At 34.6% G+C, this 122046-nt stretch overlaps 11 protein-coding genes and 1 non-coding gene across 21 annotated transcripts; 8 read left to right on the top strand and 4 right to left on the bottom strand.

Annotated features, from left to right (window-relative positions):
• Positions 1 to 7138: 7138 nt before the first annotated feature.
• On the bottom strand, positions 7139 to 10711 carry LOC7496855 (probable serine/threonine-protein kinase PIX13). The gene is made up of 6 exons (XM_024594726.2): positions 10393 to 10711; positions 9929 to 10293; positions 8946 to 9081; positions 8391 to 8527; positions 8177 to 8300; positions 7139 to 7805 (listed from the first exon to the last, which is right to left on the bottom strand). Exons 1-6 carry the CDS (start codon positions 10595 to 10597, stop codon positions 7357 to 7359), a joined length of 1416 nt encoding a protein of 471 aa, XP_024450494.1. The 5' UTR covers positions 10598 to 10711; the 3' UTR covers positions 7139 to 7356.
• A 3827-nt stretch (positions 10712 to 14538) lies between these two features.
• On the bottom strand, positions 14539 to 17725 carry LOC7496854 (probable serine/threonine-protein kinase PBL21). 2 transcript variants are annotated; one of them, XM_024594553.2, is made up of 6 exons: positions 17294 to 17725; positions 16913 to 17070; positions 16566 to 16755; positions 15683 to 16074; positions 15049 to 15393; positions 14539 to 14816 (listed from the first exon to the last, which is right to left on the bottom strand). In XM_024594553.2, exons 1-5 carry the CDS (start codon positions 17391 to 17393, stop codon positions 15091 to 15093), a joined length of 1143 nt encoding a protein of 380 aa, XP_024450321.1. In that variant the 5' UTR covers positions 17394 to 17725; the 3' UTR covers positions 14539 to 14816; positions 15049 to 15090. The 2 variants fall into 2 exon arrangements, with proteins under 2 accessions (XP_024450321.1, XP_002300640.2); XM_002300604.4 differs by having other exon boundaries at positions 16913 to 17061; positions 17294 to 17724.
• A 12687-nt stretch (positions 17726 to 30412) lies between these two features.
• LOC7474571 (uncharacterized) lies at positions 30413 to 35109 on the bottom strand. Its single transcript, XM_024595453.2, has 9 exons — positions 34604 to 35109; positions 33980 to 34016; positions 33740 to 33818; positions 33566 to 33611; positions 33384 to 33482; positions 32482 to 32550; positions 32062 to 32401; positions 31807 to 31952; positions 30413 to 31514 (listed from the first exon to the last, which is right to left on the bottom strand). Exons 1-9 carry the CDS (start codon positions 35024 to 35026, stop codon positions 30687 to 30689), a joined length of 2067 nt encoding a protein of 688 aa, XP_024451221.2. The 5' UTR covers positions 35027 to 35109; the 3' UTR covers positions 30413 to 30686.
• An 8438-nt stretch (positions 35110 to 43547) lies between these two features.
• On the top strand, positions 43548 to 45137 carry LOC7496853 (high mobility group B protein 3). 2 transcript variants are annotated; one of them, XM_052450770.1, is made up of 8 exons: positions 43548 to 43710; positions 43805 to 43853; positions 44014 to 44133; positions 44226 to 44283; positions 44373 to 44417; positions 44516 to 44596; positions 44683 to 44764; positions 44866 to 45137. In XM_052450770.1, exons 2-8 carry the CDS (start codon positions 43813 to 43815, stop codon positions 44871 to 44873), a joined length of 435 nt encoding a protein of 144 aa, XP_052306730.1. In that variant the 5' UTR covers positions 43548 to 43710; positions 43805 to 43812; the 3' UTR covers positions 44874 to 45137. The 2 variants fall into 2 exon arrangements, with proteins under 2 accessions (XP_052306730.1, XP_006386135.1); XM_006386073.3 differs by having other exon boundaries at positions 43551 to 43710; positions 44683 to 44772.
• Positions 45138 to 48794: 3657 nt separating this feature from the next.
• LOC7474570 (WUSCHEL-related homeobox 8) lies at positions 48795 to 50698 on the top strand. Its single transcript, XM_002301881.4, has 3 exons — positions 48795 to 49274; positions 49613 to 50014; positions 50194 to 50698. The coding sequence occupies exons 1-3, from the start codon at positions 49115 to 49117 to the stop codon at positions 50277 to 50279; spliced, it is 648 nt and encodes a 215-aa protein (XP_002301917.1). The 5' UTR covers positions 48795 to 49114; the 3' UTR covers positions 50280 to 50698.
• Positions 50699 to 50764: 66 nt separating this feature from the next.
• Positions 50765 to 59798, bottom strand: LOC7474569 (uncharacterized). Of its 3 annotated transcripts, none has more exons than XM_052450768.1 (28): positions 59407 to 59796; positions 59223 to 59310; positions 59012 to 59087; positions 58832 to 58896; positions 58701 to 58745; positions 58524 to 58624; positions 58255 to 58396; positions 58029 to 58090; positions 57870 to 57943; positions 57708 to 57778; positions 57454 to 57613; positions 57284 to 57356; positions 57108 to 57203; positions 56489 to 56594; positions 56288 to 56381; positions 56123 to 56206; positions 55875 to 56031; positions 55508 to 55704; positions 55068 to 55112; positions 54732 to 54760; positions 54522 to 54643; positions 54196 to 54243; positions 53936 to 54060; positions 53524 to 53816; positions 52180 to 53110; positions 51985 to 52056; positions 51431 to 51547; positions 50765 to 51336 (listed from the first exon to the last, which is right to left on the bottom strand). In XM_052450768.1, the coding sequence occupies exons 1-28, from the start codon at positions 59759 to 59761 to the stop codon at positions 51292 to 51294; spliced, it is 3873 nt and encodes a 1290-aa protein (XP_052306728.1). In that variant the 5' UTR covers positions 59762 to 59796; the 3' UTR covers positions 50765 to 51291. The 3 variants fall into 3 exon arrangements, with proteins under 3 accessions (XP_052306728.1, XP_024451611.2, XP_052306729.1); XM_024595843.2 differs by having other exon boundaries at positions 57454 to 57541; XM_052450769.1 differs by lacking the exons at positions 50765 to 51336; positions 51431 to 51547 and adding an exon at positions 51564 to 51901 and having other exon boundaries at positions 59407 to 59798.
• Positions 59799 to 64878: 5080 nt separating this feature from the next.
• Positions 64879 to 72505, top strand: LOC7474568 (uncharacterized). 5 transcript variants are annotated; one of them, XM_052450629.1, is made up of 14 exons: positions 64880 to 65310; positions 65553 to 65808; positions 65908 to 66912; positions 67344 to 67556; positions 67651 to 67865; positions 68251 to 68325; positions 68920 to 68991; positions 69080 to 69178; positions 69826 to 69897; positions 69969 to 70083; positions 70538 to 70606; positions 70771 to 71059; positions 71168 to 71252; positions 71836 to 72505. In XM_052450629.1, the coding sequence occupies exons 1-14, from the start codon at positions 65176 to 65178 to the stop codon at positions 72250 to 72252; spliced, it is 3117 nt and encodes a 1038-aa protein (XP_052306589.1). In that variant the 5' UTR covers positions 64880 to 65175; the 3' UTR covers positions 72253 to 72505. The 5 variants fall into 5 exon arrangements, with proteins under 5 accessions (XP_024448650.1, XP_052306589.1, XP_024448651.1 ...); XM_024592882.2 differs by having other exon boundaries at positions 64879 to 65310; positions 65553 to 66912; positions 71171 to 71252; XM_024592883.2 differs by having other exon boundaries at positions 65553 to 66912; positions 71171 to 71252; positions 71839 to 72505.
• A 6806-nt stretch (positions 72506 to 79311) lies between these two features.
• TRNAM-CAU (transfer RNA methionine (anticodon CAU)) lies at positions 79312 to 79385 on the top strand. The gene has a single exon. It is a non-coding gene; the product is annotated as a tRNA-Met (tRNA).
• A 1741-nt stretch (positions 79386 to 81126) lies between these two features.
• On the top strand, positions 81127 to 84774 carry LOC18096287 (MDIS1-interacting receptor like kinase 2). Its single transcript, XM_024592885.2, has 2 exons — positions 81127 to 83756; positions 83866 to 84774. The coding sequence occupies exons 1-2, from the start codon at positions 81236 to 81238 to the stop codon at positions 84237 to 84239; spliced, it is 2895 nt and encodes a 964-aa protein (XP_024448653.2). The 5' UTR covers positions 81127 to 81235; the 3' UTR covers positions 84240 to 84774.
• LOC18096288 (MDIS1-interacting receptor like kinase 2) lies at positions 83242 to 92933 on the top strand. Its single transcript, XM_024592877.2, has 3 exons — positions 83242 to 83380; positions 91791 to 92166; positions 92270 to 92933. Exons 2-3 carry the CDS (start codon positions 91863 to 91865, stop codon positions 92641 to 92643), a joined length of 678 nt encoding a protein of 225 aa, XP_024448645.2. The 5' UTR covers positions 83242 to 83380; positions 91791 to 91862; the 3' UTR covers positions 92644 to 92933.
• On the top strand, positions 89868 to 91705 carry LOC127905002 (probable leucine-rich repeat receptor-like protein kinase At1g35710). Its single transcript, XM_052450631.1, has one exon. It carries the CDS (start codon positions 89915 to 89917, stop codon positions 91553 to 91555), a length of 1641 nt encoding a protein of 546 aa, XP_052306591.1. The 5' UTR covers positions 89868 to 89914; the 3' UTR covers positions 91556 to 91705.
• Positions 92934 to 98602: 5669 nt separating the features above from the next.
• LOC7472672 (probable leucine-rich repeat receptor-like protein kinase At1g35710) lies at positions 98603 to 121821 on the top strand. 2 transcript variants are annotated; one of them, XM_052450630.1, is made up of 3 exons: positions 98605 to 98956; positions 118547 to 120803; positions 120913 to 121821. In XM_052450630.1, exons 1-3 carry the CDS (start codon positions 98693 to 98695, stop codon positions 121284 to 121286), a joined length of 2895 nt encoding a protein of 964 aa, XP_052306590.1. In that variant the 5' UTR covers positions 98605 to 98692; the 3' UTR covers positions 121287 to 121821. The 2 variants fall into 2 exon arrangements, with proteins under 2 accessions (XP_002302421.2, XP_052306590.1); XM_002302385.4 differs by lacking the exons at positions 118547 to 120803; positions 120913 to 121821 and adding an exon at positions 101582 to 102395 and having other exon boundaries at positions 98603 to 101465.
• Positions 121822 to 122046: the final 225 nt, after the last annotated feature.

The raw sequence follows: 122046 nt of genomic DNA, 5'->3' as shown, positions 1-122046 counted from the left end.
TCAGTGAGGATTTTGAATTTTGGAATTTCAATTTTGGAATTTTTTATGTTTTGATTCTTTGATTTCTAAACGTGAACGGTGAATGTGAAGAGAAGAGAGAAGACTGATTGATTCAGTGAATTGCATTTGATCTAGTAAAGCCAATAGGCGGTCGACACCTGGCAGCTGAATTGCATTTTTATTTCTTGCGGGTAAACTCGTTCAATCGGTGGTGAAATCGCGATTTTACGCGATTTCACCCGATTTTACCCGATTCCGAGTTTTATAAACGATTTAGCACGTAAAGCCTATATTAACTTGTAAAAACGTATAATTTTACAAGTTGAATTGCTATTTTAACAATCTTGCCCAGGAGTTTGAACTATGAAGGAATTACCGGTGCGCACAGAGAAGGGGGAGAGAATACAGAAAATACGCCCTTGACTATATGGAGATAAGAAATTAGGCAGGACTGATTTCCCTTCTTATCTTATTGTTGGGACAGGAAAGCAGTACATGGCTAAGTTTAGGTGAACGGGGAAGCATAAGACTCCGTGGAAATTTATTTTGAGCATGCACGAATTATTCTTGACAAAACGAGAAAGAAAAATATTGAACGCTGAGAAAACTAAATTGGCAGAATAAAAAAGTAACGTCTCGAGGTAGTTTTTTGTGTAATACAGAAAGAGATGTCGTCGAATTGTTAAATAATTCATATGGCTGATATAAATACTCGAAAACGTTATAAATACAATACAAAATACATCGGTATTATTCGACCGGGGAGAAGATTTAGCAAAAAAGAAAAAAGAAAATCAGATGACATGTGACATTGAGTTTTTCTTCTCCTTTTAAGGTGGCATTAATGCTTGATAGTGATTTGTACTTCAGTATAGTATTCTAGCTGCCCGTCCTTCTTCTTTCTTTTCACATGGAAAAACAGGGGTCCATGGGCAAATCAGCCTACAGAGACCGGCCCTACACTGTTTGACCAGCCAGGGAGCTGCTGCTGCTGCTGCTGCTGCTCCCAGTAAATTCTGAAGCAGGCTTGGCTTGCTTAGATTTCAAGCATGGCGGCCTACTCCACACACATCAATTGCCTTTGTACGAGAATGTCAAACCCCGCATAGCCATTCTAGGAACTCTGGACACGCCTAGATCAACGATTCATGAATGTTTCTGACACGTCATGTTAGAGTCTCTTTCTTCTATATTTTAGTCCCACATGCATGTAGATCATGTGGCTTGGAGACAGGTGGGAGATTAGGAAATTCACAAAAAATGATTGGTGATTATAAGCCTTTTATTTTCAATCAGTGAATAAAGATGCTTAACGATGTTAAAGGCTGTAACTTGGTGATGTATATATTTATTTATTTTATATATATATAAATGTTCTTTTTTTTTTTTTGCTTTTGACTGAAAATAGTAATTTGTCAAATCTTTTCCATCCCCGTCATGTCGTGGGCTACTTTTTTATTTTTTTATGCTATGATGTGGTGTAATATGTGTTTTTTCCGAACTATATATTAAAAAATTGTTGATTAATCAATATATACTGTGTTTCTATTTTAAATTCTCGTTGACACTTTTATTAAAAAACTATAATTCATAGTTTTTTTAAAAAAAATATGTCTTTTCAAAACCTAACTAAATCACAATGTTGAACACATATTTAGGCAAAGTGTCTACTGAGTTTCAACAAATACATTCCTACGAAAGGTTTTTTTTAACTTTGTCTAAAAAATTCAATAATAGGATGGTAACTTATTGATAGGTGAGTCTGGTAAGCTGTCTTACCCAATATACTTAGGCTCGCTAATGTGAGTTCAAGTGAACACAAGTCCTATACCACGTGTTGAGCCCAAGCGAACGTGGATATGATGAGCTACTAGACCCTTTATCTCTGGGATCTCAATTTGGTCTAGAGGTCGTTATAGACCCGAGTTAGGGGTGTAAGACTTCGTTTGTTTACTCTTAACATAGAATGTTAATGTCTTAAATATTTGTCTCCCTACACCTATAGATGTATAAAAACTTTACCAATGACTTACTACATTTTTATTTCCTTAATAATGTGTAAAAGATATTTATTTTTTATTAATGACGTGTAAGATATATTTATCTTATATTAATGCTATCACAAGAAAATAATTATTTAATCTTTAACTCCATTAAAACGATAAGGTTCAAATACTATAAATATTACTTGAACTATTTAGGTAAATGGTTCGTAATTTATATTCTTCAAACATTTATACTTTAATTTTTAGAGCATTTATTATACTAAAACAAGAACAAACATGCATATTGTTAGAACTTAAAGCTCATTCTAGTATTTATTATAATTCCTTACTAAAAATTACTGATTTTATTATACGAGGACCTCTAGACTCTATTAAAAGTGAATGACCTCTAAACCCTATTAAAAGTGAATGGTTTGCAGGTGTTAAGTCTTCTACAATTAATCATCTACTTCATGAGTTTCAGATAATATAATATTGGCATGAACATGTGATTAACTACTATTTAAATATTAAATAACTTTATTTGCGAGTATATAGAATTTTAGAACATTATAAAAATATATATATAATTAATAATTTAAAATTTCAAGATGAAGATGGCGTCCGTAGCTATACACACACACATATACGCGCAAACTGGATTAGAAACTCGTGTTAATTAAAAAAAATGATAAAAAAAAATTATTTTATTGGATGCTGGTGCATTGAATTTGAGCTCGAGGACTATATATTCAAGTAGGTATGCAATGGTTTGTTGACCCTAGCAGAATTTTGACCCACCTCATTAAATTTTGATGTGGGTGTCGGGGTATGAATGTGAGACCCATTGTCCATAAAATTTGGACGAACTTCCTCGCATTATATATCCTCTTGGCTCATTCTCCATGATTCTCCGGGGGTTATATATATATATATATATATATTAAAAATTAGGTATGTTGACTGTTTTAATATATATATTTTTGATATAAAAAATAAAAGTTTAAATTTAAAAGTTCATGTATGTATTTAATTAAATAAATTAATAACTATTTATGTTTAAAAAATAACTAACAATAATAAAAAAAAACTAAAAAAAATAAGAGATGAATGTATATCAAAATATTCAATCACGTAGGATAACACATCCACCAAATTATATTTACTGAAATTATTTATTTAAATTTAAAAAAACATAAATACCCCCACATAATTTTTTAATAATCAAGGAACCAGTTAAAAAAACTAAAACACCCCACCCTCGAGACCTCATTAATTCTTTTCTACTCAAGAGCAACATGATAATTTCACCTTAGCAATTCTAAATGACAATAAACTATGTCTTCAGCTAGAATGAAATTCCCACAGGCTTTAAAGGTTTTTGTTAATTGCATTGCATCAAAACCAATAACTTTTTTTTTTTTAATCATAGCCGTTACTCGTATATCATTCACATTTACTATTATTATTACTATTTTTGTTTTCGCTACATGACTTGTTTTTAGTCACGTATGATTATATTTTGATATACAAAAACAAATTAATTAAATGGAGTTTTGTTCGTCAGTAAAACTTGTTAAACTCAGCCTAGCCATAACTTGGCTCAAAACCCGAGTCACGCATTAATCAATTTAACCAAGTTCATCAAAATAACTTCCTTTTGAAACTAGAATAGAAACCGAGCCAGGTTTAATGTACTGAGCTCTCAGTTCTCAATTTCCAATCCAGCTCTTCTAATTAGAGCATCAAGAAAGCAGTGTCTACTGTGGTTTATAGGTGGCAACAAGTGTGGGCATGCAAGGTGGTCCTTTGACAAGATAGCAGGCTACAGGCTACAGGCCTCGCGAGGCATCCAGTTTCTAGATCCAAGGACTAATTCTGGGATCTTGTGCTATGAAACGAGGGATAATTACTGGCCTGTTCATCTCGAGCCATGAAATTTTCTTCCCAGTTCTGTCAGTGAAAAACTTTTAGTTAGGGTCACTGTCCCTTTTGCAAGGGGCCGGTGTCCCAAATATTTACTCAGAGAATGTTAATATAATTACAATATCTGGATGAATGCTCGAGTTGGATTGATCATTTCGCCATTTAAGGAATTTCTTAACGTGGAGAAGCGTTTTATAGCTCATGATTAAGCATTTGACTCCACAAGAAAAGACACTACTGTCTGCTTTCGAGTCCATGATGCTCTTGAGCATTGGTTGATATGCGATACCCTTAAAGCAGCAAACTAATATGGAAGCATCAAATTTCACCAAAATATTTATAAAAGGCAAAATTGAATAATTAAGGTTAGTTTTTCCTTGATACAGAGCTTTCAATCAAATTAAGGACAAGATTTAAGGTTAGTTTTTCCTTGATACAGAGCTTTCAATCAAATTAAGGACAAGATTCAATCAATCACGCATCCTTCCTTGGACCAGTCTTCTGAAAATTTGAACCTAACGATTATAAAAACCTCAATGATATTTTCTATTATAGTCGAAGATGAAGATACATAGAGCAAACACTCAGTGTCTAGAATAAAGTTATTTAACCGGCTAGCTCCAATACTTAGATCTCGAGAGGATTAATAGGCTATGAATGATTAATTTTCATACGATTTAATTTAAAATCTAACTCGAGTAAAAAAAAGTTTGACGACCAAGTTAAAATGTTGACTTGAGGGTAGAATTTAATAATTCTAGTTTTGAAAAAAGAAAATATAATCAAAATCGATTTTAATAACATTGGTTTGGAAAAAGAAAGAAAATATAATGAAAATTATGGGTTCTTCTTCATCATGTAGTCATGATTAGCATGGAATGGCGCCGACGAAAGGGTCCACCGCAGTCACCACCCCACTAAGAAAGAAGATTACGAAGATCCCTTTTATACACACGAAGCATCATGAGAAAGAGAGCACTGCCATCTTAGATTAAAAAAAGAAGAAGAAAAGGTTGGCCAGCAATGGAGAGCGTGCCGCATGTGGAATCATGCTTCTAGTTCTAATTAACTGTGATTACTGTGTTTAATTATTAGTAATTAGCTTGGAATCAAATCATATCTCATGAGTCAATTTGAGGTCTCACGTGCAGAAGAGAAGCATGGGTGTTATGCTAATTAATCCTAGCACTAACTTACATAGCATATTTATGTGCATGCAAACTATAGATTTTACAGCTTAAAGTGAATTAAACAGTCACCACTTTATTTGGGTGTGTGACCTAAGGCCCAGGCCTACCTATAACAGCCCCCCAGTTTTTTTTATATCAAGGGTATCCTCTAAATCAAATTTAAATGTTAACTAAGATTAGATTTTCAAATTTAAATTTTAAGGAAATATCTTGACCTAATCCTATAGTTTGCCCCTTTATTCATTTTTAGCTATCAATTAGTCTCGTATACTTCCAATTTAATCAATGTGATTTTATATTATTTGATTCGAGTTAACTGAAACAAGTTACTAAAATTGATTTAAATTAAATATTATTTTTGAATGATATGATATTAAGTGACTCTAAGAGATAGAAGAAGTTTGTTTTGAATCTAGCATGTGCCGACGTGTAATGAATGGCACATGTGAGACAACATTTTAAAAAAATAAATAGAACTAATAAGAAAATTGACTTATATATGTCACCTGTTTCTCGTTGCGTTTATGATATGCATAGTACTCGGAAATAAACTTTATTTTTTTGACCGAAATTGCTTAATAATAATAATAATAATCACTCAAAACTAATATATGATTTGCATATATTTAAATCATTGCTTGTAATTAACTAAGATTAAATAACACAAAATCACACTAACTGAAATGGAAACACGTGAGTAAAATTAACAACTAAAAACAAAAACAAGGGCAAGCTATGAAGTTAAGCCAAACATCCTTCTACATTTATAAGCAAGGCGCATTTAAGAAATTAGTTTTCCTAGATTATACTTTCAAAATTTAAACTCAAGAGGTCAAGAGTGTAAGCAAACATCATTAACCACAGCCAAGAGTGTTAGCAAACAAACATCACTATCCACTTGACTTGTCGATCGGGGTTCCTATTGTTTTGATTCTAGCATGTGCCGACGTGTAATGAATGGCACATGTGAGACAACATTTTAAAAAAATAAATAGAACTAATAAGAAAATTGACTTATATCTGTCACCTGTTTCTCGTTGCGTTTATGATATGCTAGTACTCGGAAATAAACTTATCTTTTAACCGAAATTGCTTAATAATAATAATAATAATCACTCAAAACTAATATATGATTTGCATATATTTAAATCATTGCTTGTAATTAACTAAGATTAAATAACACAAAATCACACTAACTGAAATGGAAACACGTGAGTAAAAATTAACAACTAAAAACAAAAACAAGGGCAAGCTATGAAGTTAAGCCAAACATCCTTCTACATTTATAAGCAAGGCGCATTTAAGAAATTAGTTTTCCTAGATTATACTTTCAAAATTTAAACTCAAGAGGTCAAGAGTGTAAGCAAACATCATTAACCACAGCCAAGAGTGTTAGCAAACAAACATCACTATCCACTTGACTTGTCGATCGGGGTTCCTCGTGGCTGAAAATGGCTTGGCGGGAGCCTGAAAGCAACACCACGACCTTAGCATTAGCATTTCCATGGGTCAAGCTGTAGCTACCATCTTTCCAGAGTATTATTAATCTATGCTAGCTAGAAATGTCTCTCCATCAGGCATGGACCACAACAAGGCACTCGTTCCACAATCTTTCAAGCTCAGAATTATGAATAGCTCAACTCCCTGGCTAGGGAAGCATCAAGTACTCCAGTAAAGATGGCCCATAACTCCTGAGCATAACATTGCCCCTGCCAATGATAGTTTAGACGATGCTGGGCTGACATGAACTGTAGTTAATCTGTAAAGCTAGGCCTAATTATGTCCTGTCCACTACAAGAGCCTTTCATTCTTATCTTGTACTTGGAATTCAGAACTCTTGTCATCTGAGACTCGGAATCATTGTGTTCTCTGCTTTCCAAGCTTTTTCAAGGAGCAAATTAACTTTGTCAGAATTATTTGGATAAACAGGCCGGGTTCAAAGAAGATGACAAATTATTCGGTTTTTATCTCGGTCCAGTTTCAAAAATTAACAAACCGAATTGAATCTCGAGTCATTTCGGTTCTGTAGAGTCCAACTCAGAAAAAAGAAATAAAATTCATAATGCAAAATAACAAGGCACCTGGGCCGAGTGAATAAATTTTACACAAGTTTGGACCTCTACAACACAGTTAATAAACATGCAGCAGATGGAGGTGTTACACCTTCAGAGTTCCAAAATAAAAGAGCAAAACTAGGCGTGAGTAACGAAAAATATATAATTGCCAGGGTGCACCATCCATTGACTTGAACCGATCTAAGCTGAGGAGAAGGCTCGAACCTTGTAACCAGTGCCACCATGTCTGGGCTGAAGTGGAGATTGATGACGGGAACGTTCTTCCTGTCTCCTTGCATAACTTCCATCGGAACAACTACTTTTGCTCTTCTTGGGCTTCTCCTTCACATCCTTTATCTTTATTAAGATCCCCGAAACTTCTTCCATGGATGGTCGAATTCTCAGGTCAGATTCCAAACAACGCAGTATCAGTTCAGCTGCTTGCATTGCAGCTTTTAAAGGGTACCGCTCTTCAAGACCCGGATCCATTATTTTCTTGAGCTTTCTTCTCTCTAAGAGAAAAGGCCTGGCATACTCTACCAGATTGTGCTGTCCACTCGGCCGATTGGTGTCGAGGGCCTTTAGGCCCGTCAGCAATTCTAGGAGCACAACACCAAACCCGTACACATCACTCTTGACATACAAATGACCTGTCATTTTTTGTTGTAACTGTTATTTATCAGTACTGTTCTTGTCAAATATTTTATTAATATAATAAATTATAAATTAATCTCTCGTAAAAGAGAATTAAAGAATCCCTCTAATTTTAAAAACAATCCCTTTCAACTTTTTTTGTCTTGTTATTTTAAGAAATAGAAAGGGAAAAATAATATAGAAAAGATGGATAAGAAAAGAAGATATTCTTTAGAATAAAAAAGATTAAATTAAGCATGAACAATATTGAGAAAGAGATTTATTAATTAATTTTTAAATTAAGGGGATTACTTAATTTAAAAACTAAAGGGAATAATTTACAATTTACTCTTGATTAATATTAGGAGGGGGGAGAAGGGTTAATTACCAGTGGCAAGGTATTCAGGAGCTGCATAACCATATGTGCCCATGATCCTTGTTGTGACATGGGAGTCGCCATTTAATGGACCTAATTTCGCCAGCCCAAAGTCAGAAAGTTTTGCGTTGTAGGCCTGGAAATTGAAAGGAAAGATAGAGTCAAGTCAAGATGGGGCCGTGGGCGTGTCTATTTCTGGAAAATGCAAAAATACAAAGAAATCCACCCCATCCAATAATATATTAGATGTCTTGAAGTCTCGATAGATGACACTCTTGTCAGAAGTGTGGAGGAAGGCAAGACCTTGAGCAGCTCCGATGGCTATTTTAAGCCTAATGTCCCATGCAAGTGGTTCTGCACCCTCTGCAATAACCACAATTTATCATGTCATCGGTGAAACTAATTCAGACAAAAAAAAACACCAATCTTGCTTCTTCTTGTTCTTTTCAATATTAACTTCTTGAATAATCTCACACGTTGAACGAATAAATCTAACTAATACAACCCACATGAATTTTTTTCAAAAAGAATTTTTAGATAAAATTAATTAAGTTTTGTTGTGTTAGTGTCTTGCTACAAAAAAATAATAATACAAAAGCAACAAAAATATTCTTGAATTAAAGAGACGAAGATAAAAACATGAAATAAAATTGTTTATGTAACAATTTTAAAGGAATTTTTTATATTTTTAAATAAAAAAATATACATGAAAATATATCTCTGTTCTCTCTATCTTTTCTATTCCGAGAATTAAAATTAATATTATGCGTGGGGTTCTTACTTCTGAAAAGGTGCTTTTCCAAGCTCCCCTTCTGCATGTATTCGTAGACAAGGAGGAAATGTTCATCCTCCCAGCAGTAACCCAAGAGTTTGACAAGGTTTGGATGAGACAATTTTCCCAAGAACTCCACCTCAGACTGCAACCACGCACAAAATCAACATATATAATTAATAAAATTTTGCGAAAGAGATAGCAGAACTGGTCAACATTAACGAAACTACTGGTAACGCAAAATTTTAAATTCACGGCAGTTTAATATGTTTATCAATTTCTGCTATGGTCAAGGATTGACAACATCGATCGTTACAAATTTTATTCTAATTAGAATATAAAATATGATTTTTTAGGTGTATTGACTTAATTATTTTCATCATCAAACAATGATTTCTCTTCTTTCAAGAGTCCGAAACTTTTTTATTTTATTTTTCTTGTAACTAGAACATATGAAAAAAATGCATGATTAATTAGTAAAAGAAGACCCTTCTATGATCTAAAATCATTGTAAAGAAAATAAGCATTGTTATATATATATTCTCTCTTCAAAATGCCATTGTTTTATTGCATAATATAGTTATAATATGGATGTGGGACGCATCGATCCAGGATTTCTAATAAATTAGGGATCCAACTAAAAATTAAATTAGTTGTTAACCTAATTGAGAATTGATAAATCATGGATCTATATGAGTTTTTCCTGAAAGAATATTTCAATCGTTCGAGAAACTAAGATAAATCAAAACAAAAATTCATATGAATATTTGAGATGTCAGCGTGAACGTCATATGAAGATCAATGGAAAGGCAACATGATGCGTGAACACGGCCAAGTATGAACTTTTGAAAGCAAATCAAGTTAGGGTTGTCATGCTTGTCCAGGCCAATATCAGAAAACAGCTTTAGTCGATGGTAGAAGGAGTGCGGAAACGAAAGAGAAAGGGGAGGGGGGGGGGGGGGGGGTGGGTTAGAGGGGGGTGGGGGGATTACCTGCCACTCCTCTAGGCCTTGAGAGCTCTCTGGGCTGGATTTCTTGACTGCTACAGCCATGCCTGTACCAACTTTAGCTGGTGCATAAGTCTTCTCATCGACCCAACCCTTAAAAACTCTGCCGAATCCACCTTCCCCGAGCACAGTATTAGGTTTAAAATTCCTAGTAGCACTTTTCAACTCTGCTAGAGTGAACAGCTTTGGTGCCAATATAATCTGTCCACTTGCAGCTGCAGAAATCATTGCTATTTCATCCTTTCCCTTCTTTTCCATACCCATACCAAACTTGTCATCTTCTTTTGCCTTACATTGGCTGCTGCTTCTGCTCCCCAGTCCATTTTCTTTGCTGTGGTTCCGTGTTGTTTCTGCATTAACACGTACATAAAACAAAATTTACAAGAAACCCCCCTCAAATCTCAAAGAATCCAAGAAAAAAAAGTAATGATCGATCAATGAAATATTACCTGGAGTAGAAGGCTTTGTAGGCGTGGGGCTATTATGGTTAGTGACAGGAGTAGTTCCCCAACAATTTCCCATGCGGATAGAGATTTTTGATATCGTCTCTGGATTGGAGCTGTGCTGTGGCCGGCCTGCCGGCCTTGGATATGAAATGATAAACTGGTTGCGTTGGTTCCTCGAAAGGCAGAAGAAAGGGTCAAGAAGTAACATAGATAGAGAAATATCTCAGTGATGGAGACTTGTTGCTAGCATCTGGACTTTTTCTTCTTGCACTCTCCATTTCTTTTCTTGTTCCTTGTTTAAGTTGTTACCTTCGATGCCCCCACCTCTGCTTAATTATATTTGCTTACAATATGTGCGTACTGTAATTAGTAAATGTTTTAGGTTTAGCTAGAAAGCAATATATGGAGACTTGATTGTGTTGTTGAACTTCGATGAGAGAATCACTAAAAACAATAAAAAGAAATTTTATATATATATATATATAATTCAATAAAATATTTTTCAGATAAAAGAAAAGAGAAATGAATACATGTGATGTTTTGGTTATTCATTTATAATGTAATGGTTTTACCGAAAAAATATATTAAATTTTTTTTTCCTGATGTTATAATAAAAATAAATAAATAGATGCATATCACAACTAAGATATTGTTTGTCTTTATAATTGAAATCATGTTTTTAAATTGATTTAAAATTATTTTTTAATTGTTTTGATGTATTAATATTAAAAATAATTTTTTAAATAAAAAAAATATTTTTATATATTTTTAAACATAAAACATATTAAAAAAAAAACACACCTCCATCATAAGTCAATGGCACTTGTGTCACTCCGACCAATCACCTGCATAGGCAAGTGGACCAATGGCAATAGATAGTGGACACATTCATCGTCTATCCATTGATTTGTTTTGTACTTCGTTAATTTTCAAGATTTTGTGGAAGCAACGTTTTAGTCATGAACGTTTGTTTTATATATTTTATTTACGCTAAGGAATTTTTTTTTTTTTTTTAATCGGTATGACAAGTTGACCCAGCGACATGTTTATATGGATAAATTGAGTTAATCAATCTGGAAAAACTAGGTTTATTCAATATATCTTTTTAAATAATATTGTTTTAATTTAATTTTTTTCAAAATAACATGGATATAATATTGTGGTGCTTCCCTTGTACGTTCATTTTTTTTTTTTTTTTTAGTTTAACGTGGGTGTCCGGGCCAGCTTGCGCGCACCTTGACTAATCTCACGGGCCCTGAAGTTAACGATTATATAAGCCTCTAGTGACCATCATATAAATAACCACATAGCTCCAACTTGAGACTAAAAGAAAATAAATCTTTTAATTCTAAATTCTGGAACACAATCTGGTTACTTTTACGTTCATTCTTGCACCTTGAAACACGACAGGATTAGGGATGATCATGTTTCTTTATTTTTGTCCTAATATATTGTGGGCCCAAGGAATAACTGTATTATGATTTCATTCTTTCACCTTGCCGCACCCAAATTTCTGGTGGAAATATATATAATTAAAAGGATAAAAATAAATATATATGTAAGATAATTTCAGAGTAGATCGATTTATGTCTTTTCAAGAAAATAAATGAAAAATTAAAAAACATGCATTTTTTATTTTAATTATCTCTTTTTTTTTTCTGTCTTGAAATCATAACTTAATGGTATCATAATTAATTAAGTGAACTTAATCAGTTAGTGGAATTCCGAATTAATTTCAAAAGCTTGACTTGAGTACTCATTGGTCACTAATTGCAATTTTTATAATTAATGAAGTGAAACATCGATCATGGATACATATGCAATCTTTATACGCAGTTTTAATACTTAATTCTTGGTGGGTGATCAAGATCATCGGTAGACGAAGATTGGGTAAAATCCCACTAACACAAGATCCTTCATATATATATATATATATATATATGGTTTAGGCACATCGGTGATATAATGTTTTTTTTTACAAGAAATAAAGGAATAGTGTCGACAATCCTTGAATAGATTTTCAATTTCTTGCACAGCGATAATCCATACCAAGTAAGAAAAATCAAGTATGAAGAGGTTGACGTTGTAATTAAGTGTGTGTTTCAGTGATGCGGAGTAAAATGTTTTTGTAAAAATGTTTTTTAATTAAAAATAATATTTTTTTAGATTTTTTTTATCTTTAATATGAACCTATCAAAACAATAAAAAACATTACTTAAAACAAATCAAAAATAGTTCAAAAAACACTTTTAAAAATCTTTGATAGTCCGACAAGCACATCGTATACCTATATTTTCAAAACTTATATATCTTGAAAAAGAATCTTTTGAAAATACTCTTTTTGAGAAGAAAAATTGGAACCAAGTATACAAAAGAAACTTGATTAGAAAAAAAATAATCTAGTCCCTCAATTATTTCTTGTTTATATTGCAAGTAAATATGGAGATTGGGGGACTAAATTGAATAATTCAAAAATACATGTATTTCTTTTGGAGGATCATGCCCTCATACGTACTTCAAGAAATTTGATTAGAAAAAATAAAATAAAAATAAAAAAATCCTATGGATACCATAGAGATGAAAATAGAGTGGATGATGACAAATTAAAAGTTGCCTGTAGATTTGACATTTGCAAAGTCCATGTATGCCTTTTGTGTTAGCATAAGACCAAGAACAGAAACTTAAGCACGGCAACGCAGGCAGGGAAGACTATTATATGTTAAAGATAGTGGATCCGGTCATGTACTTTTAATGATGCTGAAGCCTATGATGACAATATCATGTTCTAATTAAAAGGCTAGGGCAAGTAAAATTCTACAATCCTCAAAGAAACATTTAAGATAGATTCATGGTTATAAAGGGTAGTGTCTATTTTAGTGGATTAACTCGAAAAAAATTAAAATTATAATTTGGAAGAGCTAATTTAAATTAACTAGAATGTTTTTTAAAAGATCAAAACCACATTATTTGATTTTTTTTTAAAAAAAAGATAACTAGAAAATAGGATTTTAACTTGAGTTGTGAGTTGACCCGAGTTTTTAATCGGGTTTGATCATCTCAAATTAGCTATATCTTATATTAATTTGTGATCTAAATTTAATAACTTGAAATAAAATTAAAATTAAATAAATAACAATTTTAAACCCAAAAAATTGTGGAAAAGGTGAAGCGTTTATAATAATTCATGGACTTTATTGTTGTATAGGTTGGCCCAAAATATATTTCAAAGAGAAATTCAACAGCAACTTCTTAAAAGAAGAGACACTAGTCCCCTTGTTCAGATGCATGAACTCTATTTTCTTTGTTTTTGTTTAAAAGGACCCTACTTCTTTAAGGCTGGTCGGCAATGATAGACTTGAATTCTTATCTCAAGGATACACAAGCATATGCATCTTGTGTTTGAGTTTAGTCTTCGGCACTTGAGTGATTGATTATGGCAACATTTTCCTCACTCTTTCTTGGCCGAGGAAAAAAAATGTCTTCTCTCTTGCGTTCATATTTAGGATAGAAAGTGTTATGAACATTGACAGGTATAACGGGTTAATTTGAATCTCCATTAATTCAGAGCTTGAATTGAATTTGATTGAAAAAATATATAAAAAAACTCGGCTGGTCTTATTAATTCAGATCCAATGCTAATTCTTTATAATTAATTACTGCCACAAGAATATGATTCTCGATGATTGGGAGGAGGCCTTGGAGGTCTCCTCAGGGATCACTTGCAAGTTACAGTGAATAATGTCCATTATAAAGAATGATCTCTGAACTTAACACTGCAATACGATAGTTGTGACAGTAGAGACACTCCTGCTCAATGGTTTCCTTCAGTTGGAAATTGTAAGCATCTATGAAGTGAGAATAAATGCCCCTATTTTCAATTGCTGCAGCTTTATGAAGCGAATAACAACAGGCTGTGCTCGGAAAAAATTCCAGCAAAATCAAGCATAAAACACTTGGGAGGGTGTTTGAAGGAAGCATAGCCACTTTCCTGTGGAGCTAGAGATGCCCGGTAGACCTAAGAACTAAAACAAAAATGCTAAAAACCCAGATTTATGATCCACACTACGTACTTTATTTATTCCCTATTTTAAGTTTAATGACACAAATGGGGGAAGAGAGAAAGGAAAGAAGTGAAAGCACAAAAATATCTAACAAAATCCCAAATCCCTCTCAAGAATGCTAAACACAATCCTGATGGCCTGCTGCTTAATGCCCTTTGGAAAGAATTCACTTCAATGCAAGTAAGAGCCTCAGAAGGCATAAAGGAAACATGAGTTTATCATGATTTCATAAACAAAAAATCACTACTCCAAATCCCAGATGTCTGTCTATACATACATGTCAACAAACATATTTACGCACTGTATTGATGAACATATACATGGTATGAAACGTAACAGGCTTCCCCTCTAAGTTCGATGAGACACCTGCAAGCACAGAGAAACAGAAGTTGTGACTGCAGCCCGGACCTATCTATCAAGCATCATTTATGGAAATATAAACAAAACATAACAAGTGCAGCTAAAAATCAACTCCCTAACATGCACCCAACACAATATATGAACCACAAAAATGCTATGTCACAATGAGTTTTGGTTCTGGCAAGGATGGAAACAAAACGGGCAGGATTGTGCAAGACAATGGGAATTGGTTACTTACAGTGCAGAAATAAAGGGGCTTTAGCTTCTGTCCCACTTCATTTTAAATGGAAGCTCTACTCCTAGAATCTGGTTCTCGAGAAACGGCTTTCCTGTCAGAATATGGCAATGATGGATTGGTACCTCGTACTCGACCAGTACTGGATTCTGGGACACGGGACTGTGAAGCCAAATATTCTAGGGCAACAAGTATATCACTAATAAGAGGGCGAAAGTTGGCTTCCTCATTGAGGCACATTGCAGTTATAGCAATCGCATAGTTCAAACAACGACGAGGATAACACCCTTCCAACAGAGGATCAGCCAACTGACAATATTTCTTTTGCTCTTTCAAAAACGCGCGCGACTGCAGAGGAGATTGAGAAGAAAAAACAAATCAGCACATTATCATTAGTTATAATTATCTGGGGTCTGAAATTTTTCTGAAGGAGGGCAATCAAATTACTCCAAAGAACTGACTATTTGGAAAATAAGTCGAGCTTTGGTATTTATCTAGATGGGGATAGAAGGTGCATGAAGTGCTCACTCATCACAACAAATAATTATGATTAAACTCTCAGATAAGCTGATTGCTTGGATAAGCTATTGGAGCTGCACAAAAATAAATTGGAAAAAAGATCAAGTTTTTAACTCACCCAAGCAACTAAGTTCTGCTCCCCTGGCTTCTTTGAACGATCTATAGCCTTTCTCCCAGTAATTAACTCCAACAAAACAACACCAAAACTGTAAATATCTGATTTAACAGTCAACTTGCCACTCATGGCATACTCTGGGGCACAGTAACCATATGTCCCCATAACTCTGGTTGAAACATGTGTATTTTCACCAACAGGTCCCAATTTTGCAAGTCCAAAATCTGATAGTTTTGGATTAAAATCATTGTCCAGCAAGATATTTGCAGATTTCAGGTCGCGATAAATAACAGGCGGGTCTGCTTTACAGTGTAGGTACTCGAGTCCCCGAGCAGCACCAACAGCAATCTTCATCCGAGTGCTCCAACTTAATGGCTCTTTATCGGGTTCTAGATCTGAGAAACCCTTGTAGTATCAATTATCAAATCACATGCCAGCTAAAAATCAAGTCTAAATTATCTACAATTCTCCCTTGCCGAAAACATCACATAATATTGAATCAAGACCAACAAGAATGAGGGAACATATATCTATCAAGAAAAGGAGAAATCATACAGATAAATGAAATTCCACGAAGTAATCATTCCACGACGTAATTCTAGGGATTATCATGATAGGATTTGACATGCAACAGAACAATCAACATGACAAACTTGTAATACCAGAATAACTTGCTCAATCTTCTGTTTCGGTTTTATAGCCAAGTTTTCAATATCAAGGGATGGATAGAGGGTGGAAAGGTGGGACAGGAAGTTTGGTGCCACCAAAAATAATCGTAATGGAGCGTATGACATGAAAATAAATCACAAACTAAACAAATTTAGACCCTTGGATAAGATTACATGAAGTTAAAAAATCTGTGTAAGATGATGCTAAAGAAATTTACCAAAAAGATGATCTTCCAAACTACCCATCGGCATGTACTCATAAACCAATAGCCTCTGATCACCAGAAGTACAGTAGCCAATCAAGGTAACAAGATTGGAATGGTGTAACAGACTCAGCATAAGAACCTCCACGATAAATTCTTGATGCCCCTGAAGACCATCCTGATTAAGTTGTTTCACCGCGACAATCTAATCATCGAAAACCAAACCACACATAAATTTATTACAACTTGACCACGGAACTATAACAAACAACCGATTTACAACTTAAAAAGGAACCTGCATTCATAAATTAATTGACACAATCAGCATAAATTTCATAACATAACTTTTAACAGCAACTTACCTCTCCTGTTTCTAACCTGCCTTTATAAACCCTGCCAAAACCTCCTTCACCAATCAAATTAATCTCTCTAAAATTTCTTGTTGCTGCTGCAAGCTCACGAAATGTGAAACTACGAGCCCCTTCCTCAGCACCCTGACCCTTCCCATTGTCTGCATCCCCTTATTAAAATTAAAAAAACCAAACAGCAAATTGAAAACAAAACACAGCTTATAAAACCCAAACTACATCCTAAAAGAGTTCGGAATTCGACAATCACCATTTACATTAAACTTCGCTGTCTGGCTACCAACAAACTCTACACATTATCTTCATCAACAACAACAAAAAACACAAAAGAAAACGTAAACGAACCCAAGAACAAATGGGAGATCAGGGAAAAACCTGTATACCCAGATGAATATCGAGAACTAGATCTTGGGGCGTGTTCAATGTCGATCTTAATATCTTTTCGATGTGGGTTTATGCAAGAAAAGCAGCTCATCCTCCTTACTCCAAAAAACACACGCCCTCACGCAGAGGAGATGGTAGTTCAAATTATTTCTTTGTTCTTGTTATGTTTCTAAAAAACAGAAACCAAACAACATTATCGGAACAAAAAGCCTCTGTTATAAAGACAAGGCCCGAACAAGTTCCGTTCTTTTTCTCTCCTCCTCCTCCTCCTCCTCCTAGACAGGAGAGAAAAAACAACGAAACCCTGAATGCCAATGCTGTCTGTGTCTCTTAAGATCCTAAATTTCAGAAAAACACTTGTGAAAAATCAGATCTTTAAAGGGCAAATTTGAGAAACTCTCTCGAACTTCTAAAATTAGTCTGCTAGTCAAGGAAGGGCAAATAGAGGAACAAATGAAGCGGCAGATTTAACGGCAGTTAATAATAATAATAAATTATTAATTTTATTGTTGTTATTACTACTGCTAGCGAGTATTTTTCACTCAATTTACACAAAAATTATAATTAAATTTTATTTCTTAATAATTCCAAAACCATGCTTTATATCGGATGATGTAATTATAAGAATAAACCATCTAGGTGGTGGTCCAGTGGTAAGAGTTTGGGATCAAGAGGTTTGCTCCCTCTGTGGTCTCAGGTTCGAGCCCTGTGGTTGCTCATATGATGGCCACTGGAGGCTTACATGGTCGTTAACTTCAGGGCCCGTGGGATTAGTAGAGGTGCGCGCAAGCTGGCCCGGACACCTACGTTAAACTAAAAAAAAAATTATAAGAATAATTTCTTAAAATGTTAATGTTTGAATTCATAAAATTAAAAGAATGAATTTGTTTTACCGGTTTATATTTTAACTTAAACTAATTTTTATTTATAAATGATTTAAAAAATGAAACTCGTATAGTGTATTTATAAAAATAAATTATGTAATTTTAAAATTTCAACTTGAGGTTAAAAATAACAAAAATATGTTTAATGCTTGTGTTTGTTTGGGTGAGATGTGGGGGTTTTTTTGTTTTTAAATTTATTATTTCCTTCTTCTTTTTCATTTTTCATTTTTATCTTATTAAATAAAGTGCATCAATGCAAGTCGCTCTTCATGCCTCTTCACATGCCACTGGATTTTTCATTTTCACCTCCGTTTCTCTTCCCGCATTAAACGTTCCGGTTTGGTTATGCCGTTGCTTTTACGCTTTTGACCTTGTTGCTTCTCTCTTTCTTCTATCTTGACACTGAGCTGTCAACTCCCTGTTGCTTCAAATCTTCGGATTATACGCGTTAAGCACTTTTTGCTTAAGCTCAAGATCACGGCCTCTATGTTTCACATCTAGCCAAATCAAGTCCCTGTGTGTTCAATCGTTTCAAGTCAACCCCTTCTCGCCTGGTTAAAGCTAGTCTTTGACCCTCCAGGGGATCGTTTTGTGATACGTGGCACTCACCTTGCTTTTTAGTTGGTGGCGTAGTTTAAGAAGAGGATCAAGTCAGCTTTAATCGGATAAAAGGGGCTGAATCTATCTAAGTTAAAATGGGTGGTCTGGTTTAACCAAGCATCAAGATTATAGGGACTAAATGGGATTTATGGCCCTATTTGTTTAGGTGAGATAACCCCTTGTTTCCGTGTTGTGAGGTTGTCTCCATCTATCCTTCTTTAGTTTCTCAGGACAAAATCACTGAGAATTTTGTGTCTAATCTGTCACCATAAAAAAAGAAAAGTCCAATTAAATCAAAACCATATGATTATCTTGAATTCTTTTGATGTCAAGCTTGTTTGGTAAAAGACAGATGGGATGTGACGTGAAGCACAAAGAGGGTCGATGAAGAGAAAACCAGGCAATAATTACTCTTCCAGCTTAATTTGATAGGATGACAGTGATTGTTTTTAAAGATAATTTTTATTTGAAAATATATTAAAAATATATTTTTATATTAGCATATTAAAAATTTTAAAAACACAAAAAAAAAATCAATTTTTTTAAAATATTTTTAAAATACAAAAACAAAAAATCTTTTTAAAGCCTCCAGCTAGCCTCCATTCCCCCTCCCCACTTTCTTCGTAGATTTTCCACAGCAAAGACTCATGGATGAAGAGTTTTTCCACTAGTTTTGAAAAGGTAACTTCGGTGCTCTAAAAAAAGGTACTTTTGATAAGAAAATTGCTGTGAAAATGGCTTGTTGACCACACTCATGGTTTGGAGTCAAGGGTGCATTATTTTTACATCCTTCATAAAATATTTTATTTTTATTTTTATCTGGTAAGTCAAAGTTTTGTTTTTTTTTTTCCAAATCAGTACTTTATTCTGCTAGTTTGTTTTTTAGCCAAATTTATTATTGAAAAAAAAACACAACCCCCCTTTAAAGAAAAGTTGAAAAAATGTTTACAGAACATTGATTTTGTATAAAAATCATTTTTCAAAATATTTATATTCAAAGAGTTTTTTTTTCTCAGTGTTTATTTGATATTGTGGTGTATGGTACCTTTCAGATTATTTTTCATCTGAAAATATATTATAAATAGTTTTTATATTATTATATTAAAATCATTGAAAATTACTAGAAAAGTCATTAATTTAATATATTTTTAAAATAAAAACAAAAACAACTCCGCTTTAAAGCATTCACTTGGATGCATTGGGATTTATGAAAAGGTTGATTTGAGAGATAATAATTGTTTATCTGGGAAAGTTTTTCTTTTCTCTTTTTCTGGGGATATGGGTGAAAAGTTGGTGTCCGGGAATGCTGGTTGTGACGGGGACCAATCTGCAGCATCCGCCGGTACGCCTGCCTTGGATTGATCAATTAACTTTTCGGTCGGCTAATGATTAATTCTCTCAAAGTTAGTTTGATTCCGCCTTTTGACCATCCCTCCTCGTCACACACAAAGAGGAGCCTTGTTCTTTCTTGCATGCCCTTTCGGTGCCGATTCTCAAAAGGTAAAATTAAATAAACCGCCACTAGTTTATTTATTTTCTCAATAAATCTTGTGGTGGGGGGATTAGTTAAGTTTTTTCAGATAGTGTTTAATTATCATATAGGAATAAAATAAATAAAAACAGTGTTTTTTTATATATTATTGTCTTGTAATACTAAACAAACTCAACCATTTTATTTTCTAATTAACTAAAGAAATTATTAATTACGATAGAAAAAATAGGGTTCATTTAAGATCTTTAACAAGTATGATTTACTCCTGTTTGTTATAGATTTCCGCACCCTTTAAATTCCATCCCGAGAAGAAATAAAGGCTAATAAATAATAAATATAGATAATAGGAATTCTTTTCCTTTTTTTTTTCATTTTTTGCCCTCAACTGGAATCACCATCGAAAGAAAAACCTAACTTAAGGCTCTTTAAAAAAAAAAAAAAGAGTGGACCATATATCACTAGGATGATTCATGACCAACTGACATGCACGGGTCCTGTATTTATCTCTATAGTTAATGCCGATCACATGCCATCACAAGGACCACATTGAGAATGATTCTTCACTATATAGCCTTGGCCACGAGTAGGAGGAGGCTGGAGCAACCCATCACATTATCCCGAGCACTGTAGACCCAGCTTGAGTTTACAAGCCCCGCCCATTGCAGAAAAGTTCGAGCATGTTTATGACTGTGATTTGAAAAAAAATAAGTTTTAAAAAGATGTAGTTGGGTGTGGTTAGTTGAATTTAAATACGTGTTTGGTAAAAGTTGTGATTGAGATTTATGTGCAGCAAAAAACATGTATAAAATGTTTGGTAGTTGTGTGATTGCGATTGTTTTTCAAAGTGTTTTTTATTTGGAATCACATCAAAATAATTTTTTTTTATTTTTTAAAATTTTTTTTTGATATCAGCGTATCAAAATAATCTGAAAACACAAAAAAAATATTAATTTAAAGTAAAAAAAATTAATTTTTTTCAAAAGTGTTTTTGAAACGCAAAAACAAACAGAGTTTTATGAAACTTAATTACAAAAGCATGTAAAAACTGCGTTTCAAACTCATTTTTTTAGTGGGCCTCACAGTAAAAAATACAGTTTGATGTGTTACCAAACACCTTATTGTGTTTTTTACACCACAAACACAAAAACTTCAAGTAAATAAACGCAACCCAATTTACTTGATGCCCCGTGTTTAGCATTTTGATACTGATTATTTTTAAAAGTATTTTTTATTTAAAAAAGTATTAAAATAATATTTTATTTTTATTTTAAAAAATTTATTTTAAACATCTATATAAAAAAAATAATTTTTTTATATAAATATACGGCCCAACAGCGTAGCCAAACAGAGTTGTTATATATATTTGACATTATGTTAGTTTTTATGGTTGTAATATGAAAATATAGATTAAAAAAAAACTATAAATTATTCCACACCTGCAGCACTGCCTAACATACCCTTGTTATGTTGAGGGCCATAAAATCTATTCTTTCTCCTTTGTCGTTTTATCCCATAATCAAATGTTAGAGTTACATTTATGAAACTCGATCCGTACCAGCAGGTCAACTCTTCAGTTCAACACTTGAAAAACCAACCTGTCAATCTATGATGTAGATCTCGAGTCAGAACAGATCTAATAACTGTGGTGAGAATCGATATGTGGTCTCTCGAGAATGGTTCACGGACAGCATTTTTGTAAAGTGTTGTTAATGGGCTAGGGCTTATTAAGTCTTACTTTACTTTCTAGATGTTTCTCTAATCTTCTGCTCTTCCAGCCCAGATTCTTTGTTCTTGACCGGCTGCTGTCGGAGGCTAGTAGGCTAGTGTCCAGCTTTGAAAGATAGACAAATGCGACTTAAGCTTCCATAGTTAGAGTTGACTCGATACAAAACCCCGTAGACCCTTGACCTCCTGTGTTATCATCCAAGTTTCGAATCCTAGGATGAATCAGCGGTGAGAATATATATCCATTGAAATTTAAAAATAAAAATTGCCGCAAGAACTATTATTTTTCTGTTTTAACGAGGGGCTGGTTTAATATTTTCCATTTTGAGAAGAATATTGACGCACGATCCAATTAAGGATGTTTTAATGTATAATTTCCACTATATATGTGTAAAATCGTAAATATAGAATGTTCTCGTGTTCTTATTGGTGAAAAAATGGTTTTTTTCCTAGTTTTTTTTTTTTTTTTTTTGGTAAGCTGGAGCTTAAAACCCTAAATTAAGCTAGTATCCCATATACACACCTAGTATCTCTAGTATCTCGAATGCCACGAATGTTACAACTGAAAATAAAAAGTACATGCAAGCATAAAAAAAAAAAAGATTAAGTATAAAAAAAACTATTTTAATTCAATAACTTAAATTGTTAGGTTAGATTTATATTATTTTTTAACATCCCTTCTTAAATGAAAACTTTTTGGGCTTGAAACTTGCATATATTTGCATTACCTTGTACTTAATTTTTATCAAATAAATATGAATGGTGAGATTCGAACTCGTGACCGCTTAGTTATAAAGACTCTGATATCACGTCAAAGAATCATCTCAATCTAAAAGCTTAAGTTGTTAGGAAATGTTTTAAAATATGATTTATATTATTCTCTAATACACCTTCTTAAGTAAAAGCCCTTCGGACTTGAAACTTGTATAGACTCATAGTATTATACATTGTGTTTAGTTTTTATTAAATAAATAGGGATTATGAAATTTATACTCGTGACCGTTTGGTCATTAAGGCTCTGATATCATGTCAAAGAGCTATTTTAACTTAATAACTTAAACTAGCAGGTAAGGTCTCAAAATATAATTTATATTATTTTGTAACAGCTAGATAGCTAATAGCTTCCAAAATCTCTTGATGGACTGGAAATTGCTCCTCGAGGGATTATAAAGTTCATGCTACACTAATGGGCACGGACAATTGCGGGAACATCATCATAGAACCATTGGAAGGAACTTGGATAATTTCCAGGATAAAAAATGCTAGGTTTTTCACTCCCACGAACAACTCCAACAAATTCTACAGGAGCGACGGATGAGATTTATTTTTGTCTATGCAATAAGTTCAGATTGTATTCCTGGTGTGTCTCAGTACCCAAAGAGAAACGGAAGTACAGGAGACACCTCAATAGTTTTTGGCCTTATGAACCGAAACCTTCACCAAGAGCTACTCTAACTCCCTTGGGAAGATCGATGTCGTTGCTGTATTGAAAGTTGTTCTCATCTTGTGAAACTTCCAAAGATTTGCCTTTCCAACCACGGGGTTCCCCGCGCTGTGACAATTTGGATAGCACAATAAATTATGCATTCTGAATGTGTGTTGAGTCTGGACTTCTCAATCTCTCCCTGGAACTTATTTTGCTCTGAAAATCAAGGCATAATTCGCGTCTACCTTGGTAGGAGACTTTTCTAATAGTTGAACAATTTTGAGTAAAGAATCCGATTCCAAGATTAACCTGTGAAGTCCTAGCGACCAAGCCAATTCAAATCCAATAACATGCTGTCCACAATTTCAGCTCTGACGAGCATGCTCCTGGATTGACAATGAGGCCTTTTATCCATGTCCCCATGCTATTCCTAATCAACTCACCTGCTCTAGCAGCTACAGGGTTACCTTTGCTGCACCCGTGAAAGTTAAGAAAACGCAAGAACATGAAAAGATTATGTAGAAAGTGGAATATTGTGATGAGAAATCAACCCAACTTCTATGTCATCATATTATTTGCCCATTAGAAATCAACCCCATGTTTTACACCATGTCTTTCATGTGATATTGCACGATTCATTTTCCTACATGCCTCTCCAAAAAGATACACAGTTTAACCGATCGACAGTTACCATAGCATGCATGGATGAATGGGTGTCTTGTACAACATCCCAACACGTGCAATAAGTCTTTAGACTTTAGAGCATGCTTGTAACTCCTTAAATTGAATTAATTATATTAAAAAGATTTTAATGAAATTTTATATTTGAAATCATTTTAAGTGTTAATAATTTAATTCTAAATATGGATTTCAATTTCTAAAAAAATACAAAAATAAATTAGATGTTAACCCACCTGATTTTCTACATTAAAAATAAGAAATTAATGTTTAAATTGGGTTCCTAAAAATACCTATCTATCCATTTTTTTCTTCTTAAGAAACCATGGTAGTATATATTCTATAATTTTTAAACTTGTGAATTCACAATTGAACAATACTATATTAATTAAACTCAATTACAACAAAGAATTGGTTACAATCAAACTTGATATATATTTTTTGTATCTTAATTTGTTAATTATTATGATCACAATATGCAAGTTAAAGTTGGATTTAGGCGATAACTTTTGAAGCAATTAAAGGATGAGATGCACTTCATACAATACACATGCAGTGCCGAAATTCGGAGCATAAATTAAGTCGAGGAATGGACTTTTTGTGCAATGGAATCAAGGCCAAACTTCCTTGTGAGGAGATGTGTAAATCCGTTACCTAGATGCAAAGCCATGCCCTATGGTTCCCCGCTCACTTGCTGCTCGAACAGGCAATCCGTTTCCTGTCCTTGACATGCTGGACCAGTTTGGGTTCCTCTTTAACGTTTATAAATCACAGAGACCTAATCAAGAGGTTGACTTTTAAAAAGGGTTTAGAAAAAGATTGGATTTGGGTACATTCAATAATTCTTACTTTAAAATAATAATAATAATAAAACAACGTTCTATATTTCGATTAAAAAAATTTATTATTTTTCCACTAATCCATCCTAAAATGGTGAATCCCGTCAAGCTATTTTCAGAACAGTGTTATAAACAATTATTCTCGGCTTCTTGCACAGCCAAGTGATCATAAGATGAAAATAATAAAAAATAAAAGAAGAAAAAATAGCATTGACTCTTCGTGTTCAAACTTCTGGATATATATATATATATATATATATATATATATATATATATATATATATATATATATATATCAATGATTTTCATAATACGAAAATAATTTTTATTAAAAAAAAAACAAGAAATATCAGTGATATAATAGTGTGTGTGGTCTACCTATATCAAATTATCAATCCCAGTACAAGAATCACAATCATGGTCCTATAGGACTACAGTCAATTTCGTCCAAGATGATGCAATACACCAAACTTTACCAAATAAATCACGACTTTAAATACGACTTTAAATTGATTGTATTAATCTTATTTTATTCTTAATTTTTCTAGAATTCGTGATTTTTATCCGTTTAATTTTTAAAACAATAATTTAAAAATATACCTACATGCGTAATAGTTAAACCCTGGAGATTTAGGACCTGAAATATAATTCAGATTAAACAATAACTTGAAAGTATATTTACATTATTGTTTTAACATTAGATAATCGCACGGACAGGTGATCATGGGATTGAAAAAAAAGGACTTTTGCTTATTTTCTTCTTGGTGATAAATAATTATAGAATATTCTAAAAGATATGGGGAAAGTATTGTTACTTTCCCAGGCCTTTCACTTTCCCATTATTAATATATTATATTATTATAATTATTATCATTATATTATATTATATTATATTATAACATATACTAAGCCTTTCACTTTCGCCATTATTAATATATTATATTATATTATATTATAACATATACTAAAAAGTAAATGAAACTGGTTTTTTTTCTAATTATTTTTTAATAAAAAAATTTTATTTGATTTAGTTTGTTAATGTAAATTTTTTTTTTAGTTATCAGACTTTCATGACACGGATCCCGGGTTTGACGGGTTAATGTGATTTGACGAATTAACCTGAAATATTTTTTCTTTTTAATTAATTTTTTTAGTTTAGTTTAGTTTGTTAATGTTAAATTTCTTTCTATTTAATTATCAGACTTTCATGACACATGTCCGAGGCTTGACGGGTTAACCCAGTTAATTTTGGGTAAACCCGTCAATTTTATTTTTCTATTTAATTATCAAACTTTCATGACGCGAATTGTAGGGAATGACTGGTGTGGGCTTAAAGTAACAATGGTTTTGATATTAGAGGCTTCTATTTCATCATAATTTTTTTTTTCATTTTATGCCTTTCATGACAAGAATCCAAGGTTTGACGGGTTAACTTGCTTTGAAGGATTGACCGAGTTAATTCGGATTTTTTTCTTTTTCTTCGTTAGTTTTTTTTATTTATGTTGGTTTTTTTTCTTTGTTTTTTTTTAATTAATCTATTTAATTATCATATTTTTATGACACGACCTTGCAACCAGACCCATATCCAGGGCTATTGTGTCTGGTATTGCAGTCAGACCCACTTAAACTTGGGTCATGCAAGTTTAATGTTATTATTAATATTATAAATATTATCCTTAGGTCAGATGTTACAGCCAAACTCAAGACTCTTGGTTATAGCTTTATAGAAATACCTAATATTTTTATATCTTAGATTTTTTTGATATTTTTTATACAAAAAAAATTAACACCGCGGGTAATGTAACTAGTAATTATGAAATGACGTGTTACTGTTCTTAGTTTCTAAAATTATTTGTTTTTGTTTTTGTTTTACTATTACCTTTAGATTTGTCCTTCTGGTAGAAAGAATTAAATTAATTATTTTCCATGACATGTCCTCCTCGTTGTGCTCTTGATTATTTGATCAAATTGACTCTGGCTTACCTATATATGTATATAAAAGTTTGAAAAATTAGAAATTATACAGAAATTGTTGTGAAAACATGAAAATTAATTACATTTTTATCTCAATAAATATTCTCCAACGTAGAAACATTCGAAGGGTAGGAGAGGTTAATTATTGTAGGTTTAGTACAGTGCAACTAGAGATAAGTTAATTACAAATTAGCATGCATGCAGGGGTGGATTAAGTAAATTTCTAAAGGGTCGAGAATTTTTTTTTATAGAGGTTAAAACTTTAATTTTACTAGTTTTGATCCTAAATTTTATATTGTTCAAGGAAAGTGGACACACTTTAATATATACCAGCCTCCATTGCGTGCATGCAAATACAAGAGATGAGATTACTATAATCAATAAAATTTGTTTGATATTGTGATTGTAGTAATTTTTTAAAATATTTTTTATTTAAAAATATATTAAAATAATATTTTTTTTATTTTTTAAAATTTATTTTTGACATTAATATATCAAAATGATTTGAAAAAACTAAAAAGTTAATTTGAAGCAAAGAAAAAAATAAAATAAAAATTATTTTTAAAAAAAATACTTTTAAAACACAAAAACAAACAGACTAATAGTATTTAAAAGAATAATTAAGATAGAGAGAATATACATATGTTATTTGTACTTTATGTCTTTAAAAATATAAATTTACTTCAAATTTAATTAAAAAATAAATTTATTCTTATATCTTTATTTTTTTCATTCTAGTCAAACATATTTTTATTACTTCTAAATTTATCTCTTTCATCTTAGATCACAAAATCAAACTGAAATTATTGAAAACCAAGGCGTGGGCACCTCACAGAGAAAATGTGTATAAAATTTTATGGTCATACCAGCAGAAACATGAATGCATTGTCAAGAAATACATCCTCTTTTGGAAATTCGTGGAAGAAAAAAAAACTCAGTACGTAGTTTTAGATTGTAGAAAATTGATAGATTACTTGGAACCAGACATCTGAATTTATTTATTTATTTTCATATATAATTGGTATAGTTGACTATCTCAAAACTTACGTGCTGATTAAATTAATCACTCGGGGATATACTTAATATAATTGACCTCTTCCAATATCTGAATTATTTTTATAAGGAAATCAGTGATATTATAGTAAAACAATTTATATAATCATGATCCTATAAGACAGTCAATTTCGTCCAAGATGATGCGATCCGCCAAACTTTATTACCGATGATCGCGTGTTACAATCTTTATTACCGAAGACCCCATCATCGTTGACTATTGGTGAGGTCTCGATTCGGTGCAACGAGTCTGGTCCGTCGAAACAGAAAAGGCATCCACGGAAGAGGGTGACACAAGGGTATCCGACGGAGACACTGGATTTAAAAGTTGTTGTGGTCAATCATTACAAGTACCAAGCATGGTCTGAATTTAAGGCCAAGTTTCGGAGAAGAGTATCGGCGTATGTAGTGGATTAGGCGCAAAATTTGAATCCTATGTCTCAAGATAGGACGCCAGGGTTAGGGTTTGAAGCAGTGGAGCCAGCAGGGTGGGAAAATATGTTCTGTGAACATGAAGGAAGATAAGCGGTTGAAGTTGCTGACACAAAGATGGCTTCGGAAGAAAACCATGACAGGATATTTCCAAGTTTCGGACAACATTCAAATGTAATTATATTGTAAATTATCTTTACAGATAACAAATAATTAATTTACTGATGTTCAGGAATTAACAGAAGTTAATTGGGAATTCATGATCCCACCATGGATCAGGCCGGTTTTATTGCATTTTAATCGAATTAATAAGCTAGATTTAACTAATGGCAGGATTAAATATCTTGTTGTAATACAATTAGTGACAGGCTTTAGGAATTAACTAAGTTAAATTTTTGTAACAAATAAATTAACATGAATTTGTAATCAAAGTATTTTAACGACCAACAATGCATTGAGATTAAATCTGTTTTTAGTTAAAAATTGAATTTTTTATAAAAAAAATAGTTTTTTTAGATTATTTTATCATGTTGATATCAAAAATAAAATTTAAAAAATAAAATAAAAAATTATTATTTTAATACATTTCTAAATAAAATCTACTTTTAAAATAATAATCTTCATCACACTTATAAACATCCTCATAATTTGTTCCTCAAGTGAATTTTTCATCTTCTTCCATTGATTAAGTTGTGGGTACACTAACGACCAAGAAGGCAAGTGCTCAACATTGTTTAGGCTTATAATGGGAAGGCCTTCCTAGTCCTCAACAAGCTGGTCTAAAAAGCATTTATAAAATTATAATAGAGATTATTTTAAAAAATATTTTTTATTTAAAAATATATTAAAATAATATTTTTTGATTTTAAATTTCTTTTAGATATATATACATTAAAACAATCCAAAAAAAACAAAACAAAAACAAAACAAAAAAAAAATCAAAATTTCTTAAAAGTACAGTTGGATCATAAAAACAAATTTTGTATTTAATTGATTTTAAGCAAACAATTTGGTGTAGTTTGGGATAAATCAATAACCATCTCAAAGACACATGCCGTTGATAAATTGTTTTGGTTTATTATTATTTTATTTTATTTTTTGTTCAAAGATGTAAAACTAAAAAGTTAACAACTGATTATTGAAATTTTTCAAAACTAAATAAAATGATTTTAAAAAATTATGACAATGATGGATTAAATTGTCTTAACAGCTATGAAAGCATCATATTCGTAACAAAAGGAAATGTTTGGTCTCGGTCAAAAAAAAAAAAAAACACTGGAATAGAATTTATGATGAATAAATTTGACAACATGTTGTTGCTTGATACTATCCCCGATTCGCAAGTGTGTTCATGCCAGCTCCACGGCAAAGGCAAAGGGAAGGTGTAAGAATCTTTCGACTTGGTATCTTGACCTTGTAGAATAAATACCTCACTCCATTCATTACTCTTGCTCTTGCAAAAGAAGCTTAGATATTTTCTTTTTCTTTTTTTAGAATTAATCTTCAAGTTTTTTTGGGAATGAGTTTAGGAGAGTAGATAAATAATTAAGGGGTAATTGAGAAGCCATATCAAAAATTAAAAAATTTCTAATTTTACCGTTCAAGTATATCACCAAGAGAACACCATACCTTAAAAATATTCAACCCTGACGATACCTGGGGGCTCAATTGAGAAAATATTTTGTTTAGGGACAATTTGAGAATCAACACATAATTGCGAGACTAATTTGCAAAATTGAATTTGTATGGATCTTCTTAATGTCAAGTGCCAAAATCTGCCGAGTTTTAGCGACAAACTGCTACAGAAGAGAAGAATTAACAGCAACCTTTTTACACAAACAAGCCCTAGAGATCAAGAAGGGGGCAAAACTTTGAAAAGCTTGACCGATAAAGGAAAGGAAAAGCCTCTCATCTACAGTAAGAACTCCGCTGTTTGGTACACAACAACCTAAAATGGCATATCAATGCTGTCATTTTCGATGGGAATATCTTGAAAATATCTAGAGATTAAGAATTCAACTGTTCCATACTAGTATAAAACTGTGGTTTAAACCTAGAAAAAATGATACATTAATCTGTACATAATTCCTCCCCTACGCAATTTGATGTTATGAATCATTCCAGTAATGAGTTGCAAGCCAGCCTTGGTTAAAAGATGACTTGCCACTTCACCAATTTCTTATTCTATGTTTTTTTTTTTTTTTACTGGAAAATGTTCAAACCTAGTACTACATTATCCACCGGGTCTGATTAGAAGGAAAATGATCCAATACAATCCACCTCAGAGCTGCAATGCTAAATCTGGCTGCCGTGGTGAACCGATGGGCACACTCGAAGTAGGTGAACCAGGTGCCAAGAATCCAACATTCAGATCTGGTGGAAATGGAACAGTACCTTGTTGCTGATATGGTAAAAATCCCTGCCAAGATGATTTGCCACCAAACCCCACATTGCCAAATGTACGAGAGTCAGAGCTGGAGCCTACGGCTGGAGAAATTCCAGGCTGCAATAATCCACTTGAAGTTTCTGACAGCATACCTTTATTTGTATTAAAATCATTCCCAGGCACTGAAATGAAGGCACTGTTGCCAGTTGGAACCACACCAAACATTTGGGAAGGCACTGCAGTCTGCTCCAAATTGAGCTTTCCTGTCGGTGCCACAGTTCGTGCCATCCCCGGTTGAGGTGAAGAGTTATATCCAAATCCTCCACTGAAACCATTCATATCAGGATGAATTATTGGTTTCTGCTGAATCTGGAGAGAAGGCATGGATTTCATCCCACCAGCACCACTGTTCAGTGTAGCTAACTCATTTTGAGGATTTAACCCGCCAACAGTTTCTGGCAGGCCTTCTCTATTCCATGCTGCCTCTCTACTTGAAGAAGCAGCAGGTTGAAATCTGCTTAAATGGTTATCAGATACAAGGTTGTTTAAAATCTTTTGCTTCTCCATTGCTTTATTTTCTCCTACCCACCCAGGGCCAAACTCAAGTCCTGTTGGCAAAACACTTTCAATTTTCTTCGAAGCAATTCTCCAAACAACAGGGCCAAGATCAGCAGCAAATCGAGCCAGACTTCTTGCATAACCGTGCTCAGAGCTTAAACCTACCTGATGCACATCAAAGCCAAACAAAATCAGGTTGCAATAGACAAAACCATCAATTGCCTACAGACTGAAAAGTGGGAAAAACTACGACACCGGCAGGTAGCTGATAAGTGCAAGTTGAGATTAAAGCAAACAACAGTGTGGGCAAAGGCCGCATGCAGCAGGGTGTGTTCATTCCTAAACAAATGGCTGTGAAAAGCTTTGTTAAGTAATATTGTCAGAGACCAGCAGATGTCAAATCAGCTTTCCATTTGGGAAAACCAAAACAAAGTACTAAAAGTTTATTCCCACGTACCACCACTAATTGCTTTAATTCTCCTTCAAAGGTCGATAAGATGGATGGCTCATGGGAGCCCAATGGATGCTTATAGGTGTCACGCTTGTTCTCATCTAGCACAAACGGTTTCTTTCCATACTTCATCACAGCCTTTACAACAGATGCTGCATGATAGGTAAATACCTTAATAGCTATTGGATAGAGATAGCCAATTAAATTGGCATGCAATCTGATGGAATATAAAGCAAGAAGCAGAAGCAAGCAGTCCCGTACCTGGAAATTCATTTTCCCATTCAGATAACCAGGTAGAATAATTTTCACTGCTGTAAGAGGCCCGGACAAATGCATCACCAGGCTGGTACTTGTATGAAGAACTTTTTCTGAGATTGTAACCATTGGACAAGTTATTGTGATCTCCTCCGGTGGCAAGAGTTGCATCCGAGGAAGCTTCAGGACCAACACGGTCAATTGGAGACCTCTCAAGTGCCTTTTTCAGCTTGCCTAGGGCTGGTGGCCTCCCTCTCCTCGCAACCTTAGTTTGTGGTTCACTATCATCACTATCTTGCCTAAGATTCTCAAAGTCCTTCTTTGCAAGCTCTTGCATGGCCCTTGCCTAAGTTAAGAACAATGGCTTTCAAAAATAACACCAACATAACTATATAGAATTATTGCACAATTGAGACAAAGCCAAACCTGTCGGAAGTAAATAGTATCGGAAGGGTTGTACTGCATTGCATTTGAGCATATCAAAAGAACATCTTTCTGCACAAAAGAATTGTCACAATTTCAAATGCCAGTGAGATTCACATCAAACATAATTTCTACAACAAGCATACCAAGAGTACAGGAAATTGACTTCAACGCAAACAGCTAGTTGGCAGGTAAGTAAAATATGCCATTTCTTTTATATCCATCCTCGTGCAGTTTCATTTTGTCCACGGCAGTTTCATAATCTATCATCATCTTTTGCCTCTTGGTAATTGCTAGCTAGGAAGCAATCAATACAAAAGTACCAAACTGGGCTTGGTAGGTTACAAAGAATGAGACTGGCAGTCTGTGCATATCACAGGGAACATCTGAACATCTACATGAACTATTCAAGGGCAAATCAAGAACTTTTCCCTTTGTAAATGGCAACGAGCAATTAAAAGAAATGCAACTAAAAGCCTTCAAGGGTTGGGTATTGATGTAACAGCTCTTGTTGCAATTAACAAAACTACTAGCACAAATACTTTTGACCATCAGAAACGAGCTTCAAGGAAACACTGTTCTAAGGAATAGAATTCTTTATTGTCTTTATTCAGTTAGATTCCAACCCAGTGCAAGATGGTAGTTTCAGATTCAAACATATCTTACTTACAACATCCATTTTCTATTCAAACATATATCCTTCCAGTTTAAGTATAAATCTGCTGTCAGGTTCCAAACATATCAAAAGATCTAAACAGCCACAGGATTAAGAAAAGTTGAAGCAACCAAGCAGATCCTCGGATTGTCTATCCCCGATTCAAAGACTCAAATGTCATTGATGCAACTCCACTAACAGAAAGTTACATGCAAATCCAAGTTAGCAAAGAATATAATCTTAAACCAACCTCAAATTGTTCCAAGTGGGCGTAGGCTCCCTCATCTAACTTTTTCCTCACTGTAGAAAAATCCATGGGATTCTCAACGATGTCAAAGTAATCAGGAAGCTGTACCAAAATCAAATCAGTATCAACTAATATTCAATTATCTTTCAAACAAACACAGCACTGCAAAGTAAAACAAAATGCACCTCTTCTGGATCCACTGGCTCAGAGAAAACCCCATAGGTGTCCTTCCTGCAATCAATAAATTAAAACCAAACCAATCAAAACCCAATTGAAAGCAACTACTTAAACTCAACAATTGAAAGACGAGGACTACAAAAAGAAAAGTAAAAATCTAAGCAGCTAAAAACAACACCCACTTTTGAAGTCTGTCAAGAATGAAGACCAACAACTTTTTGTCTGGCAAAGGTGTAGTGGGACCAGGCTCCACAGATGACCCTGTACACACACACAAACATGTACATACATAATATATACACACAACAAACACACACACGCGCACATATATGACACAGTTTTAATTAATTACTTCCCAACACACACTTTTTAAAGAACTCCCAGAAAACCCTTTTCATCAAATTTTGAGTTTGAATTGATACCATGAATAGTGTCTGTCCCTTTCAAAACCTTTTCACCCTGCAAGAAAAATTAATTTCATTTCAATACAAATTACACCCAAACTCAGTGATTTAAACTATTATTGAAGAAACAATCAAGGAAAGTCACACTAAAAGGCAGAGCAAGTACAAAAAATTAAAGCTTAAAATTATTATAGAAAAGACAAATTAAGCTTTTCAGACCACTATGTCTTCGCTTCTATAATGTTGGGCAGACACCAGAAGATTAAATACAACAAACAGCTAAAGAATAAAATATTTATGGTAAATATTCTCACTTAGCAAATAAAGAAAATAAATAAATAAATAAAACAGAAGCCTTGAATCCACCAGTACCAAGATTTCCAAAAAATAAAATACTAGAAAAATAGAAATCTTTTAGTAAATTAGATTCCTGGAAAACATGACCTAGTCAAACACAACAACTCACTCCGATCCAACTTGCCCAAGCAGCGAATAACGCGCGAAATCCAAAAGGCTATCGTTCAAAATCTCTTTAAATAGAAGACAAAAAAATCCCAAAACACTGAAAAAAAATAAAGAAAATTTTTGTTTTATTTTCTAATAAAATGAAAAATTAAATTAAATTCTCGGTGAGATAATCACCAAATCATCAGATCCAAGACGGACGGCGCTGATCTTGCGCCTTCTAATTCCGTCCTCTTGATTACCGCCACCAGCATTCGAATCAGAGCCGTGCAAATTCGAAGGGCTCGACGAATTGGAATTCTGATTGTTATTTTTCTGAGAATTCAATCCGCGCAAGAGCTTATGCTTCTTCTCTTTACGCTCATCGTCTTCGTCGTCGTCTCCGTCAATCCACTCCGGTGCATAGGAATTAGAGCTCCGGCGAGCGGATCGACGGTTAGGGAGGGCAGAATTGGAATTGAGAGGATTAGGGTTTTTAAGAGAAATAGGGGTTGTTTGCTGTAGCTGTTGTTGTTTGAGGGAGCGTTTTTGAAGCTCTAGAAGAGAAGGACGTCCCTTTTTCTTCTTCTTCTTCATTGTTGGGTCTGCTTCCTCGCCCATTCTTCTCCTTGCTTCTCTCTCCTTCTCTCTCTCCCTATCTTTCTCTCTCTCCAAACAGGCGTTATTTTTTATTTCTTTTATTTCTGTTTTTTTTTCTTTTTGAGGGGAAGTATTTTTTAGCGTGTGGGGGTGGTTGGTACGTGTGAAACGTACGGAATGCCGATGAGAAATTGTAATGTGATGTGGAGGGCGAGAGACACGTGATTGGGTGGATTTTGGTGTTCCCTTTTAGGTACAGCTATGGAGAAATTTTTAAATATACTGTAATTTCATAAATTTTATTTTCTACTAGTTACATGCCCCGCGCGATGCCGCGGGTCAATTATTTTTTGCTTTTCATAAAAAGCTAAGATCTAAAAATATTAAGTTTTTTTGCAAAATTATACCCAAAAGTCTTAAGTTTAGTTGCAACGCCTAATCCAAGAGTAATATTTATAATATTAATAATAACCTTAAACTTGCATGGCCTAAATTTAAGTGGGTTTGACTGCAATACCAGACCCAATAGCATTGGACGTGGGTCTAGCTGCAAGGTCGTGTCATAAATATGTGATAATTAAATAGATTAGTTAAAAAGAAAAAAATAAAGAAAAAACACCAACATGAAAATAAAAACTAATGAAGAAAAAGAAAAAAAATATGAATTAATTGGGTTAACCCTTCAAACCAGGTTAACCCGTCATACCTTGAATTCGCATCGTGAAAGTTTGATAATTAAAAAGGAAAAAAACAAACTAATGGGTTAACCTAGAATTAACTGGGCTAACTCGTCAAACCAGGTTAACCTGTCAAACCCGGAATCCGTGTCATGAAAGTTTAATAACTAAATAGAAAAAAAATTAACATTAACAATTTAAATTAAACAAAAAAAATTAATTAAAAAGAAAAAAACAAAAGGATGAGCATTTTCATTGTAGGCTGTATTGTGCAGTCCACAGCCAAATGCATAAAAACAACAAAAAAACAAAAAGAAAAACTAAAGGTATCGGCTGAGAACTACTTAGAAAAAAATTTAATATTAATAAACTAAATAAATTAAATAAAATTAATTAAAAAGAAAAAATAAAAGAAAAAAAACCTCTAAGAAGAAAAAAAACTAAATAGAAAGAAATTTAACATTAACAAACTAAACTAAACGAAAAAAAAATAATTAAAAAGCAAAAAAAAAGAAAAAACAATTTCGAAGTTAACTCGTCAAACCAGGCTAACCCGTTAAACCCGAGATCCGTGTCATGAATGTCTGGTAACTAAATAAAAAAAAAGTGAACATTAACAAACTAAACTAAACGAAAAAAATTAATCAAAAAAAATTAAAAAAAATCTGGGTTAACTCGTCAAACCATATTAACCCGTTAAACCTAAGATATGTGTCATGAAAGTCTGATAATTAAATAAAAAAAATTAACATTAACAAACTAAATTAATCAAAAAAATTATGAAAATAAAAAACAAACAAAAATTGACGGGTCAACCTAGAATTAACTGGGTTAACCCGTGAAACTCGAGATATGTGTCATGAAAGTCTGATAACTAAATAGAAAGAAATTTAACATTAACAAACTAAAATAAATGAAAAAAAATTAATTAAAAAGAAAAAAAGCAAAATAAATATATTTCTGGGTTAACTTGTCAAATCAGGTTAACCCGTTAAATCCGAAAAACGTGTCATGAAAGTCTGATAACTAAATAAAAAAAATTAAACATTAATAAACTAAATTAAACAAAAAAATTGTGTTAGAAGAAAAAAAATAAAGAAAGAAGCAAAAAAAAAATCCTGAAAGGCATAAAAAACAGCTAAAAAAAATAAGACAACTTAAAAAAAAAACCAAAAATGGATCAGTGTTTTACTGTGGACTGCACTGTGCAGTCCACAGTAAAACACTGATCCGTTTTAGTATATGTTGCAATTAATTAAAAAAAAAGAAAAAAAAAATTCGGGTTAACTCGTCAAATCAGGTTAACCCGTCAAACCCGGGATCCGTGTTATGAAAATTTGACAACTAAATAAAAAAATAACATTAACAAACTAAATTAAACAAAAAAAATTCATTAAAAGAAAAGTACACAAAGAAAAAAGCAAAAAAAAAACCCATAAAAGCATAGATAACCAAAAAAAACAAAAAAAAAGGGAAAAAATAAAAACAAAAAAAAAACAAAAAAACAAAAAAAAAACAAAAAGAAGAAGACAAAAAATGGGAAAAAAACAAAAAAAAAAGAGATGATTGCTCAGCGTTTCATTGTGGACTTGCACAGTGAAACACTGAGCAGTTTTAGTTTTTTCTTAATATGAAAGTATGATACTTAGAACAGTGAAAGAGATTCAAAAAATACGGGTAAACTTATTTAAAAAGGGTATGTTAAGCATGCAAAAAGTGAGAGTGTATAGCGTATGGTTGTATCTATATAGTTTTAAAATGAATTTCTCTAATTTTATAATATTAAATATTTATGATTTTTTACAATATATAATATAGAAAAGACATGTTATCATTATTTTTTCTTAAAACAATAACTAAACTCTATATTTATGTTATTTAACTCATATTATTGTAACTCATATTATTGTACGGTAAAAAATATCATACTTTGTCATGCCTATGTCTATCAATTCGAAAAAGAATATGTTATCAATTTAGATTGTGCTCAATTATTGTTCGTGATATGTTGTGAGTCAGATTAGATTTTTTATTTTTAAATGTTATTAATGTGTTGTCTAACAAAAACAACTAAGTATATGGGGGTTTAACTTATATAACTTGATCAACTTAAAAGATTTGAAATCAACACAAACAACAGATGAAAATGCAATTTGACTTGAAAAAACCAGGATGGCATATTTTTTCAAATATTAAAACAACAATTTATTAGATCAACTTTGACCAATTTAGATTAATCTGTCAAATCCAATATTGAAATCTCATAGAAAGCAAATCGAAACAAATTATGAAACTCAGTTCTTAATCAACTCAATGTTGAAAGATAAATTCAAAAAACAATTAAAAATGACATAAAAAACACCTTACTTGACCGACCGAACCCGTAACTCAGGTCATGAAACCTAGATAACTTTGGAGAATGCAAACCGAGATAAATTATAAAGTCTAATTCTCAATCAACCTAATGTTTAAGGATTGATTTTTAAAAAATGACAAAAAAAATTGAATCAACCGGCCTAACCTGCAAATCAAGTCATAAGACTGTGATAACCACGTAGATAGCAAATAAAAAATTTATAAATCTCAATTCTTAATCAACCAAATTTTAAATGTAAATCCCTATGTAAACGTAATATTGAAAGCAGTAATATCTCCATGAGTGATGGAAATTGAGATAAGAAAGAATAAATAAATGATGATAATAAAAAGAATTATGATGTATAATGGAAAGGATAACCTATATAAAATGATTTTTAGTTTACAATTCATAACGACGCAAAACCAATAACACATTTTGATGGATAAAATAATAAGAAAAAATGATAAAAATGTTTATAAAGAATAAGTGAGTTGATAAAGAATAAACCATAAGAAATGATAGTGCACCGAAAAGGCAAGACTAAAGGTGCAAGCGCTAATTAAAAATCAGTGACGTTACATTGAAACGAAAAATAAGTCTGATAAATAATTAAAGTTGTAAAATTTAAAATAAATGTATTTCAAAATAATAAAATGACCCTAAGAGTTTAAAAGGAAAATCAATATCATTTGGGTGAAAATTAAATAAGAAAAATTAGATTGTTGACGAAAAGTCACACACTAGTCAATTTTACGCTAAAGAGCATGACTCTCAATTCAACTATTAGACCATGATGAAATTTTACATTGAGTCTATTAATGTGTTATCATACCTTGTTTTAATATCTCTTATCGATCAAGGTTTGGTAAAAACTAACGATTTAAACAGAAAACCATATAGTTTACGCGACAAATCAAATAAAATACTTAAAGGCATAAACGAGGGATAAAATTATAATTAATGACAAAAATGCCTTTAGAACAAAAAAAAAATTCAACCAATCCACTTGGAAAATAGAAAAAACATGAGAAATAAGAGAGGGAATCAAGCTAAAGAGAGAATATGATAATTTAGAGGATCCAGATAATAGGAGGCAATGCGTTCTGACGATCATATCTTCGACATAAATTGTTGGACTGTGTTGTGTTTTGGATATATTGTTTGACTCATAAGACTCTACCATCTGACCGGAGGGATGTGAAAAAATAATTTTTTGTTTGATAAAAATCGTCATATGAGATATCCTGAAAAAAATACCTTGCAGGGAAGTTTCGATCATCGACTAATTTTTCTCTTTGACACTGTTGGATCACGTTTATTTTGGATATGCAGTGTGCCTAGATGTGGTTTTCATTATAGAAGGTAGAGAATGGGAACAAACTCTCCATAAAGGTTTTGTTCGTGTTGAACAATAGCTCACTATTTCTTAGGTTAGCTCGATTTTTATTTTGATACATAGAGATTCAGTTGTTGGATCACTCTGAGTTTGAGATATACCGTGAAAGATTCTAAGGTCTATATTATAATCATTGGGTTTGAAAATATAACTTAAGATGAATGACGTATTGGTTTTTGAAATTTTTTTGCTAGTTTATGCAGGATTTAGAAAACTTGATTGAATACATGTTTTGATGAAATGAAAATTGTATGGGTATTAAGGTTTATGGAACATGTATTGGTAAAATGTGTTTTTATTGTTATGGATGAATTGTGTATTCTTAAAACGGGGGGAAGGATGATCACGGTGTAAGAATAAAAAAGAATATTATTATATGAACATGTTTAATGAATAAAATGCTAACTTTTAGGTTGTGGATAAAGTGGAACCATTAAGAAATATGAATGAAAGAGAATTGGAGAATGAAATATATTGAAGGTTGGCCATGATAATATTTTCGGTAAATTGTTTAATTAATGAAAACTATCATGGACTGTAACTAACGTGGTGAAATTATTATTGCGATGATGATGTAAGAACATTAACTATTAAGGTTTGTTGTGTATGTTTAATTGTAAAATGAGAAAGTGAAAAATAAAGGGTTCATTGTTTTGCTGAGTTAACAATGTTAAACATTGATATTAATATATATAGTGTGTAAGGGAAATAAGAGAAATTTCAAAGGAATGAGTTTTCTTATTTTAAGAAATTGTTTAAATGTCTTGTTTTAAAATTGATTTAAATTTGTGATTTAACGATGCCAAATGACCTTAGATAATATTTTTATGCATGGAAATAAGTTGGAAGTTAATTTTTTTTTTAAAGGGTGAAAATCCATGTTGTCTAAAATTTTAGTGGTAAAAAAGGGGCTACCATGATTGTTGATTTTGAGCCTTGAAACAATACAATTTGGAGTTCATTTCTCATGAAAGTTGTAGTTTTATATCTTGAATTACAAATTTGCCCCTCAATTCAAGCTTTTAAAAATTTGAATCAAATGGTAATAGAATTTAGCAAAAAAATATGAGATGCAAAAAAAAAATGTAAACCATGGTTAATTGATTATTTGCTTTTAAGAGTAACAATGTCATTTAACCGTGCAAAAAAATAAAATAATAAAAAGACTAGGACAACCCTTAACAATTAAAAAATAACAAATGATAAAAAATAAAATACCGTTTTACCCTAAAAGGCAGCCAAGTGATAGTTTTATCAAAGGCAAGACCGTCAATTTATTATTACAATTCACAATAAACAAAGGAATATGTACAATGATTTTCCCACATGTTTTAACATTTTTATCTAATCTTTAATAAAAACATCTATTAATAAAAAAAATTAGAAATGAGGTCAGGTCATGTTTTTGGCCCCCCAAAAAAAAAAGGGCTCGTGCATTGACTTTTAATTGTTTTTAAATGAATAGGGCGAATGACGTAATGCTCTGGAAAAAAAAAAACAACGCGTCATCTATCAGTCACCAGATTCCAACCATTGGCGCGACTAGAAAACCAATGTTAGTTTTTTTTACCAAAAAATATATCTTCAACCCATTAAACCAATTAATGACCACAAAACACACAAAAAAAACAACTCAAACCTAAAATCAACTCGAAAATAAAAATCTCTTGGAGCTCAGATAGGTTTGTTTTCAGGTGTTTTTAAGATAAAAAAACACTTAATATTGACTAACCTATTAGAAAATACATAGATCCATTTTAAAATATTATCTATAAAGACATGTCCTCTACTCTACGCATCTCTATTTTAAATTTTAATCAAATATATCAATCTCTCCATAATCCCTGTCCCTCTGGTCCCATGAAAATTACCGAACACTACATGAAATAAGGCATGTTTGACGCATCATTTCCAGGAGCATTGATGTAATTAAACGTTGCGTGTATCACATAAGAGAAAATGTTGACAGCCCTTTCATTGTTTCAGGCTCTGCACCCCGCATTTTATTTCCAGCACTCCAAACAAAGCCAATTTGCACCCTTGAATGTTTCAGTACACTCGCTGAAGTTATTTCTTGGGGATTTTCGAACGATTCTTCGAGTGGTCTTTTTTCAAATCTTTTCACGCAGCTCCTTCACCGTATTGCTTCCCGGACCTTGTTGCCGGATAAGTGCATCACTGAAGGCATCATCCATGTGTTCTGTCCATTTAAACGCATCTCGCCTTCCCACATGATTCTTCTCTGATTTATTACCCGTTGCAGATGAACAGAGGCATCAGACAAATAACAAAAGCAGGCTACCGACCATTAACGACCAAAAAGTACAGATGCTGTCACCTTTATGAAGATTTCATAAATTGATTTTAAAATCATCGAGTTGTTTAGCAATTCACTCTTTATTATTTATTTTTTTATTACCTTTTTCGTTGTTTGTTTTTTCTTTTGATTTTGTCCCTCACGGTTTTTTTTTAATTATCTTTTTTATGTTTTTTTTTCTTTTGATTTTGTCTCTCACGGTATTATTTCAATTATTTTATTGCTTTTTAGAGATTGATTCTTCGTTCTTTTAATTATTTTTTTGTACTTTTTAATTTTTTTCTTTCAATTATTTCTTTAATATTTTATTTCATTTGTTTTTTTATTCAATTTTGATCTTCATTATTCTAATTATTTTTTTCATCATTTTTTTATTTCAATATATCCCTTAACATTTTATTTTATTTTATTTTAATTAAATTTTAATCCTTATTTTTTAATTATTTTTTATTATTATTTTTTAATTTGTTTTTTCTTTCAATTAGTCCCTCAACATTTTATTTTATTTTTTTTGTAATTCAATTTAATTCTTATTCTTTCAATTTTTTTCTTATCATTTTCTTAATTTGTTTTTCTCTTTCAATTTTCCCCTCATATTTTATTTTATTTATTTTTTATATTCAATTTTGATCCTCTTTTTTTTAATTGTTTTTTGTAATTATTTTTTTATTGTTCACTAAAGTGCCTTGGTATTTATTTCATTGGTTTTATACTAGCTCAAGTCCTCATTGTTTTGATTACCATTTATTTTCTTTTTAATTTTTTGATAGTTAAGAATTTTAGTCAATACTTTTTTGTCTTATATAGGGTCATATCGGTGTTATAATCAAAGTTACTAATTTTAAAAATTATTCCAATTTAACTTCAATTTTTTTTCAATTCTATCATACATTATGGTTGACAAATAATGTATTGGAATCAATTCCCATTGCATCTCTTCTTGCCAATCCAATTGTGAGTGTTATTGGGCATTCAACTTTTTTTTTTTTCATTTTCTTTCTTCGAGGTTATCCCAGGTTAACTTAACTTTACTCTTTTTTTACTTAATCCTTCGATGTTGGGCTACTGGGTTTTGAGATTTTTTATTTTTTATATATTTTTTTAATTTTTATAGAGATATCACTAGTCATATTTTTGTCAGATTAACTCAGTATGACTTGGTTTATTTATTTAGCTCCGATCCTTTTCTCTAGTTTTTTTCTTAAAATAATTTTCTTATCACAATCTTGCATCACGGTTGATGTGCTAGTAGAGTGGACCCGAGTCGGCTCAAGTGTTTTTATTTTACATTTCTTTTTTTAAATAGATTTGTTTGTAATTTTATCATTTGAAATTATATTTTTAGAGTCCCGAGCTTTCTATTTTTTCCCCTTTCATTCCTAAGATGTTATCCTAGATTGTGAGCTAGTCAAGTTAACTCGGGTTTATTTAAGTTATATTTATTTTAATATCTTCTCTTATATTTTAAAAAAATTGACCCTGAAAAAAAAAATAGTAACAATAATAAGAAAATGCTAAAGTTGGGCAATGGGCCAGATTATTGCAGAAATCAAAGTTGATCCATGGGCTGGACCATTTCAGCAATCAAAGTTGGGCTTGAGATCCCTGGAATCCAACCAATCTTACATTATCATAAATGATTACTTATGTGAGAGCAAAGAAGCACAAAGAGAAGCACAAAGAGGAAAGCCAAATATCAAAGGGTAAGGCGTCCAAAACTTAAGACCCACGCAACCAATAGATTATAAGCGCAAAGATCGATGACGTGTCTAAATTTCCAAATCCCGCCTAAACCCCTGCCACCTCCCCAATTTCATTTCACCCGCAATTGAATTTCAATTTCCTTCACGACACTTAATATCTCCGCCTCTCCCTCAACTCTCTTCCTATTCTCACACACAATATCCTCTCTCTACCACTCTTCCTCTCTCTTTCAAACCCTAACCCCCCACACCGGTAAGTCTCGCAGATTCTGAACGGATTCTCACCCTTTGATCGGTTCTCATTGATTTAAATCGTGTTTTGAGCTGATCCGGTGTTAAAACTGCAGGTTTCTCCATGAAAGGAGGTAGATCAAAGTCAGATACCAAGAGCGCTAAGTAAGTTTCTTCAAATCTCGTTTTCTCTCAATTTCATCAATTGTCACGTGTGAAACGTGTTTTGCGGTCACGTAGATCTTAGATCTAGAAAATTAGGTTTTCAAGTTTTTGTTGTCGTTTTGTGATTACGCTCATGTCGTTTTCTGACGTGGTTGTTCAGGCTCTCTGTGAACAAGAAACCAACCAAAGGAGCAGCAGCAGCAGCAGCAAAGAAATCAGGAAAGGCAGCTAAGGATCCAAACAAGCCTAAGAGGCCTGCGAGCGCATTTTTCGTCTTCATGTAATATTCTTACTCTTGATTAATATTTATTATTGTTCATTTGTAGCTAATTATGGAACAATAATTTAGCTATAAATTGACTTTGACTGCAGGGAGGAGTTTAGAGAGCAGTACAAGAAGGAACACCCTAAAAACAAATCAGTTGCTGCTGTGAGTTCAGATATTGTTAATTAATTATTAATTATAGTTTATAATCGATTTTTTGTTGTTTTTAATGTGATAAATAAATTATTATTTAGGTTGGAAAAGCTGGAGGAGATAAATGGAAGTCACTGTCAGCGGCTGTGAGTATATTTTTTAATTTATGTTAATATCTGGGTGAATTTTTGTAAATATTGTTTTTCACTCATTTTGCTAACATTAATTGATTGATTGGTTACAGGAGAAAGCACCCTATGTTGCCAAGGCTGATAAAAGGAAAGTCGAGTATGAGAAGAAGATGAAGGCCTACAACAAGGAGCAGGTAATTGGGTTGACTTAGTTGTTTTAGTGTCAAGCTGTAATCGTGTTTGTGGTTTGAAATTGATTTGTGTCATTGGTGAGTGTTAGGCTGAAGGGCCCAAGGAAGAAGAGGAATCCGAGAAGTCAGTGTCGGAAGTCAATGATGAAGATGAAGATGACGAGGAGGGCAGTGCAGAGGTTAGAGCTGGTGCATCTTGTTAGACTGTCTGGTTGGTGGCATTGCTTGTTTTGCATTTGTCTAATTTGGAATTTATTTTGGAATTGGTGCAGGAGGATGACGACGACGAGTAGGATTTGGACATGGGGAATAGCATAGTCATGTAGGTGGTGACAATGTTTGGACATTGTATGTTAATGGCCGAGTATTGGCATGTTAATTTTTTTTTCAATTACTGTCTTCTAAGGGAAGGATATGCGAACTGCTCCCTTTGTTATTTTGTCCTCCTCCTTCCTAGGGATAAAAGTTAATAGGTGTAGAAGGGAGAACTCTATGTTTACTTGAACCAAAGTTTAATGAATTAGATAAGTGGTTATCTTCTGTAGATTATGTGGTTCTCTCTATTTGCCCTTTCATCAGTTCAATTCCATAGCTATGCCTAGTGAAGGTGGTATATGATCGAATGGGGTCGCACGTGTGTCTTACTTCTTCGTCTTGCCTTTTGCACTGCTTTTCGGCTCATTATGAATGGTAGGATGGTTTCACTAATTACTTTGCTGCAATTTTTACTGGATGCTGTGTTTTCATGGGTGAATGCAACATTATTCTGGTTCAGTCCCTTTTCTCTTGCGTTTATGCTGATTTTGATGTGGTTAAAGATGTCTTGTTCGAGTTGATGTATCCCTGTGTTGGCGTCTTTACTCCCTTGTGTGTGTCCTCCTCCACTTTGTTACTGAATTTACTTTATTGCCAGCCTGCGTGCCTGTCACTTTCCCTCTACTCCCGCTTTTGAATTTCAGTATCGCTTGTCAAACTAATGTCGAAGATTTGAATGCATTCTGGTTTGGACATGGATGAGTTTTTATGTGAATCTGTTGCTTGCCGAGCTGTTTGGATGTCTATCTTTTATGGTGGCTAAAAATTTAGTTAGCACTTTCAGTGATTTGTGGGCGGTAACGCAGATAATAAATACTTTCAACTTTTCAGTTATTTTTATTGGATTGCAAGACTGATTTGGTGATTTTCATGCCTCCTCACGTTGCGAGGAGAGAGCATGGTTACCTGTGCTGGGTGGCGAGGTGAAGCACCTCTTGCTTTCACAAATTCACAATTGGAATCGCTTTGCTTTTTCCTCATGATGATGGGGTTCTCACAGTAAGTGCAAATGACGAAGATGGTGACAAATTTAATTTTGATACCGCCTTTTTTACTTGGATAAATCCGTGAACCCCCAAGATGCTTGGAGAACGTGTTTTGGTTATGCTTGTTAAGTTCGGCGGAGTTGAGCCATATCTTCTCGGTAAATCAGGGCTAGCAAGAGATAGACGAGTATTAAAGCAATGGTAAATCAACGGCTAACAGCATAGTAAATTATCTGCACCCTCAGGTGGGGGATATAATTTTCAATTCTTAAACAAACTCTACCCAATCTCTTAGGAAAAGAACCTTGTTTTTTACTCCTATCTGGCAAGAAATTCAAACCTCTTAATATTTATTTCGTTTGACTTTTAGTTTTTGCTATGTTTTTTAATGTTCAATAATTAGAAACGTGTTTAGAAAAGGAAAAATATCTGTGGAATTTCAGATGAAGGTCAATGGGTGGAAGTCAAGCCGATGTAATTTGGGGCTGGGTCAAGCAAGTAAAGGAACTGTCTTGCTAGCTTTGTTGATGGTTGGTTTAAGCTAGGGCAAGCATTAAAAATTCATAGGCTGATTTGATGATTAAAAAGCAAACCTCTTCACTTTCCAAAACTAATAACATTTAACCCCATTATGTGTCTTGTAATCCTTTTCTTCTTATAATCTCTTTAAATTAATCAACTGGATTTTCCCTTGAAGGTTTGTTCAAATATTATCATAGATTAAGATTCTAACGGTAAGCCTGGGTTTTTAGGAGCAGAGAATTTTAGAAAAAAATGGCAAGAAAATATTTGATGAGAAGAAACTAATCTGACTAACTTGAACGGTACTGGCTTATAAGAAACGGTCATGTTGGAATCATAGATATTTATTTTTAATTTCACAAAGCTAAAGATGGTGAATGGTCGACTTCGAAGATTTAATATTCTCGGAGGCTAATTTATGATGGGTTTCAAAATTGAACCTCAATCAATCTTGATATTGGCTTGATTGATTTAATATCAATAATGTTTTTAAAAAAGAAATAATCACGAGAATCCAATGATGTAGACCCTTTCGTGGATCAGTCTCGGACTGGGTAAAACCGGTTGGGCTATAACTTAATATCAAGAAGTTACATGGGCCTTGTAAAACCGGGTGGGCTGTAAAACTCATACGCTGTCAAAGTGAAACCGTGAAGTTGGGCTAAATCCAGAAAAAGAGGTGCCATAAAACGTTCTCTGTGCAGAGGTTTTCCCTTTTCCTTTTCAAGAAATAAAAAATCTAAAGGGAAGAGTCCATATATATAGATTTATCTGTACACAGCAGCACATCGGCTATAAGAATATAGAAAGGGAAGAACAAATCATTGAAAGAGGCCACCAGAAGATCTTCCATTGACAGTGGGTTCTACAAGATCTATTGTCTTGAGACCCACCATTCATCTGTTTGATATTTTAAGCTTCCCTGTGTGTTGCAGAAAAGACATGCTGCTCTAATCTTTCATCTTATTCGTCAAGACATCCCAAAATCCCTCCAGGTTGTTGCCCTCGTTAGGTACACCAAATTCCCTAATTCCATGGCAGGAATTAAGAGGTGAGCTAGGCCATAGCCCTTGTGTTTTTGTTACTCCTCTCTCAATTAAACCACCTCATAAAGCTACTTGTCAGGGACCCTTGTTTTATCTTGTAGTGATATATATATATATATATATATATATATATATATATATATATATATATATATATATATATATATATATTGCTTGTAATTCTTGCTTTACAGTTGAAAGAGATTGGTGATGTTCAAGTGATCTCGAGTCGTCACGTTTTTTTGACAAAAATTATTAGATTATTAAATCAGAGTTTAGCTTAATAAAAAAAAAGATAATTAAAGACAAATACACTTGTAAGAGTATTGGTTTGAAACAGGTGATTAAATACAACTTAGTTAATGTGATTAGGTTAAAATCCAATTTAATTTTTAATTTTTTTCAAAATAATATCTTTTATTTTTTTAAAAAAATATTATTTTGAATTTACGTAACTCGAGTTAATTCACTCAATTGTAATCTAAAAATTGGCCTTCAAATTATGAAACCAACCATATTTAGTAATTTTGGTTTGGGAGCGATAGATTAAATAGAATAATTTAGCTAGAAATTAGACGATTTTGAATTTAGACACGAATGGATCATTACTAATTAAACATTAGCCTAGGCACCAGGACAAGGAGGGCATGTAAATATGTCCATAACTTGACCAACACCTCCATTTTCCTACTCAAGCACATGTTTGAAATATTGATTTTCACATGGAATGCTATTGATTTTCACATGGAATGCTGTTTTCCATGACTAATGAAAGCCAGCATTGATGATTCAAAGCATTGAAATTACTTTGATCTTGCTCTCGTGCATGCGTATTCCAACTTCAATTTCTAATTATTTGAATCCACTTGCTCATAACCCACCACAAATTGAAATTCTAATCATGGTTTAGGAAATAATTCCTTTCCCTTCATTTGAAAGATTCATTTGGAAGATTCGTAGCTAGATAATCAAGATAATATTTACATCATCTTACCATCTTGCACATTAATTTAAAATAAATCTCATTTTTTAAATTTTTTTTAAGAATATATTCATTCTTCAATAGGGATTCTAAAGTTTGGATTTTGATAAATTAAGAGAAAGATTAAATATATTGATCACTAGAACCATCCTCGATATTAATATTTATTTGAAATATCAATTCTTTAACTTTAATTTTTTTAGATGGGGTTTTCTCACAAAAATAAATAAATAAATAATAAAATTAGAGAAAGTAAAATTTGAATTACGAGGAAAGAAAAGGATAAATGGAATTTACCGTTATTTATAACATTTATGATTTATATGAAGAGCAAGATTTGGACGCAAGAAAGATATCTTTACCTTTATATGTAGAGACGCGCGAAACCCGCTCAATCATGCTAAAATGCGCAGTCCGTCAGCATCCCAACTCTGAACTATGCCAACCCTTCCTTCCTTTTCCAACACTTTATACAGAGACCTCAGACCCTCTTCCTGTTGTTGTCTTGTGATTACTTCAATTCTACTTCTACGGCTAAACTGTGTCTAAAGTTACAACCATATGTCATAGAAAGTGAAACATTATTAGGTAAAGAAAAGGGAGAAAAGGGGCTAGCATATATACCAGTGCCTGTCAAGAGGTAGGCAGAGTCAAGAGGAAGTGGAGACTCATGGAGGAGGGGAGGTTTCAGAATGGTGGAGGGTTAGGTGTGAAAGTGATGACTGATGAGCAAATGGAGATGTTGAGGAAGCAAATCTCTGTCTATGCCACTATTTGTGAGCAGCTTGTTGAGATGCACAAGGCTCTCTCTGCCCAACAGGACTTTGCTGGTTTCTTTCTCTTTCTTTCTCTCCTTTAATGGGTTTTTGTGTATTTTTTTAACTGAATCGATGGGGGAAGTCAGTAGGGTTTGAGAATTCGTGGATATGGAGAAATTATGTTACTTTACTTTTGTGGACTAGTATGCAATTTGCTCTCTTTAAAGCACTCTTGGTCATTTCTGTCTCTGAAAATTGTATGGGGGCAAGTTTTGCTGAGATAATTCTTTGACTAGCCATTAATTGTCTAATTAATTTTCCCTGATGAATTGTCCTATTAATTTCTTTGTAAGTATACGTTTTACTTAGTTTTGTGGATGTAAATCATCAATGTTTTGTATTTGATTTAGGCATGGGGCTTGGGAATCCGTACTGTGATCCATTACTGTCATCTGCTGTCCACAAGATAGGGTCGAGGCAGCGGTGGACACCGAAACCAGCGCAACTTCAAATCCTTGAGCAGATTTTCGAACAATGCAATGCGACTCCAGGCAGGCAGAAGATCAAAGATATAACCAGGGAACTTGCACAACATGGTCAAATTTCTGAAACAAATGTCTATAATTGGTTCCAAAACAGGAGAGCTCGTTCAAAAAGAAAGCAATCAGCCGTAGTGCCAAACAATGGAGAATCTGAAATGGAGACAGATATTGAGTCTTTAAAAGAGAAGAAGACCAGGGCAGAAGACAGCCAACCTGACGAAAACACCACACCGATGGCTGACCATATGTACTTCAACAGTCCAGACATAGGTACTCCCATACGCTTGCCCTTATTTTCCCGTAAGATTCATGCATTAAGAGTTCCTTTTGACACTTAAGCCAGTTTCGAACAGACCTCTGTTCTTAAGGACACATATATGGTCAGAGATACAAAATACGAGCATCTCCGAGCAAATGAATGCTCTTAATGTACTGGTTCATGCGTGCAGGATTTGACCAGCTGATGGGGAAGATTGAATCCCCAGGGAGCTGTATTCCGTACTGGCAGATGGAGCAATATGACTTGTTTGGATGATGTCTCTTCCAGATCGATAGAGATGCTCCGGTAGAAGCTTGCTGAGTTCAAGGACGCTGATATTGACAGTAATATAATAGAGCATTTATGCAGCGAAAGATAACATGGTACACAGAGAACTTACATTCACAAGGCTTATTAGGGCTTAGGACTATCGTTGTGGCATGCATTTTACTGATTGCCTAATTCCAACCATCTGGGTTATTTAAGATGAGTGAAATATTATGGTATTAGTGGTAGTAAATTTTTTATTTCTGATCATGTCAAGCTCTGTATTTCATCCATTTGAATGGATCTTTATGATTCTATAGTGCCTAGACCATATGCTTTGTGTGTAAAAATGGACTGATTTAATAGAAACCGAGCATCATGTAAATCTGAATGGAATGCATCTTCTATAGCAAGTTTATTGGGAGAAATTACCTTCTATTTGCAGGTAAAATCCTAGGCTGTGTTATCTTTAAAGAAATTATAACTGTAGCATATGTCTACAATGAACTCTTGCTGAGGGGATTGAGACTTGTATTAATCAGAAGAGACATGAAGAGATACAATGATTCACCAAGTTATCAGCTTCGTCTTTTTCATAGCTAAAAGCTGCAAAGACCAAGCCAGCATATACATATCGAGTCACCCACCAAAAATATACAAATCCTGATCGAGACCAATTAATCCCACTCTGGATAAGCTCTCTACAACCAAAATAACAAGTGTCTTATCCTGCAAAATCAATTACTTTGGATTGCAACGTCTATTTCCTCGATAGACTGGATGCTGAGGCAATGAAATTATCCATCAAGAGTTGCATGATCAATGCAGCAGCTGGGAAGCCTAACTCAGAATCCAGTTGCAGCCGTTACGCGCTTAGTTTAAGATGATCCATAATTGTCCCAAGATATAAATTTCCAGAAAAAGCTAGATTTCGCACAAGCCCGTAATGATTTTCATGGCATTATACACATGTAGAAGACTGTTCGAGGTGGAAATCAGAATGTCCAACCCTAGGTCATTGTTAACCTTGCGTATTAGAAAGCACGTCTCTCTTCGGTAGTCTCAACTGCAGCCAACAGAAATGAGTTTCAGATATGCAAATTTTCCGCAGGTAAAATGCCCTGTGCCCATAAAGCCCGAAGCATTTCAAAATCACAAACCTTTGACTTTGTAGTCCTCCAGCCTCCAGAAATAGGTTGTGTGGAATATGAGAATCTATCAAGGGAGTTCAACAAGGCAGTTTTATCCATGGCTGTGCGGGTTACTGGCGACAAATCCTGCTTCCATGTTAAGAAACATTATTCAACCACTAACAGAGAAAAATAAATGAAACGAACACCTATCATCTTTTTAGTGATTTTTCTTTCTGTTGCACAATTTGCACCAAAGATGCAAACGAGCCCATCGCACCCCTTCATCGCTTGAGCTGAATGTAATATTTATTTTTTCAAACACAAACTCAATTTTTGCTGTAGCAGTCCATACACTTTTTGAAGTAAAGGGAGACTGTCAAGCCACATGCTCACACGGAATTCAAGCTCAACACTACCTCATTTTTTATTTTGCAGTTCCCCTACTATTACTTCCTTCAACCAAGTCAGACAGATTCATGAATTACCTTGCCATCTCTCCTATATCCAAAGCAGTATTACAAAAAAAGCAACGAGCCAACTGCATAATAACAAAACGGAAAAAACATATGGTACAAGGTTACCTTATCCATAGGTTCTAAGTCCTTTGATGCTTCAAGATTCTGAAATTCCAGACAATCAGTATAGAATAATATCTGCAAGTGAAACAGTATTCAGAATGGTTAAGATTTGTTGCCAAAGCAGGACCAACCAAAGATAAAGACAAGCTATTCTTAGTTTGGAGCATCAAATAAATGCAGGATCCAATTAAAGCCTACTTTGTTAAGTAACTGAACATTTGATGCATCTGTTGCCATGATCTTCACTCCAAGGCAATTAGACATACTGCAAAAGGGACAAAAAACTGAGTTGAAAACACAGCCATCTTCTTCACTCCAGACTCCTTTTTGCTGGGCATCTTGAAGAGCAATATTGCAGAGACGCTGATCAACTGATGAGATGTCAGTCACGAGAACTGGTACACATGTTGAGTTGTTCTTGGCACAACGCTCCATTCTTTCTTTCACAAGAGACGCTAGGTGAACCTTTGATGAAGAAGTCAAAGAGCACTCAACATACAGGTTGTTCTCAGGACGACCCAATGGGCTTTTGCAGAGGGAGCAGGAAATTTGCAATCTCTTGTCCATGAGAGAATCAGAAGATGCACATGAAGTGGCACAAGAATTAGGCAGCAATGGAGAAGCATGCTTGGTAGATTGACGTTCTCTACAGCTTGTCTCCAAACCAAATTCAATCCTGCGATTTGTGTCTCCACTAGTGACTGAGCTTCTAGTGAAACTAACACAGCCAGGAGTTTCAGCATAGGAGGTATCAGATTGTTCTCCTTGAAGGTTCATTAATGATAAGTCCATGGACTTCCTCCGTTTCTGTGTATGAGAATTAACACTTAGATTCAAAGATGACTCTACTTCTGGTCTCAGGTTGCAGGTAGTTATAGTTAACTCTTTTTCAGGAGTAACCAACATTGAACACTGAGATTTGTCTGGAGCAGCACTTTGGTTTGTCACAGACACCAAAGAGACTAACCCTTGATCTGCAAGCTCATTAGGGGCCTGCATCATGGTTGAGCTAGAGTTGCCATCCTTTGAGAAGAATCCCGGACTGGTTGCAGCTCCACATTCACCCATGCCAGGGGTTTCCTCGACAAGGGTTATTTCTGGATCTTCATGGAAAGATGCCTCAGAGCACCTGAAGGGGAATCCAATATGTTCCATAGACCATATTTTTTGCAAGGGAATTCAAGAATTTAATTTCTTTCTTGACTGAATGAGGATAGGTCATTTGTATTATTCTATCTGCTGGGTGTAGTTTTTAAAATGCAATCCACTAGCCGAAGTTCCATGATTGTTTTTTTCGTTGTCTTTTTTCTTGAGCTTGTTGGCACTTGCATGATAAGACTATGTTCATGGGCACTAAACCTGGTTAATGCTTGTAACCAGTACTACCAGTTGCAATATGAATACCTAACTTGCTAGTACAGCACAATAATTGGAACTGAAATCTTCTAAATAATGCATGAGACCATAGTGCCTCCTAGTAGCTAATTACATTACTTGCAAAGATAACAAAAACATGACGAAATAACAGGGCAAGTCATTTACCTTGAACCTATATGGGAATCACACTCTAGGTCAATGATTTCTTGAGAGCTTTCCAACTCATCGTCTATTTGAAAAGAAGCCTGTACTTCAACATCATCTTGGGACTTCAGTTTTGAAACAGCACCTTCACACTTTGTCAAAGAGACTATTTTCTCTCCATACTGATCAGAATTGCTCAGTTTCTGACTTTTGTTTCTTGTGTGCCCTACGATTTGATCCATTCGAGGGATATTTTTCTCCTTGTGAGCATCAGAATTCAGCAAGAATTCTTCCATATTCTTGCCAACCTTCTCCTGCAAATAAGTTGAAGCAGAGACCACAAACAATATTATCATTCACCTGCTGATTAGACCATGGAAGGAAGATGGAATTCCTTAATTAAATGCAAAACACATGAAGATAAACAGAAGACCTTGGCATTCCTGTAAAAGGATCTCAATACTTCTAGAGACATGTCAAAGTTGTTGTGCTGTTGAATCGATTTCCTTAGCCATTTCGAGATGTATACTCTATTCCGTTCTTCCTTATAACGCTCATCTGCTTGCCAATGAAATAAAAGCCACGTCAAAAAAATAACAGAGACAACAGCAAAGTGCTGTCAAATCATAAGGATATTTTCAGTACCAGGGAGAAAAAAAAAATCATTGATCAATGGTCAATCAAATGAATTACCTAATAGGATGATGGACCCATAGTCAAACTTATGCCGTATACAGCGTCCTGCATGAATTCAAACGAAGAATTATACCCAAATTCATTAATCATATTTTGCAATTATCAGATAATGCTTGAATTTTAGACAACAAAAGGAGGGAGATAGAGAAAACAATGAGTATCCAACTGAAGAAACAAAAGGGAGTTTCTAGTTGGAAAGAAGAAAAAGAGGAGATAGTAGGTGTAGTCAAAGAGGAGAAAGAGAAAAGGTTTGTGGATTATATGTATGCTTTATGTCAAGCCAAATGGAAAGCATTAATTGTAAAGCTAATCAAATGGCATACCAGCAGCTTGATTGAGAGCTCGAAAGGCTTGTTGACAGTACCACTCATTTCCACCAAGAAGGTTTTTGGACGTTTTGTATGCATCATTATATTTCTTCTTCAAACCAACTTGAATATCATTTCTGATAAAACATGTCAATATCAATAAGCAAATCTGAAAAAAAAAAATTGTTGTTTTAAAAAGCTTTCAGAGCTTGTAAGAATTCTTACATGTTTGGAAATGGAATGCCAACTACTATCTGAGGTATTCACAATTAAGGTACAACATCCATCCAGGTTGAAAAGCAATAGTGATTCAAATTCAATGAAATGCTCTTACCATGACAAAGAAGGAGAAGATATTCAAAATGACACTGACAAACCAACTATAAGGACCCATTATCATCCCTAAAATCAAGTTCACTTAAACCTGTGACAATCCCACAAGAACAACTATCTGCACACAGTAGAGATTCCATTAACTCAAGAAGAACCAAGAACCCAACTCAGATTAAAGAAAAGTAGAGAAATGCAGGTAATTATATTTCAAACAACACGGAAGGATACAACTACCCGAGCATAATCATCAGAAAAGTCTATTCCTTCTGAAACCTGCGAGAACAACCAGCAATTTAGCATATGCATGGGGAGAAAGGTGGTATGTGAATTTGAAAGAGCTTAACAGCAACATAATAGCATAATGATTCCCATGAACTTGAAAATAATGCACTATTTAGAATTGCAGACGTTGGAATTGCAATCATTTTGAATAACTTAATGCGCTAAATTATCATTTGCAGCTTGTTTAACCATGCTCACAAAAATTCCACCAATGCAAACATTAAAGCCCAGGCTAAAAATCCTTCAATCCAAAGACAACAAAATCTGCTCAGTATTATATCAATGTTCTTCCTAGCTAACACCGCCAAAATGGACTTAGCTCCTAACCCTTCACCAATACTCCAACTGGCTGATTACAGGAGTCCTCGGCAAAAAAGTTGGCATACCTTTCCTCGACAAACGGCAAGAAATGCAGCTCCTCCTTTCTCAGAATTGTCGGTTGATTCAGTTCCATCTAAGTGATTGGCATCCACTTTTTTGACCTTTCTCTTTCTCCCAAGAGCAGGTCTTTTGTCTCGACGAATGCAGTCATAATAACCCTTCAAAATCGAGTCAAAATCCTCCTGGCTTCCTCCTCTGGGCTCTGCAATAATCAAGATAAAGTAATTTGCAAGCCAACTAAAGGAATTCCATTGAGACAGCCAGGAAAACAGAGCTCAAGCACAGATGCCAAATAATGAGGTATCTCTAACACAATACAAAACGGTAACTGAAAGTACAGAAAAAAATTTTATGCAATCAGTAATGTGTTACCAACAAAGAGGGGCTTTCTTGCATTTAATCGCGACCATTGGCCTGTTTCACGCCAACGATTGCTCAGCTTTTCCATCAGTTTATAGCTAGGGAAGAACACGAGAGAGCCTGCAGGAACAATCTTGCAGATTTCCTCCAATGATTTGCCAAGGGCATCCTGCACAACCAATTATCATGGCAACTTATTAATATATGGAAAGGAATTCACTCTGGATCATCAAAGATCAATGGTAAAATGCACAGGGTACCTGGAAGGCATAACAATCTGCTGTTTTGTAACTCGCATTCAATGGATAATTATCAGGACTGGTCGATATTACAGAAACACACACCTGCAGTAAAAAATTGATAGCTTGTACCTGAAAATGGAACCAACTATAACAGCAAAATACAAAAGGATGGGGTAATCAAACCTGCGATTCAACATCAACTACATGCGGAGCTTCCAGACAAGTTCCAAACTGAACCCCAAGTTCAGATGAGAAAGAATTCATTGGTGACAAAGTCCTAGAGAACAGAAACCACAGACGAGTGTTTGCCTTAGTAATACTACTTTGATTAATTGATTATATGAACTGCAGGCACAAAACATGGTTTTTATATCTCCAGCTTACCCTGATGTTAAAATGACTGACAAAGAAAGATCAGCTATGTCTTTGAACACGACAGCTGGATTCAAGCACCACAAACTTAAAGTACAAGTCCAGTCACCAGCCTTTTCTGCATGCACGATTTGAACAATAGCAAAATGATAGATTATTTCTCACTCGTTGTCTATAAAAAGAATATGAGAGCATGAGTTGTTTTCTAGCAAAACCAGCAACAGTCGCAACAGTATTATCATTGGATTCTTTTAATGCAGCATCTGGAAGTGTGGGAACACAAACAGAATTTGGAAGTAGTCTCATTGAGTTTACTAAACAGAGCTTAAAACAGAAAGCTTTCAGGGAGTACCAAGTACTTGATTCCTTATAAGCTGCAAATATAATATCTCCAGACAAATACTCCTGTGCTGTTTGAAAGATAGCTTTAACAATTGGCATTAAACTAAATTTAACCTGCTAATCTTCTTCCTGTTCCTTTCAATTTTAAAATATTACAAATGAGAAATTTAGCCTACTAATCTTCATCAGCTAATAAATATACTACTAAGTAATAAATTGATAAGCAAATATATTATGCATTGTATACTAACCAACAACAAATTGACAAAACAACCAGCTGATCACTTACTTCCATCTCTTTTAACATATCGCCGCAAAGCAAGCTGAAAATCAGATACCTGACATCCATTTCTTGAGAAGAAATAAGTGAGTGAAGAGAATAACCCTGTTTGGCATTTTAAAAAGCAGTTAATTAGAATATCAAGTTTTTTGAGCAAGTAAAATAAGCAGAGTATGAAGCTCAACCTTCCAATAATACCACCGACATGCCACTTAAATGAGAGCCCTCTGCTTCCGTATCTGTTGCAGCTTTGATAGCCTGCAGCAAATTAGATTGATGAACAGTGCAAATGGTGAGAAGAAAGTGAATGGAGTGTCAAACTCAAAAGGCATTATACAATTAGGAGGAAAAAAACCTGTTTAGCACAATCCAGCAAGATTGGGAAGCACTGCTGTGAAATATTGGCTTCTTGGAACTCCCTCAAAGCCTTATCACCAGCCCAACTATAACACATGGGAGCAAAAGAAACTAATAAGTGCAAAAGGCCTCCATCACCAAAACAAATCTGAATAGAACTTCAGAAAGATGGAAGATATCATTAATACATAAAATTGAATGTAGAAAAATATAGATAGTAGTAAGTATAAAACATTAGACAAAATTACTTACCAAGAGCAGTAGTGCTGAAATTCACGCTTCTCCAGCTTATTTTTCCTCCGTTCAATCCAACTTAACAAGTCCTGTTCATTCATAGCATATAGCAATGGCAATTAAAATGACTAATAAGACTGCAGAAACAGAATCGCAAATCATAATAACTCAAACAATTACTTGTGCCATTTCATATAATGGTTGGTAAATCATGGGATCAACTGGACAGAGTTCCTGCAATTCGGTCTGCAATTCTTTGGCAATACAACAATAATAAGCAACAGAAAGATAAAAAAAATCAAAAATCAAAAATCAAATGTTTGCAAGTCAAGGACCTACTTTGCAAGACATCTTCTTCAACATCCACACTACCAGCATCACGAGCAATGTCTTCTATGTTGCTGCATGTCCAGAAACATTCAGGGTATCATGTAGTGCCTATACAGAAATAAAACTGGAGAAACTCGCTTGAACAAAGAAATCCAACCCCAAATTAGCCATTCAGGATCACGTGGCAAATTATGTATAACATTTCAGCAATTGAACAGAAAATTGCAATACGTACTGGGCTTCATCAAGAACAAGAATGGCTCCTATAATGTCTACTTCCATTGCTCCTCGAATGACTGGATTAATTATGTAATTGTACGGACAGAAAACCAACTGTGCATCATCTGCCATAGAGCGAGCTGCATAGTATGAACAACCTAAAAAGAGAGAAAAAATAATCAAGCTTCAGAGATGTTGAGAGTGAACCGAGCAATTTAACAAGCCACATGCCAAACTTTTAAACAGGCCAATCTTATGTGAAATTACAATATATTAAACATAAACCTTTAACAACTTGTCCAACTTTAACAAGATCTTCGATGTCATGCACCTCATGGCAACCTCCTTTTTGAAGCGAAGGATGACCTCTGACTTTATTTGCATTTCTGTTTGTGAAAAATAATTTTGTTGTGAGAGACAATAAAAATAAAGCAACCACATACCGAGAGAAAAGTAACCCACTTGAATTGTAGGCATCCAGCCTCCTTGTCCTTCAAAAGCAGCTTACTGAAAATTTCCACAGCATGTTTCAAGTACAGGGACCAATAAAATTTTACAAACAAAAAAAATGTCCCCAAAGCTCAAAATTGTACCATTCTTCATCGACATTCTCTTTCCTATTTACATGTACATTTGTGCAGTAATGTTTCCTTGAAGCCTGGTAAATATAAAAACAATAAGTCCTCGGAAATAACTAAAACCTGAATCGAAGCATCAACGCACAATTATTGTCAAATCAATAGCCATAACTAAAGGAAAGATACAGAGCCTACCAACACTGCCATTGGCACCCTATACGTAGTTTTACGAAATTCGCTAACCACTTGGGAAATTTGGGAATGTGTCCTCCTTCAATTAACAGAAAACAGCAAAATAATTACCCGTTCAATAAAAAGATTCTCCTTCACATTGTAAATCATTATGCATTTATCACCATGTAAGAAAAACATTACTAGAACTACTAATTCGAGACAGAAAACTTACGAAGCATAGTATATCTTTGGCACAGCCTTTTTCTTTTTGTTACTTGCCACCTTTTGAGCCAGCTCCACAGCCGCTGTAGGTTCAGTACCTGCAGCAATTCACAGAGACTCAAAATTCTTTAACAAACTGGCAAATTTCGATGCAGAATTGAAAAAAGTTAGGGTTTTAAAAGTCCCGAACTTACTTGAAGGCGTTGATTCTGGAACAAATCCACCGCCGTGAGCGAGAGGATCGGTGATTGCCTCGGGATTCGGTGTAGAGTGAGTGAGATTAGCGTACTGATTCTTTAATTTGTAATTCTGTTGCCAGGCGAGAGTGGAACAAAGAAGCGAGAGCGATTTTCCAGTACCGGTAGGGGATTCGAGTAAAGCGTGACAATGGCCGTCTCTTTGGGCTCGATCGAGCGTGGAAATGACTCTGCCCATGAATGCGAGCTGCGTTCCATATGGTTTGTATGGGAATTCCACTTGAATTCCTCCTATGTGGTAGGATTTTTTAGGGTCAGGGTTTGTGCATTTTACTGGTGTTGGTTTCACCATTTTTTTGTGAGAATTTTGAGGGGGGTGCAGAGGGATTTGTTCGGGTAAATCGTGGCATTTTGGCGGGAGATTTTGGTTTGTTTATTTGGATTTAGGCGGTAGCTTCTTCTTTTTTCACGCCCCTAAATTAATTTCAAGATAATTTATCACATTGAAACAAACCATGATTTTTACTAATTAACTCGGTGAATCAATTGAGTCAAACTAAATTAATTTCAAGATAATTTATCACATTGAATCTAATAATCATGGTTGTTCGTGGAATTTGGTTTGTTTACCTTTCCAATCATATTATTGGTTTAGGCTCAGTTTTTTTAATCAAATTAGATTTTGTTGTATTGTTTTTTTTATTGATCCAGCTGAATTCTAGATATTTAGGTAGTTTTTGATATGCTAAAAAAATATTAACTGAGCTAGAATGATTATACTTGATAAATATCTATCTTGTTATGTATTTAGTATGCATTTGACTGAATAGGACAAGTTTTCTTAAATTATATTTGATATATATTGAATAAGATAAATCAACATATTGTAATAATAACAATAGGCATGTGTAGTGTATCATAATATATATTATTATTATTATTATAAATAGCTAAAAGAGATCAGTGTTTTACTGTGGACTGCACAGTGCAGTCCAGTGCAGTCCACAGTAAAACACTGATCTCTTGTCCCTGCTGCTTTACGTGTTTGTTTTTTTTTTTTTTAAGTTGTTTCTTTTGGCTGTTTTTTTATGCCTTTTGGAAAATTATTTTTTACTTTTTTTTTAGCAAATTTTTTTTCTTTAATTTAGTTTATTAATGTTAAATTTTTTTATTTAGTTATCATACTTTCATGACACATTTTCTGGATTTAACGGGTTAACCTGATTTGACACGTTAACCTAAAATATATATTTTTTGCTTTTTATTCTTTTTAATTATTTTTTTTTAGTTTAGTTTAGTTGTTAATGTTAAATTTCTTTCTATTTAGTTATTAGATTTTCATGACATATATCCCGAGTTTCACGGGTTAACCTGGTTTCACGGGAGAACCCAGTTAATTATGGGTTGACCCGTTAATTTATTTATTTATTTTTATTTTCATAGATTTTTTTGTTTAATTTAGTTTGTTAATGTTAAATTTTTTTTATTTAGTTATCAGACTTTCATGACATAAATCCTGGGTTTAACAGGTTAATATGATTTGACGAGTTAACCCGGATTTGTTTTTTGATTTTTTCTTTTTAATTAATTTTTTTTCATTTAGTTCAATTTGTTCATGTTTATTTTTTTTTTTTAGTTGTCAGACATTCATGACACGGATCCGGGGTTTAACGGGTTAACTTGGTTTGACGAGTTAACCTGAATTTTTTTTTTTTGCTTTTTTTTTCTTTTAAATTAATTTTTTTCGTTTAATTTAAATTGTTGATGTTAAATTTTTTTTCTATTTAATTATCAAACTTTTATGACACGGATTCCGGGTTTGACAGGTTAACCTGGTTTAACGAGTTAATTCAGTTAATTCTGGGTTAACCCATTAATTTGTTTTTTCATTTTTAATTATCAAACTTTCACGATGCGAATTCAAGGTATGACGGGTTAACCCAATTAATTCATATATTTTTTTCTTTTTATTCATTAGTTTTTTTCTTCCTGTTGGTTTTTTTTCTTTGTTTTTTTCTTTTTAACTAATCTATTTAACTATCACACTTTTATGACACGGCCTTACAGTCAGATCCACGTCCAATGTTATTGGGTCTGATATTGCAGTCCAGACACTTTGATGCCAAGGGTTAACCCAAGTTTAATGTTATTATTAATATTATAAATATTACTCTTGGATCAGGCGTTGCAACCAAATCTAAGACTCTTACGTATAACTTTGCAAAAAAACCTAACATTTTTAGATCTTAGCTTTTTTTGAAATACAAAAAATAATTGACCCGCGGCATCGCGCGAGGCATATAACTAGTTGTTTTCTAAATCGAATCATAAAAAATATACAAATATAAAGTTAATGTAAAATATAAAAAATTATATTTCATCCTTAATATATATTATTGTCCAATTTATATATTTTTTCAAAAAAATAACATGATATTGTTATTTTTTTTATTTTATATTTAGTATTGGGTTTAATAATATTATAATAATTATAGTCACGAAACTCAGTATGGCTATAGACACGAGCTTGGACTCCATATTTAAAAAAATCAGCAAAGAATTAATTAAGAATATGTTTGGGAACGCGGTGCAAACCGTGTTCCCAAAAAATTTAAATATTTTTTTTACTAAAATTTAATATAATTTGTACGTTTTGGATCGTTTTGTTGTGCTGATGCCAAAAATAATTTTTAAAAAATAAAAAAACATCATTGGCATGCATTTCGGCACAAAAAGTTATTTGAAAAGCAACCGCTATCACACTGCCAAGCACCCTCTAAACCTGGCCCAATCAAAATTCCATATCGACTTGCGACTCTGTCAACTCATGATAGAATGCATGTAAAAAACTCATTGATTTTTTTTTAATGATCAAATGAGGTTGGACTGGTTCTTTTTTGAAGAATATGTGAACACAGGTAAACTCTTGCGACCAATGACTTGGGTTGACTCCTAAATTGAGTTTTAAAATTATGATAATAGTCATTTTTATTCTTATCGTGACTTGGGTTGATTTTCCCGGCCCATGACCCGGGTTGATTTCTAATTGATTTTAAAAACCATGATAACAATCATTTTTATTTGTGTCTTGACCCGGGTCAATCGAATTTGAGCCTCTTGACTTCTAACCTTGGTTTGGCCCGGGTCGACCCTGGTCTGGCTCGAGTTTTAAAACCATGACAATAATTACTTTTTATCTCTATCTTGACCCGAGGCAACCCAAGTTAACCCTCTCGACCAGGGTCTTGCTCCAAGTCGACCCCCTAATTGGTTTCAAAACCACGACAATAACCACCTCCATCCTTGCGTTGACCCAAATCAACCTGGGTTGGATCTCTTGACCTGTAACTCGGGTCTTGCCCTAGGTCGACTCTTAAGACTTGTTTTAAATTTTTAATAATAACCACTTTTTTTCTTACGTTAACTTTACTTGATTTGAGTTGACCCTCCTAGCTCATGATCTAAGCTTTGTCTCGGGTCGATCCTAAATTAAGGTTTAAGACTATTATAATAACTATTTTTGTTCGTGCATTGATTTGAGTCAATTGTCAACCCAACCCATGACATGAGCCTTACTTCAGGTCAATTTCCAAGTTGAGTTTTAAAAATATGATAATAACAATTTTTATCCTTATGCTGACCTTAAGAGACCCTGGTTGGTCATCTCGACCCATGTCTCGAATCTTGGTTTTGGCCGACTTTGAGCCGGGTCACCACTCGTCAATCAAATTGACAGGTAAAAAATAGAGTATGAGTTTTTTTTTTAAAAAAGAAAGAATCGACTTAACTTGACTTATGAAAAACTTGAATTAACCTCCGAGCAAAACCTGTTAAAAACTCGTTGATTTTTTTAAAAAATTTTCTTGCTTTGGCCATTAAAAAAAATATATTTTATCATGGGAGCATAGTCATTTCATAAAAAAACAAACCGCGTGTAGAGAATTAAACAATTTTATCTTACAGCTAGGGGGACAAGAATTTCTCCACCATGACAACCTTGAACAAGATAAAAATTAATTTTTGTTTTGTTTAAAAATATATCAAATAACTCTATAATTTTTTTTTTATATCCGTTTCATCTTTGTCCAGCACACCAAATATCATCTTAAACTCAATTTGTTTTTGTGGCACAACTTGTGTTTTAACTTGATTATAGGTTTGAAAGTATATGATACATATTATAATTTTACAAGACTCTCGTTAAAAACTTCATCTCATAACTCTGATAAAAAAAACAATAATCTATAACTTTTTCTTAACTTATATTTTAAAATTACAATAACAAAAATTATCATGATACTACTATACACGTACTTAAAAAAATCGTGTTAGCAGTGAATATTTTTTGAGGTAACAGAGTCGGTTGCATTACAAATAGTAAAGGTTTAATTAATCGTTACTTGGATCTCAAAACCAGAGTCCATTGCATCTGGTATCTCTCCGATATCGAATTTTTATTAGTTGCTGTCTTTGCTGCTAAATAATTGATGAGAACATTTTACAATATATTCTGTTTGGTGTGAAATGCTGTTCTTCCCTTTTATTTTGAATTTACACTATATCATTTTTTTTTGTTTTTAATTTCAATTACTAAATCGTAAAGAGTTGCCAAACGTTTGGTGATAAAAAGAAGAAGAAAGAAAGACAAGTAAAATAATTGTTCTACAAGACAATAGCCAACTTCGTACACATGGTAATTTTAAAGAAAAAGAAAAACAGGCAGATAATTTTTTTAAATTATCTTTTAATACAATAACTAAATTAGGAAATTCGGAAGGGAGGGATCAAAAGTTTAGTTAGTTAAACATATAAGGTGTGTTTGGAACGTAAATCGCATTGTTTTAAATTTTATTTTATTTTTATTAAAAGTATTTTTTTAATTTTAAAAAAATAATTTTTTTTAATTTTTATATATTTTTAAACGAAAAACACTTTAAACTATTACTATTATCACAATCCCAAAAATACTAATAATAGTATTATAGCAACATTGCTAGTATATTAATCGAAACCAAGTATATGTTTAAGTAATGCAAATAAAACTTAAAAGTGTTTTTTTTAAATAATGTCTTCTAAAGTTATTTTTGATAATTTTAAAATTTCTTATATTAAAAATATTTTAAAACACATGGAAAACATTAACTCGATGATTTTATTTTTAAAACTTTAAAAAACACATGAATTATAATAACGGATAATGTTTAAATCCTTTTTTAAGCGATTTTAAAGAAGTATTCCCGTATTATTTTAAAGCATTCAAATGAATTAATAAATTCTCACAACTAATAATATTCCTAAAGTCTAAACTCATACTATCAAGTATTTCCTCCTAAATCATTATATCATCCTCTTAATATTACAATCATGAGTCACCCGACTCGAAAACCAGAATTGGGCTAAATTGAAAATATCAAGCCTCGATAACGGTACATTTTTAATTTTAACAAGGAAACTGAGGCGAAATCATAAATTCAAGCAAATATTTTTTTTTACACCAAACACGAACAGCTGAAATCACAGTCTCCTTTTGCTTTCCTGTCGATCTGGGGAATTTTTTTTTGCAAACAAGATCTCCTTTTCCTTTTAATTAATTAAACCCCCCAAATCCAAACTCGAATAAAATCCCAAACATTTTTCCAGCTCGATCTAACCACCAAAATTCCAGTCACCTTCGATCCCACAAAATCAAATTCTCTGATTTTTAATTTTCCTCATCGAATTCAATTCATATTCATGTGATCTTCTAAATCCGAGGAGGAAGTAGAAATGGCGGTGCCAAACATGGATCAATTCGAAGCGTACTTTAAGAGAGCTGATTTAGATGGGGATGGAAGAATCAGTGGAGCTGAAGCTGTCTCTTTCTTTCAAGGATCCAATTTGCCCAAACAAGTCCTTGCTCAGGTCACCCCTTTCTCCTTTCTATACTCTGTTGAATCCACGTTTTGATCCAAATTAGGTCAAAATTATAGTTAAATAGATGCTTGATGGTGAAAAAGTCGATTTTGTTAATCAATTTGAAAATAATTGAAATCTAGGATTCGATTAAATTAGGTCAAAACTGTTTGTTTATTTTCTTTTTGGAATATTAGATGCGAGGATTTGTGAGATTTAACTCGAGATATTTTTTTTTAATGTGGATGCAGATATGGATGCATGCTGATCAGAGTCGAACTGGCTTCCTTGGCCGGCCGGAGTTTTTTAATGCTTTAAGACTTGTAACTGTTGCTCAGAGTAAGCGAGATTTGACACCGGACATTGTCAAGGCAGCATTATATGGACCGGCTGCAGCAAAAATCCCCCCACCGCAAATTAATCTTCAAGCCACAGCTGCTGCGCCTCAAATGGCGGCGGCTTCACCTGTGCCGCAGATGGGTTCTGCTGCCCCAACAACATCTCAAGGTTTTGGTTTTAGAGGACCAGGAGTTCCAACGGCTGCGCCTCAAATGGTTGCTTCATCTGCCACGCAGATGGGTGCTGTTGCTCCGACAGCATCTCAAGGTTTTGGCTTTAGAGGACCAGGAGTTCCAAATGCTACTATGAACCAACAGTACTTTCCTCGGCATGGTCAAACTATGAGACCACTTCAGGGTGTCCCTCCAGGAACTGCTTCCCGTCCACCTCAGGGTATGCCTGCCATTAGTCTGGGGGGTCCATCGTCAGTAATGCTTACTGGAACTGCTTCCCGACCTCCTCAGGGTATGCCTTCCAGTAGTCTGGGGGGTCCATCATTCATAATGCCTACTGGAACCACCCCCCGTCCACCTCAATTCATGTCTGGTGGTTCTGCTGGTCCAACTCCCAGTGTCTCAAACCCGAACATATCAAGTGATTGGCTTGGTGGAAGGACTGGTGGAGCTCCAACTAGCCCTGGAGGGGTCCAGCCATCTATTCCCACCACTACTTCCCAGCCGCGACCTCTAAGCTCAGTTTCCTCTCAGCCCATTGCTAATGATTCTAAAGTTGTTTCTGGAAATGGGTTCGCCTCTGATTCGTTTTTCGGTGGTGATGTGTTTTCTGCAACCCCTACTGCAACAAAACAAGAACCCCCTCTGCCTACTTCTTCAGCTACCAGTGGCACACAAGCTCCCATTAAGTCCGGCTCACTTGATTCACTGTTGAAAGCTGTTAACAACCCAACCTCATCTTCCATTGTCTCGGGTTCTAGTGATGCCCAAGCCCGAGGTCCAGTTAAGTCCAGCTCACTTGATTCACTTCAGAGTGCTTTTGCTGTGCAACCTCTGGGTGGTCAGCCTGAACGAACCCAATCATTAGCGAGCCCAGGCCCACAAGTTTCAGCTTCAAATTCTGCCTCACTTGTGTCACCTGGCATTTCAGTTGGAGTTGGAAAATCTTCTGATAGCACACAGCTTTCATGGCCAAAGATGAAACCAACAGACATTCAGAAGTATAATAAAGTTTTTATGGAAGTAGATACTGACAGAGATGGAAGAATCACTGGTGAGCAGGCACGGAATCTTTTTTTGAGCTGGAGGCTACCAAGAGGTAATGGATTTTCATTTTTCCACATGGCTATGGATTCTCCGTGGATTAAGCATTATAAAAGGTTCATGGCAAATTAACCATATTGTGTGGGTTCCTTCCGATGGGGGGAGTCAAATTTCTAATTGGACATTAATTTTGGATTTGGTTTTTGTAGATTTTATAATTTGATGTAGGTTTTTAGACTGTATTGTTTGATTTTGGATATGATATGATGAATCTCCATTGTTGTATGTGTAGTGCTTTGTAAGCTATTGCCTAGTTGCCTTGTCTGATATTATTTTGGGATGATGGTTTCTCTAGACTGTAAATTGATTTTGGATATGATTGAGATAAATCTTCATTGGTATTCGTGTGTTGCTGCATAAAAACTGCAGGTCTCCTTCTCTTTTCTGATTGCTTATGCTTATTAAGTCCTTATTTGCCTTTTGCAGAGATTTTAAAGCAGGTCTGGGATTTATCTGATCAGGATAGTGACAGCATGCTTTCTTTGAGGGAATTCTGCTTTGCCCTTTATTTGATGGAGCGGTACAGGGAAGGCCATCCTCTTCCAGCAGCTCTTCCAAGTAATATTATGTACGACGAGACCTTGTTGTCCATGACGGGTCAACCCAAAGTTGCTTATGGAAGTGCTGCTTGGGGTCCTGGTATGGATTACAATTTCTTTGAAAGGTCTTTTATTTCTTATTCTTTCCTTTCTAGCGGATGAAATTTTCTTGACATTCCCATCCTCATAATTAGGTTTTGGACAGCAGCCTACACGATCCATGGCCCCTGTCCCTGGCATGAGGCCACCTGTTCCAGTAACTGCCTCCCAGCCTGATGGTGTCATGGTAAACAATCAACACAAGTCAGGAGCTCCAGTGTTGGAGGATTCCTTTTTGAACCAACATGATGGCGGAGAGCAGAGTTCAGCAAACTCAATGATTCAAGATGGAACAGCCTCAGAGAAAAAGGCACCATTCTCTGCCCTTTTGGCTCGCATGCCAAACTATAGTTGAATTGGATATTTTAATTCTTTTGACTTTTGGTTGAACTTTTTGAACTTCCCTAACCATAGCAAAATGAATTTCTATCTTAATCTGAACAGTAACAGTTGGATGTCAAGAGCAAAAAAGAATTGCCACTTTCATTTGGTCCAGAAAAATGAATTTCCATTGCTTTTAATCCAATTTGCTAATTGTCTGGTCATGGTTTTTCATCGAATTCCAACTGTTTTGTTGTCATATTTTTTTTCTCCAATTTTATTTTGCTTGCCATATCTTTCTTTGTACTTAAGGAGACATGTATAGTCTTGAAAGTCATTCCTGAAGTTCAATGAATATGTTATATTTGGTGCAGAGTGATGAAACAGAGAAGCTGATTTTGGACTCCAAAGAGAAGATTGAGTTTTACCGTTCTAAAATGCAGGATCTTGTGAGTAGCTGCTTTTGTCTATCCCCTTCCCACCCATCCCTCCTTTTTTTTTTCTCGGTTTTCTTTTCATTGATACCCAACTGTTTTGCCAATATTTGATGCATGAAAATCAAATATGCACATGAAGTCCCGAGTCTTAAGAAAAGGGTGGTTTCAGACATGGCCTGATGCTTGTTTGCCTTATATGTGGTGTTTGGTGATACTATAATGTGGTGGTTTGAATGTCAGTCAACAAGATCTGGGTTAAATATCAACAAGAATCTGGTGCTGCTTGTTTGTTTTGATGACCATTTAAGATCATTTATCATTGGAAGATGTAGAGTAATGACAGATGTAGTTCGAATAGATGCTTTTTATGGAAAAATTGTGTCTTCTATGAATGTTATTCATTAGGATATTTCTGTTCATGTTATTTTCTTCCCCTTGATCATCAACTAGGCATATTAATATATCTACCGTGCAGTAATTCTGTTGATTAAGAGACCCTTAGTATTCAATCAGTATGTCAACCTTTATGAACAGTATAGCATCCTAATGGATTTGTTCTTAACTCACCTTTCTCATTTTTTGTCTTTTTTTGTGTGTGTATATCAGGTTCTGTATAAAAGCAGATGTGATAATAGGCTAAATGAAATCACAGAAAGGGCTTTGGCAGATAAACGTGAGGTATGCTCTGAAATATAAAGAATTTGGTGTCTATTATTTATAATAATTGGACTTCTATGGGGTTCTATGTCAACAAATTACGTAACAGGCAGAGTTGCTGGGTAAGAAATATGAAGAGAAGTACAAGCAAGTTGCAGAAGTGGCATCTAAATTAACAATTGAAGAGGCAACTTTTCGTGACATTCAGGTAAGAACTGTACCTCTCCAGTGTAGTGATGAGTCGGGTGATTTCCCATCTGCAAGCCTTTTGGAATGTCCAAACTTCACTGACAAGTCCTCACCCGTCTCTCTTCATATACATGGAAATAAATAGTTCTACAAACAGCACATACACACATGTATACATGAGTAGCTGAACTGATTTCATCAAAGCTAATTTTAAATAAGTGGATGCCAACTCTTTCTGCCTCATTACTTAACCAAAGTGGACAGTCCATGATTTCCTATTTTAACATGGATTCTCATTCTTTTCTTCCATGAATTTTTTTTCCTATGAGATGCATCATGGTTCCAAGTCCTTGACTTGTGTTTATAGCATGTTTTAGCATATAAGTGTACAATAATGGTAATGTTAACAAAGCAAAATTTCTTTCCTCTCTTTGTCTCAACAATGGCCTTTCCTTGTCCTTTTATTTAACATGCTTAGATTTTAGACAAAAAGTTTTTCCTGGATGTGAGAAGTAAAAAACACATGCATTGTGCTTATTTAATTGGTGGCATTTAGTTTGTAACCGCGTACCATTTGAAATCATGGAGCTTGTCTGGTCTTATAACAGTAAAATGCTAACATATGAAATTATATCCCTTGATAAATTTCTTCTTTATAACATTTAGGAGAGAAAGCTGGAGTTGCGTCAAGCAATAACTAACATGGAACAAGGTGGCAGTGCGGATGGTATTCTTCAGGTAAATAGTAACAATTTAACCGTGGCAGGTCATTGGAGATTTTATCCAACACTCATCCTTTGGTGTCATAGGTTCGTGCTGATCGTATACAATCAGACCTTGATGAGCTATTGAAGGTTTTAACTGAACGCTGCAAGAAACATGGACTGGATGTTAAGTCAACTGCCGTGATTGAGCTTCCTTTTGGTACTCTCAATCCTCTCTATTTTGTGCCAGAGTGTGTGCCTTGCTTCGGAGTTCTTAAAATAGCAGTTGTGCTTTATTTTACATTTGAGCAAGCCCTTCCCAGCTCAAAGAAAAGGATCTGCTGCTTGATGTGTTTTTTTTAATAAGCTAAAGTAGTGTGACACATTCTTAGATAATGTACTAACTGATGATCCTTGAATTTGATTCCTTAATAAAAGGATGTTTGAATCCAATTCACTGACAGAATTGAATTTGATTCAATTAGCAAAATTCAATTCAATTAACAAGATAAATGATGCGCTTTTATGATTTGCAGCACATTCTGGGATTTTTTTGGTTTATTGTTCAGCTCGTGGAATATTTTGTTTGAATTTGATTAATTCCATTAACTCCTGAATGAATTAATATATGTTATGGTTCCCGTCATAATTGATTTGCATTTGTGATTCTCAAGGCTGGCAACCAGGAATTCAAGAGGGTGCTGCTACTTGGGATGAAGATTGGGATAAGTTTGAAGATGAAGGTATGCTCTCTACCTACCCTACATTGAACTATTTATCACACCTCATGCTTCCTTTTGCCTTTCCAATCTCCAATAAATGCCATGAATTGAGTGGATTTTTCTCAAGAATATTGCACAAATATTAGCTCGAATTTATCCATGCAACATATCATTTCCACTTTCAGGGTTTTCCAATGAGCTCACTGTTGATGTGAAAAGTGCTCCTGGTCAAAAGGAGAGAGCACCTGCGGATGGTAGTTTAACCCCTGATTCATTGTCAAATGGAGATGGGAGGTCTGGAATTTTTACTGGAGAACATGTGCTTGAGAGTGAATCTGCATATTTCCACAGTGGAGATGAAATTGCAAGAAGCCCTCAAGGCAGTCCAGCTGGAAGGGCTGCTTCAGAAAGTCCATCTCAAGACTTTGCTGATGTTTTTGCCAAGAATACTGAAGCAGATATAGATACCCATAGGTACAGCAATCAATTTGTTTCCATGCCTTTTACCTACATGCCTCCTACTTTAGTGCTGATTGTTGGCCTACTTTATGATGATAATGAACTTTATATTTTTGGCAATAGAAGTTTTGATGAATCAACTTGGGGTGCCTTTGACACAAATGATGATGTGGACTCAGTCTGGGGATTTAACCCTGCAGGCAACAAGGTGAGTCCAATATTCCTGAAGCATTCTTTTATTCTACTGCAATTGAGTATGGATACATGTTGGATATTCAAATTGTAGCTTGCTGAAGCACATTCTATGCTGTTATCACTTTATAGATCACTTCATTAAGGAATTGCACCTGATATATTGATTTAACCCTCACATCATGATTGCTGGAATGCTTTTACAAATGTAGGCATATTCTTGTTAGTACCATCATATTTGCACATACCTTGGGCCATGCATCTATCCTTAGGTTTCCATGTTTTTGTACATAGGCACTCTGGTTGAAGTGAAACTATTGGCAAGTCTTGTGAAATATACCTGTGTGCAGTTCTCAGGTTTTATCATCCAATGAGATATCCAGATGCATATCCATTGTCGATACAGTGAGTTGAACTTTGTGAGAGATGCCATGTGCTATTAGAGCGCTTAAACAATGCTAAAGATACAAATTATTTTGATTAAAATTATTTTATGGATTGGTGTTGCTGCTATGATGGGTGTTGCAGTGATCGATTAAATAATAAAAGTCTGAGATATCTCTTCACGTTGCCCTCAATTATTTGGTTGTGTCATCTAGCAGGACTCTTCTGAGAACGAGAGAGATTTCTTTGGATCTGATGATTTTGGTCTAAAGCCAATCAGAACGGAATCCACACCAACAACGAATACTTTCCAGAAAAAGAGTATATTTTTTGAAGAATCTGTTGCAGGTTCCCCAATGTCAAGATTTGGCAACTCTCCAAGGTTCAGCGAAGCAGGGGACCATTTTGACAATTACTCGAGATTTGATTCCTTCAGCATGAATGAAGGAGGCTTTTCACCACGAGAAAAGCTTACAAGGTTCGACTCCATAAACAGTTCCAAAGATTTTGGCCACAGTCGTGCATTCTCTTCATTTGATGATGGAGATCCATTTGGCTCCAGTGCCCCCTTTAAGGTTTCATCTGAAGATCAAACTCCCAAAAAGAGTTCTGGCAATTGGAGTTCTTTCTAGCAGCAATCTGGTTTTCCCCTCCCTCCCTCTCTCTCCATTTTTTTTTACAGTTGCCAATTTTTGTATGTGCTGTATAGATTGTGTTGAAATGCTGCATTGTTGTAAAGTTATTCATCATGGCCTTGCTTCATTTTTATTTTGCTGAGGTAAAAAAACTTATGTTTGGGGGGCATCCAGATCAAAGATAAAATGCTTGTTCTTTTGAGTGGCAAATTCTTGAGACCAATAAAAACCGAGTAGTTTGAGAAAACAATGACTCTTGGCATTCCATCAACTCACATTGCTCAAATTGCATTTTATTTGAAGCTGCCTGCTTCACTATGACTGTTGACATTCCCTTTCGTCATTTTTTATTTTTTGGTGCTACGAGTTGTTTAACAATGTAAGCTAGGCAGTAAACACCGGTTTTGGAGGCGCGTGACCTTCCTTAAGGGTTTTGACCACGCGCTTCCTTGGATATTTCTATTATCCAGATGAGCTCGGCTACTAGGCTATGTCTGAATGAGATTATGAGCTCGTTAGCTGAGCCTTTTCCATATTGGCAAGTTGTGGACTCTTATTGGGTTTTGCATGTTGGATTTGGCTCCGATTTGATGAATTATTTTTTCTTATTTGGTGAATGTATTTTATCTATAAAGTAGTAAGTAAATAGCTATTCCTGGAATAATAAAGGAATGTCGAAGTTGATTCGGCTTTTTATGGTGAAAAGAAAAAAGATCAATCCTTCTGTATTTTGGAATGCTAGATATAGGTACGGTGCTCGTATTGTTTTCTTCACTTGAGTTAACTGCCCCACATCATTCCTGCTTCTTTATTTTATTTTCCCCAAAGAAGTTTAAATATGGGCTACGGTGCTCATCAAATGCAATAGATTTTGGAAATTTAAACAAAGGTATTTTCTGATATTACTAGAGGGCTACGGTGCTTGTGCTGGAGTTTTTACTGCCCCACCTATCAAATTGCGGTGGTCATATGCAAAGAAAAATCACTAAAAAGAGTATCATCAATATTCCAAGAAAGACGGTCCTTCCAAAATCATCGAGTGAATGGACCACATACCGACACTGACATTAATTGTGTTTTCTTATGGAATCACACTATTGCCGCTCCCAACACGGCAAAGTGACTCAGGTGGTGATTTTGTTGTGGTAGCTGGAGGTGGAGGAGTGAGGGAGGTTGGTGTGATGGATATGGAGTTATCAGTACTACTAGTTGTGCTCTCATCTACGCAGCTTCCATCCATTTCTTTTTTGTTGTTGTTGTTGTTGTGAAGAGAGAGGAGCAAGCGAGACAGAGACAGAGAGGGATGAGGTGTTTTTGTTGACTAGAACTAGAGGTATGATTTGAGAATATATATAGATAGAGGGTAGAGGTGTTGGGTAAAGTTTTGGGCTTTTAATTTTAATTTTTGATTTTATGAGTTAAATTAAGAAATACGGGGTGGGGTGCACTGTGTAGTCTTGGGAAGATTCATGGAGTTAGGGTCGTAGTATGTGTGTGTGTGTGTGGAGGGTTGTGTATGTAGGTAGGGTGGGGCCTCCTTCTTATTACCATAGGCATGCTGGATATTTTTCCAGGACATTAAACCAAAACACTGTCAGTCTCGACTCAACTACTTCAAGGAAAGTTTGCCAATTGCGTGTCTTGGAAGCAACCGGATTATCTACTCTATGAAACAAAGGGCCTACAAGACGGGAATGAGTCCATGAAAAAGCCATGCACTTAATTCTTTCATAAATTTCGCAGGCAAGCATTAGACGCAAACATCGCCTACAAGACGCGAGCAATTATTTTCTACACGGTCTCTTTCCATGAAAGGATGGATTGACTGCCTGGCCTTCTTAGTTTTCAAATGCCACTGTTCGTGATAAAAAATAGAATGCCTGTTCTTTAGGGTGACAGATTGTTGAGACCAATAAAAACAAACTGAGAAGTACGAGAAACCAATGGTGGTGAAATTTCATGTTCTATTTTTCACCCATCAACTCACATTGTTCAAGTTCCATTTTATTTGACGCTGCTTCACCATGACAGTTGGCATTGCATTTCTTCAGTTCTTAATTTTTGGTGCTATGAATTGCTTAACAGTGTAAGCTAGACAATAAACACCGGTTTTGGACTTTCTCTACACCACAACTATATCAATCTTTCAAGATTACAGGTTCGATCCCTTCAGAAATTGGGAATTCGAAGAATTTGTATGGACTTTCTCTACATCACTGGTTCGATTCCTTTTTCATTAGACAATTTAAGAAACTTGGCATTTCTATATCTCTCTTATAACCAAATCAACGGATCCATCCCTTTGAAAATATGGAACTTGGCAAATTTGAAAGCATTAGATCTCAGTTCAAACAATATCAGTGGTTCCATTCATATCACAGTAGGCAGTTTAACTCAAGGTTCTCAATTCCGTTCCGGTTTACGTTTTGTTTTTTCAATTGAAATGACATGTTTCGCTTTCAAAGCATTTCAACATGCCGTTTCGGGATTGTACTGTTTATATGTGTGTATAATTCAAAATATTAATTCAACAAACATAATTTCAATTCAAATTGAAAGATAAACTAACTTGAAATTATGCTTTTCAAATTTTAAACACAAGTAAAAAAAATGGGAGTTGAATCAATATGACTCGATCAACTAAATGAGTTTGAAGATAGTCTGAACGATTGGTAAAAATATAGTTTGACTAAAACAAATTCAAGATTACATATTTTTTCTTAAAAAATATTAAGACGAGAATATATTGGATCGATTCAGGTTAAATTTTCAAATTCGTGACCCCGATAATAAGACCATGATAACCCTAAATAAAACAAACCAAAATAAGTTATGAATCTCAATTACAAGTAAACCCATTATTGAATGATGAAAGTAGTAAAAATTCAATCTAAAAAAAAAACAATAAAATAACCTTTTTGAACAAAATTACAAATTTAAATAAAATTATAAAAATATCATCAGCAGTCTTGCAAGACCTTTTTAAACTCTCATTACCCTAAAAGTTTAACCTGAGATGAAATAATATGCAAAGAGATTCCTCGTAAAATTTTAACCCGATTCATCAATCGGATTAAAAGATGTAATTGATACCGTAAAATTAGAGAGTTTTTTTTTTAAAAAAAGCAAAAAAAAAAAACACTATTTGGCCGGAATAGAACCGGAATGTTCCAGCCAAAACGAAACCAGAACATTCCGGCTGGGATTTCCAAAACAGGCCGAGATTCTGATTGAGATGAAATTTATTTCGGTTTATTTTGTTTTTTAAGCTGGAACAAGAATACTAGTCATTCCGGACAGAACAAAATGGAATTAACAACCTTGGTAGAACCATTTTGAGATATCTAAACCCCTATTCCAATCAAATCAACGGATCCATCCCTTTGGAAATATGGAACTTGGCAAATTTGGAAGCCATAGATCCCGATTCAAACAATATCAGCGGTTCCATTCATTCCAGAGCAGGCAGTTTAACCAGTTTGAGATATCTTGACCTTTCTTCCAATCAAATCAACGGATCCATCCTTTATGAAATAGGGAACATGGAAAATTTGAAAACATTAGATCTCAGTTCAAATAATGTCCATGGTTCGGTTCCTATACTATGATGTGCAATTTGAAAGCTTTATGGATCCTGTTTTCACCAGCGTTGCATGTTTTCTGTTTACCGGTACATGGAAAAGGGAGGCTTGTTTTGTGCCTTGAGAAATGATGTTGAAGCTGTGGAATTGAAGTAGTTGAAAACATTGCTCACGCATTAACTTACTTGCATCATGATTGCAACCCACCAATTGTTCATCCAGACATGTCAAACAATATTGTTCTGTTGAATTCAGAATCCAAGTCTTTTGTTGCTGATCTTGGTGTGGCTAGACTTCTCGATCCTGATTCGTCGAAGCATACCGTACTTGCTGGTACCTATGGATACATTGCCCCACTTAAAACTATTTCTTCTCAATAGACATTGATGGGAAGGCATCCGGGAAATTCCTATCATCATATGCTCAGGTTATTACACTAAAAGAAGTGTTAGATCCTCGTTTGTCACCTCTAACACAAAAAATTGTCATACAAAATATATGTATCATTGCAACTCTGGCATTTTCTTGCTTACTTTCGAATCCAAAATCTTGACCTTCAATGAAATTCATGTCTCAAGAATTTTATCTCGTAAGAGATCATTGTGGCAGGTCTTGAGATTTCTTTGCTGAAGCTGCGAAATCTTAGCATGCACATAAATGTAGGAGAGATCATGGTTCCTTGCTGAAAATATCAACTTTGATCTCATATTGAACTGAGCAAGAGCCTCGAAGAGCATGCATGTTTGATAATGTTTTCACTATTTCCACTTCATCTACAAGACGTGGGCAATTCGGATTGACTAAGAATCAAATCCACAAATTAATGGCACGTACGATGATCAGAATACCACTATGTATTAGCATTATTTTTCTACTCGGTCTCTTTCCATGAAAATCAGGGAGAATACAATTAACTGATTGGCCTTCTTAATTTCCAAAATCCACTATTGGTGATTTGTAAGCCTTTTTCTTAATCACAACGCGTGAAAGACCAGACGATCTTGACTTGGAACGAGTCCATGGGAATGCCATGCACTTCATTAATAAATGTAGCATTATCATTGAAGGGAAGCTAGCATTAGACACAAACATGGCATCCATTGATTATGAGCCAAAACTTCTTGCAATTTTAAGCATCTCAATTTTCTTGTCCTGTATTTTTGTATCTGTGGCTGCACTTGACTCAGCCTTGCTAGCATCAGAAGGAAAGGCTTTGGTTGAGAGTGGATGGTGGAGTGTCAACAGAAACCTCATCTCATTTCGTTGCATGTGGCTTGGCATAGTTTGTGATCGGGCTGGAAACAAATCCCAAGCAGCTATTGGCTTAAGTCTTTTTATACCAGCGCGGGATTTCAAATTCTTGCAAGAATCGTACACGATTGGATGGTAATATCACTAACGATCCATTTTTTATTTTCCTATAATTATTTTTAAAGTTGTTTTTTATTTAAAAATATATTTAAATAATATATATATATATATATATATATTTTAAAAAATTTATTTTTAACATCAATATATAAAAAAAATCTAAAATAATTTAAAACAATAAAATAAAATAAAATAATTATTTTTTTAAATACTTTTAAAATCCAAAAATAAACAACAACCTGACTCTAAAATTACCAGAATCCACAAACATTGTAATATTATTAATTTTAATTTTAATTTATACTATTTTTTTGTTCTTATCTTTATTCTTTTGTAATTTATTTTCTTAAAAAAATATTATATAAAGACTAAAAAATGATATTTCAATATAGCAATTGCAACATTGTTCCATTTTTATATTACATTAAAAATAAGCTTGAGATTTTACATTTCTTTACTAACACATATAATCTTCATTATATTTTATTATATGTAAGCTTTAACTTTTTATTTCAAAATTATATTTTTTACTCGCCATCAAAAAACACGTTAATAACATTCACACATTAATTCATTTACGTTAGAAAAAAACAATAATCAACTTGCAGCTAGGCAAATAGAATAGACACGTTAATATTTTTTTTTCATTTACTAGCAGAGATAATTCTCGATTTATTTAATTAAATGCATGTATATGTCTTTTGATTTACAATTAGATTTCTTTTTGTACAAAAACGCATTTGAAAAGCTTGCATATGTTTTTTCTTCCAAAGAAATTATTTGACCCGCAAAGAATTGCATGTCAAATAACTAGTATTATAAACTAAAAGAGGTGATGATTTTATTGTATATCACCTTACAAAACACTATTCATTTTAATAGTGTTTTTTTCTTTTTTTTTTCAAATCTATGTTTCTCCCTAATTTCATACTTCAACATTTAATTTATTGGAGCTTGGGGTTCATAATTTATTATGATTTGCTTTATACGTGGTTAGCCTATTCTCATAATCTATATCACGGGTTTGACGGGTTGACATGGTTGATTTGAGTTTTTTTTAATCGATATGTTTTTTCAATCTCATCCTTCAACATTGTGTTGATTGAGAATTATGCTTAATGATTTATTTTGGTTTATTTTTTATGAGGTTATCACGATTTCATGACTCAAGTTACGAGTTTGGTGGGTTAACCCAATTGACTCGAGTTTTTTTTCATGTTTTTTTTAATTGATATTTTTACAATTTTATCTTTCAGCATTGAATTGATTATGAATTAGACTTCATGATTTATTTTAGCTTGTTTTCTATGAGCTTATCTTGATCTTATGACTTGGGTCATGTGTTTTGCAGGTTAACCCGTGTAGACTAAGGTTGTTTTATTGTGTCCTGTTTTTAGATTGAATTTTTTTTCTTCAATTTCAACCTTCAACAATAGGTTTATTGAATATTGAGTTTCATAATTTGTTTTGATTTGCTTCTATGACCCAGGTTATTTTTTTGTTTACTTTCTATAAGGTTATTTTGATTTCTTGACCCGAATCACGAGTTTGACAGTTTAACCCAGGTTATTTTTTTTGTTATTTTTTATTTTTTTTCAATTTTATCCTTTAGCATTTGATTGATTTGGAATAAGGCTTCATATTTTTTTTTTTGGTCTTGCTTTTTATAAAGTTATCCCGGTCTCATTACCAGGGTCATAGTTTGATGAGTTAACCCGGGTTGACTTAGGTCTTTTTTGTTTTTATTTTTTTAATTTTATCCCTAAATATTGAGATTTCTTATCTCGAGTCGTAGGTCAACTCAGGTTTGTTAGTCATTTGTTTAGTTTAATTTTTTTTTCTCAATTTATCCTTCAATATTGGGTTGATTTGAGATTAAGCTTCATATTTATTTTTACTTTCTATGAGGTTATCTCGATTTTATTACATAGGTTACGAGTCTGATTGGTTAACCTGAGTTTTTTCTAGTCATTTCCACGATCATCGATCATAGAGGAGCCTCTTTACCATTATGTATAAATGTGCTATTCTATTTGTACATATATGGTAGAGGGGCGCATTCAATCCTTGTTTGTCCATTAGTTCCCACTTCTTCTCTTCATCACGCAGGGTAGAGCAGCTTGGTAGCTCGCAAGGCTCATAACCTTGAGGTCACGGGTTCAAATCCCGTCTCCGCAACATTTTTTTGACAAAAAAAATGAGGATTGTCCCTGTTAACTAGTAAATAATTAATTACCATTTTTCTTTTTTTTTGAGGGGGGAGGAAAGAAAAGAGGGTTCGATCTAATAAGTACCTTGTGTTAGAATTGAGAAATTCTATGGCTCGAATCTTTAGTATTCTCTTATTTATTACCTGTGTCTACTCTTTAGGCAGAATACCGTCACCCATTTTTACTAAGAAACTGAAAGAAACCTCAGAAACGGAAGAAAGGGAGGAAGAAACAGATGTAGAAATAGAAACAACTCCCGAAACGAAGGGGACTAAACAGGAACAAGAGGGATCCACCGAAGAAGATCCTTCTTCTTCCCTCTTTTCAGAAGAAAAGGAGAATCCTGACAAAATCGACGAAGAATGGTTAACCTGAGTTGACTCAATCTTTTTAATTGTTTTTTTTTCAATTTCATCCTTCAACATTGGATTGATCGAGAATTGAACTTTATAATTTGTTTTGATTTGTTTTATATAGAGTTATCTAGTCATATGACACGAGTTGTAGTTTTGACAGGTTAACACAAGTTGACTTAAGTTGTTTGTTTTTTGGTCTCTTTTTTTATTGATTTTATCTTTTAACATTGATTTAATTGGGAATTGAGTTTTATATTTGGTCTTGATTTGCTTTCTATGTGGTTGTTTCGGTCTTATGATTCGGATCGAAAATTTGACAAGTTGACCCAAGTTGATCCAAAATATTTTCAACTCAATATTTTTTTTAAAACTTGCCATCTTCCGGTCTTATGATTCGGATCGAAAATTTGACAAGTTGACCCAAGTTGATCCAAAATATTTTCAACTCAATATTTTTTTTAAAACTTGCCATCTTGAATTTTTTTAGTCAAACTATATTTTTAACAGTTTTCCAGGTTGTCTTTGGATCTGTTAAGTTAACTGGGTCACATCAAGTTAACCCCTACATGTTTTAATTTTTTTCAACTAGAAAACACGTTAATAACACCTAGATATTTTTTGCATTAAAAAAATTAATCTGACGTGCAACATGGTGCGGACAATGATCTAGTCTACTCTATTTATGAAAGTAAGGGTCAAAGGGAATGTTTGAGAGTGTGGTAGTGATTATTTTTCAAAGTGTGTTTTGCTCGGAAATGCATTAAAATAATTTTTTTATATTTTTTAAAAATAATTTTTGATATCAACACATTAAAATGATCTAAACACAAAAAAAAAAATATTAATTTGAAAAAAATAAAAAAATAAAAAAATAAAAAAATTGCAAAATTATTTTAAAAATACTTTTGAAAGGCAAAAAAAAAAAAAAAAAAAAAAAAAACGAACAGACCTTAAAAGAGATGGAATAAGGATAGACTAAGAATGAAATCCACAAATTAATGACAAGAGGATCATAATAAATGTATTTGGATTATTTTAAAAATACTTTTGAAAAAAAAAAAAAAAACAGACCTTAAAAGAGAAGGAATAAGGATAGACTAAGAATGAAATCCACAAATTAATGACAACAGGATCATAATACATGTATTTGGATTATTTTCTGCTCGATCTCTTTCCATGAAAGTCAGGGAGAATAGATTAACTGACTGGCCTTCTTAATTTCCAAATGATACTATTGGTGATTGCTGAACCTTTTTCTCCTTTGCCTTAGTAATTGGAATTGATAGAATTAAAAGTCCTGCAGTGAACGCATGGACCCATGGATCATCTGTGGTTTCAAAAGACAGTAAGAAAAGTACACATGAAACACAGACGATCTTGACTTGGAACGAGTCCATGAAAAAGCCATGCACTTCATTCATAAACTTAGCATTATCATTGAAGGCAAGCATTACACGCAAACATGGCATCCATTGATTATGAGCCAAAACTTCTTGCAATTTTAAGCACCTCAATTTTCTTGTCCAGTATTTTTGTATCTAGTACTGGTCTTGTGGCTGCACTTGATGACTCGGCCTTGCTAGCATCAGAACGCAAGGCTTTGGTTGAGAGTGGATGGTGGAGTGACTACAGCAACCTCACCTCACATCGTTGCAACTGGACTGGCATAGTTTGTGATGGGGCTGGAAGCATCACTAAGATTTCCCCACCTCCAGAGTTCCTCAAGGTGGGAAATAAGTTTGGAAAGATGAACTTTTCTTGCTTCTCAAACCTTGTCCGTCTCCACCTGGCCAACCATGAGCTCAGTGGGAGCATCCCGCCTCAAATTTCTATCCTTCCACAACTCAGATACCTCAACCTGTCCTCAAATAATCTAGCAGGTGAGTTACCGTCTTCACTTGGAAATCTCAGCCGATTAGTTGAGCTTGATTTTTCTTCCAATAATTTAACCAATTCCATCCCTCCAGAACTAGGCAATCTTAAAAATCTTGTTACTTTGAGCTTGTCTGATAACATCTTCAGCGGCCCAATCCCTTCGGCACTTTGTCATTTGGAAAATCTGAGGCATTTATTTATGGATCATAATAGTCTCGAAGGTGCCCTCCCTAGAGAAATAGGGAACATGAAAAATCTAGAGATTTTGGACGTGAGTTATAATACACTTAATGGTCCAATCCCTCGAACAATGGGTAGTTTAGCCAAGTTGAGGTCTTTGATCCTTTCTCGCAACGCAATCGATGGATCCATTCCTTTGGAAATAGGAAATTTGACGAACCTTGAAGATTTAAATCTTTGCTCTAATATCCTAGTTGGTTCAATTCCTTCAACGATGGGTGTTTTACCCAACTTGATTTCTCTATTTCTTTGTGAGAACCATATCCATGGATCCATTCCTTTGAAAATAGGAAATTTGACGAATCTAGAATATTTAGTTCTTGGCTCTAATATTCTAGTTGGTTCAATTCCTTCAACGCTGGGTCTTTTATCCAATTTGATTTTTGTAGATCTTTCAGTCAACCAAATCAATGGACCCATCCCATTAAAAATAGGAAATTTGACGAAACTACAATATTTAAATCTTGATGACAACAAGATCACTGGTTTGATTCCTTTTTCATTAGGCAATTTAAGAAACTTGACAACTCTATATCTCTCTCACAACCAAATCAACGGATCCATCCCTTTAGAAATACAGAACTTGACAAAGTTGGAAGAATTATATCTGTATTCAAACAATATCAGTGGCTCGATTCCTACTACAATGGGCCGTTTAACCAGTTTGAGATTTCTATCCCTCTATGACAACCAAATCAACGGATCCATCCCTTTGGAAATACAGAACTTGACAAAGTTGGAAGAATTATATCTGTATTCAAACAATATCAGTGGCTCGATTCCTACTATAATGGGCAGTTTAAGAAAACTAAACCTTTCTCGAAACCAAATGAATGGACCCATCTCTTCATCTTTGAACAATTGTAATAATTTGACCTTGCTAGATTTGAGCGGCAATAATTTAAGTGAAGAGATACCCTACAATCTATATAATTTGACCTCTTTACAAAAAGCGAATTTTAGTTACAATAATCTCTCAGGCCCTGTTCCCTTGAATTTGCAACCACCCTTTGATTTTTATTTCACATGTGATTTACTTCTTCATGGGCATATTACCAACGATTCTGCAACTTTTAAAGCTACTGCATTTGAGGGCAACAGATATTTACACCCTGATTTCTCAAACTGTTCGTTACCTTCAAAAACCAACAGAATGATTCATTCCATCAAGATATTACTTCCTATCACTGCCATTTCACTTTGTCTCTTGTGTCTCGGATGTTTTTATCTATCTCGATGCAAGGCTACCCAACCTGAGCCAACATCATTAAAGAATGGAGACTTGTTTTCCATATGGAATTATGATGGGAGGATTGCATACGAAGACATCATTGCAGCGACCGAGAACTTTGACCTCAGATATTGTATCGGAACCGGTGGTTATGGGAATGTCTACCGAGCACAACTTCCAAGTGGGAAATTAGTTGCCTTGAAGAAACTTCATCGTCGAGAGGCAGAGGAGCCGGCTTTTGACAAGAGTTTAAAAAATGAGGTGGAACTGCTCACACAAATACGTCACAGGAGCATTGTAAAGCTTTATGGATTCTGTTTACACCAGCGCTGCATGTTTCTTGTTTACGAGTACATGGAAAAGGGAAGCTTGTTTTGTGCCTTGAGAAATGATGTTGGAGCCGTGGAACTGAAGTGGATGAAAAGAGCACACATCATCAAAGACATTGCTCACGCATTATCTTACTTGCATCATGATTGCAACCCACCAATTGTTCATCGAGACATATCAAGCAGCAATGTTCTGTTGAATTCAGTATCCAAGTCTTTTGTTGCTGATTTTGGCGTGGCTAGACTTCTCGATCCAGATTCGTCCAACCATACTGTACTTGCTGGTACCTATGGATACATTGCCCCAGGTCAAATATTTCTTCTTTATATACGTGTATCACTCATGTCATGCACACCAACATTAAAGCAAACTCTCTCTTATATATATTTTTTTAATTTCATTTTGTTTATGGACAGAGCTGGCTTATACTATGGTGGTGACAGAGAAATGTGATGTCTATAGCTTTGGAGCAGTGGCGCTAGAAACGTTGATGGGAAGGCATCCAGGAGATATCCTATCATCATCTGCTCGGGCTATTACACTGAAAGAAGTGTTAGATCCTCGTTTGTCACCTCCGACAGATGAAATTGTCATACAGAATATATGTATTATTGCAACTCTGGCATTCTCTTGCTTACATTCGAATCCAAAATCTCGACCTTCAATGAAATTCGTGTCTCAAGAATTTCTATCTCCCAAGAGATCACTGGCAGGTCTTGAGATTTCTTTGCTGGAGCTGCGAACTCTTGGCATGCACGCAAATGGAGGTGATATCACAGTTCCTAGTTGAAAATGTGAACTTTGAGCTCACATTGAAGTTTATAATATTTCTTAATTTTGGAAGAACTTCTTTCTTTTAGTACATTAAATGTCTTTATAATATTTTAGGGTGACATTGTATGTAATTTTAACAATGCACACTTTTCTCGTGTACTGTAAAATCAATTAGAGCATCACTGTCTAGGTTAAATTGAAATCATCACTCATCTTACAATTAGGCAAATCCCCACTTGAAATATGCAGAAGATATTTGTTAACTCCATTTGTGCCTGCAAGCTCTTGTATATTGGATGCCTGAAAGCAGTGTTTGGAGATTGATTTTTTTTCTGACTGATGTGCTTTGGTATTGATCATTTGGCACAGATGGGATTTTCAATCATCTTCCAAAGGAATACCACTTCAAGATTTATGTCTCATGTTTGGAACCGAAAGAAGTTAAAAGAGAGAGTTTTTGTTGTCTCAGAGACATTTACTAACAGAAAAAATGATTTCTTCGTATCAGCCTCTGGTTTATAAATAAAAGAATGGAACCAGGTTTTTAAGTTGAAATTCTTTACCATGATACCACATTGATCATCCTTATTCCCCTTCATGATATCTTTAAATGAGAAAAAGCTTGGAGTGCGCAACTGTCCTGATGAAGGGCAATCCTCAGTGTTGCACGTCCCCGCACGGTGATTTGGTGATTTTTCACGGTGATTCGGCAATTTTTCATTATGTTTCCTTGATTGGTTATTTAAGAGTCGCCATCTAGTATTTGATTAAAAACTACTAGAAAACCTGAATATACTGATCTTTGTCAGAAATTTAAAGATAAGAAACTAATTATGACTAAAAAATATATTAGCACCCCTAACACACCCTACCTGAGATAAGCTGCTTTGTAATTTGATGTTCCTTAAGATATTTAATCATATTCAAATTAAACACTTAGTTTTTTTTATCTTTTTTATTTTTACAATTTAATAACATAAATAAAATACAAACACACACCAACATTCCTTTTTTACTATCCTCAACTCACACATCACTTTTACATATTACAAAATATCAAAACAAATCAAATACTATAATCTAAATATACACAGCAACATTTGAAAATTACAAAAAGCTTCGGGAACGGTGCTGGAGCACTCTGGGCATCTTCTGTGATTGTGTACAGTGGCGGCGCGTCTCCTCCACGCGCCGCCGCGAAATCCGGGCGGCAGCGGAGATCCATAATGGCTTCCTCCCTTCTTCCTTTCTTCGCCGGCGATGGGCACCACCGTTACCTGCAAAACAACCAAACGCAGCAAGCAAGTCTGTTGTAGCTTTTTCTTTGTTTTCAGTCCGGCTTTTCTTCCTTCCGATCTGCCAAATCTGGAGACGGGCGTTGCACGCGCCGCCAGCAGACCAGGCGTGTGGATGGCTGGATCGGCAACTTCCCTCCTCCCATTTCATTTCTGCAACGGCGGTGTTGTCCACCGCTGTCATGGTCGTGAGATCGGCGCCCATCCAGGTTTCGGTTCTCTGCCCCTTCTTTACTGCCCTTCGGCCTTCCTTCTCATTTCCTCATCGTCTCTGGAGAAGGGATGCTGCCGCTGGCCGATTGATGGTGGTTAGCCGAGAGAGGGTCTGAAAGTCTGTTGATGAGGGAATAGATGGTATTCTCGGCTGGAGGTTTCAGTCGGCTGAGAGGGGGTAAAGTGAGGGGGACGGCCGGCTGGCTTGTTTTTGACAGAGGGCCAGGGGGCCACGGCCGGCCTCTGGTTCTGGGAGCGCCGAGAGAGGGAGGCCGTGGAGGCCGGTGTGCAGGGGAGGTTAGTCTGTGGGCGGCTGAAGAGGGAAGACAAAATGGCCAAGGGGAGAAGGTGGCCGAGAGGGACAGGGGAGGCTTGCGGCTGTTTTCGTGCTCCCTGATGCTCTTTTAGCCAAGGGAAGGGCCAAGCTCTGGCTGGTTTCGGGAGAAGGAAAATGAGGAGAGGCAGGGGGTTTTGCCGTGGCTTTGGTTCTCTTTGTTTTTAGCCAAGGGAGGGGGCAGCCTTGTGAGGGAGAAGAAGATGGGGAGTGGGTGGTCGCCTGCTTGGAGAGGGAGAGTGGCGGCTCAAACAGGGAAAGAGAGCTTCTCTGTAGGGAAATGGGGAGCCGACTACAATAGCAGAGAGGGGTTCTGGTTTCTCCAAGGGAGGGGCGGCCGAGAGCTGGAATCAGTTTAGGTTTAGGGTTTTTTAGTTTTTGTTCCCCAAAATTGTCTCCGCCTCCATGCCTGTAAAATTTTTCTCTCCTCTCCCCCTTTTTTTTTCACTGTAGCATGTTATTTATAAAAGAAGTTTTGCTAGGTCTTCAAACTAATCCCTCAACTTTTTATTTCCTTTTTTTTTTTGTAAATTTTAATTTTTTTAATTTTTTTGTATTTTTAAAAGCAAGCAATATCAATATCAACTCAACAAGAAAAATCAATGATCATAAAATTTACACGTTAAAAGTTGAACGGTTCCAAATAGCTTTGAAAATTTAAATTCTTTTGAGATAACGTTGAAAATGCTAAAAACGATGCAAATATATTAAAAATATATTTTTTAGTATTTTTTTACTATTTTTTGGTTTTTTCTGTAAATTTATTAAAAATTGGATAGCAACACTCAGGACCAACATCTGTCATCTCTTTCTGAGGGCAAAGCCCAACCCCAAAACTTGCTTGCCGGAGCACACAACATCAGGCTCTTATTATCATATGCTTCACCACTGCACCACCCCTCCGAGCCGTGAAACAACCTCATTTTCGAAACCTTTCCTCGGTAAATTAACATGCTCACAAGTAACCTGATTAAAGATCACAGTAGGATTAAAAGGGACGAATCACCGAAACATAAAAAACCATCACTGAAATTAAGAACAATGAGATTACTACTAGTAAGTCTAAGTTATTGCTGGAATGGAGAATGGGGCGATAGTAATCAAACATTACAAGGTGTTCATGGACATGATAACTAGAATTGAGTTAAATTTATGTTTTAATACATAAAAACGTACTTAATAATTTTTATTTTTAAAATAATGATATAATAATCAAAAGCAAAGCAATGGTAAATGGCTAGTTCAGAAAAAGCTTGACGGAGCTGAACAAGATTGAAAAGAAAACAATAGTTTTTTTTTTTTTTAAAAAAAAAGGTTTGAGATACTCCAGAGCTAATTTATCACATGAAGACAAAATAATTCTCAATAATAATCAAATAAATTACAAGAAAAATAAATGTTTTCTAGGCCTAATACAACTTAATTGTTTATACTACTAGTTATAAAAATAAATTACAACTTGTTTAAATAAGTATTCAACTTATTTTTACTGAAAATAAAAATTCTAAAATAACCAGAAAAAATAAAGAAAAAAAATCCAAATACATGTAGAAAAATTAAGAAAATAATGTTGTCTAGGCCTAATATGAAAGCCTTCTTGACCTTAACTTGTTACAGTAGCAACCCATTAATTATAAAACAAGGCATTTAGAATATACCGGTAAAATTCAAATAATATCTAACGACAAGAGCTTATTTTCGTTAAAAAATATTATTTGGAGCATCAGATATTTTTCTTGAACTTCGATAGGTCCATATAGTCAATAAATCGTATATGCTAAATGTTTTAAATATATAGTCTAATTATAACAAATGATTATATGACAGTTCATATTCACCTGCATGAAAGCTCTATATATATACCCATTATCTTGGTGACAATTGACAAGTCTCATAATCTATGTTGCGAGTTTGGTGGGTTAACTTGATTGAGTTGAGTATTTTTTTTTAATTGATATTTTTTTCTAATCTCATCCTTCAACATTGAGTTGATTGACAATTATACTCATGATTTATTTTGGTTTGTTTTTTATGAGGTTATCTTGATTTCATGATTCGAGTCGCGAATTTGACGGGTTAACTCAGTTGACTCGAGTTTTTTTTTTTAATTTTTTTAATTGGTGTTTTTTCAATTTTATCTTTCAGCATTGAGTTGATTATGAATTAGACTTAATAATTTATTTTTGTTTATTTTCTATGAGATTATCCCGATCTTATGACTTGGATCACATGTTTTGCAAGTTAACTCGTGTAGACTGAGGTTGTTTTATTGTATCTTGTTTTTAGGTTGATTTTTTTTTCTTTAATTTCAACCTTCAACAATGAGTTTATTGAAAATTGAGCTTTATAATTTTTTTTATTTACTTTCTATGACTTAGGTTATTTTTTTATTTACTTTTTATAAGGTTATCCTGATTTCTTGATCCGGATCATGAGTTTGACAGTTTAACTTAGATCAATTTTTTTTGTTATTTTTTATTTTTTTTTCAATTTTATCCTTCAACATTTGGTTAATTTGGAATCAGGCTTCAAAGTTTTTTTGGTCTTGCTTTCTATAAAGTTATCCTAGCCTCTTTACCAGGGTCACAATTTGGCTAGTTAACCTGGGTTGACTCATGTTTTTTTTTTTTAATTTCATCCCTAAACATTGAGATTTTTTATCTCGAGTCGTATAGGTCAACTTAGGTTTGTTTGTTATTTTTTTAGTTTAATTATTTTTTTTCAATTTTATCCTTTAACATTTGGTTGATTTGGGATTAAGCTTCATATTTGTTTTTGCTTTCTACGAGGTTATTTGGTCTTATTATATAGGTCACGAGTTTGGTTGGTGAACTTGAAATGATTCAGTTTTTTTTAATTGATTTTTTTCAATTTCATCCTTCAACATTGGATTAATTGAGAATTAAACTTTATAACTTATTTTGATTTGTTTTATATTGAGTTATTTCAGTCATATGACCCGGGTTGTAGCTTTGACAGGTTAACCTGAGTTGTTTGTTTTTTGGTCTCTTTTTTTAATTGATTTTTTTTTTAATTTCATCTTTTAACATTGGTTTAATTGAGAATTGAGTTTTATATTTGATTTTGATTTACTTTCTATATGATTATTCTGGTCTTATGATTCGAGTCGTGAATTTGATAGGTAACCCAAGTCGATTCAATATGTTTTCATCTCGATATTTTTTCAAAAACATGCCGTCTTGAATTTTTTTAATAAAACCATATTTTTAACGGTTTTTCAAGTTGTTTTTTGACCCGTTAAGTTAACTAGGTCACTTCAACTTAACCTATATATGTTTTAATTTTTTTCAACTAAAAAACATGATAAGAACACGTAGATAGTTTTTAACTTTTAAAAAATTAATCTGACCTGCAGTACAGCAAGTAGCACTACTCTATTTATGAAAGTAAGGGCCTAAAAGACGTGTGCAATGCGGATCGACTGAAATCCACAAATTAATGGCAAGAGGATCAGAATACATGTATTTGGATTATTTTCTGCTCGATCTCTTTCCACGAAAATCAGGGAGAATAGATTAACTGACTGGCCTTCTTAATTTCCAAATGATCATGCTATTGGCGATTGGTGAACCTTTTTCTCCATTGTGGAAAAAGAAAAAAAAACTAGCTAGACAATCTGAAGCTATTGTCTTAGGCATTGGAATTGATAGAATGAAAAGTCTTGCAGTGGACGCATATGCCCATGCATCATCTTTGGTTTCAAAAAGACAGTAAGAATAGTACACGTGAAAGACCAGAGGAACTTGACTTGGAACGATTTCATGAAAAAACCATGCACTTCAATCATAAATTTAGCATTATCATTGAAGGGAAGCATTACACGCAAACATGGCATCCATTGATTATGAGCCAAAACTTCTTGCAATTTTAAGCATCTCATTTTTCTTGTCCTGTATTTTTGTATCAAGTACTGGTCTTGTGGCTGCACTTGATGATTCAGCCTTGCTAGCATCAGAAGTCAAGGCTTTGCTTGAGAGTGGATGGTGGAGTCAATACAGCAACCTCACCTCACATCGTTGCAAGTACTGGCCTGGCATATTTTGTAATAGGGCTGGAAGCATCACTAAGATTTACCCACCTCCAGAGTTCCTCAAGGTGGGAAATAAGTTTGGAAAGATGAACTTTTCTTGCTTCTCAAACCTTGTCCGTCTCCACCTGCCCAACCATGAGCTCAATGGAAGCATCCCGCCTCAAATTTCTATCCTCCCACAACTCAGATACCTCAACCTGTCCTCAAATAATCTAGCAGGTGAGTTACCGTCTTCACTTGGAAATCTCAGCCGATTAGTTGAGCTTGATTTTTCTTCCAATAATTTCATCAATTCCATCCCTCCAGAACTAAGCAATCTTAAAAATCTTGTTACTTTGACCTTGTCTGATAACAGCTTCAGCGGCCCAATCCCTTCGGCACTTTGTCATTTGGAAAATCTAAGGCATTTATTTATGGATCATAATAGTCTCGAAGGTGCCCTCCCTAGAGAAATAGGGAACATGAGAAATCTAGAGAGTTTGGACGTGAGTTATAATACACTTAATGGTCCAATCCCTCGAACATTGGGTAGGTTAGCCAAGTTGAGGTCTTTGATCCTTTCTCGCAACGCAATCAATGGATTCATCCCTTTAGAAATAGGAAATTTGACGAATCTAAAAGATTTACAGCTTATATCTAATATCCTAGTTGGTTCAATTCCTTCAACGATAGGTTTTTTATCCGATTTGACTAATCTAGATCTTTCTTATAACGTAATCAATGGATCCATCCCTTCGCAAATAGGAAATTTGACGAATCTAGAACATTTAGATCTTTCCTCTAATATCCTAGCTGGTTCAATTCCTTCTACATTTGGTTTTTTATCCAATTTGATTCTTTTGCATCTTTTTGACAACCAAATCAATGGATCCATCTCTTTAGAAATAGGAAATTTGACAAATCTATGTCGTTTGTTTCTCAAAGGCAACAAAATCAGTGGTTCGATTCCTATTTCATTAGGAGATTTAAGAAACTTGGCATTTCTAGACCTATCTAACAACCAAATCAATGGATCCATAGCTTCATCTTTGAAGAATTGTAAATATTTGACCTATCTAGATTTGAGCTACAATAATTTAAGTGGACAAATACCCTCCCAACTACATAATTTGCCCTCTTTATCTTATGTGAATTTTCGTTATAATAACCTCTCAGGCTTTGTTCCCTTGCAATTGCCACAACCCTTTGATGTGTCTTTCACCTGTGATTCTCTTCATGGGCAAAGAACCAACAGTCCTGAAATTTTTCAAGCTACTGTATTTGAGGGCAACAAAGATTTACACCCTGATTTCTCACGTTGTTCATCTATTTACTCCCCACCTTCAAAAGACAACAGAATAATTCATTCCATCAAAATATTTCTTCCTATCACCACCATTTCACTTTGTCTCGTGTCTCGGATGTTGTTATCTGTCTCGATGCAAGGCTACCCAACCTGAGGCAACATCATTAAAGAATGGAGACTTGTTTTCCATATGGAATTATGATGGGAGGATTGCATACGAAGACATCATTGCAGCGACCGAGAACTTCGACCTCAGATATTGTATCGGATCCGGTGGTTATGGGAGCGTCTACCGAGCACAACTTCCAAGTGGGAAATTAGTTGCCTTGAAGAAACTTCATCATCGCGAGGCAGAGGAGCCGGCTTTTGACAAGAGTTTAAAAAATGAGGTGGAACTGCTCACACAAATACGTCACAGGAGCATTGTAAAGCTTTATGGATTCTGTTTGCACCAGCGCTGCATGTTTCTTGTTTACGAGTACATGGAAAAGGGAAGCTTGTTTTGTGCCTTGAGAAATGATGTTGGAGCCGTGGAACTGAAGTGGATGAAAAGAGCACACATCATCAAAGACATTGCTCACGCATTATCTTACTTGCATCATGATTGCAACCCACCAATTGTTCATCGAGACATATCAAGCAGCAATGTTCTGTTGAATTCAGAATTCAAGTCTTTTGTTGCTGATTTTGGTGTGGCTAGACTTCTCGATCCTGATTCGTCCAACCATACTGTACTTGCTGGTACCTATGGATACATTGCCCCAGGTAAAAATATTTCTTCCTAACATGCATATTTACCACTCATGCACTGCAAAACTAAAGCAAACTCTCTTTATATATATATTAATTTCGTTTTGTATATGGACAGAGCTGGCTTATACTATGGCGGTGACAGAGAAATGTGATGTTTACAGCTTCGGAGTTGTGGCGCTTGAAACTTTGATGGGAAGGCATCCGGGAGATATCCTATCATCATCTGCTCAGGCTATTACACTGAAAGAAGTGTTAGATCCTCGTTTGCCACCTCCAACAAATGAGATTGTCATACAGAATATATGTACCATTGCAAGTCTGATATTTTCTTGCTTACATTCAAATCCAAAATATCGACCTTCAATGAAATTCGTGTCTCAAGAATTTCTATCTCCCAAGAGATTATTGGGAGGTCTCGAGATTTCTTTCTTGGAACTGCGAAATCTTGGCATGCACACAAATGTAGGTGAGATCACAGTTCCTCGCTGAAAAAGTCAACTTTGAGCTCACCTGGAACTTCAACGAGAGCCTCCAAGAGCATGCGTTTATAGAATTTCTTAATTTTGGAATAATTTTTTTTTCTTTTGTTTTAGTACACTACATGTCTTTGTAATATTTTAGTGTGACATTGTATGCAATTTTAATAATGCACACTTTTCTTGTGCATGATAGCTAGTATCAATATACATGAGCATCATATTAAGTACTCTACCTCTCTGTCTAGCAGGTTAAATTGAAATCATCACTCATCTTATAATTAGGCAAATCCCCACTTGAAATATGCAGAAGATATTTGTTAACTCCATTAATTTGTCCCTGCAAGCTCTTGTATAAGAGATGTCTGAAAGCAGTGTTTGGATCTACTCTCTACAGTCTGTTCTGACTTCTGTCACTATCTGAGCAACATGTTTTGCTCAATATTTATTATTTGGCAGAGATTGAATTTTCAATCATCTTCCACTTCAAGATTTATGTCTCATGTTTGGAACCAAGCTTTGACTTCAAAGGATGGTGAGTTGAGATGTCCTCCCTCCATTGTGTAAATTTTGGATATCGGCTTGCCACAAAGTCGACCACCATATCTATCTAGTAATAATACACAACAATATTGTAGCTGTACAAGATGCCTAGCTATAGATTATTTTCAGTCTCAGAGACATTTACTAACAGAGAAAATATATCATAGTACGTATCCGATTATGAGCACATGATTTCTTCGTATCAGCATCTGATTTATAAAAGGTTGAAACCAATTTTTAAAGTTGAACTTTACCTTGTTATCACATTGATCATCCCATTAATTTCCCCTTCATGATATCTTTAAATAAGAAAAAGCTTGTATATGCTAAATGTTTTACATAGTCTAATTAGAACAAATGATTATATGACAGTTCATATTCTCCTGCATGAAAGCTCTATATACCCATTATCATGGTGACAATTGACAAGTCGCCGATCCAATTCTGCAATTATATTAGAATGCAAGGATAATATATTTATTTAGGATTTTATTAATTATCTCATGGCTATGTATATTCAATAATTTCCTTTAATGATTACAGCTCCGCATCAGTTTCTTTCTTGTTCGAGGTTTGTCGGGCCTTCTATTGAACCAAAACAAAAACAAACTATTCTAACATGTCTACGAAACAAAGCCCAAGCAGCTATCGGCTTAAGCCTTTTTATACCAGCGCGGGATTTCAAATTCGTGCAAGAATCGTACAGGACTGGTCGGCAAGATCACTAACAATCCATTTTCTGATTTGTTAGTAATTATTTTTTAAAATATATTGAAATAATATTATTTTATTTTTTAAAATTTATTTTTGATATCATCACATCAAAAAAATCTAAAATTATTAAAAATAAATAAATTAATTTAAAGCAAAAAATAAAAAAAATATTTTTAAAACGCAAAAAACAAACAATAAACTGACTCTAAAATTACTAGAATTTACAAGTATTGTAATATTATTAATTTTAATTTATACTATTTTTTATTCTTATCTTTATTATTTTGTAATTATTTTCATTGCATATGAAACTTCCGGTTCCACTTCACAAGAAATATTATACAAAGACTAAGAAAATGATGTTTTAATATAGCAACTACAACGTTGTTCTATATTTAAACAACATTAAAAATGAGCTGAAAATCTTATATTTCTTTATTAACGTATATGAACTTCACTATATTATATTATATGTAAGCATTAACCTTTTGTTTCACAACAATATTTTTTACTCGCCGTCAAAAAACATGTTAATAACACCTACATATTAATTCATCTGTGTTAGAACAAAATAATAATCAACTTGCAACTACGCGAATCGAATAGACATGCTAATATTTTTTTTGTATTTATTGGCAGAGATGATTCTTGATTTATTTTCTTACATGCATGTATATGCCTTTTGATTTACAGTTAGATTTCTTTTTGTACAAAAACACATTTGAAAAGCTTGCATGTGTTTTTCTTCCAAAAACATTATTTAGCCCGGAGAGGAGTGCATTTCAAATAACTAGTAGTATAAACTAAAAGAGTTGATGATTTTATTGTTCATCACCTCACAAAACACTATTCATTTTAATAGTGTTTTTCCCTCCTAAATCTATGTTTCTTCCTAATTTTATACTTCAACATTTAGTTTATTGGAGATTGAGCTTTATAATTTATTATGGTTTACTTTATATGTGGTTAGCCTAGTCTCGTAATCTATGTCACGGGTTTAGCAGGTTAATTCAGTTGATTTGAGTTTTTTTTAATTGATTTTTTTTCAATCCCATCCTTTAGCATTGGATTGATTGATAATTATGCTTCATAATTTATTTTGGTTTGTTTTTTATGAGGTTATCCTGATTTAATGAGTCGAGTCGCGAGTTTGGTGGGTTAACCCAGTCGACTCGATTTTTTTTTTGTCTTTTTTTAATTGATATTTTTCCAATTTTATTTTTCAATATTGAGTTGATTATGAATTAGGTTTCATTATTTATTTTGATTTATTTTCTATGAAGTTATCTTGGTCTTATGATTTGGGTCACGTATTTTGCAGGTTAACACATATAGACTGAGGTTGTTTTATTGTGTCCTATTTTTATATTGAATTTTTTTTCTTCAATTTCAACCTTTAACAATGAGTTTATTGAAAATTAAGCTCATAATTTGTTTTGATTTACTTTCTATGGATTTATCAGGTTGACCCGAGTTGACTCATGTTATTTTTTTGTTTACTTTCTATAAGGTTATCTTAATTTTTTGACCCGGATCACGGGTTTGACAGTTTAACTTATGTCATTTTTTTTTGTTATCTTTTATTTATTTTTTTAATTTTATCCTTTAGCATTTGATTGATTTGGAATCAGGCTTCATATTTTTTTTGGTCTTGCTTTTTATAAAGTTATCCCGGTTTCATTACTAGGGTTACAGTTTGGCGAGTTAACATGGGTTGACTTAAGTCTTTTTTTTATTATTTTTTTTATTTCATCATTAAACATTAAGATTTCTTATCTTGAGTCACATGTCAACTTAGGTTTGTTTGTCCTTATTTATTTATTTCAATTTTATTCTTTAATATTTGATTGATTTGAGATTAAACTTCATCTTTATTTTTATTTTCTATAAGCTTATCTTAGTCTTATTACATAGTTCAAGAGTTCGACTGGTTAACCTGAGTTGACTCAGTTTTTTTTAATTAATTTTTTTTTCAATTTTATCCTTCAATATTGGATTAATTGAGAATTAAATTTTATAATTTTTTTTTATTTGGTTTATAAGGAGTTATCTTAGTCATATGACTTAGGTTATAGCTTTAACAGGTTAACCCGAGTTAACTCGAGTTGTTTGTTTTTTGATCTTTTTTTTTAATTTCATCCTTTTACATTGATTTAATTGAGAATTGAGTTTCATATTTGGTTTTGGTTTGCTTTCTATGTGGTTATTTCGGTCTTATGTTTTGGGTCGTGAATTTGACAGGTTTACTCGGGTAGATCTAATATGTTTTCGTCTCAATATTTTTTAAAAAAACATGCCATCTTGAATTTTTTTAGTCAAACTATATTTTTAACGATTTTCCAAGTTGTCTTTGAGCCCGTTAAGTTGACCTGATCACATCAAATTAACCCCTACATGTTTTAATTTTTTTCAACTAGAAAACACATTAATGGCATCTAGATATTTTTTGACGTTAAAAAAATTAATCCGACCTGCAACATAGTGCAGACAATAATCTAGTCTACTTTATTTTTGAAAGTAAGGGCCTAAAGGGATATTTGAGAGTGTGGTAGTGATTATTTTTCAAAGTACGTTTTGCTCGGAAATGCATCAAAATAATATATATATTTTTTAAAAAATTATTTTTAATATTAACATATCAAACTAATATGAAAACACTAAAAAAAATTATTAATTTGAAGTAAAAAAAAAATAAAAAAATTTAATTTTTTTCAAAATATTTTTGAAACCAAAAAAACATACAAACCTTAAAAGATGTTAAAATTCGAATAGACTTAGAATGAAATCCACAAACTAATGGCAAGAGGATCAGAATACATGTATTTGGATTATTTTCTACTCGATCTTTTCCCAAGAAAGTCAGGGAGAATAGATTAACTGACTGGCCTTCTGAATTTCCAAATGATGCTATTGGTGAACCTTTTTCTTCTTTGTGGAAAAAGAAAAGGACTAGCTAGACAATCTGAAGCTATTGTCTTAGGCATTGGAATTGATAGAATTAAAAGTCTTGCAGTGAACGCATGGACCCATGCATCATCTTTGGTTTCAAAAGACAATTGTGTTGAAATGCTGCATTGTTGTAAAGTTATTCATCATGGCCTTGCTTCATTTTTATTTTGCTGAGGTAAAAAAACTTATGTTTGGGGAGCATCCAGATCAAAGATAGAATGCTTGTTCTTTTGAGTGGCAAATTCTTGAGACCAATAAAAACAGAGTAGTTTGAGAAAACAATGACTCTTGGCATTCCATCAACTCACATTGCTCAAATTGCATTTTATTTGAAGGTGCCTGCTTCACTATGACTGTTGGCATTCCCTTTCTTCATTTTTTAATTTTTGGCGCTACGAGTTGTTTAACAATGTAAGCTAGGCAGTAAACACCGGTTTTGGAGGCGCGTGACCTTCCTTAAGGGTTTTGACCACGCGCTTCCTTGGATATTTCTATTATCCAGATGAGCTAGGCTACGAGGCTGTGTCTGAATGAGATTATGGGCTCGTTAGCTGGGCCTTTTCCATATTGGCAAGTTCTGGACTCTTATTGGGTTTTGCATGTTGGCTTTGGCTCCGATTTGATGATTTTTTGGTGAATCTATTTTATCTATAACGTAGTAAGTAAATAGCTATTCCCGGAATAATAAAGGAATGTTGAAGTTGATTGAAGTTGATTCGGCTTTTTATGGGGAAAAGAAAAAAGATCATTCCTTCTGTATTTTGGAATGCTAGATATAGGTACGGTGCTCGTATTGTTTTCTTCACTTGAGTTTACTGCCCCACATCATTCCTGCTTCTTTATTTTATTTTCCCCGAAGAAGTTTATATATGGGCATGGTGCTCATCAAATGCAATAGATTTTGGAAATTTAAACAAAAGTATTTTCTGATATTACTAGAGGGCTACGGTGCTTGTGCTGGAGTTTTTACTGCCCCACCTATCAAATTGCAGTGGTCATATGCAAAGAAAAGTCACTAAAAAAAGAGCATCATCAATATTCCAAAAAAGATGGTACTTCCATAATCATCGAGTTAATGGACCACATACGTCACTGACATTAATTGTGTTTTCTTATAGAAACAGAAATGGGCCTTCTTCTTATTACCATAGGCATGCTAATGTGGCTGATATTTTTCCAGGACATTAAACCATGTCTGGTAGGGTGCTCTCCCAACACTGTCAGTCTCGACTCAACTACTTCAAGGAAAGTTTGCCAATTGCATGTTCTTGGAAGCAACCTGATTATCCACTCTATTTATGAAACAAAGGGCCTACAAGACGTGGAATGAGTCCATGAAAAAGCCATGCACTTAATTCATTCATAAATTTCGCAGGCAAGCATTAGACGCAAACATGGCCTACAAGACGCGAGGAATTATTTTCTACACGGTCTCTTTCCATGGAAGGATGGATTGACTGCCTGGCCTTCTTAGTTTTCAAATGCCACTGTTCGTGATAAAAAATAGAATGCCTGTTCTTTTGAGTGAAAGATTGTTGAGACCAATAAGGATTGACTACGAATGACATGGGCAATACGGATTGACTACGAATCAAATCCAAAAATTAATGGCACGTACGATGATCAGAATACTACTATGTATTAGCATTATTTTTCTACTCGGTCTCTTTCCATGAAAATCAGGGAGAATAGAATTAACTGATTGGCCTTCTTAATTCCCAAAATCCACTATTGGTGATTTGTAAGCCTTTTTCTTAATCACAACGCGTGAAAGACTTGGAACGAGTCCATGGGAATGCCATGGACTTCATTAATAAATTTAGCATTATCATTGAAGGGAAGCATTAGACACAAACATGGCGTCCATTGATTATGAGCCAAAACTTCTTGCAGTTTTAAGCATCTCATTTTTCTTGTCCTGTATTTTTGTATCTAGTACTGGTCTTGTGGCTGCACTTGATGACTCAGCCTTGCTAGCATCAGAAGGCAAGGCTTTGCTTGAGAGTGGATGGTGGAGTGACTACAGCAACCTCACCTCACATCGTTGCAAGTGGACTGGCATAGTCTGTGATCGGGCTGGAAGCATCACTGAGATTTCCCCACCTCCAGAGTTCCTCAAGGTGGGAAATAAGTTTGGAAAGATGAACTTTTCTTGCTTCTCAAACCTTGTCCGTCTCCACCTGGCCAACCATGAGCTCAGTGGGAGCATCCCGCATCAAATTTCTATCCTCCCACAACTCAGATACCTCAACCTGTCCTCAAATTATCTAGCAGGTGAGTTACCGTCTTCACTTGGAAATCTCAGCCGATTAGTTGAGCTTGATTTTTCTTCCAATAATTTCATCAATTCCATCCCTCCAGAACTAGGCAATCTTAAAAGTCTTGTTACTTTGAGCTTGTCTTATAACAGCTTCAGCGGCCCAATCCACTCGGCACTTTGTCATTTGGACAATCTAACGCATTTATTTATGGATCATAATAGACTCGAAGGTGCCCTCCCTAGAGAAATAGGGAACATGAGAAATCTAGAGATTTTGGACGTGAGTTATAATACACTTAATGGTCCAATCCCTCGGACATTGGGTAGGTTAGCCAAGTTGAGGTCTTTGATCTTTCATGTGAACAAAATCAATGGATCCATACCTTTCGAAATAAGAAATTTGACGAACCTTGAATATTTAGATCTTTCCTCTAATATCCTAGGTGGTTCAATTCCTTCAACTCTGGGCCTTTTATCCAATTTGAATTTTGTAGATCTTTTGGGCAACCAAATCAATGGACCTATCCCTTTAAAAATAGGAAATTTGACGAATCTACAATATTTACATCTCGGTGGCAACAAGATCACTGGTTTCATTCCTTTTTCATTAGGCAATTTAAAAAGCTTGACAATGCTAGACCTCTCTCACAACCAAATTAATGGATCCATCCCTTTAGAAATACAGAACTTGACAAATTTGAAAGAATTATATTTGAGTTCAAACAGTATCAGTGGTTCGATTCCTTCAACGTTGGGCCTTTTATCCAATTTGATTTCTCTAGATCTTTCCGACAACCAAATCACCGGTTTGATTCCTTTTTTGTTAGGCAATTTAACAAGCTTGATAATACTAGACCTCTCTCACAACCAAATCAACGGATCCACCCCTTTAGAAACACAAAACTTGACAAATTTGAAAGAATTATATTTGAGTTCAAACAGTATCAGTGGTTCGATTCCTTCAACTTTGGGCCTTTTATCGAATTTGACTTTTCTAGATCTTTCCAACAACCAAATCACCGGTTTGATTCCTTTTTTGTTAGACAATTTAACAAGCTTGATAATACTAGACCTCTCTCACAACCAAATCAACGGATCCATCCCTTTGAAAATACAGAACTTGACAAATTTGGAAGAATTATATTTGAGTTCAAACAGTACCAGTGGTTCGATTCCTTCAACTTTGAGCCTTTTATCCAATTTGATTCTTCTAGATCTTTCCTACAACCAAATTACCGGTTTGATTCCTTTTTTGTTAGGCAATTTAACAAACTTGACAACTCTATACCTTTCTCACAACCAAATCAACGGATCCATCCCTTCATCTTTGAAGTATTGTAATAATTTGGCCTACCTAGATTTGAGCTTCAATAATTTAAGTGAAGAGATACCCTCCGAACTATATGATTTGGACTCTTTACAATATGTGAATTTTAGTTACAATAATCTCTCAGGCTCTGTTTCCTTGCCTTTGCCACCGCCCTTTAATTTTCATTTCACATGTGATTTTGTTCATGGGCAAATTAACAATGATTCTGCAACTTTAAAAGCTACTGCATTTGAGGGCAACAAAGATTTACACCCTGATTTCTCACGTTGTCCATCTATTTACCCCCCACCTTCAAAAACCTACTTGTTGCCTTCAAAAGACTCCAGAATAATTCATTCCATCAAAATATTTCTTCCTATCACCACCATTTCACTTTGTCTCTTGTGTCTCGGATGTTATCTGTCTCGATGCAAGGCTACCGAACCTGAGACAACATCATCAAAGAATGGAGACTTGTTTTCCATATGGAATTATGATGGGAGGATTGCATACGAAGACATCATTGCAGCGACGGAGAACTTTGACCTTAGATATTGTATCGGAACCGGTGGTTATGGGAGCGTCTACCGAGCGCAACTTCCAAGTGGGAAATTAGTTGCCTTGAAGAAACTTCATCGTCGAGAGGCAGAGGAGCCGGCTTTTGACAAGAGTTTCAAAAATGAGGTGGAACTGCTCACACAAATACGTCACAGGAGCATTGTAAAGCTTTATGGATTCTGTTTGCACCAGCGCTGCATGTTTCTTGTTTACGAGTACATGGAAAAGGGAAGCTTGTTTTGTGCCTTGAGAAATGATGTTGGAGCTGTGGAATTGAAGTGGATGAAAAGAGCACACATCATCGAAGACATTGCTCACGCATTATCTTACTTGCATCATGAGTGCAACCCACCAATTGTTCATCGAGACATATCAAGCAGCAATGTTCTGTTGAATTCAGAATCCAAGTCTTTTGTTGCTGATTTTGGTGTGGCTAGACTTCTAGATCCGGATTCGTCCAACCATACTGTACTTGCTGGTACCTATGGATACATTGCCCCAGGTAAAAATATTTCTTCTTAACATACATATTTACCACTCATGCACTGCATAACTAAAGCAAACTCTCTGTTTTTTTTTTTTATATATATTTTTTAATTTCGTTTTGTATATGGACAGAGTTGGCTTATACTATGGTGGTGACAGAGAAATGTGATGTGTACAGCTTCGGAGTTGTGGCGCTTGAAACTTTGATGGGAAGGCATCCGGGAGATATCCTATCATCATCTGCTCAGGCTATTACACTGAAAGAAGTGTTAGATCCTCGTTTGCCACCTCCAACAAATGAGATTGTCATACAGAATATATGTACCATTGCAAGTCTGATATTTTCTTGCTTACATTCAAATCCAAAAAATCGACCTTCAATGAAATTCGTGTCTCAAGAATTTCTATCTCCCAAGAGATTATTGGGAGGTCTCGAGATTTCTTTGTTGGAGCTGCGAAATCTTGACATGCACACAAATGTTGGTGAGATCACAGTTCCTCGCTGAAAAAGTTGTTGGATTGGTTGCCATTAATGTGCAGCAACCATTAATGGACGGCACCGTCCATTGACAAATGCAGCAGCCCTTCCGGAATGTCAAAGGTTGGCAGCCACCATTGTTGAAGATGGGCTGGAGTTGGTGGCCACCATTGTTGACAAAAGAGCTGGAGGAGCTGTCATGGATGCCTATAAATAGAGGCATACATTAGAGAGCAAAATGAGAGAGTGTGTAGAGCCAAAGATGTGAGAAATGTAGGAGAGAGTGGGCTGCCAAGGCAGCCAGCAGTAGCTACCATTGCAACACTGAAAAGAGAGAAATAGAGTGAGGTTGAGAGTTGCCAAAGAGGGGATGATTCCTCCTCCTCTATTGTTGTAAATCTTGTTCTCTCCCTATATAATCAAATGGCTTCTCCCGTGGATGTAGGCGGTTTGCCGAACCACGTTAAATATTGTGTCAGTGTGCTTAGCCTCCAATGGGCAAATATCAGAACATCACCGGTCAGAATTCCCTACAATTGGTATCAGAGCATATGGTTTGAAGTGGTGTTTGATTTTTGCTAAAAAATGAAAGTTGTCAAAATTGTGTTTTGACCATACCACTGTGTAGAGGAGGACGAGACGAAGCCACTGGTGAAAACGGCGTCAAAATCGGACGTCGGACATGGCCGCACTCTCCATCACTCTCCGGTAAGGCGTCTGCCTACGCGCCCTACGCGTGCCACGCGTCTTTTTCGCCCGGATGGGCTGACCCGACCCGAATACCAGTTGACCCGACTCACATGGCTGACCCGGATATTAATTACGTCAGCATGACATAATTGTGATGTCAGCATGCACAGTAGGCATGCCAGGGATGACATCAGCCTGATGTAAGTGTGATGTCAGCATGCACAGTAGGCATGCCATGTCAGCGCCCAGTCAGCTGCCACGTCAGCACAGTGGGACCACCTGCCACGTCATCAGCCGCGAGCCGAGCTGAGTTGAGCCGAGCCAGTTGGAGCCGAGCTGAGTGGGAGCCGAGCCGCGAGCCGAGGGATAGGATCCAGCGTAGCGGATCCTACGTGCAACCGGATCTGAGATTGAATCTGAGCCGTTTATCAGGCCAGAATTGTTTTGATCAAATCTTAGCCGTCTGAAATGCGATTTGGATGATTTCAGACTTGTTTTCAGCTAATTTGATCATTCTGGATGCAATGGTACGGTCCGATCGTTGAGATTGAGACTAGAAATGATGATGGTGAAGTATTAAGAGAGATTGCCCGATCAGGAGGCATCTGAAGGTCATCGTGGTGGTCGATGGAGATGAAGAAGAAGAATCGCACATGTTTACCCAATTACATGTGCTGAACTGCTAAGTGGGGAGAAATTTTAATTGCCTTGAGGGAAGGCAAAATTGGGATACTCTGGACACCTGATCATGTGGATAATTTGAGGTGAAGAGTGGAAATTGATGAAGACCAATCTTGACGAATCTAAGAACTGGTAGTCTCGCCAGATGTTGAGAAATCAGGTATAAAACCGGGATACCCCAGATCACTTGTAAAGGAAAGCCGCAACAAAGCTAGCAAATGGTTGTATATACGAAAAGGCAGTATGGTGGATAGATACGTTCTAAGAAGTTCTGTCTAGGAGATTGGGTTTTAAGCTGGACCAGTGTGACCCCTCCAAATCTTTCCTGGGAACTTGCTTAGTTGAAGGATCATCCACACAGTACTATTTTTATATATGTAACAGTTTGTAATGAAACTGTTGAAGACTAGCAAGATGACGGCACAAAGGAACAGTTGGGTTCTGTATGTTCAAGGATCTGATGGAGTGGTGATTTCTCCAAAGAAGTTAGATTCGGTGACTGTAATTTCTCGAAGGGAGAATTGATGAAGACCCTGATAATGGAAGAGAAATACACAAAGAGATAAAGATTGGCACCCTATTTTGACTTGGATAAATGTTGTGACAGGATGAGCTGCTGTCAAACATAAAAGCAAAGAATAGGGAGAAATCTGGAGAACCGAAATTGCACGAGAGCACACGGAGATTGTGCAGGAGTACCCGAAGGATCCAACGAGGTACTGTAATGAGACAACAGATGCAAGGAGAAGAAGAGTTCCCAGATGAAGCTCAGAGCAGAGACTGTGTGAAAAGTTGTACAACAGGAAGTCTCTTGTGCTCTTGATAAAGGCAACAAGCGAGGACCTTTCCAATGCATGCAAGGATGGAAAGATGAGCTGTTGCAGAAGCACTTATTAAGGGGGTGCGACCGCCGATGAAAGGCGAAGACACCAAAGAGAGTTGGTGTGGGAGGAGCTATCAAGCAGAAAGGCATAGAAGCTCCAAACATAGAAAATGAGATTGCGAAGAGTGCACCACAACTCTCTCTTTCTATGTGATCAGTGACAATGATCTCTCCCAAGTCCACATGGTGGTAGAGAATCTTAGAGCCACTGGAGACATCCCCGATGAAGGAGGATGTGACCGCTTCATGACGGACGGAGACACCTCAGGCAGAAGGTGTGTGGGCCATAAAACGAGCCCAAGTACAAACCGCCACATGACGATGAGCGGAGACACCTCAGGCAGAAGGTGTGTGGGCCATGAAACTAGCCCAAGTAGAAACCACCGCATGACGACGAGCAGAGACACCTCGGATGGAAGGTGTGAGGACCATGACATGAGTCCAAGTTCAGACCGTCTCATGACGACAGGCGGAGACACCTCGGATGGAAGGTGTGAGGACCATGATATGAGTCCAAGTTCAGACCGTCTCATGACGACAGGCGAAGACACCTCAGATAAAAGGTGTGGGGACCATGATATGAGTCCATGTTCAGACCGTCTCATGACGACAGGCGGAGACACCTCAGGAGAAGGTGTGAGGACCATGATATGAGTCCAAGTTCAGACCGTCTCATGACGACAGGCGGAGACACCTCAGACAGAAGGTGTGAGGACCATGATATGAGTCCAAGTTTAGACCATCTCATGAAGACAGGTGGAGACACCTCAGGAGAAGGTGTGAGGGCCATGATAGGAGCTCAATTTCAGAACGCCCCAAAGCCGATATGATGGCTGGATATAAGTGGACAAATGTATAGCCAATAAAGAGGCTATGATGAGTATGGAGACAAATGCAGGATTGATTTTCATGGATATTGCCCCCATGCTAAAGATCAATGAGCTAGAAGACATTTGCCTTGGACAATAAGTGGATGGCTTGTGGAGCATTAAGACGCGACTGCTATGAAGGAGCAGAGGGCATGCGCAGGTTCCGGGAACAAGTTGACTCTTGTCAAGGTGGTGAGCTCAGTAATGACATTATAATACTCAGAGTATGAAGATAGAGATGAATCAACCTTTAATGGGCTGTCCCCATGGTTAAAAGGGAGAGCCACCTGGACTCTTGAGACTAAGAGCGGAAGACTCACGGAAAAGTAAGGCGTGGTTCCTAGGGAGGAACAAAGAGCAGACGCAACTCCGGGATGAGTAGACTCTTGGAAGAGTGGTGAGCTTGTGATCACATTAAAATACTCAATGACTGTCGCACTTGGAAATATCCGTTTGAGGGGGTGTTGTAAGCCTTGGTGTAAGGCTTGATAAATCATTCCGGGCCAAGCATGGTTGATATGCTTGAAGGGGGATGTTGTTCCAGAGACAAGCGTTAAACACTCTTCAGATGAGATATGACAAACCATCTGGTTGAAGTGATCCTTTGGAGTGAGCAAAGGGGTGCTTGGATGACTCTGGTGATTGAAAGGTTTGGCAAGTACCTGGAAACTTGGCCAAAGACGCTCTCAAAATTGTAAGCTTGGAAGAGCTGCAGAATGCAAGCATGTGCTGAAAAAGCAAGAGGACAATTGCCCACATAAATGGCAAAGGGGGGTGATTGTTGGGTTGGTTGCCATTAATGTGCAGCAACCATTAATGGACGGCACCGTCCATTGACAAATGCAGCAGCCCTTCCGGAATGTCAAAGGTTGGCAGCCACCATTGTTGAAGATGGGCTGGAGTTGGTGGCCACCATTGTTGACAAAAGAGCTGGAGGAGCTGTCATGGATGCCTATAAATAGAGGCATACATTAGAGAGCAAAATGAGAGAGTGTGTAGAGCCAAAGATGTGAGAAATGTAGGAGAGAGTGGGCTGCCAAGGCAGCCAGCAGTAGCTGCCATTGCAGCACTGAAAAGAGAGAAATAGAGTGAGGTTGAGAGTTGCCAAAGAGGGGATGATTCCTCCTCCTCTATTGTTGTAAATCTTGTTCTCTCCCTATATAATCAAATGGCTTCTCCCGTGGATGTAGGCGGTTTGCCGAACCACGTTAAATATTGTGTCAGTGTGCTTAGCCTCCAATGGGCAAATATCAGAACATCACCGGTCGGAATTCCCTACAAAAGTCAACTTCGAGCTCACATGGAACTTCAACGAGAGCCTCCAAGAGCATGCGTTTATAGTATTTCTTAAATTTGGATGAACTGTTTGTTCTTTTGTTTTGTTTTAGCACACTACATGTCTTTGTAATTTTAATAATGCACACTTTTCTTTTGCATGATAGTATCAATATACATGAGCATCATATTAAGTCTACCTCTCTGTACGTCTAGGTTAAATTGAAATCATCACTCATCTTATAATTAGGCAAATCCACACTTGAAATATGCAGAAGATATTTGTTAACTCCATTAATTTGTCCCTGCAAGCTCTTGTATAATAGATGCCTGAAAGCAGTGTTTGGATCTACTCTCTACAGTCTGTTCTGACTCCTGTCACTATCTGAGCAACATGTTTTGCTCTTTTTTTTTTTCTGAATCAAGCACCTTATTATTTATCATTGGGCACAGACGGAATTTTCAATCATCTTCCACTCCAAAGGAAGATTTACGTCTCATGTTTGGAACCAAGCTTTGACTTCAAAGAATGGTGAATTGAGATGTCCTCCCTCCACCATATCTATCTAGTAGTAATACACAACATTGTGCGTAGCTGTACAGGATGCCTAGCTATAGATTATTTTCAGTCTCAGAGACATTTACTAACAGAGAAAATATATCATAGTATCCGATTATGAGCACATGATTTCTTCGTATCAGCATCTGATTTATAAAAGATTGAAACCAATTTTTAAAGTTGCAACTGTCCTGATGCTCTTAGACAAGCCAGGAAAAAAAAATTATTTGGAGCATCATATTTTTCCATAGATCGTATATGCTAAATGTTTTACATGGTGTAATTATAACAAATGATTATATGACAGTTCATATTCACCTGCATGAAAGCTCTATATATATACCCATTAATTATCTTGGTGACAATTGACAAGTCGCCGATGCAATTCTGCAATTATATTAGAATGCAAGGATAATATATTTATTTAGGATTTTATTAATTATCCCATGGCTGTATATATATTCAATAATTTTCTTTAATGATTACAGCCCCGCATCAGTTTCTTTCTTGTTCGAGGCCTTCAATTGAACCTAAACAAAAACAAACTATACAAACATGTATACGAAACGAAGCCCAAGCAGCTATTGGCTAAGTCTTTTTATACCAGCGCGGTATTTCTAATTCTTGCAAGAATCGTACAGGACTGGAGGGTAATATCACTAACAATCCATTTTTTATTTTACTATAATTATTTTTTATTTGAAAATATATTTAAATAATTTTTTTTGTATTTTTAAAATTTTATTTTTAACATAGCTCATCAAAAAAATCTAAAATCATAAAAAAATAATTTAAAGCAAAAACATAAAATAAAATAATTATTTTTTTAAATGCTTTTAAAACTAAAAAATAAACAACAAACTAGGTCTAAAATTACGAGAATACACAAACATTGTAATATTATTAATTTTAATTTATACTACTTTTTTGTTCTTATCTTTATTCTTTTGTAATTTGTTTTCTTGAAATATTATTATATAAAGACTAAAAAAATGATGTTTCAATATAGTAATTGTCACATTGTTTCATTTTTATACTGCATTAAAAATAAGCTTGAGATCTTGCATTTCTTTACCAACTCATATGATCTTCACTGAATTTTATTATATGTAAGTTTTGACTTTTTATTTCACAATTATATTGTTTACTCGCCGTCAAAAAACACATTAATTCATTTACGTTAGAAAAAAAAAAATCAACTTGCAGCTGGACAAATATAATAGACACGTTAACATTTTTTCCTGTATTTATCTGAAGAGATGATTCTCGATTTATTTAATTAAATGCATGTATATGCCTTTCGATTTACAATTAGATTTATTTTTGTACAAAAACACATTTGAAAAGCTTGCATATGTTTTTTCTTCAAAAAAAATTATCTAACCCGTAGAGAAGTGCATGTCAAATAACTAGTAGTATAAACTAAAAGAAGCGATGATTTTACTATACGTCACCTCACAAAACACTATTCATTCTAATAGTGCTTTCCCCCTTTTTTTTTTTCAAACTTATGTTTTTTCTAATTTCATACTTTAACATTTAGTTTCTTGGAGATTGAGCTTCGTAATTTATTTTGATTTGCTTTATACATGGGTCTAGTCTTATAATCTATGTCAAAGGTTTGGCGGGTTAACTCGGTTGATTCGAGTTTTTTTTTTAATTGATATTTTTTTTTCAATCTCATCCTTCAACATTGTGTTGATTGAGAATTGTGCTTCATGATTTTTTTTGGTTTGTTTTTTATGAGGTTATCTCAATTTCATGACTCAAGTTGCGAGTTTGGCTGGTTAACCTAGTTGACTCGAGTTTTTTTTGTATTTATTAATTGATATTTTTCCAATTTCATCTTTCAGCATTAAGTTGATTATGAATTAAGCTTCATGATTTATTCTGATTTGTTTTCTATGAGTTGATTCCAGTCTTATGACTTGGATCACGTGTTTTACAGGTTACCCGTGTAGACTGAGGTCGTTTTATTATATCCAGTTTTTAGATTGATTTTTTCTCTCTTCAATTTCAACTTTCAGCAATGGGTTTATTGAAAATCAAATTTCATAATTTATTTTGATTTATTTTCTATGACTCATGTTATTTTTTTATTTACTTTCTATAAGGTTATCCTGATTTCTTGATCCGGATCACGAGTTTGACAGTTTAACTCAAGTCATTTTTTTGTCATTTTTTATTTTCTTTTTATTTTATCCTTTAATATTTGTTTGATTTGAAATCAGACTTCATATTTTTTTTGGTCTTGCTTTCTATAAAATTATCATGGTTTCATTATCAAGGTCACAATTTGGCAAGTTAACCCAGGTTGACTAAGGTTTTTTTTGTTTTTATTTTTTTTAATTTCATCCCTAAATAATGAGATTTCTTATCTCGAGTCGCAGGTTAACTCAGGTTTGTTTGCCATTTTTTTAGTTTAATTTTTTTTCTTAATTTTATCCTTCAATATTTGGTTGACTGGGGATTAAACTTCATATTTGTTTTTGCTTTCTATGAGGTTATCTCGGTCTTATTACATAGGTCACGAGTCTGGCTGGTTAACCTGAATTAACTCAATTTTTTTAATTGATTTTTTTTAATTTCATCCTTTAATATTGGATTGATCGAGAATTGAACTTCATAATTTATTTTGATTTATTTTATATAGAGTTATTTCTATCATATGATCCAGATGATAGGTTTGACAGGTTAATAAGAATTAACACAAATTATTTATTTTTTAATTTTTTTAATTAATTTTTTTTAATTTTATCATTTAATAGTTATTTAATTTGAAATTAAGTTATCTCTTCACAGTGCCCTCAATTATTTCTTCATAAAGTCTGAGATATCTCTTCACATTGCCCTCAATTATTTGGTTGTGTCATCTAGCAGGACTCTTCTGAGAACGAGAGAGATTTCTTTGGATCTGATGATTTTGGTCTAAAGCCAATCAGAACAGAATCCACGGCAACAACGAATAATTTCCAGAAAAAGAGTATATTTTTTGAAGAATCTGTTGCAGGTTCTCCAATGTCAAGATTTGGCAACTCTCCAAGGTTCAGCGAAGCAGGGGACCATTTTGACAATTACTCGAGATTTGATTCTTTCAGCATGAATGAAGGGGGCTTTTCACCACGAGAAGAGCTTACAAGGTTCGACTCCATAAACAGTTCCAAAGATTTTGGCCACAGTCGTGCATTCTCTTCATTTGATGATGGAGATCCATTTGGCTCCAGTGCCCCCTTTAAGGTTTCATCTGAAGATCAAACTACCAAAAAGAGTTCTGGCAATTGGAGTTCTTTCTAGCAGCAATCTGGTTTTCCCCTCCCTCTCTCTCTCTCCATTTTTTTTTACGGTTGCCAATTTTTGTTTGTGCTGTATAGATTGTGTTGAAATGCTGCATTGTTGTAAAGTTATTCATCATGGCCTTGCGTCATTTTTATTTTGCTGAAGTAAAAAAACTTTGTTTGGGGAGCATCCAGATAAAAGATAGAATGCTTGTTCTTTTGAGTGGCAAATTCTTGAGACCAATAAAAACTGAGTAGTTTGAGAAAACAATGATTCTTGGCATTCCATCAACTCACATTGCTCAAATTGCATTTTATTTGAAGCTGCCTGCTTCACTATGACTGTTGGCATTCCCTTTCTTCATTTTTAATTTTTGGTGCTACGAGTTGTTTAACAATGTAAGCTAGGCAGTAAACACCGGTTTTGGAGGCGCGTGACCTTCCTTAAGGGTTTTGACCACGCGCTTCCTTGGATATTTCTATTATCCAGATGAGCTCGGCTACTAGGCCGTGTCTGAATGAGATTATGGGCTCGTTAGCTGGGCCTTTTCCATATTGGAAAGTTCTGGACTCTTATTGGGTTTTGCATGTTGGATTTGGCTCCGATTAGATGATTTTTTGGTGAATCTATTTTATCTATAACGTAGTAAGTAAATAGCTATTCCCGGAATAATAAAGGAATGTTGAAGTTGATTCGGCTTTTTATGGTGAAAAGAAAAAAGATCAATCCTTCTGTATTTTGGAATGCTAGATATAGGTTACGGTGCTCGTATTGTTTTCTTCACGTTGAGTTTACTGCCCCACATCATTCCTGCTTCTTTATTTTATTTTCCCCAAAGAAGTTCATGTATGGGCATGGTGCTCATCAAATGCAATAGATTTTGGAAATTTAAACAAAAGTATTTTCTGATATTACTAGAGGGCCACGGTGCTTGTGCTGGAGTTTTTACTGCCCCACCTATCAAATTGCGGTGGTCATATGCAAAGAAAAGTCACTAAAAAGAGTATCATCAATATTCCAAGAAAGATGGTCCTTCCAAAATCATCGAGTTAATGGACCACATACCGATACTGACATTAATTGTGTTTTCTTATGGAATCACACTATTGCCGCTCCCAACACGGCAAAGTGACTCAGGTGGTGATTTTGTTGTGGTAGCTGGAGGTGGAGGAGTGAGGGAGGTTGGTGTGATGGATATGGAGTTATCAGTACTACTAGTTGTGCTCTCATCTACGCAGCTTCCATCCATTTCTTTTTTGTTGTTGTTGTTGTTGTGAAGAGAGAGGAGCAAGCGAGACAGAGACAGAGAGGGATGAGGTGTTTTTGTTGACTAGAACTAGAGGTATGATTTGAGAATATATATAGATAGAGGGTAGAGGTGTTGGGTAAAGTTTTGGGCTTTTAATTTTAATTTTTGATTTTATGAGTTAAATTAAGAAATACGGGGTGGGGTGCACTGTGTAGTCTTGGGAAGATTCATGGAGTTAGGGTCGTAGTATGTGTGTGTGTGTGTGGAGGGTTGTGTATGTAGGTAGGGTGGGGCCTCCTTCTTATTACCATAGGCATGCTGGATATTTTTCCAGGACATTAAACCAAAACACTGTCAGTCTCGACTCAACTACTTCAAGGAAAGTTTGCCAATTGCGTGTCTTGGAAGCAACCGGATTATCTACTCTATGAAACAAAGGGCCTACAAGACGGGAATGAGTCCATGAAAAAGCCATGCACTTAATTCTTTCATAAATTTCGCAGGCAAGCATTAGACGCAAACATCGCCTACAAGACGCGAGCAATTATTTTCTACACGGTCTCTTTCCATGAAAGGATGGATTGACTGCCTGGCCTTCTTAGTTTTCAAATGCCACTGTTCGTGATAAAAAATAGAATGCCTGTTCTTTAGGGTGACAGATTGTTGAGACCAATAAAAACAAACTGAGAAGTACGAGAAACCAATGATGGTGAAATTTCATGTTCTATTTTTCACCCATCAACTCACATTGTTCAAGTTCCATTTTATTTGACGCTGCTTCACCATGACAGTTGGCATTGCATTTCTTCAGTTCTTAATTTTTGGTGCTATGAATTGCTTAACAGTGTAAGCTAGACAATAAACACCAGTTTTGGACTTTCTCTACACCACAACTATATCAATCTTTCAAGATTACAGGTTCGATCCCTTCAGAAATTGGGAATTCGAAGAATTTGTATGGACTTTCTCTACATCACTGGTTCGATTCCTTTTTCATTAGACAATTTAAGAAACTTGGCATTTCTATATCTCTCTTATAACCAAATCAACGGATCCATCCCTTTGAAAATATGGAGCTTGGCAAATTTGAAAGCATTAGATCTCAGTTCAAACAATATCAGTGGTTCCATTCATATCACAGTAGGCAGTTTAACTCAAGGTTCTCAATTCCGTTCCGGTTTACATTTTGTTTTTTCAATTGAAATGACATGTTTCGCTTTCAAAGCATTTCAACATGCCGTTTCGGGATTGTACTGTTTATATGTGTGTATGTATAATTCAAAATATTAATTCAACAAACATAATTTCAATTCAAATTGAAAGATAAACTAACTTGAAATTATGCTTTTCAAATTTTAAACACAAGTAAAAAAAAAGGGAGTTGAATCAATATGACTCGATCAACTAAATGGGTTTGAAGATAGTCTGAACGATTGGTAAAAATATAGTTTGACTAAAACAAATTCAAGATTACATATTTTTTCTTAAAAAATATTAAGACGAGAATATATTGGATCGATTCAGGTTAACCTTTCAAATTCGTGACCTCGATAATGAGACCATGATAACCCTAAATAAAACAAACCAAAATAAGTTATGAATCTCAATTACAAGTAAACCCATTATTGAATGATGAAAGTAGTAAAAATTCAATCTAAAAAAAAACAATAAAATAACCTTTTTGAACAAAATTACAAATTTGAATAAAATTATAAAAATATCATCAGCAGTCTTGCAAGACCTTTTTAAACTCTCATTACCCTAAAAGTTTAACCTGAGATTAAATAATATGCAAAGAGATTCCTCGTAAAATTTTAACCCGATTCATCAGTCGGATTAAAAGATGCAATTGATACCGTAAAATTAGAGAGTTTTTTTTTAAAAAAAAAGCAAAAAAAAAAAAAACACTATTTGGCCGGAATGGAACCGGAATGTTCCAGCCAAAACGAAACCAGAACATTCCGGCTGAGATTTCCAAAACAGGCCGAGATTCTGATTGAGATGAAATTTATTTCGGTTTATTTTGTTTTTTAAGCTGGAACAAGAATACTAGTCATTCCGGACAGAACAAAATGGAATTAACAACCTTGGTATAACCATTTTGAGATATCTAAACCCCTATTCCAATCAAATCAACGGATCCATCCCTTTGGAAATATGGAACTTGACAAATTTGGAAGCCATAGATCCCGATTCAAACAATATCAGCGGTTCCATTCATTCCAGAGTAGGCAGTTTAACCAGTTTGAGATATCTTGACCTTTCTTCCAATCAAATCAACGGATCCATCCTTTATGAAATAGGGAACATGGAAAATTTGAAAACATTAGATCTCAGTTCAAATAATGTCCATGGTTCGGTTCCTATACTATGATGTGCAATTTGAAAGCTTTATGGATCCTGTTTTCACCAGCGTTGCATGTTTTCTGTTTACCGGTACATGGAAAAGGGAGGCTTGTTTTGTGCCTTGAGAAATGATGTTGAAGCTGTGGAATTGAAGTAGATGAAAACATTGCTCACGCATTAACTTACTTGCATCATGATTGCAACCCACCAATTGTTCATCGAGACATATCAAACAATATTGTTCTGTTGAATTCAGAATCCAAGTCTTTTGTTGCTGATCTTGGTGTGGCTAGACTTCTCGATCCTGATTCGTCGAAGCATACCGTACTTGCTGGTACCTATGGATACATTGCCCCACTTAAAACTATTTCTTCTCAATAGACATTGATGGGAAGGCATCCGGGAGATTCCTATCATCATATGCTCAGGTTATTACACTAAAAGAAGTGTTAGATCCTCGTTTGTCACCTCTAACACAAAAAATTGTCATACAAAATATATGTATCATTGCAACTCTGGCATTTTCTTGCTTACTTTCGAATCCAAATTAAATCTTGACCTTCAATGAAATTCATGTCTCAAGAATTTTATCTCGTAAGAGATCATTGTGGCAGGTCTTGAGATTTCTTTGCTGAAGCTGCGAAATCTTAGCATGCACATAAATGTAGGAGAGATCATGGTTCCTTGCTGAAAATATCAACTTTGATCTCATATTGAACTGAGCAAGAGCCTCGAAGAGCATGCATGTTTGATAATGTTTTCACTATTTCAACTTCATCTACAAGACGGGGGCAATACGGATTGACTACGAATCAAATCCAAAAATTAATGGCACGTACGATGATCAGAATACTACTATGTATTAGCATTATTTTTCTACTCGGTCTCTTTCCATGAAAATCAGAGAGAATACAATTAACTGATTGGCCATCTTAATTTCCAAAATCCACTATTGGTGATTTGTAAGCCTTTTTCTTAATCACAACGCGAGAAAGGTACACGTGAAAGACCAGAGGAACTTGACTTGGAATGAGTTCATGAAAAAACCATGCACTTCATTCATAAACTTAGCATTATCATTGAAGGGAAGCATTAGACACAAACATGGCGTCCATTGATTATGAGCCAAAACTTCTTGCAATTTTAAGCATCTCATTTTTCTTGTCCTGTATTTTTGTATCTGTGGCTGCACTTGACTCAGCCTTGCTAGCATCAGAAGGAAAGGCTTTGGTTGAGAGTGGATGGTGGAGTGTCAACAGAAACCTCATCTCATTTCGTTGCATGTGGCTTGGCATAGTTTGTGATCGGGCTGGAAACAAATCCCAAGCAGCTATTGAGTCTTTTTATACCAGCGCGGGATTTCAAATTCTTGCAAGAATCGTACACGATTGGATGGTAATATCACTAACGATCCATTTTTTATTTTCCTATAATTATTTTTAAAGTATTTTTTATTTAAAAATATATTTAAATAATATATATATTTTAAAAAATTTATTTTTAACTCAATACATAAAAAAATCTAAAATAATAATAAAAATAATTTAAAACAATAAAATAAAATAAAACAATTATTTTTTTAAATACTTTTAAAATCCAAAAATAAACAACAACCTGACTCTAAAATTACCAGAATCCACAAACATTGTAATATTATTAATTTTAATTTTAATTTATACTATTTTTTTGTTCTTATCTTTATTCTTTTGTAATTTATTTTCTTAAAAAATTATTATATAAAGACTAAGAAAATGATATTTCAATATAACAATTGCAACATTGTTCTATTTTTATATTACATTAAAAATAAGCTTGAGATTTTACATTTCTTTACTAACACATATAATCTTCATTATGTTTTATTATATGTAAGCTTTAACCTTTTATTTCAAAATTATATTTTTTACTCGTCGTCAAAAAACACGTTAATAACATTCACACATTAATTCATTTACGTTAGAAAAAAACAATAATCAACTTGCAGCTAGGCAAATAGAATAGACACGTTAATATTTTTTTTTCATTTATCAGCAGAGATAATTCTCGATTTATTTAATTAAATGCATGTATATGTCTTTTGATTTACAATTAGATTTCTTTTTGTACAAAAACACATTTGAAAAGCTTGCATATGTTTTTTCTTCCAAAGAAATTATCTGACCCGCAGAGAAGTGCATGTCAAATAACTAGTATTATAAACTAAAAGAGGTGATGATTTTATTGTATATCACCTTACAAAACACTATTCATTTTAATAGTGTTTTTTTTTTTTCAAATCTATGTTTCTCCCCAATTTCATACTTCAACATTTAATTTATTGGAGCTTGGGGTTCATAATTTATTATGTTTGCTTTATACGAGGTTAGCCTAGTCTCATAATCTATGTCATCCTTCAACATTGTTCATTTGAGTTTTTTTTAATAGATATGTTTTTTCAATCTCATCCTTCAACATTGTGTTGATTGAGAATTATGCTTAATGATTTATTTTAGTTTATTTTTTATGAGGTTATCACGATTTCATGACTCGAGTTACGAGTTTGGTGGGTTAACCCATTTGACTCGAGTTTTTTTTCATGTTTTTTTTAATTGATATTTTTATAATTTTATCTTTCAGCATTGAATTGATTATGAATTAGACTTCATGATTTATTTTAGCTTGTTTTCTATGAGCTTATCTCGATCTTATGACTTGGGTCACGTGTTTTGCAGGTTAACCCGTGTAGACTAAGGTTGTTTTATTGTGTCCTGTTTTTAGATTGAATTTTTTTTCTTCAATTTCAACCTTCAACAATAGGTTTATTGAATATTGAGCTTTATAATTTGTTTTGATTTGCTTCTATGACTCATGTTATTTTTTTGTTTACTTTCTATAAGGTTATTTTGATTTCTTGACCCGGATCACGAGTTTGACAATTTAACTCGGGTTATTTTTTTTTGTCATTTTTTATTTTTTTTTCAATTTTATTCTTTAGCATTTGATTGATTTGGAATAAGGCTTCATATTTTTGTTTTGGTCTTGCTTTTTATAAAGTTATCCCGGTCTCATTACCAGGGTCATAGTTTGATGAGTTAACCCGAGTTGACTTAGGTCTTTTTTGTTTTTATTTTTTTAATTTTATCCCTAAAAATTGAGATTTCTTATCTCGAGTCGTAGGTCAACTCAGGTTTGTTTGTCATTTGTTTAGTTTAATTTTTTTTTCCTTAATTTATCCTTCAATATTGGGTTGATTTGAGATTAAGCTTCATATTTGTTTTTACTTTCTATGAGGTTATCTCGATCTTATTACATAGGTTACGAGTCTGACTGGTTAACTTGAGTTGACTCAATCTTTTTAATTGTTTTTTTTTTCAATTTCATCCTTCAACATTGGATTGATCGAAAATTGAACTTCATAATTTGTTTTGATTTGTTTTATATAGAGTTATCTCAGTCATATGACACGAGTTGTAGTTTTGACAGGTTAACACAAGTTGACTTTAGTTGTTTGTTTTTTGGTCTCTTTTTTTATTGATTTTTTTTTAATTTTATCTTTTAACATTGATTTAATTGGGAATTGAGTTTTATATTTGGTTTTGATTTGCTTTCTATGTGGTTGTTCCGGTCTTATGATTCGGATTGAGAATTTGACAAGTTGACCCGAGTTGATCCAAAATATTTTCAACTCAATATTTTTTTTAAAACTTGCCATCTTAAATTTTTTTAGTAAAACAATATTTTTAACAGTTTTTCAGGTTGTCTTTGGATCTGTTAAGTTAACCGGGTCATATCAAGTTAACCCTTACATGTTTTAATTTTTTTCAACTAGAAAACACGTTAATAACACCTAGATATTTTTTGCATTAAAAAAATTAATCTGACGTGCAACATAGTGCGGACAATGATCTAGTCTACTCTATTTATGAAAGTAAGGGTCCAAGGGGTTGTTTGAGAGTGTGGTAGTGATTATTTTTCAAAGTGTGTTTTGCTCAGAAATGCATTAAAATAATTTTTTTATATTTTTTAAAAATTATTTTTGATACCAACACATTAAAATGATCTAAACACAAAAAAAAAATATTAATTTGAAAAAAAGAAAAAAATTGCAAAATTATTTTAAAAATACTTTTGATAGGCAAAAAAAAAAAAAAAGAGACCTTAAAAGAGATGGAATAAGGATAGACTAAGAATGAAATCCACAAATTAATGACAAGAGGATCATAAAACATGTATTTGGATTATTTTCTGCTCGATCTCTTTCCATGAAAGTCAGGGAGAATAGATTAACTGACTGCCCTTCTTAATTTCCAAATGATACTATTGGTGATTGGTGAACCTTTTTCTCCTTTGCCTTAGTTATTGGAATTGATAGAATTAAAAGTCCTGCAGTGAACGCATGGACCCATGGATCATCTGTGGTTTCAAAAGACAGAAAGAAAAGTACACATGAAACACAGACGATCTTGACTTGGAACGAGTCCATGAAAAAGCCATGCACTTCATTCATAAACTTAGCATTATCATTGAAGGCAAGCATTACACGCAAACATGGCATCCATTGATTATGAGCCAAAACTTCTTGCAATTTTAAGCACCTCAATTTTCTTGTCCAGTATTTTTGTATCTAGTACTGGTCTTGTGGCTGCACTTGATGACTCGGCCTTGCTAGCATCAGAAGGCAAGGCTTTGGTTGAGAGTGGATGGTGGAGTGACTACAGCAACCTCACCTCACATCGTTGCAACTGGACTGGCATAGTTTGTGATGGGGCTGGAAGCATCACTAAGATTTCCCCACCTCCAGAGTTCCTCAAGGTGGGAAATAAGTTTGGAAAGATGAACTTTTCTTGCTTCTCAAACCTTGTCCGTCTCCACCTGGCCAACCATGAGCTCAGTGGGAGCATCCCGCCTCAAATTTCTATCCTTCCACAACTCAGATACCTCAACCTGTCCTCAAATAATCTAGCAGGTGAGTTACCGTCTTCACTTGGAAATCTCAGCCGATTAGTTGAGCTTGATTTTTCTTCCAATAATTTAACCAATTCCATCCCTCCAGAACTAGGCAATCTTAAAAATCTTGTTACTTTGAGCTTGTCTGATAACATCTTCAGCGGCCCAATCCCTTCGGCACTTTGTCATTTGGAAAATCTAAGGCATTTATTTATGGATCATAATAGTCTCGAAGGTGCCCTCCCTAGAGAAATAGGGAACATGAAAAATCTAGAGATTTTGGACGTGAGTTATAATACACTTAATGGTCCAATCCCTCGAACAATGGGTAGTTTAGCCAAGTTGAGGTCTTTGGTCCTTTCTCGCAACGCAATCAATGGATCCATTCCTTTGGAAATAGGAAATTTGACGAACCTTGAAGATTTAAATCTTTGCTCTAATATCCTAGTTGGTTCAATTCCTTCAACGATGGGTCTTTTACCCAACTTGATTTCTCTATTTCTTTGTGAGAACCATATCCAAGGATCCATTCCTTTGAAAATAGGAAATTTGACGAATCTAGAATATTTAGTTCTTGGCTCTAATATCCTAGGTGGTTCAATTCCTTCAACTTCGGGCTTTTTATCCAATTTGATTTTTGTAGATATTTCCAGTAACCAAATCAATGGACCCATCCCCTTAGAAATAGGAAATTTGACGAATCTACAATATTTAAATCTTGATGGCAACAAGATCACTGGTTTGATTCCTTTTTCATTAGGCAATTTAAGAAACTTGACAACTCTATATCTCTCTCACAACCAAATCAACGGATCCATCCCTTTAGAAATACAGAACTTGACAAAGTTGGAAGAATTATATCTGTATTCAAACAATATCAGTGGTTCGATTCCTACTACAATGGGCCGTTTAACCAGTTTGAGATTTCTATCCCTCTATGACAACCAAATCAACGGATCCATCCCTTTGGAAATACAGAACTTGACAAAGTTGGAAGAATTATATCTGTATTCAAACAATATCAGTGGCTCGATTCCTACTATAATGGGCAGTTTAAGAAAACTAAACCTTTCTCGAAACCAAATGAATGGACCCATCTCTTCATCTTTGAAGAATTGTAATAATTTGACCTTGCTAGATTTGAGCTGCAATAATTTAAGTGAAGAGATACCCTACAATCTATATAATTTGACCTCTTTACAAAAAGCGAATTTTAGTTACAATAATCTCTCAGGCCCTGTTCCCTTGAATTTGAAACCACCCTTTGATTTTTATTTCACATGTGATTTACTTCTTCATGGGCATATTACCAACGATTCTGCAACTTTTAAAGCTACTGCATTTGAGGGCAACAGATATTTACACCCTGATTTCTCAAACTGTTCGTTACCTTCAAAAACCAACAGAATGATTCATTCCATCAAGATATTTCTTCCTATCACTGCCATTTCACTTTGTCTCTTGTGTCTCGGATGTTGTTATCTGTCTCGATGCAAGGCTACCCAACCTGAGCCAACATCATTAAAGAATGGAGACTTGTTTTCCATATGGAATTATGATGGGAGGATTGCATACGAAGACATCATTGCAGCGACCGAGAACTTTGACCTCAGATATTGTATCGGAACCGGTGGTTATGGGAATGTCTACCGAGCACAACTTCCAAGTGGGAAATTAGTTGCCTTGAAGAAACTTCATCGTCGAGAGGCAGAGGAGCCGGCTTTTGACAAGAGTTTAAAAAATGAGGTGGAACTGCTCACACAAATACGTCACAGGAGCATTGTAAAGCTTTATGGATTCTGTTTACACCAGCGCTGCATGTTTCTTGTTTACGAGTACATGGAAAAGGGAAGCTTGTTTTGTGCCTTGAGAAATGATGTTGGAGCCGTGGAACTGAAGTGGATGAAAAGAGCACACATCATCAAAGACATTGCTCACGCATTATCTTACTTGCATCATGATTGCAACCCACCAATTGTTCATCGAGACATATCAAGCAGCAATGTTCTGTTGAATTCAGTATCCAAGTCTTTTGTTGCTGATTTTGGCGTGGCTAGACTTCTCGATCCAGATTCGTCCAACCATACTGTACTTGCTGGTACCTATGGATACATTGCCCCAGGTCAAATATTTCTTCTTTATATACGTGTATCACTCATGTCATGCACACCAACATTAAAGCAAACTCTCTCTTATATATATTTTTTTAATTTCATTTTGTTTATGGACAGAGCTGGCTTATACTATGGTGGTGACAGAGAAATGTGATGTCTATAGCTTTGGAGCAGTGGCGCTAGAAACGTTGATGGGAAGGCATCCAGGAGATATCCTATCATCATCTGCTCGGGCTATTACACTGAAAGAAGTGTTAGATCCTCGTTTGTCACCTCCGACAGATGAAATTGTCATACAGAATATATGTATTATTGCAACTCTGGCATTCTCTTGCTTACATTCGAATCCAAAATCTCGACCTTCAATGAAATTCGTGTCTCAAGAATTTCTATCTCCCAAGAGATCACTGGCAGGTCTTGAGATTTCTTTGCTGGAGCTGCGAACTCTTGGCATGCACGCAAATGGAGGTGATATCACAGTTCCTAGTTGAAAATGTGAACTTTGAGCTCACATTGAAGTTTATAATATTTCTTAATTTTGGAAGAACTTCTTTCTTTTAGTACATTAAATGTCTTTATAATATTTTAGGGTGACATTGTATGTAATTTTAACAATGCACACTTTTCTCGTGTACTGTAAAATCAATTAGAGCATCACTGTCTAGGTTAAATTGAAATCATCACTCATCTTACAATTAGGCAAATCCCCACTTGAAATATGCAGAAGATATTTGTTAACTCCATTTGTGCCTGCAAGCTCTTGTATATTGGATGCCTGAAAGCAGTGTTTGGAGATTGATTTTTTTTCTGACTGATGTGCTTTGGTATTGATCATTTGGCACAGATGGGATTTTCAATCATCTTCCAAAGGAATACCACTTCAAGATTTATGTCTCATGTTTGGAACCGAAAGAAGTTAAAAGAGAGAGTTTTTGTTGTCTCAGAGACATTTACTAACAGAAAAAATGATTTCTTCGTATCAGCCTCTGGTTTATAAATAAAAGAATGGAACCAGGTTTTTAAGTTGAAATTCTTTACCATGATACCACATTGATCATCCTTATTCCCCTTCATGATATCTTTAAATGAGAAAAAGCTTGGAGTGCGCAACTGTCCTGATGAAGGGCAATCCTCAGTGTTGCACGTCCCCGCACGGTGATTTGGTGATTTTTCACGGTGATTCGGCAATTTTTCATTATGTTTCCTTGATTGGTTATTTAAGAGTCGCCATCTAGTATTTGATTAAAAACT

The sequence above is a fragment of the Populus trichocarpa genome, chromosome 2 (genome assembly GCF_000002775.5).
Source record: "Populus trichocarpa isolate Nisqually-1 chromosome 2, P.trichocarpa_v4.1, whole genome shotgun sequence".
Classification (NCBI taxonomy): Eukaryota; Viridiplantae; Streptophyta; class Magnoliopsida; order Malpighiales; family Salicaceae; genus Populus; species Populus trichocarpa.
This window is presented reverse-complemented; position numbering and strand designations above follow the sequence as displayed.

Excerpts from the sequence above, each read along its gene's own strand:
- LOC7496854 (XM_024594553.2), bottom strand. The coding sequence starts at position 17,393 with ATGAGCTGCTTTTCTTGCATAAACCCACATCGAAAAGATATTAAGATC. Across the intron at positions 16,756-16,912 it reads GCAGGTTAGAAACAGGAGAG|ATTGTCGCGGTGAAACAACT; the intron begins GTAAGTTGCTGT and ends TTCGATGATTAG. Across the intron at positions 16,075-16,565 it reads TTTGGAAGATCATCTTTTTG|ATCTAGAACCCGATAAAGAG; the intron begins GTAAATTTCTTT and ends AGGGTTTCTCAG.
- LOC18096287 (XM_024592885.2), top strand. The coding sequence starts at position 81,236 with ATGGCATCCATTGATTATGAGCCAAAACTTCTTGCAATTTTAAGCACC. Across the intron at positions 83,757-83,865 it reads CTATGGATACATTGCCCCAG|AGCTGGCTTATACTATGGTG; the intron begins GTCAAATATTTC and ends GTTTATGGACAG.
- LOC7474568 (XM_024592880.2), top strand. The coding sequence starts at position 65,176 with ATGGCGGTGCCAAACATGGATCAATTCGAAGCGTACTTTAAGAGAGCT. Across the intron at positions 70,084-70,537 it reads CGTGATTGAGCTTCCTTTTG|GCTGGCAACCAGGAATTCAA; the intron begins GTACTCTCAATC and ends GTGATTCTCAAG. Across the intron at positions 71,253-71,835 it reads TTAACCCTGCAGGCAACAAG|CAGGACTCTTCTGAGAACGA; the intron begins GTGAGTCCAATA and ends TGTGTCATCTAG.
- LOC7474570 (XM_002301881.4), top strand. The coding sequence starts at position 49,115 with ATGGAGGAGGGGAGGTTTCAGAATGGTGGAGGGTTAGGTGTGAAAGTG. Across the intron at positions 49,275-49,612 it reads TGCCCAACAGGACTTTGCTG|GCATGGGGCTTGGGAATCCG; the intron begins GTTTCTTTCTCT and ends TATTTGATTTAG. Across the intron at positions 50,015-50,193 it reads CTTCAACAGTCCAGACATAG|GATTTGACCAGCTGATGGGG; the intron begins GTACTCCCATAC and ends TCATGCGTGCAG.
- LOC7496855 (XM_024594726.2), bottom strand. The coding sequence starts at position 10,597 with ATGTTACTTCTTGACCCTTTCTTCTGCCTTTCGAGGAACCAACGCAAC. Across the intron at positions 9,082-9,928 it reads AAGGCCTAGAGGAGTGGCAG|TCTGAGGTGGAGTTCTTGGG; the intron begins GTAATCCCCCCA and ends GCGTGGTTGCAG. Across the intron at positions 7,806-8,176 it reads TCCTGAATACCTTGCCACTG|GTCATTTGTATGTCAAGAGT; the intron begins GTAATTAACCCT and ends AAAAAATGACAG.
- LOC18096288 (XM_024592877.2), top strand. The coding sequence starts at position 91,863 with ATGTTTCTTGTTTACGAGTACATGGAAAAGGGAAGCTTGTTTTGTGCC. Across the intron at positions 92,167-92,269 it reads CTATGGATACATTGCCCCAG|AGCTGGCTTATACTATGGCG; the intron begins GTAAAAATATTT and ends GTATATGGACAG.
- LOC127905002 (XM_052450631.1), top strand. The coding sequence starts at position 89,915 with ATGGCATCCATTGATTATGAGCCAAAACTTCTTGCAATTTTAAGCATC.
- LOC7496853 (XM_006386073.3), top strand. The coding sequence starts at position 43,813 with ATGAAAGGAGGTAGATCAAAGTCAGATACCAAGAGCGCTAA. Across the intron at positions 43,854-44,013 it reads TCAGATACCAAGAGCGCTAA|GCTCTCTGTGAACAAGAAAC; the intron begins GTAAGTTTCTTC and ends GTGGTTGTTCAG. Across the intron at positions 44,284-44,372 it reads AAAACAAATCAGTTGCTGCT|GTTGGAAAAGCTGGAGGAGA; the intron begins GTGAGTTCAGAT and ends ATTATTATTTAG.
- LOC7474569 (XM_052450768.1), bottom strand. The coding sequence starts at position 59,761 with ATGGTGAAACCAACACCAGTAAAATGCACAAACCCTGACCCTAAAAAA. Across the intron at positions 57,204-57,283 it reads GTCGGTGGTATTATTGGAAG|GGTTATTCTCTTCACTCACT; the intron begins GTTGAGCTTCAT and ends AATGCCAAACAG. Across the intron at positions 56,595-57,107 it reads ATATGTTAAAAGAGATGGAA|AAAAGGCTGGTGACTGGACT; the intron begins GTAAGTGATCAG and ends TCGTGCATGCAG.
- LOC7474571 (XM_024595453.2), bottom strand. The coding sequence starts at position 35,026 with ATGGGCGAGGAAGCAGACCCAACAATGAAGAAGAAGAAGAAAAAGGGA. Across the intron at positions 33,819-33,979 it reads AGGGACAGACACTATTCATG|GGTCATCTGTGGAGCCTGGT; the intron begins GTATCAATTCAA and ends GTGTGTGTACAG. Across the intron at positions 32,402-32,481 it reads ATACTATTTACTTCCGACAG|GCAAGGGCCATGCAAGAGCT; the intron begins GTTTGGCTTTGT and ends TTCTTAACTTAG.
- LOC7472672 (XM_002302385.4), top strand. The coding sequence starts at position 98,693 with ATGGCGTCCATTGATTATGAGCCAAAACTTCTTGCAGTTTTAAGCATC. Across the intron at positions 101,466-101,581 it reads CTATGGATACATTGCCCCAG|AGTTGGCTTATACTATGGTG; the intron begins GTAAAAATATTT and ends GTATATGGACAG.